General features: G+C 34.1%; 4 protein-coding genes across 5 annotated transcripts in view; 3 read left to right on the top strand and 1 right to left on the bottom strand.

The window, feature by feature from the left end:
* LOC145277603 (arachidonate 12-lipoxygenase, 12R-type-like) overlaps positions 1–3572 on the bottom strand; it is a 135909-nt gene extending 132337 nt beyond the window's left edge. The window contains exon 1 of one of the 2 annotated variants that reach the window (XM_080129122.1): positions 3333–3572. The gene's annotated coding sequence lies outside the window, so the exon portion shown is untranslated. The remainder of the gene's footprint in view (positions 1–3332) is intronic. The other variant, XM_080129123.1, reaches the window with a different exon arrangement.
* Positions 3573–75741: 72169 nt separating this feature from the next.
* LOC145278131 (uncharacterized) lies at positions 75742–104275 on the top strand. The gene is made up of 7 exons (XM_080130411.1): positions 75742–75793; positions 76926–76986; positions 85769–85869; positions 92007–92066; positions 95742–95812; positions 98023–98096; positions 104241–104275. Exons 2-7 carry the CDS (start codon positions 76968–76970, stop codon positions 104273–104275), a joined length of 360 nt encoding a protein of 119 aa, XP_079986537.1. The 5' UTR covers positions 75742–75793; positions 76926–76967.
* LOC145278307 (1-aminocyclopropane-1-carboxylate synthase-like protein 1) lies at positions 104241–121471 on the top strand. Its single transcript, XM_080130598.1, has 5 exons — positions 104241–104307; positions 109601–109666; positions 110814–110914; positions 117396–117527; positions 121337–121471. The coding sequence occupies exons 1-4, from the start codon at positions 104299–104301 to the stop codon at positions 117520–117522; spliced, it is 303 nt and encodes a 100-aa protein (XP_079986724.1). The 5' UTR covers positions 104241–104298; the 3' UTR covers positions 117523–117527; positions 121337–121471.
* LOC145278130 (1-aminocyclopropane-1-carboxylate synthase-like protein 1) lies at positions 117931–135229 on the top strand. Its single transcript, XM_080130410.1, has 6 exons — positions 117931–118001; positions 118627–118696; positions 121337–121478; positions 123923–124065; positions 127799–127952; positions 134353–135229. The coding sequence occupies exons 1-6, from the start codon at positions 117931–117933 to the stop codon at positions 134394–134396; spliced, it is 624 nt and encodes a 207-aa protein (XP_079986536.1). The 3' UTR covers positions 134397–135229.
* Positions 135230–144179: the final 8950 nt, after the last annotated feature.

The raw sequence follows: 144179 nt of genomic DNA, 5'->3' as shown, positions 1-144179 counted from the left end.
ATTCAGAGTAAGTTAAATGTCTTTTATTTCTAGAAAATATCTTTAATTAAAAACAATTATTATTGAAATTATTTTTTACTTTTTTCTTTGTTTATGTACGCTTTAGGCATGTAAAAATTTCTGTTCAATAAAGCAAGGTAAAAGTAAGACTATAAATCGAACATTAGTTTCTTCTTTTATTGTCAGGAGAAGAAACTGCGATCAACCGAAACGAGGTAAAAGATTGGTTCACACAAATAAAATAAAAAAAATTCTAAATTTTCTGGAAAAATGTCTGTATTTTCACCTTAAATTTACAGTTTTCATATAAATAATTCATCTTTACTGCAAACTACATTAAAAAAAAAAAAAACTTTACATTCACCTAACAATTTACGGTTTAGAAAACATTAATCTTTTCTTGAAAAAGAAATAAAGAAACAAACCAACAACTTTTGTTGACTAAAAAACTATTTGCAAAAAAATTACGAAATTATAAATAATACAAAATGCGACTTTTCCTTTTAAAATATATATTCAAAAAATTATGGTAGGTTTTGTTAATTTTTATTTTTGTATTTCAATTTTGTTTATCTGAAATTCGTCTACGTCTGTTACTTCACTAGGTGTGTCAGAAACTTCGTGAAAAATATTAATAATTTGACCCCCTGTCTTTCCAAGCTTAACTAATCGAAAAATGTAATTCAACTCCTAATTTCTTTTTTAATTAAAGGAGCAAGGACCAAGGTTTCATTTTAAAAAAATAAAAAATAAAAAATAACAACGTGATTTAAAAAAAAGGTTTTAAACTTTGGACGTTACAGGTAAATTTCTAAAAAACACTACTTTTTTGTTTTAAATTTGAATATATTATTTATTGATCTTTTATCTTCAACTTGTGATATATAAAACTTTGATGAATAAATTAATTATTTATTTTTAATAGACATTTCAAAATGGGGGGCGTGAATTAATTCTACCCCCTGTCTTTCCAAGCTTATAACTACTCGAAAAATGTAATTACAACCCTAATTTTTTTTTAATTAAAGGAGAAAGGACCACGGTTTCATTAAAAAACAAAAACAAAAAAACAAAACAAAAAACAAAAAACAAAAAAAACAACGTGTTTAAAAAAAATGGTTTTAAACTTCGGACTTTACAGGTAAATTTCTAAAAAAAACACTTCTTTTTTTGTTTTAAATTTGAATATATTATTTATTGGTCTTTTATCTTCAATTTGTGATATATAAAAGTTTGGTGAGTAAATTAATTATTTACTTTTTAATAGACATTTCAAAATAGGGGGCGTGAATTAAAAAAAAAAAGTTTGTCTAAAATATTATATTCGATTTATTGGAAAGAGCATAAAATTTCACATTGACCCTGAAAATATTGTAAAAATACAATCAATAGAAAAATTTTGATAGCTTTTTAAAGTTTAAAAATTGAAAAATACTGAACTCGTAAAATTCAATTAATTTCATTACTGCTTTTTTTTTTTAAATAAAAAAAAATATTTCTATTACTTCTTATGCAACTTTAATAGTTTATTTTGGAAGTATAATCCATAAAGAAAATAAACAACCCACTTTTAAAAGAGAAATTACAAGTTTTTTTTTAATATTTTATTCGCAGTTTCGTGTTAGGGGTGTCAAAAATTCCTACAAAAAATCTGATACACCTATTACTTAACTCGGCTTAATGCAGTGACTGCCGATCGTTCCCAAGCCATGATTGACGGAAAATCCCGATAATCCAAGTCAAATAGTACAAGAGTATGTAAAATCGACAGTTATTTCTACTTTGTTTTAAAAATTGTAATGCACAAATGGTTGTGAAATACTTAATAATTTATTAGTACCTTTATCGTAGGTACGAGTGTTATGGTTTATTTTAAAAATAATAATAGACTCGGAGTAAGTTAAATATAAAAAATATCTTTAATTAAAAATAATTATTATTAAAACAAAATTGACAATTATGTCTACTATCACTGTGGAATTTCCACAGGCCCCGCTAGTCTATATAACTATAAAATTGAGTTTTTTCTCGGTCTGGCATTGCTATTAAAATCGTACTTTTTCTATTTTAAAATTATTGAAACAACCTTAATAATATACTAAGGCATGGATATGCGAGCGAATACATACAGATCAACTAATTTGTATATCTTTTGAAAGAATAGCATTTATTAATTTTTCCATATTATAGCTTCTTATTAGATGATTCGTTTCGTTTAATTCATTTTATGCATACTTTTCTGTGTTGTGCATTATTACGTAGAATTTAAGATAAAATCATTCTAGCGTACGAACACACACACACGCGCGCGCACACACACACACACACACACACACACACACACACACACACACACACACACACACACACACACACACACACACACACATATATATATATATATCGTTCGGACGGTCGGGTTTTGATCCTGGCTTGAGGTAGCTGCTTGTCTAGCCGCACTGATGGGCTGTGATGCAGCGAAACAGTACTGCATGTGCATGACTATAATGCTCCCTATCTTAAGTTGAGCATATTGAGAAGTGATATACAAACTGCCATTAGCGTATTAAGCGATGCTCGTTGTGTAAACAATAGGTTTAGGCATTTGAACGATGTCAAAACATCGTTAATTCACTACTCGCATAGCAGCAACCGTATAGCGTAATGGTGAGAAGCTTTGACTGTCGTTTTGGGCGGTCGGGTTTCCATCCTAGTTTGAGGTAGTTGCCTGTCTAGCCGCACTGATGAACTGTGATACAGCGAAATAGTACTGTATGTGGACTATATATATATATATATATATATATATATATATATATATATATATATATATATATATAGGGAATTTTGACATACGGAACAGGTTCAATTTTCCTTATAGTCTGTAAAAATATCTGCTAAGGGGTCTAAATTTTTTAAAACAGTTAACCATTGTAGGAATATGTTGAATAAAGCTATTACTCCTGCGCATGCGCCAAAAGAATTATTGTTTAAAGCCGCTTAATTTTAAACTTTTCTAACCTATCTATGTGTCAATCAAATGGTAGCGACGCTGGAGCGCTAAGTAAGGACTAAGGCTGAATCGCTAAAAGTCTTGGTTTCGATTCTAACTAATGACACCCAAGTCATAATTTTTTTGTAACATTTTGAAATCATGTAACATATATATTAGACACAATAAAATAATAAATTGAGAATTAAGTCTTTAACAATAAATACGAAATCTGCATGAATGAAAATATATTAATGCATATTTTACGGCCGGGCAACGTCGGCCTGTTTCCTAGTTAACATATAAAATAAAGAAATTAAACGAAACAATAAAAACTTACCTATGAGCTTTTCGTTAATGCTTGCTCGTCTGAGGAGGATATACAGATTATATCAAACGCTACTGTAACAAAGTGGAGAGACGAATAGCATCTGATCAGAAAAACAGACAAACACTCAATTTATAGTGATAACTCGAATGTGCACCAGAGCGAGATCAGATTTTTACCGCCTTTAATGTTTCTCTTTGTTTCACTTTTTATTGCGAGAAACAATGACGATTGGATTTTAAAAAATACATTAAAATTTGTATTGCATTTTCCTATCCTGAACCTAATAGTGGGCGGTGGCATGCAAGCATTGAAAGGGAACATGTGACAGGGAAGAATATTAACTGTATAGGTGTGACCTTAAAGTAAAACGTCAAATCTTAAGAATAAAAAAAATAACATCCTGATTGATTAGGATAATTGTAGGTGCCAATAGTTATTGAACTGAAAGCAAATGACAGAAAAATAATTAATTTAAAGAATAATACGTACGAGGGATGTGATTGAAATATATAGCCATTGCAAGTTTGTCCATTAATAAAAGGTATATAAAATATTTTTAATTTCTTTTCACAAAATTAGAAAAGCCTATTTCATTTGAATGGTGTTTCGCTTTTTTGTTTTATTTTACAGAGGTGTCACCACTTATCAAGGTCTGGAAGCCACTCAAGAATAAGGGTTAATGAGTGCACGGTAGTCAATGAGACAATATCGTAGTAATCATAAGTAGTGGAAATTGTTAAATTGGATTACTTAAGGGTACGGCTCATCAATAACTTATTTACGTGGGACTTGAACTCAACTATATTGTAGTCAGCCGGAAAGCAGGCAAGCGCAACAGAGTTCTACAGACGTGCAGTTCTAAGAAAGAAGCCCTGTTCATGAGATCCACGTTTAGGTTTAGGTACAGATAAAGAGTGGAAGAAATTATTGATAGTGGTTTCTGTTAAATGATTTCTTTGTGTAAGTTTTGCAAGAGGCAACCAGTGATTGGCGCTCCGACGAGCGCTTGCCACGAAAATAACGATAGAGCCAAAACAGGCTCACAGCGTATCTTCTGTGGACAGATGGTTGCAGGAAAGAAAAAAGGGTATCCCCTACTACGGTACGAAGTCTATTTTGCACTCTGGTGCTTCAAGCAGCTCCCGCCTAGATATCAATACCCCTTCCTATTTAGTATTTCATATTTTATAGCTTAAATCTATAAAGACAATTAATAGAAATTATCTACGGCCGTGTGTTTTTGAATCCGGTTGTCTCCGCTGTTATTGTGGAACACTGGGTTATATTAATTTCCGATATCCGTCGTCGCGTGTTCTTGAATCCTCGTTCGCCACTGTTATATCATAGGCTTCGATATAAGCAAATACTACATATGAGGAAGAATAATTGATCAAACAACGGGTCGGATAACCCAATGAGGTTTAATGTACGATAGTACAAAACGATAATATAGTCAAATGAAGGATATATATATATATATATATATATATATATATATATATATATATATATATATATATATATATATATATATATATTATGATTTCGCAATAACCAAAACAACAATATATTATAGCAGGTTTATCATAAGATGTATGTCCTCAGTGTTAGAATCGTTTTTTAACCATTTGAAAAATGTTAAATATGATTTCGTTAAAAGATATTAAAATGGCTAATCATTAGACACAAATTAAAATTGTAACAAATGCAAAAATATACACAATTTCTTATTTTATTAATTCAAGCAGTGTACTCACATACTAGTCCTTCATTTTTACCGATTAATTTGGAATCGCATAGACAACTTCCTTTCGTATTTCTAATTCTAATTACCAGATAATTGTACACACACACACACACACACACACACACACACACACACACACACACACACACACACACACACACACATATTCTGATTCTAATGGACTGATTCTATAAGAATATATATATATATGTATGTATGTATATATTCTTCTAGAATCAGTCCATCCTTGACAGTCGTTTTACGCACATCTTATCTTTCTTTTAATAATATTATTTGAACTCATTCACTTTTCCTGGTACCTATTTGTGAATTATTCTAAGGATTTCTGTTTTTTGGATTACTTTGGACCATCTTCCAATTACGGGATTTCCTTGGATTTTACTTGTGGAAATGAAAATTTAACAAACTTCTTTGGATTTTGGATTTTTCGATTTTACCGTCATTAGACCCTTCACCAGACTATCCATTCACATGAAATCACCTTTTTCTTCACCCTATTCCCTCTGCTTCAATATTTGTTACCAAGTAAGATCAATGACTTACTTGTAGTTTCATTAAATACTTTTGCAAGAAAAATCCGATCCCGCATTTTGCTAAATCCTACCCTCTGATGAGAAGGAAAGTATTTCTTCGAAACTCCTTGGATTAAGGACTATCCATTTATTTACTGTTTCCTTTTAAAAATCAAATATGTTTTTAACTCTTTACCAAAGTGTTTTTAACATGTCTTATTAACTACTTGTTCTTACATGTATATATATATATATATATATATATATATATATATATATATATATATATATATATATGTATATATATATATAGTAAGTAAGTTATAAAATATATATGGCGATTAAGCTACATTGAATATTCCGCGTTTCATCCACTCTAGGACTCTTCAGGCTTATGCTTCCTGCCAAACACGTCCCAGCATTGCGTTGTCAATGATTAGAACAGCTTCTGTTATTATTGCCTTCAACTATTTCACGTATCTTGGAATTGATGGCACATAGGCCAAAAAACCTCGCAGGGTCTGAGATCTGGAGATCCAAGGTATAAGATCATCATTCATGTTTTTTTTAATATCATATATATATATATATATATATATATATATATATATATATATATGATTTTCAGAATCATATATTTTCATATATATATATATATATAGTCTTTGAAGTTTTTAACCTTTAAAACTATACAAAAATTACTTTTTATCATTCGTTACAAAACCATCTAGTCAGTAAGTTATTTAACCACCTGCAATCACTGCATCAACTCGCTCTCGAATTTACTATAGTACCAATAATTTATTTTTCAAGGTATCATCAGTTGTTTACCATGAAACAGTGTTTCGGGGATTTAAAAACAAAACATTATGGCTCCCCAGCAGTGTTGATCAAACACCACCACCCTTAATCTTAGGAAGAAGACATGTTACAAACATTTGATCCAATTTCCTATTCTTAATTGCAGTTACTAACCTTTTCATACTACCTGTGTGATTCATCAATTTGATTCAATAAATTTTATATATATGATTTTCAGAATTTCAGAATTTATATATATATATATATATATATATATATATATATATATATATATTAAGTAATGTGATTTATAATTTAAAAGTTTAAAAATTTTTAAAATTTAAAAATCAAAATTTAATTACATTAAAAATCAGTTTCATAAGAAGGAACAACAACAAAGTCAATTATCTGTACGATCGTTTCGGAAATCCGTGCTTTTTATTTGTGGTATACATGAAGTCACGTAGAATAATTATACATAGTTTTTTTGGTAAGCACGGTCTCCTCATCAGCAAATTTAGGAGGATTTCTATTGAATTGAAAAGACACCAAAAATAAACCTAGCATTAAAAGTAAGGCAGATGAATCTGAAAAATTGAAGTAAAAGGTTTGGATATAAAATTTATAAGAAAATTAATAAGAAAATTGGTATAGGTTAGAGATAGAAATGAGTAGAAAAAATATATATATTTTTGAATTTACATAATAAATTTGATTTAAAAATATATAGATATATAATTACCTTTTGGTTTTTCTTTTTTTGAAATCAGGAACTGTATTTAAAGTAGTCATTTAGATGTTTGCTATAGCTTTTTATTTTATTGAATGATGAATTTTAAAAGGGCGACGCTCGTGCAGTAAATTGTTTCCGTTAGCGTATTTTGATTTAGAGACGCTACAGTTAATATCTATAGAGAGAGAGTTTTTTTTTTTTTTTTTTTTTTTTTGCAAGTTTTTAAGGGGAGATAATTGTCATGGCTTTATTTATTATTTGATTTACGAGTCTAAGGGCGGTAATTGGTTTAACTTAATTTATTAAAAAAAAAAAAAAATCTATTTTTACTAATGAGTAATTTTTAATGATTTAAGGTGGTTTATATTTATTAAATTTAAACCAACGTTTATGATTACACGATAGAAGCTCGTGTCTTGAATTTACTAGTTTGGTTGTGCTTTTTATATCTTCATATTTTAAAATTTTTAGGGTTTCTTTTGTACATAATGTACAAAATTTATCTCCTGGTTTATATGATTTGCAAGTCTCAATTATTTGCCATTTTAAAATGGCAAATAATTGAGACTTGCAAATCATATAAACCAGGAGATAAATTTTGTACATTATGTACAAAAGAAACCCTAAAAATTTTAAAATATGAAGATATAAAAAGCACAACCAAACTAGTAAATTCAAGACACGAGCTTCTATCGTGTAATCATAAACGTTGGTTTAAATTTAATAAATATAAACCACCTTAAATCATTAAAAATTACTCATTAGTAAAAATAGATTTTTTTTTTTTTTAATAAATTAAGTTAAACCAATTACCGCCCTTAGACTCGTAAATCAAATAATAAATAAAGCCATGACAATTATCTCCCCTTAAAAACTTGCAAAAAAAAAAAAAAAAAAAAAAAAAACTCTCTCTCTATAGATATTAACTGTAGCGTCTCTAAATCAAAATACGCTAACGGAAACAATTTACTGCACGAGCGTCGCCCTTTTAAAATTCATCATTCAATAAAATAAAAAGCTATAGCAAACATCTAAATGACTACTTTAAATACAGTTCCTGATTTCAAAAAAAGAAAAACCAAAAGGTAATTATATATCTATATATTTTTAAATCAAATTTATTATGTAAATTCAAAAATATATATATTTTTTCTACTCATTTCTATCTCTAACCTATACCAATTTTCTTATTAATTTTCTTATAAATTTTATATCCAAACCTTTTACTTCAATTTTTCAGATTCATCTGCCTTACTTTTAATGCTAGGTTTATTTTTGGTGTCTTTTCAATTCAATAGAAATCCTCCTAAATTTGCTGATGAGGAGACCGTGCTTACCAAAAAAACTATGTATAATTATTCTACGTGACTTCATGTATACCACAAATAAAAAGCACGGATTTCCGAAACGATCGTACAGATAATTGACTTTGTTGTTGTTCCTTCTTATGAAACTGATTTTTAATTTAATTAAATTTTGATTTTTAAATTTTAAAAATTTTTAAACTTTTAAATTATAAATCACATTGCTTAATATTGAATTAGCTCTAGGACATTTAACTATCGAGCTTATTATATATCTAAATTACAACGAGCGTTTCCTGTATTTTAATTAAACTAGTAATTTCACTATTACATTAAAATACACTTAGCTCTTTAGACTATTATTCTAATCTCCTTTAAATTATATATATATATATATATATATATATATATATATATATATATATATATATATATATATATATAGTCTTTATTTTTGCTTGTCTCGAGAACTTTCTCTTGTCTTCAGTTGAACTCCCCCCAACTCAAACGAGCAAAACACTGTTCACTTTCTCTATACTTTATCTGACATGTTAACTCCAATGCTCTGAACAAATGAAAACGAGTATTAGAATTGCTTAGGTAAAATAAATTTCTGAATGTATCACAAACGGGGATTTATTTTTTCTACGTTTGAAGATAGAAGAACTTTATTTAAACAAAAAATATAAATAAATAAAAATAAATAAAATTAACATATTATACACGCATGTGCGTTTTAAAGGAAAGCAGGAATATTATTCTTCTATAAATAGATAGATACAAGCCGACACAATATCCGGATAAGAGAATTATCCCCCCCCATTCTCTCACCTAAAATATGGTTTGTTGTGCTGGAACACAAGGTGTCTAAAACAGACGATAAGTGTTAATTTTTTTTATTCATCTTAATCCTAACAAATGTTAACATGCTAATCCGTTTATTTTTATTTTTTCTCTTGTTTTTTAAAAATTTTTTTTATTTATATATATATATGTATTTATTAGCTTTATTTTTGCTTATCTCGCGAACTTTCTCTTGTCTTCAGTTGAACTCCCCCCCCATCTCAAACGCGCAAAACAATGTTCACTTTCTCTATCCTCCAGCTGACATGTTAACTCCAATGCTCTGAACAAATGAAAACGAGTATTAGAATTGCTTAGACAAAATAAATTTCTGAATTTCTCACAAACGGAGATTTATTTTTTCTACATTTGAAGATAGAGGAACTTTATGTAAGTAATATACTTCATATCTACAGTTAATATATGCTCGATTGTATTAAAAATGTGGCTTTCCTTCTATCTGTATCAAACCACTGAATATAGCTTATATTTTTCTTTCAACTATATTTGTAACTAAAATGCACATTGATCTTAGCTATGTCACTAGGACTATTTCTGAATAGATACGCTGACCTCAATGACTGTCTATAACTACGAATTCCGACTCGCCATGTACTAATTGTTCCTCTCATAACTGTACAAACACCACCGCTTGCTTGCTACGTATATTCAATATATACTTTACCTTCAAGACGACTGTCTTTATCTAACTTGCATGTTAAATTAGAATCTTTTTTTCTAACTAAACTTTACTTGAAACTTTAAATTCTAATGTAACTCTACTGTATTCTGTAAGTTAAATCCCCTCTTATGAAAACTAACTATTTGTTTTACTCCCCAAGCTGCCACTAAAACTCATACATTACACACGCCTTTGGAGTGGGGTCCTTAGCTTTCAGCCCTTAACCTTCGCATGTTAACCGCTTAGAAAGTTATCACTAAACATCTACACATTTCTACCTCTAAGATATTCATTAGAGTTATTCCTATCCAGTTAGGTTCTTAATAGCCATAGTCTGTACTCAGATTTAAAGCGATCTACATTACATAGCAATATGTCTCTTCCTTAGATAGTTTTGCAGTGATTAATACATAACTGAACCGATACTCTTTGTTATGCAAAATACTTCCTGACTTTTAAATGAAAGCTGAAGTTATCTTCCTTCATTAGAAGTGGAAACATACTTAATACCTACAGCTTCTATATATTCGCAACTACTGAAAATTTACCCATATACTTATATTTACTTAAGTATACATACGGAAAACGCTATAACCTATAATTTACCTTATATAGATTAGCTACCCACCACAATATATATTATACCCGTACTGTACTGCACTTACACCTTAACCCTTCTGTCATCTAAAATATTCAGTTTCCGCACCAAATTTTTAGTTAATTCTTAATATCAAGTCATACTGTAACACGTTATTCTATTCCTAAGCTAACATATCAATAAAAAAATAAAATCTAAAGGAAAAAAATCTTAAACCATATGTTAACTCCTTTCTAACAGACCTGTTGCAAATATAGTTGCTTACACTGCATGAACTTTACTCACCCCCTCTTCCAGTAATAATGAAATAGCAATGTCCCTTGATCACTTTGAGAGTGTAACTTTTCAGTAGATATATAACCTTTAGAAACTAACCCAGTAACATTAACTACCCACAAAGAGTCGCAGAAATACCTGAATTAGGACCCAGGCGCAGAGCAAACTCTCTCGGTCTTGATTGACCCATAGATCTTCCCAGGTCATCTATTTAGGAGAAGGAAAACTCTGAAACTAAACCTAAGGGGAGGAAGGCCACTCTAGTGTTGGATGACAACCTTCCTAGAGCTGGTGACTCAAACAAATTACCGGTTTGCAAACCTAAACTGTAGATACGCTCTGTCTATCGCCCGGCTTCCATACTCCTTCTCTGCCTATTAGCCAGGCACAGAGGTACTCTCACAGGGATTCGACACAAACACTCAGTGGTAGATATTGTTCCTCACTAGGGCAATGAACGCCGTAATCCTCGCTCCCAACATATCCCATCCTTCTAAACTGGGCACTTGGGAGTGCTTGAGTGCCATATATGCCAGTGCAATTAGATTGGGTTGACCAGGTCGTCTGATGGGTTGAGGGTACCGCATTGACAGTTCCTGGCTGCCAGTCTCGACTAATAGTACATGAGCCCTAACAGTTTGGTAGCGCTTGGAGCGGCTGCTCCATCAACAGTTGTATAATATTGGGATGTTTGCAGTGCCATGTCGCGCATGGAAAGGGACCTACACTCATCCGCGGTGGGCTTCCTGAGGCCATAATTCTAGTAGATGAAAGGTCAGCTGATGGTCTACTTGTGTTGCATGTCTGGACTTCTGCATAACCACTTGTTCAGCACCCCTTATCTAAACTGAAACTCTTTAAAAAATGGCAGTACAATAAAAAATTACGCTTAAACCAGGATTAGATTCAAAGAAAATAAACCTGCCTCCTCCCTTGAGGCTTGCATTTATGAACATCCGTGGGCTTAGAACTAATTTAGATGATATTGAAGTATTTCTCCTAACAACCCTCCCCCCGGATATCTTAGCACAAAGTGAGACTAACCTACACTCCTCCATTCCCTCTAACTAGCTTAACATATCTGGATATCTCCCACTCTGTGACGTAAGGACTCTGATAGACATATGCACGGACTTGGAGTCTATATTCGAAACACCCTCCCCTTGACTAGAGAAACAAACCTAGAATCAGACGATCAAGCCTTTATGGGCTTTAGAGTTAAGATGCAACATAACATTAGCTATTTTTATTTTCTCTACCGTTCTCCCTCGACCCAGGACTGAACCATAATAAAGTCTCTGGCAGCATAGTTGAAACAATTACATTGAGAGCATTGCCAGAACTGCTGCGAAGAAAGTAGGCTCTCCTTACCGTGCTAAAAAGTTACTTACGCCCGAAAGTATCTTGTACCTCTACAAGACCACCATTCGTCCATGTATGGAATATTGTTGCCATATTTGGGCTGGTGCATCTGCTACTAGTCTCTTGCTCCTAGACGAAGTTCAAAAGAGATAGGTCCTGAACTGTCATCTGAGCTTCAGCCTCTGTCCTACCGACGAAATGTTACATCCCTCTGCCTGTTCTACAAATATTTTAATGGTAAATGCTCTGACGAACTGCAAGCACTTGTGCTCCTGGACGTTAATACCCCCGACAACCCCGACAAGCAGCTAAACCCCATCCTTACACAGTGAAGATCCTTAGATGAAAGAGAGCTGTCTACTCCAGTAGTTTCTTCCCCAGAACTGCTAGACTTTGGAATTCCATTCTGGGTCCCGGGTCGCTAACTGTACTGACATGCAGAAGTTCAAGTGTAACGTGAACCAATATTTTACTGCCCAACTCCCTACGTAGTACCCCTGTAGATTATGTCTCTGATAGTAGCCTCCTACACTAAAGTGGCAATGTGCCTTGTTTGGAGTGAAAATGTAATAATAAAAAAATCATGCCCAGATCATCCAATTTATCTGTCTAATAGTGTTCTTTTCAGAAACTGTTTTAGCCTGAGGATCCAGTGTGGTTGCACACTATTCATTTGGAAAATGAAGTAATCAGACTCTTTCTCACTGAAGCAGAATTGAGGACTTGAAATGCATCCAAGACTTTCGAAACACCGTGTATATTACATACAATATTGCAACCTCATCAAGACAATTGATAGAAATTATCTACGAACTATATTGTATTTTTAAGCTACTGTGATCAACGTAGAAAACGTCTTTGTTTTCTTTTCAGTGTATGTTAATATTTTTTACATAATTGTTTTATATTTATATATTTCCTTTATTTTATGCCTTGTTATTTATGACGCACTATACAATTTAAGATGGCTGACAAACAATCGTGATTCAAACCTGTGATTTGAAATGCACTTAAGTTGTATTAATTTATCATTACAATGTTGGCATGAGATGCGCTTGCCTTGATAGAGTTCAAAACTGGCTTCCAAACCTAGTAGTAGTAACCTATTTTCCTTTCTCTGCAATCTCTTTCCCACAGAAGAGACATTGCAAGTCTGTCTCTGTTTTATCGTTATTTTCATGGCAAGTGCTCGTCTGCGCTTCAATCTATGCCCCTCCCCTTTTGTCAAACGTTCACCCCACTTTCTTCCTGCACCTAATCCTAAACGCAGATTCCATGAACAAAGCTCCTTTCTTTGAATTGTCTGCATGTGGAACTGTTCCATTGGCCTGCCTACCGGCCGATTACTATATGGTAGCCTTCAAGTTTCATATAAACACGTTCTTGTTGAGCCTCCCCCTTAATTAAATAAAATAAATAAATAAGTATAAAAAAACGTGTGAATTCACATAGAATATATTCTATTTATATAAAACATTCTTCTTTTTATTCGTAAGATGTGCAAATTGAATCCAAAACTCTCAAGTCCCTACCTGAGAGCCCATCCGTCAATCTTCCCGTCTTGTCATTCACAGACAATATGAACTGGAATAAATGTATTGAGGACATTAACAAGGCTGTTGAAAATAAGATGGGCTCTATTTACCTTGCCAGAAATTTATTCCTAACAGACAGTATCACATATCTTTGCAAGCCAACAATTCCCCTTTGCACGGGTATATTGTTGCCACATCTGGGCTAGGACATCTACCAGTAGCATCTCAATAGTAGACGGACTAAAAAAAGTCATAAACTAATGAGCCCTGCACCATCGTTCAAGCTTCAACGCATGTCTAATCGCTGCAGTGTTGCATTCCTTCCACCTGTTTTACAAGAACTCACTGTGCTTTAACCCCCTCCCCTCGACAGACATCCGATAACCCAAAGAGCAGCAAGATCTGACCCCTTAAATTTTGAAGTTCTTAAATGCAGGAAAGCCTTATATTCTAATACTTCCTTGCCCTGGCCTAGACTGCTCGACATTGGAATTTCTTCTGCTTCCTGTTTACTGACTACAGTAGTGTAAATGTTATGTGAATGACCACCTCGCTGCTCAACTCCCCACATTTTCCTGTTAGACATGATCCGAAATAGGAGCCTTTTACATTCGACGTGAAAAAGAATAAAATAAATCAAAACTATTTGCGTTCAATACAATTTTGAACACAAAGTTTCAAGCATTTTAACAGTTCTTATCCAAGAGGATTGTATTTAATAGTTTAAATCAATCAAGGCAATTAATAGAAATTATCTCCGGCTTTTTATCCGTGTTGTTCCAATTGTCTCTGCTGTTATTGTGGAACACTGGGTTATATTAATTTCAGATATCCGCCGTCATGTGTTCTTGAATCATCGTCCAACACTGTTATTTCGTGGAGTTCGATATAAGCAAATAATACATCTGAGGTAGAATAATTAATCAAACAACGAGTTGGATAACACAATGAATTTTAATGGATAACACAATGAATTTTAATGGATAACACAATGAATTTTAATGTACAATAATATAATAAAAGAAAGGATATATATATATATATATATATATATATATATATATATATATATATATAAGAACAAGTAGTTAATAAAACATGTTAAAAAACACCTTGAAAAAGAGTTAAAAACATATTCAATTTTAAAAAGGAAACACTAAATAAGTGGATAGTCCTTAATCCGCGAAGTTTCGAAGAAATACTTTCCTTCTAATCAGAGGGTAGGATTTAATAAAAATGCGGGATCGGATTTTGCTTGCAAAAGTATTTGATGAAACTACAAGTAAGTCATAGATCTTACTTGATAACAAATAAAGTGAAGCAGAGGGAATAAAGTGAATGAAAAAGTGATTTCACGTGAATGGATAGTCTGGTGAAGGGTAAAATATCCAATGACGGTAAAATCCAAAGATGCAGAATCCAAGAAAGTTAGTTAAATTTACATTCGCACAAGTAAAATCCAAGGGAATCGCGTAATTGGAAGATGGTCTAAACTAATCCAAAAGGCAGAAATCCGTGGAATAATTCACAAATTTATATATATATATATATATATATATATATATATATATATATATATATATATATATATATATATATATATATATAGTGTGTTCAAATATTTTTGGCCACATTTTGACATTGAATATCTTGAGAATTATTGGTAAAGAAAGCTTTTAATCTCAAGGTTTTCAGGGAATATTCCAAAGGTGTTCCATGTGAGAACTCTTGGTCACACGACACACACATCAAGCCGATAGTCCAATGCGTCGCAAATTCTTCTGTTATTCGAGTCTTCAACTAATCCACGTGTTTAGGAATGAGAAGCGCATAGACTAGTACTTTCACAAAGTCACACAAAATAATGACAGGGTTTCAAATTTGGAGCTCTAGGAGGTCAGGCCACGATATCATGATCATCTTGCCCAGATTGTTCAATCCCTCTGTCTAGCAATGTTGTGTTCAGAAACTGTCTAATCCCGAGTCTCCAATGTGGTTGCAACCCATCCTGTTCGAAAATGGTGTTATTAAACTCTTTATCACTGAATCAGATATGAGGACTTGAAACTAAAACTTTTGGAGCACCCTGCATATTATGTATTATCTTATAAACGTATAGAGAAATTATATACAGACTTTTGAGAAGAAGTATGATTTTTACCAATAACAAATTGATAAAAAAAACATGGTAAATAAATAAACAACGTTGAATAACGCAATAGAAAATGTTGTCCATACATAATCACTTGGATGATACATTACACCTACATTTTATCTTTAAAACTTCCTGGTAAAATTTAGAAAACATATATTTATTTTTAAGTCTTTATTTTCTTCTTTTCCAGCGTGTAAAATTATAAGTAAAGAAACAAGAATAAAAAAAACACAAGACCTACACTGTATTATTAAGCTTCCTTGATAAACAGGTTCATCGTGTCCAAATCGTCCAACTTGTCTACCTGAAATGTGCCCAAGACCTTTGAAACACTTTGTATATTACGTACAATATTGCAACCTCATCAAGACAATTAACAGAAATTATCTACGAACAAGCTTCTTTGATAAACGTAGAAAGCGTTTTTTGGTCTTTTGAGAGTATATTAATATTTTTTATATAATTCGTTGTTTTATATTTATATACTTCCTTTATTTCATGCCTTTTAATTTATGATGTATGATACAATTTAAGATGGTTTACAAACAATCGAAATTCAAACCTGTGATTTGAAACGTGCTTTAATTGTATTAACTTATCATTTCAATGTGTCTTGCTTGTAGCGTATGAAGTAAAATAAACCTTTTCACTAAGACAGTTAAACGTTGAATTATCTATAAACATTAATTATGATTAAATACACTTGTGGCATTATCTGTAAACGTTTATGTGTACTTGTTCTTTTTTTAACAAATGTTCCATCATAAAGACGTTGAAAGTTAAAAGTAAATTATGAATAGGAGTCTTCATAAATATTACGAACTCTACGTTGTAAAATTTACACGTTTTGAACAACAGTCATTGCTACAATAGATGATCTCTAAGTTTTTAAAAGATAGGCGAAAATTGCAAAACGTCAGGAAGTTTATTTTACCACTTATAAAGGCACCGAGTCCACTCGATGGCCAAGGAAAAGGAGTGTACAGTAGTCATTGGGACAACAACGCACTAATCATTGGTAGTGAGAATTTGGTATACTTTAGTTATTTAAGGGAACGGATCAACAAAAATTGTTGACATTAGACTTGAAGACGACCAAGAAAAGTTTCCAGCAGAAACAGATTAAAAATATGCAGTATCGAGTGATGGCTAACTTTGCCTTGCAGTGTAGAGTCTTGGCCAGCTTATTCTTCCAGTGTCGAGTAATGACTTACTGTGTCTGGCAGTTTAGAGTGAGATCCAGGTATGCCTGGTAGTGTAGAATGGAAGTTAACTGCATCTGGCAAGGTAGAGTGATAGCCAGTACCCAAAATTTCCGGCAGAAACAGATTAAAAATATTGGTGTCTGGAGCGAATCCAAATAAAGCGATTTTCTATTTGTAAAACCATTTCAGAGCACAAAAATAAAAGTTTTGCATTGACGAAGAGCGCATTTGAGATGTTTATACTAAAAAAATTGCATAAGCAAATTAAAAATCTTCAGGTAAGAATGAAATGCGGACTAGTACCTCTCTTTTAGATCAATCTATTAATATGTTGTTCTATGCCTGATTGACCGGTGTCCTCTCACGATTTTAACAATCATTATTGTCAGAGTTTTCAGCGTCATTAATTCACACCTGAAAATTATCTTAACCGGAACCTTCAGCTGAAACATATACTCTGTATGCAATAAGTGAACAGCGTATTTTTAGGCTATCACACTACTCTGCCAGTCAGTTATAAATCACTCTACATTGCTAGATACAGCTGGTCATCACTCTACACTGCCAAACACGAGTCACCATCACTCCGCACTGCAAGACAGCTGGCCATCATCTGACTTGCCAGATAAAACTAGCCATTACTCTACACTGCCAGGCATACCCAAGTCTCACTCTACACTGCCAGAAACAGTTGACAGTGACACTACACTGCTAGGCACACCTGACTTTAACTCCATACTGTCAAAGATTTTTGCCAATCACTCTACACGGCAAGATAGATCCGACCATAACTCTACACTGCCAGAAACAGCTGGCGATCACTTTAAATTGCCAGATACACTTGGCTCTGACTCTACACTGCCAGACACAGTTGACCATAACTCTACACTGCTAGATACAGCTGGTCATAACCCTAAACTATCAAGCAAGCCTTGTTCTCACTTTATAGTGAGAGACACAGCCATCATTACTATACACTGCAAGAATCATCTGGCCATCACTCTATTATGCCAGATACATCTAACTTTCACTTTACACTGCCAGACACATCTGACCCTCACTCCAAGACACAGCTGGCTATCACGCGACACTGCTAGAATCAGCAAGCTTTTACTCTACACTGCCAGAAACAGCTGACCACCACTCTAAACTGTCAGGTACACATGGCTCTCACTCTAAACTGCCAGATATAGAAGCCCATCACTCGACACTACAAGAATAAGCTGGTCATCAATTTTCCTTGTCAGATACAACTGACCATCACAATACATTGCCAGGCAAACCTGGCTCTCATTCCACACTGTAACACACAACTGACCATCATTCGAATCAGCTAGCCATCGCTCTAACTTTCCAAATACAGCTAACGTTCACTCTACACTGCCAGGAACATCTGGCTCTCACTCTACATTGCCAGACACAGTTAGCTATCACTCGGCACTGCAAAACTAGGTGGCCATCACTCGTCACTACCGAACACAGCTGGCCATCACTCTATACTGCCAAAGTTAGCCATCACTCTACAATGCTAGATACAACAGGCCATCATCCCCCCACCCTGTCGGGAACATCTGGCAATACACAGTTGCCAACTACTCTTTACTGCCTTTACTTACTACTTCTACACTGCCAGGCACACCTGTCTCTCACTATACACTGCCCATGACCGTTAGTTTACACTGCCAGATACAGCTAGCTCCTACTCTAGACTGCAAGAATCAGCTGGTCTACACTGCCACAAAAAGCTTGTCACTACTAAACACTGCTAGACACACGTAACTCTCACTCTACACTGAAAAAAAGAGCTGATCTTTATTCAGCACTGCTAGACACACCTGGTTCTCACTCTACACTGCAAGAAACATTTGGCCATCACTTCACACTTAACGAATCGGCTGGCCATCACTCTACATTGCAAGGCAAACCTGGATCTCACCTTAAACTGCCAGAGTTATCCATCATGCTACACTACTAGATACAATTGACCTTCACTCTATATTGCTAGGCAAACTGTGCTCATTATACACTGCCAGACACAGTTGACCATCACTCTGCAAGAATCAGCTGGTCATTACTATACACTGTCAGATACAACTGACCATTAATCTACACAGTCATTAACTACACTGTACATGCCAGACACAGCCATCATTCCCCATTGCAATAATGCGCTGGCTATCACTCTACACTGCCAGAAACAGTTGCCCATCACTCTACACTGCTAGACATATCTGGGTCTCACTCTAAACTGTAAGACACAGCCATCACGTTACACTGATAAACACAAGTGGCTATCATTCTACATAAACTACACTTCAAGACACAGTTTGCTTCCAGACAACTGCCCATCACTATAAACTGCCAGATACTGATGGCCCTCACTTTCTACCTGAGTTTCATTCTACACTGCCAGATCAAACTGCCTATCATTTTACACCTCCAGACACACCTGGTCCTCACCATACACTGCCAGACAGTTGGTTATAACTCTCCACTGCCAGAAACAGCTGACAATCAGTCTACATGTGCAGACACAGCTAGCCATCACTCTACATTGCGAGAATCAGCTACCATCACTCTACACTGCTTAGTACAGATGGCCATAACTCTAAACGGCCAGACACACCTGGCTCTACACTGCAAAAAAGAGCTGGCCATTACTCCATACAGGCAGGCACACCTGGCACTCACTCTAAACTGCCAGAAATAGCTGGACATAACTCTACATATCAAGATCAAGCTGGCCATCACTCTATAATGAAAAATGATCACCGGCACCTCACTATACACTGCTAGACACAGTTAGCCATCACTCTACATTGCTAGATACAGCTGCCCATCACTTTACACTGCCAGGCAGAGTTAGCAATACATCTATACTGCTAGACACAGCTGGTCCTCATTCTACACTGCAAGAATCAACTGGCCATCACTCTATAGTGCCAGATACATCTGCCCCTCACTCTACCCTGCCAGACACAGTTAGTGATCACTCGACATTGCAAGAATCAGCTAGCCATATCTCTAATCTGACAGAAATAACTGGCTATCGCTCTACACTGCTAGATATGCCTAGCTCTTACTGCACATTGCCAGACACAGTCAGCCATCACTCTACACCGCTATATATAGCTGTCTATCACTCTACGCTGCCATACATACCTGTTGACCAGTTGACCATCACTCTTTACTGCCAGACATCTGGCCATCACTATACACTGCTAGAAACAGTTTCATCACTCGACACTGCCAGGCACATCTGACTCACGCTTTTCCCTGCCAGGAACAGTTGGCCATCACTCCATACTGCTAGAAACTGCTGGTCATTACTTTACACTGCCAGATACAACTGGCCATAACTCTACATTGCCAGACACACCTGGCTCTCCCTTTACTGCCAGACAGTTTTTCACTACCTTAAACTGCTAGACGTAGCTAGCCATCACTTAAAAAAAACAGACACACCTAACTCTATCTTCCTTCTGGCAGACAGAGTTGGCTATCACTCTACACTGCCAGACACAGTGTTTGATCACTCTACATCGCTAGACACTGCTGGCTATTACTTTTCACTGCTACAGTTATCTCTTACCCACCCTGCCAGACACAGCTAAGCCTCACTTTATACCGTCAGATATAGCTAACCTTCATTATACACAACCAGACACAACTAGCCCTCTCTACACGCACTTACACAACTTGTAATTGTAATTGTAAACCAAACAGAGGTAGCCATCCATACACGGTTAGAGACTAGCCTCTCCTCATCAGCTAGATACAATGGCATTCTTGTTGACTTTTAAGCATAAAATATATCCCAATCGAATCATAATTATCTACTCTATGAAATCAAAACAACGTTCTTCAAAAAGTCCGAACCTTGAAACGTAATTTAATTTTCTTTGTAATTTTATGACGCCAATTTTTAAAAGTCTGACTCGAATCATAATTTAATATTTTCCATAAGTCGCTGACTCCAATTTTCAAAAAGTACGACTTGAATCGCAGTTTAATTAATTTCACGTCGATGACAATATTTCAAATCTTACTCTCGAATATTTACTTACAAAAAAAAAAAAAATAAAAAACAACAACTGTCAAAAGGTTTCGCTCTCCAATGCTTATTTGGAATTCTATGTGACATGCTAATGCTAACTAAAAATCCAATTCTCGTCTCGGTCGCATCAACTTTTATTTGTGGCGAAATAGCTTGTAATCAAATAATAAAAAATTGACAGAATGGAAATCTGCTTAGATTCCGAAGTTTTTTTGGTGATGAACAATCTGCCATTCTTTGGAACGTTGCTAATTTACTCAGATGCAAATTAATGCATATCAAATGGCATTTATTTCATATGTATTTTTATTTATTATTTTTTACTTTTCATTATAATTGATAATGTTATTATCATTATTATTACTTTCTTACATTTATTATATTATTTATTTATTATATTATTTATATTATTTCATTCATTCATTTATTTTTATTAATCCTTATTTAATATTATTTATTATAGATATATTTAAACATACTTCTACTTAGTGCAATTGTTAAACTGAAAATTATGTTACTGTTATTTTTTTCAAATGTTCTTATTAAGATATTTTCATGTATACAGTTTGTTTCTCACTTAAGGAAACAAAATTATTTTTGTTTTTTAATGGCGAAAATTATAAATAGTAAGTTTATGAATATATTCAGAGAGGCGTTCCGTGTACATGGGTTAATTGAAGATCAGACATACTACGAATAACGGCGAATCACTCATCTCCAGTCCAAAAATGAATGCGCATGCTTAGCAGGTCTGTATTATGCGTCACTTTGGATACTAACTAATTAAATCTGTATATTGCGGACTTAGGACATAGAAAGGCCGATTTTATAAAATGACACCAAACCAATGTCTACTACTTTTACAACTCGATTCACTTTACACTGCCAGACACATCTGGCCCTCACTCCAAGACACAGCTGGCTATTGATGTTTGTGGAAATGAAGCATCAAAGGATTTGTCATTTGCAGGTTGTCTATGTACACTGCACGCATGTTTGAATGTATGCATATTTTGAACGTTTATCATTTTACGGTTATTAAAAAAATAATATACAGCGTGCCTTCAATAAGTTTCCAGACTATTTTGTATGCGAACTTTTATTGATAGTGCATAAATGAAACTCTAGTTCCCTTTCGATGTAATCTTCTCCATCTGCAATGTGCTGTATCGTTTAAACAATTCTGAAAGAAGCCATGGAAGTCCTCTTGTGTGAGCATGTAAATAACCCTCAACACGGCCTCTTTCATCTCCTCAATTGTCTCATAACAACAACCTCTAAGGTTTTTCTTGAGCTTATGGAACAATCAGAAGTCACTGGGAACAAACTTGGACTATAGAAAGGGTGGGGCGTTGTCTTGATGCCCATCTTGGTCAAATATGGTCTGTGACAAGGACGGAGTTGGGGATTGGTGCATTGTCCCGATGGAAATGCCACCAGCACGATTTGAGAAGTGCTGGCTTCTTCTGACGGAATCTAACTCCCTTAGAACCTGAACATGTTGACTTTCGTTCCGGTAAGAACCGAATGCATGTAGATAATGCCCGTACTGTCAAAAAAGCATTGTTATACGTTTCTGGATGGGCTTTATCTGTCTGACGTTCTTGGATCTGGGAGAGTCGGCATGCTTCACTGGGAACTCTGTCTCTTCGTCTCAGGGTCATAGCAATAGATCCAGCTTTCATCGCAAGCCACCAGAGCATCTAGAACTGCAGGATCTGAACTGATAAGCTCGACCATCTCCCTGCTGTCATGATAACATCTTTCTTTCTAAGCTTCTCTGAGCACTCTTATGGAAATCTTCGTGAAAATCATCTGCATCTTCAGTTCATCGCGAATAATCATTTGTACATTCCCACATTGACATCAAACTGTGCATTTAGTGTCTCTATAGACACATGACGGTCCTTATCCATGAAATTCTTTATTTGGCCAATCAACTCCGGTGTTCTTATATCCTTACTCCTCCTTCACCTCTCATCATCCTTCACCATCTCCCTGCTTTCCTTGAATCTAATATGCTACTTGAAAACTGATGCAAGATCGACCAAAAGCAATCTGAAGCAGTCCATACGTTTCTGTGGCATGTTTTAAAACATAATTGTATTGCATATCGTTCTTCTAAAATGCCCTCACATCCGCATTGCATTTTTGAAATTCCCCAGCTGTGACAATCAGGTTTTAATATTGCGTGTTTCAATTCCTGCTGTAGCTGTTCATTTGATAAAAATTGGCCATTCATCTCATAAGATGTATAGCAATAACATACTGAATTTTCAATGACAATTTTAAATGCATTTACAAAAAAGTTTGGAACTTATTGAAGGCACCTCGTATATTTTGATTCGTTAAGTCAAAAAGGCAACTGAATTCATAGGTCAAAGAATTAAATACTTTTCTTGTAAACGAATTAAATTAAAACGTATATTCGGCATATCAATGTTTTGTGTATATAAAATGTATTTTGTCGAGTAAATATATTTATCTGTTTTAAATGTAGACGAGAATGTTGGGCATAAGAATAATACAATTGAAGAACGGTTTAATAGTCGGTAAAATGCATGAAACACACAGATTTATTAATAAACACTCCTGTACCATGTAGCAAAAAAGATAATGTAATGCATGTATTATGAAACTACATCTAGATGGTGTATCTTCCACTAGTCTCCTTCTCTTGGATAAGGTTAAAAATGTCTTCACTATAATAGGTCCAACTTTGTCAACTGAGCCTCAGCCTCTGTCCCATCGCCGCAATATTACATCTGTGTTTTTTTTTTTTTACAAAGGAGTAACCACTTACTAAGATCCGGAAGGTCACTCGAGATTAAGGGTTAATGAGTGTACGGTAGTCAATGGAAAATATAGTAATCGTTCATATTAGAAATTCGGTAAATCGGGTTATGCAGGGGACGGTTAATAAGTGACTTATTCACATTGGACTTGAAGACGAACCTATTATAGTCAGTTAGAAAACAAGGGGAATAGCTTTGTTCCTCTCAACGTACATATCTCCAACAAATCCGCTTAGCAACAAAATCACACCCTTCGTTATTTAGGTCCCTAAATGCCAGAAAGATTTCTACTTTAATACTCTCTTCCCTCGAACATCTAGACATTGGAATTACCTTCCTGCTACCTTCTTTCTTGACTCTACTGATATACAGAAGTTTACATGTAACATAAACTAGCATTTTGTTAATCTTTCCTAGGCATGGTCTCAAATAGTATAATAGCTTCTTATGTCCACGTGGCGATATGCCTTGTTAGCACTGAACGTGAGTAACTAACGAGAACCGGCCTGTTTTTGTCTCGTGAAATATTAGTGTTATTAATATTTCACGTCAGCCAAAGTTTTACGGTCCGACCACTACGAACGGGAATATTAGATGATGACCTAGGTCATATTGTGTAAAGTAATATTTGAACAACTAAGAAGAAAATATACAATACTGAGGAGCTGTTATTGGTGTGTACAAAAGATTCTGATTGATCAACCAGACATTTGTGTTAGAAGAGAGTGGCATTTTGAAAAAAATACAGCAGTTAGTGGAGTCTAAGTTGCTATGAACTCCGGATAAGTAGGGCATAGTCACAGATCTAAGAGTTTTTTTTTTATTTAAAGATCCTGTTTACGCTATCAAATTAACAAAATAACAGAGTTTCACGGTTATTAATTTGCCAATCCATTTCAATGCATGCGCTTTGACCTCAACAAGAAATTAAATAGGCATTTATATCCAGTAAGAATGAGGATGGTTATTATAAAGCTAGTCAATAAAATATACTGTTTCATCCTCCTGGTTCTTTTATTAAGAGCTTACATGGTATGTGTGTTTCGTCTTACAAAACAACAATATCTATCATATAGCATACTATTGGGGATGTAAATAAATCTGGGATAGGCTTTGAATAATGCATGAATCTACTTCTCCCTAAGTAAGCATGGGTGTGTGTTAGATCTGATAAATACCGTCACGTCCTATCAAATCTATCATTTCTACTAGCACTGCGAAAGTTATGAATCAAATACGGGCAAAATTGTACTTGCATACAATGAATCGTTTACGATCGCTGGATTGTGCTACGGTATAAAAAACACCAAATGTTTGATATAATAAGACGAACGGAACAAAATTGAAGTGCTGAATAGTTTAGATGAAGGCTGATTGTCTGTACAATTTTGTTCTCGTATTGGGTGTGATTTGTGCAACGAATAGGACAGATTGGAGCTAAGATGAAAATAGCGACAGAACAGAGACGTCATGTAGAATAAATAAAGAAGGAAACACCCCGATGGATGTATCATGGAAGTACATCTGCGCTGGTACATTTACCATTAGTCTCTCCATCTTGGATAAGGTTAAAAAATGTCTTCAATCTAATATATCCCACTTTGTCAACTGAGCTCCTCCCCTTGTCCCATCGCCGAAATGTTGCACCTCTGTTTTTTTACAAAGAAGTCATTACTTATCAAGACCCAGAGATCACTCGAGATTAAGGGTAAATGAGTGCACGGTAGTCAATGGAACATATCATAACAATCGATTGTAGTAGAAATAGTCTAAATTGGTTATGAAAATGGACGGCTAATCAAGAACTTGTTCACGTTGGACTTGAAGACGACCATATTGTATTCAACTGGAAAGCAGGGAAACGGAAGAAAGTTCTACAGGCGTGCTCTTCTAAGAAATAAGCTTTGTTCATGGAGTTTACGCTTAGGTTCAGACAGAAATAGAATAAGGGAAATCATTTATAGTGGTTTCAGCTAGACGAGTATTTTTTGTGAAAGTTTGGCAAGAGGGAAACATAGTTTGGAGCTTAGACGAACACTTGCTATACGTCACAAATATTTTAATGGGATATGCTCTAATGAACTCCGCTCGACGTACATATTCCCGACAAACCCGCTTACGTTGTTAAGTTCTCTAAATGCAAGAAATCTTTCTATCGTATACTCTCTTCTCTCGAACAGCTAGACATTGGAATTCCCTTTCTGACTGTACATATATACAGAAGTGTAAATGTATCATAAACCAACATCTTTTTAATATTTTCTAGGCATGGTCCCAAATAGTAGCCGTTACGTCCAAGTCGCGATATACCTTGCTAGGGTTGAACGTGAGTAATTAATGATAATCAGCCGGTTTTCGCCTCGTGTTAATGTATTAGTATTAATGGTATTAATATTTTAAGTCGACCAAAGTTTTACGGTCCGACCACTACGAACGGAAATATTAGATGATGACCTAGGTCATGTTGTGTAAAGTAATGTTTGAACAACTAAGAATATACAATACTGAGGAGCTGTTATTGGTGTGTACAAAAGATTCTGATTGATCAACCAGACATTTGTGTTAGAAGAGAGTGGCATTTTGAAAAAAATACAGCAGTTAGCGGAGTCTACGTTGCTATGAACCCCTTGATGAGTAGGGCGTAGTCTCAGATCGTAAGATTTTTATGTAAAGATCATGTGTTGCGCTGTGAAGTTAATAAAATGATAAAGATATTCAAAGAGTTTTATGATCACTAATTTGCCAACCCATTTCAACGTATGCGCATTGATCTCCACGAAAAATTAAATAAATACTAATATTCAGTAAGAATGAGGATGGTTATTGTGAAGCCAGTCAATAAAATAGTAATATTTAACACTGTTTCATCTTTCTCGTCCTTAGTTTATGTGATATGTGTGTTTCGTCTTACAAAACAACAATATCTATTATATAGCATATTGACGAAGGGAATATAAATCTAGGCTGTGCATCAATCTACTTCTACTAAGTAAACATGGGTGTAAGTTTGATCTGAAAAACACGGTCAACTTAAATAATATTGCCAAAAAAAAAAAAATACCGAAGACAATTTTATTACTACATATACTAAATGACATTGAGCTAAAATTTTAAAGTATATTTTCTTGAATGTCATATGCAAATGTCATTATTCCTTGAATGGAGGTTCCCTTTAAATATATCATATATATATATATATATATATATATATATATATATATATATATATATATATATATATATATATATAAAAATAAAAATACCAGCGGAGGTTTACGTTATGTTTTGAGAAAAATAGAAAAACCGAATGAAATTATTAAAATAATCAACGTTTCGTCCTTATTTTAGAGGACATCTTCAGGATAAAAAATGCAAGAAAAGAAAAAGTCATAGATCATACGAAAAAGAGAATAGTTTTTTAATCCTACCCATGTCGAGAAGGACACATGTGTGCGTATGGGAAGGTTAGGTTGTTCAATGTCTATATATACACTTTTAAAAATGCGTTAAGCAAATAATGTACATTTTTTTTTGTAAACTTATTCATTTTGTTGAAATATTTAAGGAAAAGCGGTTAGCCAGGATCTATTTTGATATTTTGTTCTCTGCTTATTATTTTCCCTATGCAAGGGGCTAAATGGTAGAAGCCTTTTCTTTGTGTAATAGTATTAGTATTTAATATTAGTGCGGATTCTAAAAGTCTTCTTTTAGCTTTATCTATCACGTATTTAATAATTTTCGCATGATCTAAATTAAACGAGTGATCGTGTTCTGCACAATGGCAAAAGAGTGCATTTAGGGTGTTACCATTCCTTATATCTCTTCTGTGTTCGTAAAGTCTTAATTTCAAATTTCGCTGTGTTTCACCTATGTACGCTTGTTGACAGTTGTTACATGGGATGGAATATATACCGGCGTCGGATGTGAGGGTTTTGGGAGAGTGCTCGGTAGTTTTTAATGTCTGTTTTATTGTTGAGGAAGTTGTTTGTATCAAGTGAAAACCAAGTCTACTAAGAGTGTCGCAGGTTTTTCTATTTTTGGTGTGGGTGGGAATGAAAAGATGTCTGTTTAGTAGTGAGGTATTTGTTTCATTTTTCTGTCTATTTATATCATAGTGTATTTTCGTAGCTTTTTTCTTTGCATAAGAAATGAAATAGGATGGGTACTGTAGTTTTTTTTAAAACATTCGTAATGTATTGAAATTCATCATTAAGATATTGAGGGCTGCATATTCTAAAGGCACGCAAGGAAAAAAACCAATAATCATGCCAGTCTTTATTTTATCATTGTGGTGCGAGTAGTAATGAATATAATCGTTTTTGTGTGTGGTCTTTCTATGTACTTTGAAACTCAGCTCGGTTTCTGATCTGATGAGGAGTATGTCTAGAAAAGCTAGGGATTTGTCTTGTTCGGATTCATGTGTAAATTTTATATTTTTTAATTTATTTCTAATTTTTTCTATTTGTGTGTTTTTAGGTAGGAAAATAAGAATGTCATCTATATATCTAAAATATATGGAGTTGTTAGGAAGTCTGTATTTGAAAGAGTTGGTTTCTAAGAATTCTAAGAATAAGCAAGCTAGTACACCACTAAGGGGGTTACCCATAGGGAGTCCAAATTTCTGTCTGTAGTAAGAGTTATTAAACTGAAAGTAGGTTCTATCGGTAATGAGTTTTATGATTTGTATTAGTGCATCTGAGGAAAAAGGTAGGTCGACTTTAATTTTGATTAGGTGCTTGTGAAGAAGATTGAGGCATTTTTTGATTGGAATATTGGTGTAGAGGGAAATTATGTCTAAACTATGCATGGTTTTATTGTGTATGTCCATATTTTTTATTCTATTAAGGAGTTCACCAGAGTTTTTGATATGTGAAGTGCTGATGGTGCCCATTAGTGGAGTTAAAATTTGGGCAATCCCCCGTGCTAATTTATAGGTGACGCTTCCGATGTTAGATACTATAGGTCTCATAGGGACGTTTTCTTTATGTGTTTTGGGAAGGCCGTATAATACAGGAATAGTGGGGTGGTATTCTATGTTATTTATCCATTTTTTATCATTTCCGATAAGTTTTTTTACGGATTTATTAAAAGTTTCGAAATCTTTTTGTACCGATTTTAAATCTATTGGAGTATATATATATATATATATATATATATATATATATATATATATATATATATATATATATATATATATCTCCGTCTGCCAATAGTGTGTGCATTTTCTTTAGATATATGTCTTTATCTATTATAACTATACCGCCTCCTTTATTGGCTTGTGAAATGATGATGTCTTTATTTTTTGTTTTTCTTTAAATATTTCAACAAAATGAATAAGTTTACAAAAAAAAAAAAATGTTCATATTTACTTAACGCATTTTTAAAAGTGTATATATAGACATTGAACAACCTAACCTTCCCATACGCACAAATGTGTCCTTCTCGACATGGGTAGGATTAAAAAACTATTCCCTTTTTCGTATGATCTATGACTTTTTCTTTTCTTGCATTTTTTATCCTGAAGATGTCCTCTGAAATAAGGACGAAACGTTGATTATTTTAATAATTTCATTCGGTTTTTCTATTTCTCTCAAAACATAACGTAAACCTCCGCTGCTATTTTTATTTTTTATACATTCTGTCGAAATGGAAAACCGATCCTCTCTGCGAACGTATAAGAACATCTAAATCGCAGCAAATTCTCACAACAACAGGAGAATTTTTCTGGAAAAATGTATTGAAGAAAAAGTCATACCTGCATGCATACCTAAATCTTTTAAAACATCAGACCATATTTTCCCGGATTACATTGAAAAATATCTTCTGTCATCTATAGTATATTTAAAGCACCAAAGCTCTCATCTTTTTCGGAAAGCCAGGACATTAATTACTGAATATCAACAGAATTACAAGAAAACACCCAGATCAACTAAGAACGTTAACAGATCTATCATAAGATTTAACACGCGCCACACTTTTAAATTGGATAACAAACTTGCACAATTAATAAAAAACAGCAAATGGAAAACCTTAGGGCGTCCAGACCTTATTCTAAACCTTACCTCAAAACCACTCTCGGATATTGAAACTGAAGCTCTCAGTTTCGGTCTTAAATTCGCTACCGGCAAACATTCAAACATCACCACTAACACAACCCTAAAAAATTATAGACAAGATGACTCTGATTTTACTAAGAGCTTCATACAAGGGATAATAGCGTTAACAACTACCCAACCTCAAGAATCAGCACTACCAAAGAGATACATTGATGCCTTAAAACGTTTAACAAAAAATAAAGACATCATCATTTCACAAGCCGATAAAGGAGGTGGTATAGTTATAATAGATAAAGACATATATCTAAAGAAAATGCACACACTATTGGCAGACGGATATATATATATATATATATATATATATATATATATATATATACTCCAATAGATTAAAAATCGGTACAAAAAGATTTCGAAACTTTTAATAAATCCGTAAAAAAACTTATCGGAAATGATAAAAAATGGATAAATAACATAGAATACCACCCCACTATTCCTGTATTATACGGCCTTCCCAAAACACATAAAGAAAACGTCCCTATGAGACCTATAGTATCTAACATCGGAAGCGTCACCTATAAATTAGCACGGGGGATTGCCCAAATTTTAACTCCACTAATGGGCACCATCAGCACTTCACATATCAAAAACTCTGGTGAACTCCTTAATAGAATAAAAATATGGACATACACAATAAAACCATGCATAGTTTAGACATAATTTCCCTCTACACCAATATTCCAATCAAAAAATGGCTCAATCTTCTTCACAAGTACCTAATAAAAATTAAAGCCGACCTACCTTTTTCCTCGGATACACTAATACAAATCATAAAACTCATTACCGATAGAACCTACTTTCAGTTTAATAACTCTTACTACAGACAGAAATTTGGACTCCCTATGGGTAACCCCCTTAGTGGTGTACTAGCTTGCTTATTCTTAGAATTCTTAGAAACCAACTCTTTCAAATACAGACTTCCTAACAACTCCATATATTTTAGATATATAGATGACATTCTTATTTTCCTACCTAAAACACACACAGATAGAACAAAATAGAAATAAATTAAATTCAGTGGAACCATCTATAAAATTTACACATGAATCCGAACAAGACAACTCCCTAGCTTTTCTAGACATACTCCTCATCAGATCAGAAACCGAGCTGAGTTTCAAAGTACATAGAAAGACCACACACAAAAACGATTATATTCATTACTACTCGCACCACAATGATAAAATAAAGACTGGAATGATTATTGGTTTTTTCTTACGTGCCTTTAGAATATGCAGCCCTCAATATCTTAATGATGAATTTCAATACATTACGAATGTTTTAAAAAAACTACAGTCCCCATCCTATTTCATTTCTTATGCAAAGAAAAAAGCTACGAAAATACACTATAATATAAATAGACAGAAATATGAAACAAATACCTCACTACTAAACAGACATCTTTTCATTCCCACCCACACCAAAAATACAAAAATCTACGACACTCTTAGTAGACTTGGTTTTCACTTGATACAAACAACTTCCTCAACAATAAAACAGACATTAAAAACTACCGAGCACTCTCCCAAAACCCTCACATCCGACGCCGGTATATATTCCATCCCATGTAACAACTGTCAACAAGCGTACATAGGTGAAACACAGCGAAATTTGAAATTAAGACTTTACGAACACAGAAGAGATATAAGGAATGGTAACACCCTAAATGCACTCTTTTGCCATTGTGCAGAACACGATCACTCGTTTAATTTAGATCATGCGAAAATTATTAAATACGTGATAGGTAAAGCTAAAAGAAGACTTTTAGAATCAGCACTAATATTAAATACTAATACTATTACACAAAGAAAAGGCTTCTACCATTTAGCCCCTAGCATAGGGAAAATAATAAGCAGAGAACAAAATATCAAAATAGATCCTGGCTAACCGTTTTTCCTTAAATATTTCAACAAAATGAATAAGTTTACAAAAAAAAATGTACATTATTTGCTTAACGCATTTTTAAAAGTGTATATATAGACATTGAACAACCTAACCTTCCCATACGCACACATGTGTCCTTCTCGACATGGGTAGGATTAAAAAACTATTCTCTTTTTCGTATGATCTATGACTTTTTCTTTTCTTGCATTTTTTATCCTGAAGATGTCCTCTAAAATAAGGACGAAACGTTGATTATTTTAATAATTTCATTCGGTTTTTCTATTTTTCTCAAAACATATATATATATATATATATATTTATATATATATATATATATTTATATATATATATATTATATATATATATATATATATATATATATATATATATATATATATATATATATATATATATGTAATTCTTGGTTCGTTCAATGTCCATAAAACCATATTTCTACATTACCAATTTTATTGAAATTTTCAGAAAATGTATGTGTAAAGTCAAGGAATGTTTGCATTTTATTAAAATAAATTAAGATCGTTAAAATCGCAAATAAAAATATATTAAATAAAATAAAAATATTTTTTGTAACTGCTAGACTGTCCACCATATTTCATTTCCGGTAGAAATGAGCCTTTCACGTGCACCACAGGTTGACGACTTTCGAATTACAACATTTAACTATCTAATTAATAGATGGGTAAAAAAAAATTCCCTATTTTATAAATTATATATATATATATATATATATATATATATATATATATATTGTACTTTAACCTTACAATTGAATAAAAAAAAAACATATCATAAAACTTTAATTAAACTTGGAAATACGATTTAAAAAAAATAGCGCGGATCGGTAAGTGCACTAGCACCATTTGTTTATCTTAATTTTTTATTTTTAAAAGCCTACCTAAAATAAATTTGTCTAATTCTTAATTTCTTATGTTATTGGAAAAAAAAGAAGGTAAATATGAAGAATTACTCCACCCTCGAAAATTCCTTTAAAATTACCACTTTTATAGGTTTTCGGGGCCGCTGAAAACGAAAATAAGGTTTATAATTAAGGCAAACGAGTAGTTTTCAAGATATGAAGAAATGTTAGTTTAAAAAGTGGAGGACCACTTTTCCATAATAATTTAACGTACAATGATCACTCACTTTGTGGCCACGATTTTTTTTTTTGGGGGGGGGACTTTATTTCTACCCTTGAAAAATCCTTTAAAATTTCCTGTTTAAATTGCAAAATGCAAAAGAAATCAAACAAAAAACTTTTTAGCCAAGAAACACACAGAAAATTTTTTTAAAAATAGCATCCATTTTTTTCTAGCGAATTCATTTGGCAAATGAATTCGATAGAAAAAAAATGGATGTATCAGAATTTTGTAGGAATTTTTGACACCCCTAACACGAAACTGCGAGTAAAATATAAAAAAAACCCCGTAATTTCTCTTTTAAAAGTGGGTTGTTTATTTTCTTTATGGATTATACTTCCAAAATAAACTATTAAAGTTGTTTTAAAAGTAATAGAAATATTTTTTTTTATTTAAAAAAAAAAACAGTAATGAATTTTACGAACTCAATATTTTTCAATATTTTTTCAAAATTTTTCTATAGATTCTATTTTTACGATATTTTCAGGATCAATGTGAAATTTTATGCTCTTTCCAATAAACCGAATATAATGTTTTAGACAAACGTTTTTTTTTTAAATTCACGCCCGCCCCCATTTTCAAGTGTCTATTAAAAATAAATAATTAATTTACTCACCAAAGTTTTATATATCTCAAATTGAAGAAAAAAGGTCAATAAATAATATATTCAAATTTAAAAAAAGTAGTGTTTTTTAGAAATTTACCTGTAAAGTTTGAAGTTTAAAACCATTTTTTTTTAAACCACGTTGTTTGTTTTTTTCTTTTGTTTTTTTTTTCTAATGAGACCTTGGTCCTTGCTCCTTTAATTGAAAAAAAAATTAGGGATTAAATTACATTTTTCGAGTAGTTATAAGCTTGGAAAGGCAGGGGGTCGAATAATTCACGCCTCCCATTTTGAAATGTTTATTAAAAAGTAAATAATTAATTTACTCACCGAAGTGTTATATATCACAAATTGAAGAGAAAAGGTTAATAAATAATATATTCAAATTTAAAAGAAAAAAAAGTAGTGTTTTTTAGAAATTTACCTATAAAGTCCGAAGTTTAAAACCTTTTTAAAAAAAAACCACGTTATTTGTTTTTTTTTGTCTTTTTTAATGAAACCTTGGTCATTGCTTCTTTAATTGAAAAAAAAATTAGGGCTTGAATTACATTTTTCGAGGAGTTATAAGCTTGGAAAGATGGGGTGGAATTATTCATTATTTTTCACGAAATTTCTGACACAACTATTTTTATTGAAAACTATTTTCTCCCGGATTTTTGATAAAATTTTTCATAAAGGGCCATGCGTCTCACGTTCGTATATAACAAATTTTTTTTTAAAGATTTCGGTGTGCTAAAAACGAATCTGCAAACCGTTTCCGTTGCAAAAAAAATAGTTTTTATAATACGAAGAAATTACTTTTTCGAAAAGTAGGCGATCACTTTTCCATGTAAATTTAACTTAAAATAAGCACCCACTTTCTAGCCACCTGAGAGAGGGGGGATTTTTTCCCATGTTTATTGACTAAACAGCTTTCGTTTATGCTCACGCGTAGCATAAACGAAGGCTACGGCTGTGAAATAGAAAATAATCCCAGAGTCCAAGGGTTATTACCATGTAAAAGAAATCAAACAAAAAACTTTTTAGCCAAGAAACACACAGAAAAATAGCCCTCTTTCAGGTGGTCAGAAAGTGGGTGTTCATTCTAACTTAAATTTACATTGAAAAGTGATCACTCACTTTTCGAAAAAGTAATTTCTTCATATCATGAAAACTTTCTTTTTGCGACGGAAACGGTTTGCAGATTGGTTTTTAGTATACTGAAATGTATAATAAAATATTTCGTTATATACGAACATGAGACGGGCCTTAAAGTAAAATAATACCGGATTTTTGGGGCAGATTTGCCATTTAGTTGTACAAATATCCTCAAACCAGGTAATCACTAAAAGGGACTCTTGAAAGTCGTTACCTGTATCGAGCAAAAGTTTAAAACCACTGATTATATGTCAGCCTACGTCACAGTAACATATATTGAGTGAGTTCCTAACAGTATTTTGTATAGTTTTTTAGTTTAAATTAATTTTCCCAAAATTTCCCCAAACTTAGCGTGTTCGATACAGTCTGTCGTCATTTGTATTTTTCAAATATACCGATAAACAATGCATGTTTTTGAACCAATAAACATTATACATTACATAAAAACACTACAATCTTATCCAGTTAGGTAGAACATTTACTTTTCTTGCCTTTGATAAAATTTATTTGTTATATATTTATTTTTTGACAACTTCTTTGTATCTGTGTTTAGTAATACAAACCTTTTTCATTTAATGTAACGTTTAGTTGGCTCGAAAAACAGTGTTTATCGGTGTATTTGAAAGATACAAATGGTAGCAGACACTGTTGATTATATTAAGTTTGAGAAAGTGAGTTAAAACTAAAAAAAACTATACAAAATACTGTCACAAACCCACCGATTATGTCATTCTATGTCATGGTAACATATATTCGGTGGGTTTTTGACACTGTATTGTATAGTTTTCAGTTTTCAACTTACTTTCCCAAACTTAACGTATTCAACAGAGTCTGCAACTATTTCTGTTTTTGAGCCGATTAAACATTTTACATTACATGAAAACACTAAAAAATTATCCAGGTAGGTAGAAACATAACTTACTTTATCTTCGCTTTCATTTATTTGTTTTTAGACAACTTTTTCGAATCTGTGTATAGTAAACCCCCCCCCCCATATCACTCAAATATCAATTACTAACTCACATTTTTGTATACAGAAAACAAACAAAAAAACCAAAAACATTTAGCGTTTCAACATTTTTGCTACGTTCAACTTTATCAACTGATTGTTGGTCGAGCCCAAGCCATGATTGACGGTAATCCCGAGGATCAGGATCCAATTCTGCAAGAGTACCAATTTTTTCATTTTCGGCTTTTTTTTTTAACTTTTTGGAGTGGATTGCTGTACTAAGAATATAAGAAACATGCATTTTCTCTTTTTATTAGAATTTTCCATTACACCAAATTGAGCCACAGCAACGCGTGGCAGGGTACAGCTAGTATATATATATATATATATATATATATATATATATATATATATATATATATATATATATATATATGTGGATTTTTTTAACAATCAATTTTAATACCTTTTAAATGGTATTATATTGATTATTGTACCAATATTAACCTCGGTTTAGCTCGATGAGAATTCAGAGCAATATAATTTATACAATCAGAAAAAACAACACCTTTTTTTAGTAGTACACAATTTTTGTTTTTATTATTTTTTTATGACATGAAAAAAAAATATATAATAACATGTCATAAAAAATAATAAAAACAAAAATTGTGTACTACTAAAAAAAAGGTGTTGTTTTTTCTGATTGTATATATATATATATATATATATATATATATATATATATATATATATATATTATTATATATATTGCTGGCATGCAAATGTGTAAATGTCCGTTTTCAGTATGAAAATGAATTTGTGACACTGAACCTTTGTACATATTAATTAAATTGTGAACAGTTTTTTTTTACAAGGTGATCACCACTTATCAAGGCCCGGAAGCCACTCAGGGATAAGGGTTATTGCATGTAAAATACGTTAGTGTGGGGGTTTAATAAAAATGTCTACTTAAGGGGGTAGTTCATCAGGAATTTATTTACGTTGGACTTGAAGACATCCAGGTTGTAGTCAGGTGGGAAGCAAGCAGACGGAACAGAGTTCCACAGGCGTGCTATTCTAAGAAAGAAGCTTTGTTCATGGAATCTACGTTTTGTATTTAGGCACAGATAAAGAGCAGGGAAAATTTTTGACAGTGGTTTCAGCTAGATGGGTGTTTTTCGTAAAAGATTTGCGAGGGGGGACTAAAGATTGGAGCTCAGACCAGCACCTTCCATGGAAATAACGATAAAACAAAGATAGGCTCGCAACGTCTCTTCTGTGGGAGAGAGGTTGCAGGGAAGAGAAAAGGGCATCCCCCACTAAGCCACGAAGTCTATTTTGTACTCTGTCAAGGCAGGATAGGCTGTTTTTAGCAGCTCCTGCCCAGATATGGCAGCAGTATTCCATCCTTGGGCGTAGTTGGCTTTTACATAGATAGAGAATTGCACCAGTAGTGAGATATCTTCTGGAGCGGTAGAAGTATCCCACTATCTTTCCAGCGACCTTGGCAACAGACTTGATGTACGTGTTCCATTTCAGATCAGGAGTAAAGGTCAAGCCCAGAAGCTTGTCAAAACATGGGCCTTTTCCTAGACGAGAGCCATCCATTTCAATTGATGCCAGATGGGGATCATAGCGTTGATGATGTAAAGATAGGAGCTTGGTTTTAGATGCATTAAAGGTAACCAGCCACCTCTTCCCCCACTGAACCACGTGCTTGAGATCAGAGGAGAGAGAATCAGAGAGAACTTTGTCATTTACAGCCTTTGATGTGTGTCCGTAGATGGTCGTGTCATCAGCATAGATGTCAATGAATGATTTAAGTATGTGCTTAAGGAGATCATTGATCTAGATTAGGAAAAGAGTTGGGCTTAGGATGGATCTCTGAGGGACTCCAGCATTAATACTGTGGGTCTCTGATTTCTGACCATCAACCACGACTCTTATGAGGCTATCGGAGATAAATGATTTAATGATTGAGAAAACATTACCAGTGATACCGTAGCTGGAAATCTTGTGAAGTAGGCCTTTATGCCATACCTTATCGAAGGCCTTCCATATGTCAAGAGCAGTTGTCCTAGAAAGGAAGCCTTTGTCAAGAGATTCACTAATCCTATGAGATATAACCGTTAGCACATCTGTGGTAGATCTTGCAAAACGGAAACCATATTGCATGTCACTAAGAAGGTTATTTTTGCTGAGGTGGTTGACTATTTCTCTATTTAATATGGATTCCAGCAACTTACTCATGACACACAGGAGACTTATTGGTTTGTACTGAGAGGGAGATGACTTTTCACCTGAATTCTTAAATACAGCGCATACTGATGAGGTTTTCAAGGGTGTTGGAAAGCACTTCTCCTTAAGGCAACGCTTAAACTGTTTCGTAAGTATGGGAGCAAATTCAGGTTGAAGCTTTTTTAACACTATAATTGGGATGCCGTCAGGACCAGTTGCTTTACTGGAATCAAGGTTCTTGATTAGCTTGGCGACCTCATGCACAGATATTTGTATGTTACCTAACGTGTTCTGTGTTATAGAAGGAAATATGGGGAGTTGATTCCATTATAAGACAAGATTCAAGCAAGCAAGATCACCTGAACAGTCCACAGAGTTTTATAATTATAAAGATTCATAAAGTTGGATTATTTGTCAGAATGACAGCGACATTAAATGCTTAAAATGTCCCCCAAGAATTCCTTGTTTATCCTTTTGTAAAGTATTTGCTTTATTGAGTTTTTGTTTGACAACAATATCAGCACTGTTTGCTAAACAACGTTAAAAATGACACTCTAAAGGGCAGTATAAAGGCTTCAAATTTAATATCAAATAATAGTATCTCACTCCCCTATAACTTTCGTTCTAAGTTTCTTAACTTTATCCATCTTCGGGGGGATGCAGCCCCTAGTCAATTCAACCCCACCGCTATCGACCGCTATCAACGCCACACACACACAGGGGAACCCTCTATGCGAACGCGTCGCTGTAACAGGCCACCCTAGACGTCTCCTCCTTCCCTACTACTCAGGTATCTCTCCAGGGGTTTTTTACAAGCTTGTCACGGAGGATAAGGATTAATTAACGTAAGCTGGTAGTGCAGTAATCATTAATAGTGTAAGTTGTGTAGAATTTGATTATTTAAGGAGACACTTAAACAAGAACTTGTTTATATAAGACTTGAAGACTGCCATACAGTAGGTGGCCGGGATGTAGGTCGGAGGAATAGTGTTTCATAGGCGGCCATTTCTAAAAAAGAAACTTTGTTCGTTGAATCTGCGTTTAAATTTAGGCACAGAGTGGGGGAAAATTGTTGATAGTGGTTGTAGCTAGTCGAGTGTTTTTTTGTGAAAGTTTGGCAAGGAGGAAACAGATTGGAGCTCAGACGTGTCTTAAAAAAGGAAGAATTCCTAGTCTGATTCATAAATATTTGTTTGTTTGTTCCTTTACGACGGTGCTGGATGGCGTGGAGGTCTGGGATAGGTTTGAACTGTAACAGACACAGTTTCAGCGTAACGGTCACGTTACAGTATTTGCGGTTGATTTTATAAAATGGTTTTATATAATGGCTATAATGGCTTGAATTAAAGTTTAATATTCAAAAGTTAACCATTTTGGTTCAATTGTGCTCTAAACAGAAACATTCATTTCAAACACACCCCTATCTTATTCAAGAACTTACTATTGATTTTTATGCCGCGGTCTTCAGCTTTCGCAGTGATAAAACTTCTAAAATGCATTTGTACTGGTAGGTTCTACCAGTATGTAAATTCTGGTTAAACATTGGACTTTCACTTCTCGATTTGCGATACTTATCGGAGCCATTACGGTACGAAACCTATCTAAGAATCCAAGAACACTCCAGACACATAAGGTACATTTTTGAGGAATTAAAAAAAATCGGACCGGCCGTTTCCGAGTTTATAGAGAACGAAAACACACGCACACATACAGAGTTGTGTAATTTTAAACCTCACACCTCTCCCAAGTCAGCGTTGTTAAATACAAGTGGCAAAATAACCGAAGAATACATACAGCTCCTAGAATTCCCAAATGGTTACTCATTTGGTATTAGCCAGGCTCAACGTTGCTTAAGTTCAGTGACCTGACGAGAACCTGTGTGTCAATGTAATTATGCCGTATATATATATATATATATATATATATATATATATATATATATATATATATATATATATATATATATATTAGCAGGGGGGTTTGTCCGGTCGTAATATACGCGTATATATGATATTTTAATTTGCCCAAATTTCGTATCTATTATTGAGTTGTTATTTCAAAATTAAAAAAAGTATTCAGTGTCATCAGCTACAATCGAAAGCAAAAGGAGAACTGTGGCATTCTAAGCTGGTGACGTTACCACTTTACCAACATGGTACGCATACGAACTGATTTAATTATTAAAAATTTTAAATTAAATAAGATGAATGTACAAAATGTATAACAATATTTTCAATTTTGACCTCTTTTCGACCCTTAAAAACTATTTCAACCGGTTAAAGACCCATAAAAGAACAATCTATGAAAAAATCCAATCATTTGAGGTCCCTAGTGCCACTCTGCGACTTTTAGTTTCGGAGGAGAGAGAGTTTGAAAATATGGAGGCATACAGACATATAGCCTTTTATATATTGGCCTAGCCTGGGTGCCCGGCGTTTCCTGGGTGTTTGTAGGTGTGTGTTTGGAAAAAAAGTGGTAGTAGGCAGACAGACAGGCACTCAGGCACTGCTGTTCCCATATGAAGTATTAATTCACAAAAAATGTGGTAGGGAAATGTACATAGACACACACAGAGACATTTTTACTTTCATAGATATATAGATATACTAGCAGTTCAGCCTGGTTTGCTCGGGCCCTGTGTACTGTTCATAACTAGCCCTGCGTGTGAATACACTTTATGTAAGATTTCAAATTGTTAAAAACTTTGATCCCAATTTTGACCCCATAACATTTATTATTTTGGTTTCAAATCAAAATGCAAAGTTTTATCCATGTCCAAATTACTTACATTTAAAATTTCAAGTGTTTAGACCCAAATTGGCGGAAGAATTTGGTAGAATCTGCAAAGGTAAACTCTTTTAACTTTGACCTTTTGGCAGCCAAATTTTTTCCCCAGAACTGATTAAAATGCTTGCCGCATATCTAAATACCCGTTCTGTAAAATTTAAAATTTTTGACCCAAAATAAGCTGAGTAATTTGCTAGGCACCGCAAAGGTTATATCTTTTGAACTTTGACCCCTTGGCACCTCAGATTTGCGACCCAAACTGATTAAAAAGCTTGCCTAATCTCTGAATACCCTTTATGTAAAATTTCAAATGTTTAGACCAGAAATTGTCAGAGTAATTTGGCCGAGACCGTAGAGGTAAAATTAAAAAAAAAAAAACTTTTACCCCAATTTTGACCCCTTAACATTTTTTGGAGTCTCAAATCAAATAAAAAAGTTTGATCCATATCCATATCCATGTAACCTACATCTAAAATTTCAAGTGTTTAGAGCCAATATTGGTGGAGGAGTTTTGTAGAGTTTTAAAAAGTCAAATCGTTGACATTTTACCCCTTGACAACCAAATTTCCGAAAACCGATTAAAAAGATTTTACCAAGATCTCAATAATCCTTATGTTAAATCTTGAATCCCCAGACCGAAAATTAACAGAGTTATTTGGTAAGAAAATGTACACCGACACACGCACAATGACAGGCATTTTCACTTTTATAGCTATATAGATAAATAGATAATATTTATCCATATTTTACGACCGGGCAACGCCGTGTAAATCTTGTAGTCTATTTTCACGTATCATTGAATAACATTTTACAAGTGACACAATGATTCTATTCATATTGTATTAGTGATTTTACAATAATATCATTTTACCTTTGTTGCAGTATATATGTACGTATATTGACGCCTCATGTATCGAGTTAATTTCGCGTCAGCATTTAGCCACAAACTTGACGTCACGAAATGAAATGCATTTATAAGTATTAATATCGTAGGAAAAAGAAGTAGAAAAACGATTCGAAAAGTACGCTCGGCAAGCACGCCGTGTCCCATCCTTCCACTCCTTCGGAAGCTAGCCGGCCAACCTGCTGGTCTTAGAGAAGAATTATGACAAAACAACCACGGATTGTGACTAAAAACTTGAAGGCCTTACATTTAAAAAAAAGCTAAAGAATGTCGAATTTATGTTGTAAGTATGTGTCGTAGACTTCCGTATGAAACCGAACGAAGTAAATGATGTTTTTCCTTAACCTAAAAAAGTTCGTGTCAAAGTTTTCATTTCTTTTCAAGTTTCTACATACAACGTTTAGGTCCATTTTAAAAGTATTAATAACGCAATATTCTGAGCTGGACTTTGACGCCGAAGATCAATAAATAACGTTTCACTTTATTTCATAACGCAATCCTGTAGTAAAAATACAATACAGCTTTTACGAGTATAAGTATGGTAATTACTAGTTTACAAACCGATTACTCAATTGTCAATAACTTTCGATTAAATTAATTATAAGGCTTTGGATTATTTTAGCCATGTATTAGAGCCAGGCACGTCATAAAATGGAGTATTGTTGCCACATCTGGGTAGGATCTGCCCAGCGCATACTATCCTGCCTTCATTGCTTCAGAACCTAGTAGATGATGCCCTTTTCTCTTTCCTGTCACATTTTTTCATTAGAAAGGACCTTTCGAGCCTGTCTCTGCTCTATCATTATCTCCAGGACAAATACTCGACTGAACTCCTATTTATGGCCCCTCGTTGCCAAACATTCACAAAAATTACTCGACTAGCTACAGCCATTATAGACGATTTCTCTCACGCTATATCTATGCCTAAATTTAAACGCAGATTAAATGAAGAAAGTTTCTTTCTCAGAACTGAATGCATGTGAAACACTGTGCCATTAGCCTGCTTCCCTGTTGAATACAACACTGTAGCCTTCAAATCTAATGTAAACAAGTTTTTGTTAAGCTGTAACCTAGAAATAATCAAATTATACCCAATTTACACCATTAACGATTACTACTACTACTACTACTACTACTACTACTACTACTACTACCTTACATTCATTAACACTTATCCTCGATTGACCTTCGGGCCTTGAGTAGCAGTGACTCTTAAGTAAAATAAAAGTTCAATGAATTTCATTTAAGTTCATTCGCAAAATTTGTACGGTAGTCTGAGCACAGAAAATTGTGAGTGTATCCCAAGCAGCAATAAAATGTGTTATATTTTATCGAGATGCTTACAGTTAAACCGATTCTGTTGACTTTTGCCTTTGTGTAGATGTAAAAAAAGATTGATATGACAGAACGAAATATTCAATCGTAATCAAAAAGCAAATAGCAGTGAATACAGCGTTTTTCAAGCAGATTTTACTGTTTTCAAGTGCTTTTGCAAAAGACCTAATTCACAAGCCCGAGAAATATTGAAGTACTCGCTTTTCTTAGGAAGATAAACACGTGTTTTTCATTCTTTCAAATAGAACGTGTAATTTAAAAATAGAATGAAAAAGAAAAAAACATAAAATTACCATCTGCTTATCTGGTAGTAGAACAAATACTCATATCAGGTGAAAAATACTTTTATTGTATTTCCCGTAAGCGGAGCAAAAACCGGAAGTCAGAGAGATCAAACAATCTTGATTCTACCCCTCCCCCCGCCCCCAAATACTCTTCCAATCGATATGATTGCGAAACTATTACCGTGCAGTATCGCGGGGTTTTCATAGTTGAATGAATATAGACGCGGCTTTTAGCATTAGTTTCATTTATTTGATTAATTAATCACCATTTTTGAAAACCCAAGCCCCCTACAGAAAAAATCATGAGCAAGAACTGTGTATATGAAATCCCATGTAAATGTGGAAAACTATACAAAGCTGAAACGTGTCGTCCACTGAAAGTACGGTTAGAAGGGCATCAAAAAGCCGTAGTACGTTGAGAGACTAAAAAATCAGGTATAGTTGACCATATCTGGAAGGAAAAGGGAAACCATCTACCATTATGGGACGAAGTAAAAATTATAGACAGAGAGGAACGGTGGAGAGTAAGATATATATATATATATATATATATATATATATATGAAGCTGAATGTGTGTGTGTGTGTGTGTGTTTGTGTCTGGTCACGAATAGGCTCCTATATGGTTGACTATTTTAAAAAACTGATTACATATAATGATAGAAGATGTATCGAGACACAGGGATAGGTATGTTTGATCTGGCAGAACGTTGGTTCATTAAAATTGTGGGGTCTGCGTTCGCGCCTGTATTAAAATTGTGGGGTCTGCGTTCGCGCCTATATGGAAGTATGGAAATAAAAAATAAAAAAATAAAAAAAAAACGTTTACAAGTGTTTTTGATATAGATGTACATAATAATACTTTGATAAGTATGTTTTAACTTAAATAGGGATGGTATAATAACATTGTTGGGTCTGCGTTCGGGCCTGGCCTCCATAGAATGGAAATATGCACAGACTTTAATAAAGACTTTTCATATCTATCTGCGTAAGTATACTTTGATAATTATGTTTCAGTCTGAAGAAATATGGTATAATGAAATTATGGGGTGTTCGTTCGCACCTGACCTCCATAGAATGGAAATATGTCACAAAGTTTAACAAGATTTTTTAATATAGATCCACAGAATATTGTGATAACTGTTTCATTGTAAACAGGTATGGTATAATAAATTATGGCGTTCATCATATTTTGCTTTGGTTTTGATACCCCCAAATTCGAAGCTATCTCTTTACAACCCTTCCTTTCCATGACCTATAATACTTTCATAAATCAGAGTCCATTTTCTGTAGGCTGATTTTGAACCCAGTCAACGACGGGTACTTTTGCTAGTATATATATATATATATATATATATATATATATATATATATATACACACGTTAATATATAGTAATAATAAGTAATAAATAGTGATATTTACAACTAAAAATGAAAATAGGTTTAAGGCTCTTAAAATTCCGACTAAAATTGTTCGCAAGGACCCGTGGAGCAGTGGTTAGAGTACTTGGAAAAATCAATTGTAGAAAGTGATATTCTCCTGAAGGTTGAAGGGCCAATCCTCAGTGTGGGCGACCGAAAAATACAATTGCGAATTACTTAGGACCTCTATCCAGTTATAGCAGATAGAACACGAGCACGCTACCGCCGTAAAGTAAATAAAGGGTTCCGTTCGAAATTCCCTCCAAATTCCCGAGTTCGACAGAAACATTTGACAAGATACACCTGAAGAAGATCAGAGGTTACATCGGCCGAAACGTTGGGAAAATAACACTCAGGATGAGAACAGTATTCCGATAAATCCAAATTCTTTTTTTATTATTATGAATAAGGATTTTGTTTTTATTATAAACAATCTAAATATAATAAGTTAGAAATTGAAACAATGTAAAGATTTTTAAATGTTAAGTGTTGGACAACATAGACAGAATTATTGTATAATTTTGAAAGAAATATTGTTTATATACCTGAAAAGAAATGAAACTGGGGGAAATTAGGCTCAAACAATTTAATATATGCAGTGAGTTGATTATGGTGAATTAGGAAAAAAAACCCCCAATTCATTTTGGTTTTTGACCTATTTTCCTATCTCAAAAATATAGAAAAAATTTAATCCACACCCTAAAAAATAATGTAAATAACAGCGCTAATAGTCTCATTTTTTTTAGTAAATAGGATTTTCTGATTACCAAAAATGCAATGTAAAAAAAAAAAAAACCCTGAAAAAATTAAAAAATAAACAAACTAATAATAATTAAAAAATGATCTCGCTTTTGGACTGTATTTGAAACTAACATATACCTTTTGGTCTTTTGGCTACGATTCAAGGGTAGTATCTGTCCTGTTTAAAGATGGTGTAATGATATTGAGGCGTTTACGTTCGTTCCTGGTGTCCATACAATGGAAACATTTCACATACTCCCAGAAAGATATTTGGGATAAACCATAATGACGGATATATTCTGACACTTGATTAACCAGATTACTTAGGTAAATACTTTACTGGTAATAATAGTCATGAGGTAATAATAGTCATGAGGTAATAATAGTCATGAGGTAATAATAGTCATGAGGTAATAATAGTCATGAGGTAATAATAGTCATGAGGTGTAGAAGAGTTCATTCGTGGATCTCCACAATATTTAATAAAGCATTTGCGATCTTTTTTTTTTTTTTTTTTTTTTTTTTACAAAGGCATCACCACATTATCAAGGCCCAGAGGCCACTCAAGGATAAGGGTTAAAGAGTGTACAGTAGAAGTTGGTCAATATAGTAATCATTAGTAATGAAAATTTGGTAAATTTAATAACTTATATGGAACGGCTCATCAAGAACTTATTTACCTTAGACTTGAAGGCAACCATATTGTAGTCAGCCGGAAAGCAGGAAAACGGAAGACAATTCCACAGGCGTGCAGTTCTAAGAAAGAAGCTTTGTTCATGGAATCTATGTTTAGGTTTAGGCACAGATAAAGAGTGGGGGAAATTATTGATAGTGTTTACAGCTAGACGAGTGTTTCTTGTGAAAGTTTGGCGAGGGGGGACCATAGATTGAAGCTCAGTTGAACACTTTCCATCTACATTAGATTTTCGATTAGAACATTTGTTTCAATGTAACATTTAGAATGTGGGTGTTGTATCAATGTAAGCCGTTTTCATTGTACATATTATTATTTATTTTCTATTCAACATAATAAATTACCCCAGGACTAGCTTAATATCGTAAATATGTAGCCTGAAATTAAGATTTTAATAATGGGAGTTAATTTTTATAGATGGGGTACGAATGTCTAATACGAATATGATACTACGCTGAATAATATATGTATTAATATCATAGTACCTTAAACGTACGTACGTACCTACATTAAATAAATGCCTTCACAGTTTAAAAAAAAAGAGTAAAATAATATCGCGACGTTTCCGCTCATGCTGCACGTCCGCAGAATGCCCAGCAGCAGTATATTACATATGAAAAATTCCGCTGTGAAATTTCCACAGATCCTGCTAGTGGTGAATGAATGGAATAGGCTAAGTTGGATAATCAGTTACATTAAGTAAAGACCAACTTCTTATTTCCTTTTAATTTGTGGTCATTGTCCCAAAATTTAAATTAATATGCATATTTTTAGACTTATAAATAAATATTATAACCTCAGAACGTCAAGATGTCTCTTTGTTTCTTTTCTTGTTTTTTGCACTTTTATTTGATTGTTGTTTTCAACTGAAAATAAGCTTCAATTTGTTGTAATAATTAATGATATGGTAATTGAGTGTAAGAAAATATTCCCGAAAGTTTAATGTTAAAAATGTTAACGTTAAAAGGTAAATGATTTTCTTGTCATAATAAAAAGACACAATTTAACAGAGACATAGATTGCCACCCGAAACTGGCGAGATATTCAAATGACCACAATAGTACAACTGAACAAAATATCGTCATTAATACCATCTTATTTGCCATAAAAATATTTTCAGAAAACAGAGTAAGAAACTAAACTGAATATGTCTGATACGTAGTCGATACTAGTACTGTCGGTAGGGCATTACAATATGTCAATTGTTCTCTCTGCAGAGAGTAAGCTTTCCTTAACGGGGCCACGTGTTTATTGTGGGTTACAACCTGTCATGGCGAAAGACAGGATCCTGTTGGTTAAGCAGATCGTGTATAATGTATGATAAAAACATGACCTGCAATACATTACTTTGGCCTTTAGACGGATGGTTAGACAGGCCTGATCTAATCAATTGGTTGGTCATATCCACCACTAAAGCAGACATGTATAACAAGAAAATATGCTCACTCTTTCCAAATTAAGCAACAAACTGATTTAGTAAGCGGTAGCTTTAGAATCAATGAACTGGCTAGACAATGGATTCATCATGCTTGAGAAATTGAAATCTTTCCTTAAAATTTTGTTCCGAGAACACACGGATTAATTAAAATCAGCATAAAATTCAGTCTTGCAAGCAGTTTTTAAGCTGCGTAGTAAGTGATATTAGTTTCTGTCTCAATTTCCGAAAGGTTAATTTAACTGATGGTTTGGGCAGCGTGTGATGCATACTACATATTATAGAACTCAACCCAGATAAAGGGCGAAGCCACTTGATGTAAAGATCTAAAATGATAATTATCGCACAGACCAAAAGGGCCTACTGACCTTAGTCGGATAAAGACCAAACTTATAGAGAGAAGATAAGCAGTCAGTTGGGAGAGAGAGAGAGAGAGAGAGAGAGAGAGAGAGAGAGAGAGAGAGAGAGAGAGAGAGAGTTCCATATGCTTGCAATATTTGGAAAGAAGCTACTAGAATAGGAAGCTACATTCCAATGACGTATACAAAAAATCGAATTGATCGATACTATTAGACCAACGAGTTAAACGAGTTGAAAAAAAAGAACCAGAGAATAAATCAAAAAATTCCGAAGAACACGTGTTACAATATAATTCATAAAAAAGACTGGAAAAATACCAACAACATCACGTCAGTGACAGAGAGGTTGCAGAGAAGAAAAACAATGAGGCCAGTCAACTGACAGATACGTTTCTTATCAAGAACATGTGAAATATTTGGTGTGTAATTTTATCCGGTTTGTAAACATAAGTTTTAAGAATGAAGATGAAAAAAGAGAAAAGTGTATAATATTTATTGTATAAGTTCAAATTCGGTCATAATGTTTCTTAAGCAAGGACCAATAGCGATAGGTATTGCAAGAAATGTTATGAAGTTATTGGACAGTACGAAGTTCATTTAAGAAAGTCGGCAATGCTAATGAACGCCTTGAAAACTGTGAAAATAGAGGCAAGTCAGTCTTGAAAACAGACATTTGGGATAAATTTTTAACAAAATCAACGTCAAAATGTTTGTGAAATGATACTTGAAGATCTGATTACGATTTCCAATATCTTAGCTAAGATGGGAAAATCTTCAAACCCGCAAAGCATGTAGACAGTATCTCATCCTCGCTATACTAATATGTACATGGTCTATCGCACTGACCCCTGTTCCCGTAAAACTTTTTAACGCATGCTTTTTATAAGCTAGGTTTCCTGATCACTAGAAAATCATCTCCGTATTACTAGTTCTCATGAACACTAGTACAAAAAACTATTTCTACAATAAAAAAATGTATTGAACCTCAGTTTTGAATCTAACTAAATTCAATTATGCTCATTATTCGTAAGATGAGACGACAAAATTGCCGAAACAGTATATCAAAGAAGCTTTACAAATCCAGTTTAGTTATTTTTTCTCATCGGGTTGACTTTCTATAGACAACATTTTTATCATTCTTAGTTTTATTCATTTGGTTATACGATATTTGTTTTTCTTATTTTTACTATGTTTACAAGGAAACTTAAACGATACAATACGCCTTCTTTTATTACCATTATTTACCAGGATTTTAAATCTTATTTATGTCCTCTTTTAACTTTTTTCTTGTTTGGCTGCAGCATGTTACGCTTTGAAGATACAATACAAATTTGAAAACAAAACCGCTTAAAAAATACGCAAAATTTACAAAACTGTGCCAAAACTTGTAACGTTGTAGGAAATGAACTTGTGGTAATTTCGACGTGAAGAGGTGCTTATCTCTCCCCGAAAAGTCAGCGAAGCATTACATAAAAATGAAAACATTCAAAATAAACAGAACAAAATAGAATATTGTCTGCCAAGAGGCGCTGGGTTGGAGGATTTAATTAAAGATTGTTTCTTGAAATGTGATTTTTATTGATTATGTAGCACAGTATTACTTTGCATATTTATTAGTACGTATTAGTTTTCTCATTTGAGACAGTGCTATATTCAAAATATAATGTACACTTATTTAGTAGAAATATTAACAAACTCATATTTGATGAGTGTTATCGATTTTTCTGTTTAAGAATCTATTTTTGAAAAGAAAATATCAGCTTTATCAAAACATATTGTTTGATTAAATATATTTTTCATTCCGTAAAATTTCAATGAGTCGTGCTAGTTAATGAACTTGAGACAGGTAAAAGTGCGTAACATTGTTTTAGTATTGTTATTCTTAGAAATCTGCAAGGTCTTGTTTAAGTTTTAAATTATTATTAGATACAAATAATTTTCACTTTAATATTTTGTACATATATCACCCATTTTAAGAAGAAAAACAAAAAATCATTCGGATTTTTTGACTGATAACTCTTATGGAAATGAAAATGCTTATTTGTCTTAATTTTTATTTAAAACATATTTGTGATTTATTCATATACTTCCATCTTATTCATGTTTATCATTCAGCCATATAATGTATCGTTATATCATTATAGAAAACGCTAAAATAAATAAAAACATATACGCAGAGCTCTGTCTCTCATACATACAAAGGTGACTCAAAACAAACGGGCCCCAACTCTAATTAGGCCCCGTTTCTTAGTGTTTTGTCCGAATGAAATGAAACTCTGGTCATAACTAGTTTATTATATTCAAAACATCACATCAAAACACTAGAGTCTTTGGCCTTTTTTCTCCGTTGACTGTAAAATGCCCAGAAAAACAATTGAATGTCCTCTGTTTTCTTTTAGGTCATCCTGTATATATATATATATATATATATATATATATATATATATATATATATATATATATATATATATATATATATAACTACTTCATTTACTCACATAAAATTAATATACGAAAGTATAGATTTATGAGTAAACTTTTAGTATTTACTTCAAAAGTGCTCAATACGTAGGTAGAGCTAGTTAATAATTTATAAAATATATATGACGATTAAGCTACACTGAATATTCGGCGTTTCATCCACTCTAGGATTCGTCAGGCTTATATGTACAATATCAGTAAAATAATGTTTTTTCATACACCATGATTTCCGTTGTGATTATTATTTATTCAGAGTCATTCAAATTGCATAATTGTCCATATTTCATGCTAAAAGTGGCTTTTTATATCTATAAAATAGCAGAAGATTGACTTTTTAGCTATTAAATTTAATGATTGTGTGTTATAATTAAACCGATCAGTAGAGATTGGGTTAGCTGGTATGATTTTCGAGAGCTTGTCATTTACATGCATTTTCAATGTGATCCGGCACCGGGCCAAATAGACGCATTTTACCAATAAAGGTAAAGAATGAACTTACTAGATAAAAAAAAGCTAAACGACAGTAATGATGACGCAGTAAATTATATCACGTGTTTGGTGTGTTAATCAGAGTGTTCGGACATTTTTTCCGTCTTGGAGGAAAGGCGACAGCACATACCAACAATGTAAGGATAAAAATAGATTTCACAAGACTGCCATTTGTCGATAAATTTTTCAGTTAGATAAGAAAGAACCAATATATTATAAAGACGAAAACAATCCTAGACTATCTTTTCTCATAAGGAATAATTTTCCTTGTCTCTCCCTTATTTATTTCAAAAGGACTGTCTCTCTGAATAAAACATTTAAATCGTCAGCACTCCCTTTGTGTTTGAGTGCATGATGTGTAATCGTTTTGAGAAACAGAAGACCAATACAATGTCGACCAACGATGCAGCAAGATACACGGTATAAGACGTAAGAACAAGAAAGGCAAGAATGAAGGCCTGTTACACGTATGTACAAGGTATTTATTAATGCTCCTACTTTTCCATTTTGCTGGAGGAACTGAAAATCGTCAAAGATGCCAGCTTTCAATTTTTCCGTGGTCAATCCTGGAAAAGATTGGTGCAAATAAGTGAAGTCACCATACTATCCAGATCCTTCGTGAACTGCTTAATTAAGCCGAACGATGTGCAGTCATTAGAAAAGTAATCAGTCGCTGTCAAACAGAGGTTCTTTGATGACGTTCATTTTTTCTACACAGACTTTAGTCTCATATCATAATTCACAGGGACAAAATTGCTGCATCATTTTATTGTATTGAAAAAAATTTGTGGTTGAGGTGAACTCGTTTGTTAGGAGATAAAATGCATAATAACATAACCTGAAGTTGTCTGCTTTTCATAATATCAAGAATTGATTATATAATGTTATAAATTGAATTTAAAAAGTTCTTAATGCTACAATATTTAAAGTTATAAATTAATTATATTTTTTTACTAAAATATCTTGCCCTTTTCTTTTCCAGTTTTAAAAACCAGCCCTTTACTTTTCCATGTTTAAGCTTAACCATATTACTCTTCATGCTCGAAGATTTTTATTGCAATCCATAATTTTTCCAACTAGTCCTTTACTTTTCCATGTTTAAGCTTAACCATATTGCTGTTCCTGCTCGAATTTTTTTTATTGTAATCCATGATTTTCCAGGTTTTCAATACATATACTTGTACTATGTTTAATTTCTGTCTTTTTTTTTTCTTTCATAAACACATATGTAATAACAATGTACAGCACTGGTCTGCTTTCAATAAAATCCCCTCAATTATCTCCCTTTGTTAGGAAATAACATGCATAACAACATAACCTGCAGTTGTTGTATACTTTCGTTGTCTGCTTTTCATAATACTTGATTAGAATGCACTTTCTGTTGATATGTCATATTACAACAATGCACCTTTGCTAAAAAAGATGACGTAAAAAGCCCAGATTTGTTTATTATTGCGAACCTTTCGCTATCTAGCTAAAATAAAACATGCCATCTATATATAAAAGAGAGAATGTGTGCGTGTGAGAACACTTTTCAACCTATATACTAAACTGATTTTTGATCTGCAGACTTGAAATTTTGTATATAAGATAGTCAGATATATAGAAAATTTTTTAGTTGGTTTTATCCGGGGAAAGGAGCGGCTAAGAGATCAGTGTTGGCAAATTGGTACGAGGAGGCCGTTGGATATTTATCTATTTATTAATTGGTTCAAAACTGCGAATGCGCGGTCGAGAAACATGGCAGCTTCTTTATGTTAAGAATAAATGTTTCATAGGATAGATCTTTACTTTAATGCCTTAAATTATGATAAAACTCCAACTCTCCGACTCTTAGCTTCCTGACCTCTTGCCCTCAGTTTCGTTACGTCATCATTCAAAAAGCACACGTATCTCCAACGTGTGACCTTCCAACGTCTGCCAGCTCAAGGTTGTTTTGTTTATATTTAACCTAGCTAATTTATATAAGCATATTCAGCTAAAACCTATTGCTACACTTTATTCTATAAACAATAAATAACTCCCAATATAAGCTATTTAAAAATATCATTGAATAGATAGATAAATAGATAGACAGACAGATTAACTGATAATAACTAATTAACTTTTTAAAATGTTAATTATCTAATATGTTCACGTAAAACTCTTTTTATATGCCAGGCTTCCTGATCATTAGAAACTACCTCTGTAGTATCAGTTTTCGTGAACACTGGTAAAAAAAACTAATTCTGCAAAACGGTCATTCAATAACCCATCTTTAAAAGCTGGGAAAATAATTAATAAATCTAGCGATAGTCCAACATTTTAAAAGATGCTACATTTCTCTTTGATGAACAGTATAGATTTCGGCAATCCTGTTTTACTATGGATATCCTAACGACCTTCAGTATACGGATATACCGCACACTGGATAAGTTAAATAAACCTGGGGCAGTAATGCTAGATATCTACAAAGCTTTTTAGAATGTCTATAAACTGCTTAATAAAATAGGTGTTATGAGGCTAAATGGTAATAAGAACGAAGGAACCCAGGACTTTTACGGAAAACATGTATTCACATATAATACAGGCAAAAGCAGGCTGAGCAATGCCATTCCTCAACGGTAGGCGTTTGCACACGACCTCCTTGGCCCGTGCAAATCTCTGACTACGGGTAGAGGAAGTGACGTCATGAAATAGTCCATTAATCCCATGGAAAGGCGTCTCCCACAATAGGTTAATCAGAAGGCTTCAAAAAGCTGTCGTTGAATACCAAATATATAATATTTATTAGCCGTGGCTCCACATGCCTTCCACAATCTTTCAAAACACGAAATAAAATTTAACTTTTGAACTCGTTTTAAGTTGCGCAATTGAAAATCAAAATAAATATTGAACGCCCAGTTTCGAATCCAACTAGGTTCAATTATAAACATTATTCGTAAGATGATAGAACAAAAATATGCCAAAAATATACTATTGAAACAGTATATCAACGAAACTTCATAAATCTAGTTTACATATTTTTTCTATCCCGGTTGACTTTCTGAAGCCAACATATTTATCATAGTGTAAGTTTTATTCATTTGGTTATATGATATTTGTTTTTCTTTTTTCACCTTTTTTCAACAAGGAAGCTAAAACGATACAATACGCCTTCTTCTTAACATCTATTTCTACAATTATTTACCAGATTTTTCAATCTTATTCATTTACTTTTTTAAAAACTTTTTTCTTGTTTGGTTGCCGCATATTAAGCTTTAAAAAGCCAAATATAAATTTGAAAGCAACACTGCTTAATAAAATAGGCTAAATTCCCTAAACTTTGCTCTAAATAAGCGAATCTGGCTATATTAAACAAGAATATGAGAGTGACCTTCCTGTAATATAGCCCCATTTTCGAATATAATAATAATAATTTATAAAAATGCAAGAGAGCTATACGCCCAGTCTGTTAAATCCAAAGTAGCTGATCAGCGGCTTGGTTCCCACCAGTTTTGGCAAATAACAAATAGGATCCTGAACAGAAGTGTGCATTCTATCCCAACCATTATCAATGGACCAGAGGTCATCTCGTCAGCATCAGACAAGGTCAGACTATTTGCAAAGAACTTTGCAGCTAATTCTACCCTATACGACGAAGGCCATCAACTCCCCATATTTCCTCCTATAACACATAATACGCTAGGTAACATACACATATTTGTGCATGGGGTCGCCAAGCTAATAAAGAACCTTGATTCCAGTGATGCAACTGGCCCTGACGGCATCCCAATTATAGTGTTAAAAAAGCTTCAACCAGAACTTGCTCCCATACTTACGAAACTGTTTAAGCGTTGCCTTAAGGAGAAGTGCTTTCCGACTCCCTGGAAAACCTTATCAGTATGCCCTGTATTTAAGAATTCAGGTGATAAGTCATCTCCCTTTCAGTACAGACCAATAAGTCCCCTGTGTGTTATGAGTAAGTTGCTGGAATCCATATTAAATAGAGAAATAGTCAATCACCTCAGTAGAAATAACCTTCTTAGTGACACACAATATGGTTTCCGCTCTGCAAGATCTACCGCAGATGTGCTAACGGTTATATCTCACAGGATTAGTGGATCTCTTGGCGAAGGCTTTCTTTCTAGGGCAATTGCTCTTGACATATCAAAGGCCTTCACAAGGTATGGCATAAGGGCCTACTTCACAAGATTTCCAGCTACGGTATAACTGGAGGTGTTTTCTCAATCATTGAGTCATTTCTCTCCGATAGGCTCATAAGAGTAGTGGTCGATGGACAAAAATCAGAGGCCAGCAGTATTTATGCTGGAGTTCCTCAAGGGTCAATCCTGGGCCCAACTCTCATTTTGATCTACATCAATGATCTCCCTAAACACATACTTAAATCATTCGTTGACATCTATGCTGATGACACGACCATCTACGGCATCGCATCAAGGGCTGTAAATGACAAAGTTCTCTCTGATTCTCTCTCCTCTGATCTCGAGCGCGTGGTTCAGTTGGGGAAGACGTGGCTGGTTACCTTTAATGCATCTAAAACCAAACTCCTATCTTTACATCATCAACGCTCTGATCCCCATCTGCCATTAAGTGAAATGGATGACTCTCGTCTAGGAAAAGCCCCATGTTTTGACAAGCTTCTGGGTTTTTCCTTTACTCCTGATCTGAAATGGAACACGTACATCAAGTCTGTTGCCAAGGTCGCTGGAAAGATAGTGGGATCCTTCTACCGCTCCAAAAGATATCTCACTACTGATGCAATTCTCTATCTATATAAAAGCCAAGTACGTCCAAGGATGGAATTCTGCTGCCATATCTGGGCAGGAGCTGCTAAAAACAGCCTATCCTGCCTTGACAGAGTACAAAATAGACTTCGTGGCTTAGTGGGGGATGCCTTTTTCTCTACCCTGCAACCTCTCTCCCACAGAAGAGACGATGCGTTCTTGTTTTATCCTTATTTCCATGGCAGGTGCTCGTCTGAACTCCAATCTCTGGTCCCCCTCGCCAATCATTCACGAAAAATACCCGTCTAGCTGAATCCACTGTGAAAAATTTCCCCCACTCTTTATCTGTGCCTAAATCAAAACGTAAATTCCATGAACAAAGCTTCTTTCTTAGAACTGCACTCCTGTGGAACTTGTTCCGTCTTCCTGCTCCCCACCTGACTACAACTTGGATGTCTTCAAGTCCAATGTTAACAAATTCCTAATGAACCGCCCCTTAAGTAAACACTTCATTAAATCTCCACACTAACGTACTGTACTTGCAATAACCCTTATCCCTGAGTGGCTTCCGGGCTTTGATAAGTGGTGACCACCGTGTAATAAAATAATTTTCTTGTAATGGTGTGAGAAAAGAATTTGTAGTAATTTCGACGTGCCGAACAACATTTGCAAAACATTGCATAAAAATGAAAATATTCGAAATAAACAAAGCAAAATAAAACATTGTCTGCCAAGAGGTACTAGATTGGAGGGGTTAATTAATTTCCTGAAAAGAAAATATCAGCTTTATCAAAACATATTTGCTGATTAAATATATTGTTCATTCCGTGAAATTTCAATGAGCCGTGCTAGTTAATGAACTTGAGTTTTTATTTCTAATACATTTTTTTTAATTGAGAGTAGATAATACAGTGGACGTGTTATCGGCAGCTCCAGTAACTCTCGCTTCTCCTTTTTTGTCCCTCAGTCCTCATTCAAATGAGTTATTTTTCTGACTAAGAGTGAGGAAAAAGCTGCTTTAAAGGTCGGTAGTACTTGGTAAACAGTAGTCTGAGATGTCGGAAATGTTTCGGTCTCTATGTCTATCCTTGTGGCCGTGTCACTAGTAAGGGTGCTGGAGGTAAACGTTTTGTCTGGGATGACGTTATCCGCCTGATAGGGACCAGAACCTTGGATTAACCACTAAGGAGGCTGTCCTATCAGCAGGCGCAAAGTACTGGAACTGCTGTATTGCCATTTGGTGAATGGACTTTGGACCATGCAGTAGTCTCTGGTGGGACCTCTCGATGCCATACTAGTGGGTAATTGTTACGGCTTTACCTTTTCATGTGCCACAAGAAAAATCCTGCCCTTTTCCCTCTTACTTTCTCTCTCTGTACTGCTCTGACCAAGTATGCCGACACAAATCCCAAAACCTCAACATGAAACATCTTCAACAAAAAAACTCGACTAAACCTCGAACCCCATCTTCCAACGTTAATTTATCTCATTTGAGACAGTTTTATATTCAAAATTAAATGTACGCTAATTTAGTTTAGTAGAAATATTAATAAACTCATATTTGATGAGTGTTATTGTTTTTTTCTGTCTAAGGATCTATTTCTTGAAAAGAAAATATCAGCTTTATCAAAACATATTTGTTGATTAAATATATTTTTCATTCCGTGAAATTTCAATGAGCCGTGCTAGTTAATGAACTTGAGTTTTTATTCGTCATACATTCGGATAAAAACTGAAAAACAGGGTTGGAACTCAAAAAGGCATGTTTTCTGACTAAAAAACGAATAAAATTCTTTTTGATTCTTAGAAATCTATAATGTTTCATGGGATAGATCTGTAGTTTCAGTTTTAAATTATTATTGGATACAAAGAGTTTTCACTTTAATATTTTGTGCACACTTTGCGCTTTTTCAGAAGAAAAACAAAAATCATTATGGTTATTGGACTGATGCGAATGAAAATGCTTATTTGTTTTATCATTTATTAAAACTTATTTGTGATTTATTCATATACTTCCATCTTATTCATGTTCATCATCCAGTTATATAATATGTCGCATCATTATAGAAAACGCTAAAATAAATAAAACTATATATGCAGAGGACTGTATATATATGATAATAATTGCAACGTCTTGTCAGACGAGTGCCACTTCCTCACTTAGTCCATGAGCGCAAAACGACGTTCTTTTATAGTCCTACCGGTGAATTCCCCTGCTCATTGGGATCAATTATTACATGCTTCCAGCATTTCAAGCCTCCACGCGTCACAACTTTTCCATCGTCACACGACCATTTTTATAGACTGAGGGAGTATCTATACACAGAGGGTGTTACAGAGTCTTAGCTTTGTACAACAGCTAAGTCTCTCTCTCGGTTCAAAATTTTGGCATCCAGCAACAAGCAAAAGCAAGATAGCCAGCAACAAATTAATCTGCAGACCAGCTTAATGCGGGTACTGGTCTCCCACTTTATGGTTTTTTAAATCAGAGATTTGCTTCTCCTAGAAAGGCTGCCTTCACCACGGCTTGCAGGATCCCTCTCCACCCCCAACACACACATACATACACACAAAAACACATGGTGCTAGTTGGCCGTTTACTTCAAAAAAGGGTTCATTCGCCCTTTGGAAGGTCTTGTTTTTAATTCTTCAGGGAGACTAGCCACCCTCCTCACCAAACAAGTCTGGTGGGGGAACCAGTTTAGTTGCCTGTGATCCGACCATGAGGCAGGTAGTACTGAGTTACATGGTACTAGTAGCATATAACATGACCTGACACATCACACACACACATATATATGTATATATATATATATATATGTGTGTGTGTGTGTGTGTGTGTGTGTGTGTGTGTGTAAAATATTAGTAAATAATGCTTTTTCATATACCATGATTTTCGTTGAGATTATGATTCATCAAGAGTCATGCAAATTGAATGAATGTCCATATTTCACGCTAACAATAACTTTTTATATCCATAAACAGCAGAAGATTGACTTTTTAAGTAAATGCTTTTTAGCTATTACATTTAATGATTGCTTGTTATAATTACGCCGATAAGTAAGAGTTGGGTTAGCTAGTATAAATTTCGAGAGCATGTCATTCAGAAGCATTTTCAATACGATCCAGCAGCGATGAAAATAGACGCAATTGACCCGTAAAGGTCAAGAATTAACTTAACTAGATAAAACAAGCTAAACGACAGTAATGATGACGTAAGAAATTATTTCACGGGTTTAGTGTGTGAATCAGAGTGTTCGGGCATTTTTACCCTCAAAGTGGCAAGAGGACAACCCATGTCAACAATGTAAGGATTAAAATGGATTTTACAAGACTGCTATTTGTCGACAAATTCTTCAGTTAGATAAGAAAAAAATATGTATATTATAAGGAAGAAAATAATCTTAGACTATCTTTTCTCATAAGGAATAATTCTCCTTCTCACTGGCGCAAATGATCATGTGCAGAGAACACGCGGTTGTTTAACGCACATACAAGCAATACACGCGTGTGTTAAGCTCTATGTTCTACTATGTGCACCATGGGTCCAAATCTGCTCCTACGTTTCCATGTGTTCCCGTCATTGAACGTTCTTTTCGTATTTTCTGAAAATGTTGCATTTCTTAGGCGATTTTTCTGAGATTGTCCTAATGATACTTACATAGATTCCATAACGTAAGCAGGAGAGCGTCAGCTAGAATTTGCATCTTGATATCTTTTATTCAGTTTGGTTTCCTAGGGTCTCACAGTTTAGGCTTGTGTACCATCTAAAGCAAGATAGAGCCTGGGTCTCTTAGAAAATAGATTGCATTCATTGGATACTCATTAGAGTTTTGATTTGGTCGGACTATAAATGCTCATTTTATAAGCCTGTTTTAAGTAGGAGCTAGCAAGTATCATTGTAAAAGAATATAAGCGCATTACGTGGTTTGAAGCAGGATTGCGAGTTTTTATTACGGAAAATTCGTCCCTTACATCAACCAACTGAAACTGCGATGGATGTAGGAATCGGTCAACAACTTTAAACATCCAAAACAAGCGGAAAATTACGGCCTGCGCAGTGAACTCACACATACACACAGTTTTAACTGGCTTTCCGCTGACAATATTTTGGAATATGTGTATATATATATAAACAGGACAATCTCAGAAAGACTATATTAGTATGATCAATTTATATAATTGTATCAGTATCCACCTGAAAAGACTAATCTTCAACCAATGTATGAACATAAAATACTGTTACCGTAATATCTTTTTTTATTTTAAAAGGTAGCCATCACTTATCAATTTTTCAACAACTGAGCAGTTCTAACCAAGAAATTTTTGTTCATATAATTTGCATTTAGATTTGGGTAGTGATAAAAAGTAGGGTGGTGATTGTTCATGATGGCTGACAGGTTTTCAACGTATACTCTGTTGGAAAAGGGTCGCAAGAAGGAGGAAAATATTCGCCTACTTGCTTTCGAAGCCGGTTCAGAACATTGTCAAGGAATGATAGGGTATTCGATTATCTTCGACTAGTTCCTCCCGATACACTGAATATTTATTTTTGCATGAGTCTGGAAAAATCATAATTATAATAAAGATCATGGTACATAAATATACTATTTTATATATTTAGATGTAGGTGTGCATTATTTCAAAACAGCTGGTTGAATTGTGTTCAATAGACCTAAAGCCACACTTCGGAGAATTTATAACCGGGTACTAGATTTGCAGAATTCGTCTACTGTAATTATTACATAATTTCAGTAAGAAATCGTTTATATGGTTGGATGATGAAAATGAATAAGGCAGAATTATATGTAAGAATCATTAAAAGTATAATAACAAATAAGGCAAACGAGAAAAAGTCGAGCAACAATATTAGATGGACACAATTAGCGGACAATCATGGTTTGTGCAATTAGTGCACGCAAAACCATGTTTACTATCGGAAGGTAGTTGAATTTTACTGAAGAAATTCCACGTTATTCTACCCTATTTCATGAAATGATTTTACTAAATAGAATATGTTTATATAATTCTGATACTTAATAACATTCCAACGAAAAGTTAAGGTAAAATGCGTTCATACAAAAATAGTTTAAAATCTAGATAGGGCACAATCTCACTTATTAGTCGTAAGATGAGACGACGAGAATTCTCGGAAAATATAAAATTAAAGAAGTACACGTTGTTTACTTTTGTCAAGCTTAACCCTACATTAGTCCCATGGTTTTTTTATCATCCTAATTTGTCTTATGTGCTCATAATTCCTAGTTGGCAACCTATTTCTTTTCTTCCCTCCCAGTACTTTCCTGACCCGGCGAGGGTATAGCACACGTGGTACGTCGCAATTGTATCTCAGTTTTCTTTGGATGTAAACGTCGCTTGGTCTTTCTGGGGTGTCCAGTCACCTCAGCTGACTAACGTAGGTATGATTTTATGATTTACATATTTTGTATTTTCCCAGAGGCAATGAAAATTTGTAGATATAAGCGCATATTGTGTATCACTAGGCTGCTCTGTCATATTTAATATAGAATTAATATCGTGTTACTTTATTTTAGCATAAGTTTGATGGGATTATTATTTTATTAACAATTTATTATTCTTTTAGTCATATAACTATGAGCTTAGATAATGTAATATCGTACATTTTTCTTTATTTTTATGATTTATGTTTTTGTGTTATTCTATAGTGATATCAACAAAATACAAGTGAGTTAAACTATTCAACGGAAACTGAAGAAACATCCTAAACGAGTTTTATCAGATTCTAAATATCATTCATTTGTTTTTTTTTAATTTAGAACTTTAATACTTTGTTAAATTGTAATAGTCACTATAAATAGATAATTCGTTTTATTCACTTGCTTTTTTATGATTTGCTCATTTATTTGCAGCATATTTTTAGTACAATTATCTTTAGCATCCAAAATCCCAGTTTCGAATCTGGTTAGGTGCAATCTTACTTATTAGTCATAAGATGAGACGACGAAAAGTCCGAAAAATAACATTTAAAGATTACATGCTGTCTACCATAATAGAGGAAGCTTTAAAAATCTAGTTTACATATTTTTCTCATACAGTCGGCTTTACAAAAGCAATACTTTTCTAGGAGTGTACATTTTATTCGTTTGTTATTTTGAATAAAGATTTATTTATTAATCGAGGAATCTTAATACATGGTTAACTTGGCATAGCCACCATTATTTAACTGCCCATTTGCTTTTATTCTTTTTTTACATTGTTCTCGTTTATTTGCATCATATTTTTAGTACAATCATTTAATACTGCTCTCCACAAAAGTTAATGCCTTTTTTATTGATTGCATATGAACATGATTGAAACTCAAATAAGGCTCCGTTTAGTTCTCACTTAGACAAAAATGATAACTATTGTTTTCATATACTAAAATACTAGAACCTTGCAATATTTCAGGTGATAGATCTGTTCGTTGTATATATAAGTATTATTAATACACACATTTTCACTTTAAGCTTTTTATACTCACTTCAGACAGTGAAGAAAAATCATTTTTTCCGTAATAGTAAATTACATCCATTTTTCTCATCAGTTTAGGTTAATTTTGAAAAGAAATCATATCTTGTGACAAAATCGATTTTGTTGTATTATCAGCTGTTTTTGCCAACATCTATAGCCCTAAATATGTTTTTAAGAGATAAAATGTTTTCCAACATCGAACTCGAATGCTTCACGACTAGAAGATCTCTCTGCAGATTCCAACAGCAGTCATCATCATGACTGCATCCTAGTGACACTACCTGGTCTCTATCCCTATCGGATCCTGATGAAATTTCTTCCCTGCTCGTCACTCATTGAATCCATGTTGTCAGGAAACCGGTTCATATGTGAAAATAGGCGGCGCATCGTGACGCTCATGGGTTTCTGATAGCAGTCAGCAATGTGTTGACAAGGTCTGTGTAGTTTCTGGTTTTATTGTTGCCAAGAAAGTTCGTCACTACCAGAAAAATGCCTTCCACGCTTTTGGTTCCACTTCGTTTATTGCGTTGTTCAACTCCGATCACTAATAAGCTGGAGGAATAAGGACCTCCAAAGTTTTCTATATCAATCATGGAAAAGCCTAGTTCAAATAATTGAAGCCACCATCCTCGTTCAGATCCTTCGCGAACTGCTTGATTAAGCCGAACTTGATGTGCCGTCCTGGAAAGAGTAATCTGACTATGTCCACAAAAGGGTCGTTGATAACGTTCATTGCTTTGCAAGGCACCAATTCTTACCTTTAACTTTATGCTTTGCCACAACAATTTTTGGAAGATGTCAACGTTTTATGGTTTCAAACTGATCCATTTTTAGACATGATTACTCAGAACTATCGGACCATTTCCAATCAAAACAATTTTTCGATATAGAATTTAACCCTACCAACTCCTTCCAAAAAGCTCCTCACATGCGTACATGTGAACAAAAACGTAGAAAAAGACATATGACCATAGTTCAAAAATCTTGGCCTGATTGAGCTAAACCAATGTGGTTTTTGGATTCAACGCATCAGATTCATCCTTTATGAGTTGAAAAAACGCAGACAACGAGTTTTTTTGTCAATCAGTGGAGATTGTACTATGTGGGCAGTACAAGTTGAATAAATGTTTGATTTGGTTACGGACAGAAAAAAATATAACCTCAATGTTTGGTGTCTTCTTGGCCAGAAAGCCGGTACTCTCAGACAGACTGATCTGTTAGAACCAGAATAGCATAATGTATAAATGAATAAAGTTGTGAGGTTGTTAAACTTATCAAGAACTTCAACGCCAACAACTTTATTGTACAGAAAACAAAACTTAATTTCTATTCTTACTAAGCTGTATAACGGTTGCTTTTTTTTTACAAAGGAGTCACTACTTATCAAAATCGGGAGGTCACTCGTAGATATAAAAAAAAACGAGTGTAATGTGGTCAATCAAACTTAGTGATCGTTTTGGATGAGAATCGGGTTGAATATGACTATTTAAAGAGAGATAGAAAAACAATTTTATATTTGACTTAAAAAGGGGCCAGTGTTGTAATAATCTTGGAAGCAGAGTTTTCAGGCAGTACTAGTAAAGAAGCTTCGCCATGGAATCTGCGTTTAGATTTAGACCCTGATGAAGGGTAGAAATGTTTTTTTTTTGTCAGAAATGCAATTATCAGACGATTCTGCTATTAATATGTTGTTAAATTCAAAATGCAAAGCAAAATTATGTTTTTAATTTATTTAGATGAGAATTTAAAATTTGCATAATTTAAATGAAGCGTAAACGATAAATGTATAAAAATCTACATATAATAATTTTTATAATATATATATATATATATATATATATAAAGTGAGAATGTGTGTGTAAGGACAGTTCTCAACCTATATACTCAACAAAGCTTTGATATACAGGCTCGAAATTTGATATATACCGTATTCACACACGTGGAAACGTTTTAATTCGTTTTCGTCAGCAATAACGGCTTCTTAGGAATGAAAACTGAAAAATTGGTACGTGATGCTTTTCGATATTTATCTGTTTGCAAACTGTTTCACGGATGCGAATTCGTGAATGGCACACATTACATTGATTCCTTATATTGAGAATAAGTAGAGTTGAAAACCCTTTTTATAAATCGTGACAATCTAGCCTTATGGTTATCGTATTTTATTCACTCTCTTTACTTTGTAATTTACGATAAGTCAACTCTTCAGAAGAAAACCTAATACTCACATGCATACGCCTCAATTTTATTTCTTTTTTGACTTCATTTTAAAAAAATGCGTCACGTTTAATACCTACGGTATTTCCGTTCACCGCTATATATAATAAAAGAGGCGCAGTTCTCCACCTCTGGACCAAATTACCGTATCTTTGCAAGAACATATGCCACATACAAATTTATTATGTCGAAACTATTATCAGCCATCTTATCTAACTGTTAACCGCTTCATAGACACATTTATTCGTTACATTAAAAACCTACATTGAATCCTAAAGGAGGCATCATGACGATCGCCATCATCTACATGGGAAAGAAATTCTTTTTTCCATCAGTTTCTACAGCACTCTTCCTGCCACCAATCTACACAGGGAAGATATATATAATTACTATGGTCTCCAGTCATCCTTCTTGACTGGATTATAAACTCCTATACAAAGCATTAACTCTTCATTTCCCCTACACAAAGTAATAATTCTCTCTTACACATTTACATCTCTTCTCATTGGTTGGTATCTCTGAACCCGCTTATTCGAGAATATATAGTTTATTGTATACATGAACACATTAGCTGTTAAAAAAACATGAACGCTAAACAGCCGGTTTCTTTTCTTATTCATTTACCCTTTTCCCACTATATTATTTAAAACCTTCTACTGTTGCCAATTAAACTTATTGTGTTACGCAAATTAAAACAAAGACGTAATCATGGTATCCGATACATATGCATCGTAAGATAGATTTATAGGAAGGTAGGCTGAGAGGCACATAGACTAATACTAGATAAAGAGAGAAAGAGAAGAGAGAGAGAGAGAGACAAGAGAGATAGAGAGATAGAGCGAGCGAGAGAGAAATACTTTTGGGAAAAAATGCATATTTCTTTACTTTAGACGGATAATATACTTTGCTTTTAAACAATACGCATAGAACATAATAGACGTTTTCCTTTCTTCAAAACAATATGTACAAACGATTTTTGTATTTTTTTATTTTTAATCTTATACTCGTTATTATAAATCTTATACACAGAACTTCTTATAATTTTATAGGGTAAATAGTTGCTTACAAGAAATACCGCATTGCAATGTTCCGCTAATGAGTAGTTTTCCGTTTAATTATTAATATAATTGTTTTTTGAGTATTATTATTATTATTATTATTATTATTATTATTATTATTATTATTATTATTATTATTATTATTAATAATTTTATGAATATTTTTACAACAAAAACCGGGTGGGGATATACGAGCATTAGCACAAACTATTTTATAGAAAATATAGTTGCGAACTTATTTGTGTTTTAAAAAAAAGAAAGCATTTAAATTTTCTGCAAATAAGTAGTTTTCCGAATAAAATAAAACGTTATCGTTTACCTACTTTATTTGTAACATATTTGCTTTTAAATAAAAAAAAATGTCGCATTATCATTAAGGTAGTTTTTCGAATGCTATGTCTTGTAAAAAATACCGTTGGGTTAAATGAAGGTGATTAAGCATGAAGTTATTTTATAGAAACTACAGTTGCGAAATTATTAAAAAAACATTTTAAGTACCCTACCATATTTATGACCTATTTGCGTTATAAAAAGACTAATATAGAAGTTTTCGGTCAATGTAGTTACCGAATTTCCCATTTGTTTACTGTATTTTTTCTAGACTACACACGCCCTATTAATAAATGAAGCTCATAAAGCCCAACATGGATATCTCGCTTGATGTAAACATAAGGTTTTTCGACATTTTGCTATATACAATTTGTCTGTATTATAAAGGCTTCAAAAACTTTATACAGGGAAAATTTAATAAAGTTATTATTGAACATGCAATCATGTGATTCTAAAATTCGAAGGTGGAAACACAGATTACTTAAAAATTACCCTTCTCTAACATTTTCCGAATAGCTTTCAAAATAATAACATTATTATTTCAACACGATACAAAAAATACGTAAGTACTCAAAATTTACATTTTTCCCAACCGACACTGCAAACACAAACATTCAAGGTTTGTCGTAGTATTTGTGCGTAGGGATCATAACGATAATCAAGATTAAATTTGGAGAAGATATTTTGATAACACCGCCACACACAAATAATGTGTCTATTCCAAAACCGTTCTTAACAGCGGTAGATTGGGGGTGTCAATTTCGAAACCCATTCTTATCCTGAGGATGTTTGGAGTGTCTATTCCAACAATCATTCTTAAGATTAGAAGGGTTCTGGTTGGGGTTGGGGGTTGGGAAATATCAACAACAGCCGTGCTTAAAGTTTTTACGGGGAGTGGAGTTTCTTCCACCGGGCAACGCCGGTTTACAGGTTAAGCTAGAAATCTGCATTAATTAAAATACATATTTATGCTTATTTTACAGATTACAACTTTCAATATGTACAACAAGCCGAAAATTACAGCCTTTGCAGTGAACTCACATACACAGCTCTAACTGACCTTCATCTGACCATATTTTAGAATATGTGTATATATAAACAGGACATTAGAAAAACATAATTTATATAGTTGTATCAGTATTAACCTGAAAATACTAATCTGCTGCCAATGTATGGGCATAAAAATACTGTTACCGTGATATTTTTTATTTTACTAGGGAGTCACCACTTATTAATGTTCAAAAATACTAGTCGATAAGGGTTATTGTGGCCACAAAGACAATAGCGTAGTAATCGTTATTGGTGGAGATTGGGTAGACTTTGATAATTGAAAGGGACGGCTCATCAAGGACATTGAACTTGAATACCACGATAGAAGTTTTTGTTCATGTACCTTGCGTTTAGATTTAAGCAGAGTAAAAGGGTAGGGGGATTGTTTATAGTGGCTGTAGTTAGACATGTCAATGTTATGATTGTAGAGGGAAACATAAATTGAAGCCCGGGTGAGTACTTGTCATTAAAACGATAAACAAAAATAGGTTTGCAACGTATTTTCGGTTGGAAAAGGGGTTGCAAAAGGAGAAAAATACATCACCTACTTGGTTTCGAAACCGGTTTATAAAAATCTACCAAGCAGGACAAGATACTCCGACTATCTCTGAGCAGCTCTTTCCGACAACTGGGCAGTTATATTTGCATGAGTATTGAAAAATCATTGTTATAATAAAGATCATGATACATGAATATACTATTTTATATATTTAGATGTAGGTGTGAATTATTCTAAAACAGCTGGTTGAATTGTGTTCAACAGACCTAAAGCCACACCTCAGAAAAATTATTACTGTGTAACAGATTGGTAATAATCCTTAACTGTAATTATGACATAATGTAATTATGAAATCGTTTATATGGTTAGATGATGAAAATGAATAAGATAGAATTATATGTATGAATCACGAAAAAGTATAAGAAAAAATAAGGCAAACGAGAGAAAGTCAGATGGGCACAAATGACGGGCAATCACGGTCTGTGCAATTAGCGCGCACAATCACATGTTTGCTATCAGAAGCTAGTTGAATGTTACTGAAAGGATTTCACGTATTTTTGACTCCATTTCATTTGAAATGAGTTAACTAAATAGAATATGGTTATATAATTACGATATTTAAAAACATTTTAACCAAAAGGTAAAATGCGTTCATGCGCAGATAGATGAATTTGTTCAAAGTATCGAAAATATAATATAATCTCTAAACTAGTACATTCTATTAACTAGTAGGATTTGTTACGCCGGTTGAGCGTCAGATGCAAGACTCTTAATCCCGGTTTCAAAGTTAGATATAGTTTCAAAACAAAAGATATAATTAAAAAATTAAAATATAAATAAATAAAATTGGACGACAAACGTCGTGTTTTATAGACAGACAATATAACCCACTTGAGTTAACTCTTTTACATGGTCGAGACGTTTTTAAATGACTTAAATTAAAAAATATTAAATATCGTCTCTTGACAGCCTCGTCCTTACATATAAAGTATTTTCCTCTGTACGTCCTCCTTCCCATCCCTCAGTGAAGTCATACCCCTCTATATCTTTGTGTTACCCTTCCCCTTCTTAGTACTCTCTGTAATGATTCCCTAAGACTACCTTTTTACCCCCTCTTCTTTAACTGAAATTGGATTTTTTTAATTAAATCTAAATCCATAAAAACATTCATCTTGTTTCAGGCCAGTAATGGCACAGTGTATTATATCTCATCTTAAATTAAAAATGATTTTGTACTTTTTTAATTTTTAAATTTTCTTGTCTGATGAGCGTCAGATTCAAGACTCCTAATCCCTACTCATCTCCTAATCAATTATAATCGAAACCGTTTTGCACATCATAGCAAGATATGACTCTATTTACATAAATAACTATAAATTTTATATATATATATATATGTGCATATGTGTGTATATATATATATATATATATATATATATAGAGAGAGAGAGAGAGAGAGAGAGGGAAAGAGAGAGAGAAAGAAATTTGATTTTTGTAATTAAATTTAAATCCATAAGAACATTAATCTAGGTTGACGCCAGTCATGGCATGATCGAAACGGTCTGCATATCGTAGCAAGATATGACTTTATTTACATAAAGAATAATAAAAACCATATATATATATATATATATATATATATATATATATATATATATATATATATATATAAAGAGAGAGAGAGAGAGAGTGAATGAAAATATATCAACATAGTTATGTTTACCTAAATAGTGATGATATAAAGCTTTGCTTTTATAATGTTTCTAATAGTTTTGTTTTATTTATTATTAAATAAATATAAATTTTGTGTTTGCTCGTTTTATTTTTTATGAATTTCCTTCAGGAAAATAATAAATATTCCTATACTTTTTAAACGCAATAATATTCAATAAACTTGTCTTGATGTGAAAGGTTAAAATATAATTTATATAATGCCATTTTGCAGTAAAATTAATGTTTTTCCAAGGTAAGAAAATTAGAACTAAAAATTAAAAATTAAGCTAATTGAAATTATTGTATTTCATAATTATTGACAATTTTTGGCAAAATAATTTACAATTTATGCATCGTTTATGTGGGTTTTTTCCATATTAACAATTAGCAAAGCTAAAGTTTTCATTCCTGTGATTTTATTTAATTCGGCTTTCATACTAGTATATTTATTTTACTTTACTATGTAATAGTTATATTCTATTATAGAAATCTTCTAGCTGGACGCCCGGCGTTGCCCGATCATACAATACGCTTAAACATGATAATTTAATTTATGCATATTGCGTATGTATTATTATAGAATCAATCTTCTACTGAACATTATATATTACGAGGAATATTTTGTCTTGTGGACTAATTTGCAAAAAGAAAAAAAAAAAGAAAAATAATAATATCGTTCATCAAATTCCGTATGCGTTTGTTTATAATATCATGCCAGGTAGTATTTGGGGTTGACAATGAATGCCTTGGAAAATCCACTTATGATTAATGTTTAGAATTAAAATTTAAAAATGAAGAAATGATTTGCGATGATTTTAATTGGTTGTTTAGTGTTACGGCATATAAACCTTTTCCAGGTTAATTAATGCCAAATACAGTAATTTTGATAAATAGATTTTACTCTTAATGTTGTTTATATCTTCAAATATTTATCCATTATGTTTGGTTTGCTGGTTTTATTTTACGACATATTAACCATTTTACAGTAATTTTGGAAAAATAAGTTTTTTGTAGGTTTGTTTTAAGAAAGCTAATAAGAATATTGTAATTTTATTTAAATTTATTTATCTTGAACTTCATTTAGTTTTATCTTTGAACTCTACACGTCATAATTCTTGATTCTACGCAGGAATTAAGTCAGTATTTGACACCTGTGACACAATGTGTATCATATTAATCAATTTATTTAAATTGCGTATATTATTTTTTCTTATTAGATGTTTCTTAAGATTTCTAGTTATATACTAATGCCACAAATGTGAAATTAATTTTCTTCCTAATCCAATATGTATTTTAACGCGCATATACAACCACCGAGTCTCACCTCCCCTCATACGGAATGAATTTAGTTACAATTTTAGTTCCTGGTCTGAAAACTTTTATATTTAAAATTAGCTGTGAATAAAGCGTACAAGGAGGAAACCCATTATTTTTTTTTTATTATTATTTCATCCTGCATTCGATTTGTTCTTTGAATCGAAATTCATGCACGCATGTGGGCAGTAGAAACCTGATCTTGCTTTTGAGCCTGTCCATCCTCACTACTATAAAAAGAACGTCTACATTCTTTTCGTCACAGTTCTTTCTCTGCCCTGTAGCACATCATTTGATATCATTTGTTTATCAGCATCAGTCGAATAAGTGAAAAGGTAAGTTTTATTGTTTCGTTTATTTGCGTTTTTTTTTTTATATTTTAACTAGCAGACTGCCCGACGTTGCCTAATTATTTAATACGCATAAATATTATATTTTAATCAATCTAGTTTTCTTATTTATTTATAAACAGAAATACCGTAGGTATTAAACGTAACGTTAAATTTCTAAAAAAAAACAAAACAAATATAAGTAAAAAAAAAACAAACCCCAAAACGGAAAAAGCTGAAACATGTGCCTGCTAATATTATGTTTTATTTCTAAACAATTCACTTCTTGTAAGTAAAAATAAAAGTCTTCGACCTGATATCGAAACTTAAACCTGAAACACTATCCATAGTACGATGACCATTAGGCCAGTGTATGCTGAGCAAAACAAAAAAATAACCCAAAAAACAATCAATTTTTTTAACTTTGACCCCTATTCTGACCCCTTAACATTTATTGTTTAGGGTTACAATCGTGTTATTAAGTTAGATCCATGTCCAAGGAACCTATATCTAACATTTCAAGTGTTTAGACCTCAAATTGTGGGAGGAGTTTGGTAGAGTTCTCAAAGGTCAAATCGTTGAACTTTGACCCCTTAACGGAAAAATCCGTCGTCTGTCAATTTTTAGTCAACAGACTCGAAATTTGATATACTGATTACTGAGATTTGGGAAAATCGATATGATCGGTTTTTGGCCAGAAATTTGGCGATTAAGGGATCAAAGTTCAACGATTTGACCTTTGAGAACTCTACCAAACTCCTCCGACAATTTTGGATCCACGCACTTGACATTTTAGATATAAGTTCCTTGGGCATGGATCTTACTTAATAACTTGATTTGAGCCCAAAACAATCAATGTTAAGGGGTCATAATAGGGATCAAAGTTAAAAAAAAAATTGACCTCTGCGGTCTCTTCCAAATTACTCAGACAATTTCTGGTTTAAATATTTGAAATTTTACATCAAGGTTATTCAGAGATAGGGCAAGCTTTTTAATCAGTTTGGGTCGAAAACTTTTAGTTACCAATATATAAATGTATGTGTGTATGTCTGTTTGCATGTCTGCCATAAACTTTCAATAGAGGCGACGGATTTTACCAAGATCAGTATCGTTTTAAAGTTCGACCTTTCATACGACAAATATCGAAAAATTGGCTAAAAACATTAATATCTTCAACTAGGCACTTTTCTACAGGGGAGGGGGGTCTCTTTTTTCGCAGATATTTTTGAAAGTTATCCTTTCCTTTAGATTGTCTAACCTTAATTTAAAAAAATGTCGCTTCCGGTTTGGCGGTGGTCGTAACAGCATAAACGTTAGATTTTACCCCGTTCTTTTCCTCCTTTGCGGAACGTGTTCGAGCCTGCCTTCCTACTTCCACTTTTTTTTGCTGAATATACACATCCAAACACCCGGGCAACGCCGAGCTGAAATGCTTGTAAATCTATAAAAGTGAACGTGTCTGTGTCTGTGTACATTTCCCTACACAATAACTCTGTCAATTTTTAGTCTACAGACTCGAAGTTTGATATACTGAGATTTGTGAAAATCGATGTGATCGGTTTTTGGCCAGAAATCTGGCTGTTAAAGGGTCAAAGTTCAACGATTTAACCTTTGAGAACTCTACTAAACTCATCCGACAATTTTGGGTCTAAACACTTGACATTTTAGATATAGGTTCCTTGGAAATGGATCTAACTTAATAACTTGATTTGAGCCCAAAACAACAAATGTTAAGGGGTCATAATAGGGGTCAAAGTTAAAAAAAAATTGACCATTTTTGTTTGCTCAACATACACCTCCAAACATCCGGGCAACGCCGGGCACCCATGCTAGTATATATATATATATATATATATATATATATATATATATATATATATAAACTTTGTTCTTGGATTCTCCCGTTGATTCCGACGTATAAGGTTCCGCCACAACAAGTTACACAGATATTCACACAAATGATTTGTTTATGATAGTGAAATCTTTGTGTAGAACGAACCACACTTATTGGTAAGACTGCTAATCTTTGTCCGTGCAGATAACTGCCACAGGAAAGAGTATACTGTAGATCGCAGGTTTTACATCAGAGTTTCCTTTTCCTACATGCATGTCTTAACGAATACTAGAGGTGCATCTCTCCCAGTGAATTAATTCGCACCCAGATACTAAAGCAAGAAATTTCTACGACGCGTCGCGGTAAATACAGCGCCTAACCTTCCCAAATGGTCAAGCATAATGTACTGGCAAGGCTCAACTTTGCTTATTTCTGTGAGAACCGGTATGTCAAAGTGATTGTTCCGTGTATATATATATATATATATATATATATATATATATATATATATATATATATATATAAGAAGTAGTTTACTTGAAGCATTGTTAGAGAATAAAAGGTATTTTAGAAGGCTAAAACAATGCAAGAACGTGAGTGTAATTCGTTGTGTGAAACTACTTGGAGCAATAATTCCCAATAACTACAGTAAATATAATTCTAATTTTAAGTAAACATCAACAATAAAAACAAAGACGTATTTTGGTTTTATTTAAAATTTTCAAAATTATTATTGACTTCGTATTTATTCCTTATAAACTTTGTAGTTATTATTTAAATTATCGTGAATATTATTCAAATCAAATTTAAAAAAAATGATCTTATTTTAGGGTCAAAACTCATTAAATAGCTACAATTTATATAGTACTTAATATGTTGCAGATGTTTAATTGAACAAAGTGTTTTTTTTGTGTATGAAACTAATATTTGAATCAGTGAAGAAATCAAACAAGATTTTTAAAAAGATTATTAACAAGTTTGAATTTGTAAGAAAACACTTCGTACAAATCAGCTACAATAGATAGGATTTTACATTTATGATATACACATCCATTATTGTGTCAAGTTTTAAGGAATACAAACCAGTAATTAGTTCTTATTAATATTGTATTTGGGCACGTTTTTATGATGCCAATAGTATTGAAATCCATCTGGACCATCTAGATTAAACTTTTTCTCATCGGAGAAAATTACATTTTCCCACTTCTTTTCATCCCAAGTCTGGTATTTGGCGACATATTTAAGTCGGTTAGTTTTGTGCTGTTCAAGAAGACGTGGTTTCTGCAGTCGCTTTAAATGATTGAAACCCTTCATTTTCATATGCCGTCTGATGGTTTTAGGACTACATTCTGCTGCTGTTTGGCTTTTCAATCGACTTGAGCTCACACTGGAGTTTTTTTAAAACTTCTTCTGATACGGCGATCCAGTGATGGAGTTATATTTTTAGTCGACCTGGGCTCTTTTTGTGCCCATATTGATCTGGATTTCTTAAAAAATTCGTGATGACCGTTTTGCTACGATTCACTTCGTTTGCAATGGATCTATGTGAGAGTCCACCCCTATTAAGCTCAAATATCCTTCCTCTCTCAAATTCTGATAATGGTTTCCCTTTTGCCATTTATAATTTAGTAAGATGTTTTTATCCACTAACAAGTTGCTATTAGTAACATAGAAAGCTTTTCGTATTCATTTTTTCAAAACTAGCCGATTTTATTAAAGTGGTCTTATCATTTTGACCAGGTGACAATGTGTGTTTTTTAAATGAACTGCAACATATATGATTTTACATTTATGACATGCACATCCATTATTGTGTCAAGTTTTAAGGAATACAAATCAATAATTAGTTCTTATTAATATTGTTTTTACAATCAAATTGCGCCTTACCGTCTGGTTAGAATGAATGGTAACATTGTTTAATATTTCCATATATATTTGTAGTAGCATGCTGTTTTGCTTAACTAATATATCTTGCCCAATACAGGCAGTTAGTTCAGCATTATACAAAGCTACCACACCTATAGGACCCTCGTAAAATTCATAAAGATGTTATTGCAGTAACGCCCATTGTCAGCGCCTGGATTTCAGCATGTCATCCCTTGAGCCGATTTCTGGTAGATATAAGCGTCCCGATCACAGGCAAATCTGCATCGATTGTCGAGATTTCAAGCTGACTTCGAAATTATCAACAATGCTACTATTTATTTCAACTAGACTATGAGTCTGGATGAGTCTGTTCACGAAAATACCCATTTATGAGACTCTAACTATGGTACGGGATAATCCTACGTCAGATATTTAACTGAAAGAAACACACTTGCACCTTAATTAACCTTCTCGAGTTATTTAATGTCGAATGCAATAATTGTTAGAATAAAAGTTGTTTTTAACTTCGAAATTATCAACAATGCTCCTATTTATTTAAACTAGACTGAGACTCTGGATGAATTAAGTCTGTTCACGAAAATACCCAATTATGAGACTCTAACTATGGTACGGGATAAGCTTACTTCAGATATTCACTGAAAGAAAAACACTTGCATCACGTTGTTCATATCTGAAAGTATTAAATAATGGAGTGTGTTTTGCTTATTTTCTTTTACAGCATATCAGGAAATCTAAAACAACATTGTTATTTTATTATGTTATATTTTATTGCAGTTTTCGTAATATATTTTATATGTTTTGCATTGAATTTCATTTTGTGTTACTTCTGAACTCTTCAAATCATGAAATAACTTTCTTGATTCCACGCAGGAATGAAGTCAATAGTTTACACCTGTGGCACTCCTAACTAATCAGGATGTGGATTATATTAATCAATTTCTTTTAACTTCATATGTTTTTCTCACCTTTCAATAGATAATTTTTAAGATTCACAATTTTACATCAATGCCACAGCTATGAAGTTCATTTTCTTTCTAGTCCCATATCCATTTTAACACGCGTATACAACCATTGAATCTACCCCCACCCTCGATTATACGACATAAAGAAATGCAATCTCAGTGCCAATTTTAGTTCCTACTTTTGAATTATCAGTAATTGAAATTAGCTGGGGATAAAACGTACAAGGAAGAAATCCGTTATTTTGTTTCATCCTGCGTTGATTCGTTTTTCAAATCGAAAGACATGCACGTATTTGGGCGGTAGAAACCTGATATCGCTTTTGGACTTGCCAATCGTTACTAATATAAAATGAAAGTCTGCATTCTTTTCGTCAAAATTCTTTTGTCTATTTGATATTATTAGAATATCTTTATCAGCCGAATAAGTGAAGAAATCATCGGTAAGTTTTATTCTTTCGATTATGTTTTGTTTTATTTTATAGTTTAAGTTAGAATTACTTGGAACAATAATCGACCGTAACACCAATCAATACAGTTCAACATCACTAAAGCCAAGAATGTGCCTCCGATATGTGGAAAGCACAATCATACCTTGGTTTCATCACACACACACACACACACACACACACACACACACACACACACACACACACACACACACACACACACACACACACACACATATATATATTCAAATATTACGAGACCATGTGAACTCTATCCGTAAATCTATACAGTTTAATATGAAAAAACATAATGAGAAATTATCGTTCCTAATTGTGCTGATAACACTAACACTGACATTGATATTAAAAGCCGATTTTTTTAAAACTTTAAAACTTATTAAAACGAACTTTTTAATAGACTCAGTGATGGATACACGAGCGACTTTGTGAAGATAACTAATTTGCATATTCGTTTAGAAAGGTGCGTTAATTAATTATTTTTTATGATTTTTATTAAATGATTAGTTTCAGTTTATTATTACGCTGAATTCTATTTATGCATCGTTTCTAAATTCTGGATAATTATATAGAATTTAAGTACCAATAAAAAGAGTACATTTGGTGCGCTTGAATTTATTTTTCTACATAGTAACCACGATTTCCAATGCACTTTTGCCAGGGAAAATGTATGTAATTTTACTTACGAAGTATGGTCAGTGTAAACATTCGATGCCCACGACCCCCAGGGCCAGTATAGATGGCGGTTATATTTATCAATTTTTAAACGGTGGACCGTTTTTGCCATTTAATAAATGCTTCATATGATTCGATGTATAAATTAAATGCCACGTCATATTTATGTTTCTAGTCGAATATCAACTTCTATGCAAACGGTGAATCTTCTATCTAATATAAGAGAGCACAACGACAATCGCAATTAAAAGTTTTGATTGGTGCTATAAGATCATCGTTTATTATAATAGGTGTTGACAAATCTGACATGGAGGAAATTCGCTTTTTAATCTCCATTTGTCATTCACTCTTAAATTATGAAATTAAACGACGTACCTTTCACTATAGATTGAGCCTTGGAATTCTTAGTTTTTCATCTCTTTCTACTTTGTAGGACTGGATTAGATATCATTTGCATAATCGCCTGAGACGAACAATGTTGTGCCAACCTATGGGTAAGTTTTGCCTTTTTCTTTTATTTTAGGACTGGATTAAATTGGAACTTCTTGGAAAACATCCCTTGAAAATACGACTCTGATTAAAAAAAATACTTATGTTTATTTAAGATCTTAAGCATTTTTATCTTATTTTCATAAATAGTTACCATTTAAAATACAATAAAAACGATTCAGATGTTAAGTGATGCAAACGTGTTATTGTATACAAAGTAGTGATAGGACGATTTCAATATTTTTTTTCCATATTCCTATACAGTCATCGATATCGTTCGGAATTTCCGATTCCAATACAATTACCAATTCTGATTTCGATTCTTTTCAAATTTTTAAAACATTTCGTGTTGTTTTTTTGTTTTTTTTAATTTTCTGATTAATATGAAACTCTGTGTAACGTGTGCCCATATTGTCATAAAAGTATACTTGTAGCGAGCTATATCACATATTTTGATTATTTTAGCAACTCTTTCTTTTGTGTTGTCTTAAAGATTGGTATAAAATAATGATCCGATAAACTCATTGTGAGGTTTCATTTATATTTCTCAGCCGTGCCATTTTTTACTATTTATTTACTCGTTGCATTGTTACATGTGCCATTGTTACTCGTGTTGTTAATACCGTGTCACTTTTCTTGCTATTAATGAGTATTTTAATTCATTATAATAATCAATATATTTCAGTTTTAATTGTAATTTAATGATTGATCTATATTTTTCACCTGTGACATTTTTTACTATTTTTTTACTCGTTGCATTGTTACATGTGCCATTGTTACTTGTGTTATTAATACCGTGCCATTTTCTTGCCTTTAATTAGTATTTTAATTCATAATAATGTATAGATTTTAGTTTTATTTGTAATTTGAAATCAATAAATATTTATCATTCTATTATTTTATCATGACAATGAAAAATTAAGTTTCGACTAAGAACAAAATGAAAAATTTGGAACTCGGAAATAATGCTCATGTTTTTACAATTCCAATACCCCCAAAGTTTCGATATTTTAAATTCCTGGTTCTAATACCAATTAACTATCCACACATTATAATATTTAAAGAGTTAGTTAATGTTTTTTTTTTTTATTTAAACGTTTAAAATTTTCTTTTTTTTGACGTAAACATCAATTTTAGTTGATGCTACACATCCATAATTGTGTCAAGATTTAGTCAACACAAAAAAGTGGTTCGTCATTAATAAGATTCTCAAGTGATGGAGATGTATACGCCAAGCTTTAACCCTATCGCTATATCTAACTTTAGGCTTGTGATCTACGCCAAGAATTCGCTTTCAGCTCCAGTTGATGCTGATTCTTTCAATTCAAATGTGATGACAATATTTTTTTTATATTTTATTTACTTCCTCTTCAGGGCATTAGATACAAAATCAAGTGTGGGTTCGATGAAAGTATTTCACTGGACCAAATAGGGTCAGAACTTGAACCGCCCAGGTTCTAAGCTCGTATCATAAACCGCTAACCAGTATATCAGCCATAATTATATTTTGAATAATATTATTATATCTTACTTTTTGCTTTCGTTTTTCTTTTACGATTCTTAAAACCATTCCTCCATGAAATACATTTTGCTCTAAAATTATGACATTTAGAGACCTCAAGGAGTAAGATTTTATTGCTAAACCGGTTTGTCGGATATATGTTCGCCGAAAAGGCTCAAGCGCAACGAGTTCATCAGAGCATACTCCATTAAAATATTTGTAAAACAGGCACAGAGATACAACATTGCGGCGATGCGACAGGGGTTGGAACTTAGTTGATAAAGTGGGACCAATTAGAGTGACAACTCTTTTTTGATCTTATTTAAGAGGGAAAGGCTAATGGTAGATGTACCACCCCAGATGTGGCAACAATACTCTTTGCATGGGCCAATGGTTATCTTGTAAGTACTCTCAAGTGTGAGTAGTTTTCTAGCTCGATAGAGGGAACCCACCTTATTTGAAGCAGCTTTCGCAATGTCCTCAATGTATTTGTTCCAGTTCATAATGCCTGCAAATGATAGGTTGAGAAGGTTGAAAGAAGAATTCTCAGATAGGATGTTATTTGTCATAGATATAGGCGGTTGAAGAGGCTTCTTGTAATTGTTAAAGGAGAGCAACTTAGTTTTACTAGCATTAAATATTAAGTAACCCGTACATTTGCGGCCCCATTCTACTACAGTCTCGAGGTCTGATTCTCTCTCCTCTGATCTCGAGCACGTGGTTCAGTGGGGGAAGATGTGGCTGGTTACCTTTAATGCATCCAAAACCAAACTCCTATCCTTACATCATCAACTCTCTGATCCCCATCTGGCATCAATTGTGATGGATGGCTCTCGTCTGGGTGAGGCCCTGTGTTTTGACAAGCTTCTGGGCTTGACCTTTACTCCTGATCTGAAATGGAACACGTACATCAAGTCTGTTGCCAAGGTCGCTGGAAAGATGGTGGGATCCTTCTACCGCTCCAAAAGATATCTCACTACTGATGCAATTCTCTATCTATATAAAAGCCAAGTACACCCAAGGATGGAATACTGTTGCCATATCTGGGCAGGAGCTGCTAAAAACAGCGTATCCTGCCTTGAGAGAGTACAAAATAGACTTCGTGGCTTAGTGGGGGATGCCCTTTTCTCTACCCTGCAACCCCTCTCCCACAGAAGAGACGTTGCGAGCCTATCCTTGTTTTATCATTATTTCCATGGCAGGTGCCCGTCTGAACTCCAATCTCTGGTCTCACCTCGCCAATCTTTCACGAAAAACACCCGTCTAGCTGAATCCACTGTGAAAAATTTCCCCCACTCTATATCTGTGCCTAAATCAAAACGCGGATTCCATGAACAAAGCTTCTTTCTTAGAACTGCACGCCTGTGGAACTCTGTTCTGTCTGCCTGCTTCGCACCGGACTACAACTTGGATGTCTTCAAGTCCAATGTTAACAAATTCCTAATGAACCGCCTCCTTAAGTAAACACTTCATCAAATCTCCACACTAATGTAATGTACTTGCAATAACTCTTATCCCTGAGTGGCTTCCGGGCCTTGATAAGTGGTGATCACTGTGTAAAAAAAATTTTCTTTTCGAACGATCCTGTCATTGTCTAGATTTATGTATATTGCATGTTATAGAGCGTTGTATCATCAGTAAATATACCCATCTCGAACACAATATTATTAGGTAGGTCGTTTATGAATATCAGGAATAATCATGGTCTAAGGATTGATCCCTAAAACACTCCCGCATTAATTTTATTTTGCCGGAATGTATATCCATCTGAATAGTCCTATTCTCCAAGGAAGATCTAATTATATTTAGTTTACGTCCAGTTATACAGTAGGATTAAATTTTCATTAGTAGCCGTTCGTGTCAGACTCTGTATGGAATTTCAAACTGAATGGTTTATTTAATCTACGGGTTACCATGTTATCGTTACGTCAGTCATGGCCGGATAGAATCTTAAGTAATTCGCAATTGTATTCCCGTAGTTTAGCTATTACACCACAGGTACATTCTACATTGCCACTAAATTCAGTGGGCGTAAATGTTCGTCTATGTATTATTTCTTTGCAGGTTAAATCCTGAATGTCCAGCCGTATTTCTTTTGTCGGATGATATGCGAGGTGACTTTGCTGTTTGATAATAAACATTAAAAAATACAACGTGCAAAATTACCAATAAAACTAATTCGCTCTTCACTCGGCGCTACATGATCTTTGTCCGTTTATGAACGCTACAGATAAAATCTTACAGATTAAGATCCAGTTAATGTAAGAAACCATCAGCAAAATCATGTTCAAACAAGAATTATTGTTGAGACATCTGAGCTAGTGCATCTATCACTGGTATCTCACTCTTAGACAGAATCCAAAAGAGAGCCTCAAATTATATACCAAGCTCCAACCTCAGTCCCATCACCACAGTAATTTATGCGTGTGCCTGTTTAACATGCAATTTAATGTAATGTGCTATAATCTAGTTTCTTCACATGGACTGCTAAAATTTGGAATTCCCTTCCTCTTTCATGTTTTCTCTTACTGAATTAACCCACAGAAGTGAAAATGCAATCTGAAAAGATATCTTGCTGCGCAGTTTCTAACAGTCCCCTATTAGACACGGTACAAAATAATGCCCAGTACGTCTCATAGCTTTGTTTGAGGTGAAAATAAGGTTTAAAAGCATCATTCTCGCATCTCATCGAACGCCGACAAAACGAAATCTATTGAACATTCACTTTGTAAAATAGTACAAAATAGATTTAAGTTTATTTGTGCTTCAAATGATTTGATTGCAGAACGGATTGTATATTTTATTAAAGTCTTATTAGGCTGCATTTCTTATTTATTCTGTTCTACATGAGAATATATTAAATATCCACCATTGATTGTTTGTTTATTTTTAAAATTGAAAAAGTGACCAACTCGATAACATTTCAAATAATTCAATTATAAATAAATGAGAAAATTTTATTCTTTTTGTTATTTTTCATATGCCTTTGAAAGGCATAGATTTGTTGGATCCTGGATATGACCTTAAACTATATCCGGTGGTTAAGCCCCAGCTTGTGGGCTTTAGGGAGTGTGGAGCCACACCTTAATTGCTATTCCTCCCAGGTCCACTCTGACCCGGAATTGTAGTATTTGTTAGAGTTCCAATTATTGGTTTAACAGAAACTGACTTGAAAAAAATATATATTCTATTAAAAAAATTCTTTAAAATCACTGGATTCGGCATTAAAGAACTTGAAAAGGGTTGATATGCCGAAAAACAAAAACAGCCAACACGCCATAAGTTTGTTAAGAGTAGCTGAGTAGTATTGACTACTCACGGAGTAATACAATCTAGTAAGTCGCCTTAATGTACGGAGGTTCTTAGTCTTCTCAAACTTCTCTACTTATTTCTTAACATCAACGTTCTGACCCTCATCTGACCCTTAACTAAATGAATCGTTCCTGTTTCGAAGATGTTCCATGATTAGACAAGCTTCTTGATTTGATATATACTCCTGATCTGAAATGGAGCACATACATCAAATCCGTTGTCAAGGTAGCTGGAAAAATGATGGAATCATTCTCCCACTCCAGTAGATATCTCACTGTCGATGCAATCCTCCACCTGTATAAGAGCCAAGTACGTCCTAGTATGGGGCACTGTTTCCACATATGGGGATAAGCTGCCCAGAGCATCATTTCCTGCCTTGATTTCGTAAACTAGTATTCAATGTCCTTTTTTCTTCTTTGCAACTCGTTTTCCACAGAAGAGGCGTTTCGAGACTCTTTCTGCTCTATCGCTATTTTCATAGTAAGTGCTCGACTAAGCTCCAATCTATGGTTCCCTTTTGTCAGTCTTTCACAAAAACCATTCGTCTACCCAAAACTACTATCAATAATTTCTCCATTCTCTATCGGTGCCGACACCTAAACGTGCATTCCATGAACAAAGCTTCTTTTTTAGAACTGCCCCTCTGTGGAACTCTCTTCCGTTTTCTTGCTTTCTTGCTGACGTCTTGAATTCTAATGTAAACAGGTTCTTATCGAACAGTCTTCAGAAATAATCTAATTATACCATATTTCCTCCACAAACGATGACTACACTTGATAATTTCTTAGACCTTTGTAATAAAAAATATGCTTAAGCCTAGGTTTGTAACATACCTTTCGATGTCTTCCCAAGTCCAGTCCGTATTTATGACTTACACAAGCTAATCATAATCTTGTGAAAAAGCACCCGGATGTATTCATATTTTTGCGGGCTCTGAGGGGTGTGGAGCCACCCTTTAATTGCCATTGCTCCCAGGTCCACTCTGACCCGGAATGGTAGTACCTGTTAGGGTCCCAACTATGGTTTAAATAGAAACTGACTTGCAAAAAACAAATATATTCTATTAAAATATTTTCTTCAAAATCATCGGATTCGGCATTAAATAACCTGAAAAGGGTTGATATGCCGTAAAACAAAAACAACCAAGCAACCCAGTATTATACTAGTATACTATTTTTCAATGTATATGAAGCGTGTTTGTTTTTTAAATTTTACAAATAGTTGTTTTTGATTGAAAATAAAAACAATGGGTAATAAAAATAATTTTTAGATGAGAATTGGTTATTTGTATTATTTGGATTCTTCGGACTACTGTTCTCATCTTGACTGTGATTTTCACAACGTTTCGGTCGATCTAACCGCCGACCTTCTTCAGGTGTATCTTGTCGAATTCGGAAATGTTTTTGTTGAATCCAGGAATGTGCACGGAATTTCAAACGAACCCCTTCATTTACTTCCCGGTACAACATACTCTTGTTTCGTTATGAGTTATAGTTTTTAATTAATTCGCAATTGTATTATTCGGTCACCCACACTGAGAATTGAACCTTCAATCTTCAGTAGAATATCACTTTTACTATTGATTTTTCCAAGTACTCTGCACCACGGAATTCGTTCAAATTTCCGAATTCGACAGAAATATTCCAGACAAGATACACGTGAAATGGTCGGAAGTTACATCGGCCGAAATGTTGTAAGAATAACACTCAAGTAGTTCGAAGAATTCAGATAATACGATAGAAATTAATATTTAACTAAACTGAATGAATCTCTCAATCGATCGTTTACTTTATTATAACGCCCGACGATAATAAAGGCTAAGGTGAGTTTTAACATGTCTAATATTTTCATTTAAGTAGATTTCATTGTTTCTATTATTACAAAATAACAAAAATGTTAGAATTCAAATTCACCCATTCATTGAATTTACAGTTCACACTCCAAATCCAATTATAATTTTATATTATACAGATTTGTGATTGGGTAAAGTAACAGAACATAGTTCGAATTTTTTAAAATTCAATTTTCATCCCAAACAAAGCACAGTGCCACTTTGAAGTAGGGGGATACTATCAGGGACATAATTTGTGAGAGCATTATGAAGAGAGATGAGTAGAAAGATGTTTGTTCACATTACACTTGAACTTCTGCATATCAGTACAGTTGGGAAAGCAGAATCCCGGAAGAGAGTTTCAAGGACTTGCAGTTCTGGTTGGTTGATTGGTTGGTTGTTGTTGTTTTACGGCATATCAACCCTTTTCAGGTTATTTAATGCCGAATCCAAAGATTTTGAAGAAATTTTTTTAAATAGAATATATTTGTTGTTTTTAAGTAGATTTCTATTTAACCCATAGTTGGGACCCTAACAGGGACTACCACTCCGGGTCAGAGTGAACCTGAGAGCAATGACAATTAATGGGTGGCTCCACACTCCCCAAAGCCCGCAAGTTGGGGCCTCACCACTGGATATAATTTAAGCTCATATCCAGGAACTTGCAGTTCTGGGGAAGAAACTATTGAAGTAAAATGCTTTCTTGCACCTAGGGATCTCTACTGTAAAGGGGTGGGACTTAGTTGCTTGCAAGAGAAAAATAAGGAATCTGCATTTTTATGAAATATTTTCATTTGATCGTGTCTTATTTCAAGAGAATTTTTCAGTTGTTATGGTTGTGATGCAAACGTCTCCGTTCAGTCTCGGAAACAATGGACACTTACTATGAGAATGGTTGAATGTGTAAATGTGAAGCAAGGGTTGCACAACCCCAGCCACACCTTTCATGAACGTGCACTGTTTGGCAAGGAGAAATAGAAGAAGACTGGAAACAAAGCAGAGATAAATAGAGTCCTAAATAGTCAACCATTTTAGTAATAACCAGACAACGTAGATAGACTTTGCTGAGATGCAAAAGGGTTTCGAATTATGACTAAATTACGAATTTAGTATTTTAATTGTGTTCTTAACCTTGGAAAAATTAGAAAAGAAATCACTAAATGGTGATATTTCCCAAACTTTATAGATAAAAAGGAAGATTCGCCATGATGAGAAGGCAAGTAAACTCTCTGAAGAACTTTTCCTTGAATTTATAATTTACTTTAGGAAACTAATTAGAATGCTAACATGTGTAAATTTTATGGTAAACTAATTACTGAATCAAGTTTTTATATTATACCGTTAGTTTATAGATATTGGACCAAAACTTTTAAAGCATTCTTGTGGCAGTTTTCCCATGTCTATTAATTAACATTTATGATTAATTAGAATTCAACAATAATTTTAATTTTTGCCAGATTTGCTTCTTCAATATTGATAAAGCTTCCGAATGCAAAGAAGTGACAAAAAATGTAATAAATATTGGGCGTTTATTTTTAGAAGCAGCAACTCTATTTTCTTGAATTCTCTCAGTGGATGAGCAATCCTTCACGACTGAGACAATTTTTATTTTCGTTCCTTTTCTCCACGTTAAACAACGACCCTGGTGTCTAAAGCTGTTCCGTGGGGAGGCATTGATAATAGGAACTCTATTTTCTTGAATTGCAGATTTGGCAACTATCAGTTATTTTGAGTTTTAGAAATGCCATATACCGGATGAAACAATAATAGTGTCACTTTAAAACAGGGATCCAAGACAAATGACTATCAGTAAAACTAAAATCTATAGATCACCCCCCACCTTACAAGAGTATTTTTACGTTCATGAAAATAGGTACATATTGTATGTTTCTTTAAGATACACCCTGATTCTTAATACAACGTTTTAAAGGAATCAGAATCGGTATTTGCATCAGAGTCGGGAATTAAGAATATAATCGGCAATTGCATAGGAATCGGTGAAAAAGTTTGGAATCGTCCCATCAGTAGTTATTATAATCTGACCAACCTACTATTAGAAAGTGTCACTGCTATTTCACTCTGCACGGAGACCCAATATTCAGCAACTTTTTTAACAGATGATATTGTGTTTCTCTACTTTCAGTATCGAAGAGGGCAAAGGAAGACATTCATTTTCCAGATGATTTAGCGCTTTATGAACAACTAGTACGGCTAAATCCTTATGATTGCCAAACTAATAAAGACGTAAGTACGTTGAGCATTCTTAATCGCTGTTTTGTAGTGATTAATATTTTTTAAAAGGTAAAGTTTAGTATCACATGAGTATGAGGTGGTCAACAATTGGTTGATTCAGTCACGTGATTAAAAACATATAATACATGCAACATTTTACCTTTTTCTCCCTTTTCAGTTTTATTGTGAAAGTGTTATTGTGAAAGTTTTATTGCGAAGGTTGTCTGGAATTAAATGAGAATCAACAAATGTTCCGCCCCTCATAATTTTATTGTTGTCGAAATCGACAAAATCGTCCATTTTGCAATCAAATCGATTGATTGCCTACGCTAGTTGGGGACTCCCAGCATGTGGTGTGCTGGGAGGAGACTCCACATACCTCCCGCCAGTGACGTAGTACACAATACATTGTAGTCTACCATGCACCGTAGAGAATGTCCTATTCATTTATAAAATTATTCTTAGCGTGAATTAAATTTTCGAATATCAAACTCAAGTATCGTGGTTCAATCATGCTCTCTATAAAAACATTCATTTCAAACGCGCCCGTTTTATCAAATACTCTACTGTCCGTTTTATAAAATTAATTATACCTAATGATTGAATTAAATTTAAATGTAGAAAAGTAAGGTATCATGGCTCAATAGTGCTTTGAAAGAAAACATTCATTTTGAACGCGTCCCAGTCTTATCAAATGAACCACTGTTGATTTTATACGCAAGGCTGTATTCCTTTCCCAAATGCATTATTGGTTGTTGACCCTTATCAGCATTCAAAAAAACACTAAGAACATTCCCAGACATATAATGTACATTCGTGCGAAATCTTTTAAAAATCACATACACACACAGACTAATATATGGACAGTATATACCTATCACGAAAAGATGGTGGCCTCAGTCGCACTGAAATAAACTATCGAGCACCCATAGTAAGCATGGAGCAGTATATCAAAAGCATAACAGATATGACAATAAATCTCAGTCACAAAACTTGCTGAAAACTTTGGGTGCGTCATACTGAAAAATAATGCCGGTGTATATGATGAATCAACAACACAGATGGCATGAAAATAAAATGTAAGAAATACACCGAAATCGAGATAGCACGAGAAAATAAAGATGGCAACAACATAAAAGAACAGGAAAGTTCCTGGAGAAGCTAAACCAGCAGTATATAGACAGAGATGTTTCACACCAATAGCTCAAGAGCGAGAAACTTTAATTTGATGAAGACTCATTGTAGCCAGTCAAGATTAGTGCTTACTCACAAATGGATTAAAAACAATAGTTGGCCTACAAGCAAACGGACAATGCAGGTTTTGCCACTCTGCGGTTGAGAGCCCAAGCCATCTAATATCTGGATGTCCAATCTTATTGGCAGGTGGCTTTTATACTGTCCGTAACAATAATGTATGTTAATACTTCCATTGGAAGATCTGTAAAGAGATGCTACTTGACAGATTACCGATAACATCAAACGGAAAATTATCGTGTTCTATGTACAAGTGAGCATATAATAAAAAACAAAGCCATCAAGCCAGAAAGAAATGTGGAATAAGCTCGAAAGATCTGCGCTCATTATCGATTTTGGTCTTAGTAGAGCTGAGCGAGGAAAAATAGCAAAATATCAGTGCCTAAAAAATAATCTAAAAATGACATAGTCTCTGAAGGAAATAAACATTATACTGGTTGTGATAGGGCAATTAGCTTAATATAAAAAGAATCTTCAGAAATACTTAGAAGCAATCCTGGAAGGCCAAGCTGTAACGAAATACAAATAGTAGCCATAAAGGGAACAGCGTCTATTCTTAAAAGAGCTATCGGATATAAATTTAAATCGTAACGCAATCGTGTTAGCTAAAGGAGGAGTTAGCTCCCTTGATCTCTTAAAACTTACTGAAATAAAATTAAAAAAACAAAGTTTATTCTAAATAGTAGTAGAGATATATGCATATATATATACACACATATACACACACACACACACACATATATATATATATATATATATATATATATATATATATATATATATATATATAAAATTGGAGGAAATAGCTATAAAATATTATCCATAGATATTTTTTCCCCACTGACAACAGTAAAATTATTCTGATCATATATTATAAAAATAATAAAAACACAAAATCTAGTAGTACAAAAATCTCTCCTTTTACCTCAAACCACTAGAACGAACCAACGCCATCTATTAGTTCAAATGCCTCTTGAGAGAGTGGAGCTCTACAACAATAGATATTGGTTACGTCAGTTATACAAGGACTACCCTGTCACATTTCCTTACCATGCATTATACAGAATCAAAGGCAATATTATAACATTTACAAAAAGAAAACACAAGTGCCTCTTCTCCGAGGTAAGAAACATCCTTGTTACCAACACAAAAAATATACCACTAAACCAACGTAAACAAGTTAAAAATATTTGAAACTCTATACAGTAAAACGCAAAACCCCTGACCTTAATCAAATCACATTCCAATCCAGCGAAAACACACCAGAATGCCTTTCTTAGGACAGCCGCCGTCCCTACCTGACCTAACATTGATCACAGAACTGGGCACCCCTCTCTCCACATTTGGCACACACAGCTTGCACGCATTCATCGCTACCACCATATAATCAAACCTCCCAGCCCTCTTCGCACAAATACTCACACAACCCTCATGAATGTTCATCTTTGAAAGACGAAAAAAAAACAAAAACACTCCAAATTACACGCGGAACCTATATCAATTCTTTTGATCCATACAGTAAAAAGATTATCAGAAAAGTTGAAAAAATATTTAAAAAAATCAAACCGAACGAAACAACTTTTGTTTAAATACACACGCACACACACGGATATATATATATATATATATATATATATATATATATATATATATATATATATATATATAGAGAGAGAGAGAGAGAGAGAGAGAGAGAATTTCAATTTAAACTGAAAATTAGCATTTAAAGTAATTTATTATTCAACAACGAATAAAAGTTGAAACATAAAAATTTTCCTGATTCCATGGAGTTTCAAAGGATAGCACTTATCCTAAGAGAAATGTGCTAAGGTTTGCCTTATAAATATATGTATTAATATTTATAATCGCTTCACGTTTATATGATATTTCAATCTTTTAAAAATCACATACACACACAGACTAATGTATGGACAGTATATACCTAGGGGAAAAATAGCAAACTATCAGTACCTAAAAAATAATCTAAAAATGACATAGTTTAGAGTTTATAATCGAACAGGGGCGTTTTACCTTGGCTAGAAAACATTTCAAATGCCATGTCGCGTCCGCCCCCAAACTTGACAGTTTTCTTAGTACACTTTGCAAATAATCTTTCACCAATACGTCTCTTTACATTGTTTTTTCATCATTTCCAAATAAATTAAACCTGCTTTCATCACTGAAAATACTTTTGCCCAATTTTCATATGTCCAAATTACATACCTGTTTGCAAACTCTAATCTCTTCTTATTCTTCAAACTAACAAGTGGTTTCTTCCCTTGGGTCCGATTAAACAGCCCTATTTCTTGCAGTCGTCTAGAAACCGTCTGTCTTGACACATTAACACATGAGGTACTATTTATAACCCTTTGAATTTCTGTGTAAGACTTAAAACAGTCCTGTAATGACATACGCTGCATTATTCGATCTTCTCCTGCCGAAGTTTTTGCGGGGTCTGCTGGTTTTAAAAACACTAACTATTTTGCCAGTATCATTGTAGGGTTTAACAACCCTGCCTCTTAGAACGTTTCACTTTCTCTAAAATCTCTTTAATGGTGTGCTTTTCCTTTTGTAGCTTCACAATAGCTTACCTCACAGAGCAATCAAATTTTCGGCGTTTCATCATGGTGTCAGCTTATGCAACATTTACAAATGACTAAGTAAGACTTAATCTTTAGAGGAAATCCAAAACTTTAACATTGTTTTTTCCCAATTTTTTCCCTTACTTTTGGACGTTTCTATTTATAAAATAGATGCACATTTGTTATAATTCTTTTCCTATCCTTTGCAAATAATTCAAATTTTAGTATGTTATGATGATAACGACTACCAAAATTTCAGCTTTTCACAGTTGTTATTCTTAACAAATATTAGGTTTTAAAATGTTATCCCTTAGTTTTGGACGCTACTGCATATATATATATATATATATATATATATATATATATATATATATATATGACAAGAAGAGTATGAAATGAAGTCCGCTTCGTGAATTTTTTTTTTAATTGTGTGACCATCCTTTACTTTAAATCCCGCTTGAAATTGGAGCATTATACACTTGAAATCACCGGAACAGCACGTAAATTCTCTTCTCTTCGCCATAACACCAATATGAAGAAAGAGAAAAAAATCACGAACCGGATTTCGACCCTGATGAGGCTATGTATTAGCAAAATATCGGACTTACAAAAACAAATAAGTAAATAAAAATGATTTTATCATTATATTCGACACTTCAAAGTTTTCAAATTCTCATTTAAATTTTACTTTAAAAATAAGTGTCTTCAAAAAGTGTGTGACCATCTTTACCTTTTATATATATATATATATGTTTTTACATTTATAGATATCCTATTTATTTATAAAACTATCTTTATACAACGACTCGAATCGAAGTTTAAAATGCAAAAGTCAAGTATCATAGTTCAGTTGTGCTCAACACATAAATACTTATTTTGAACACGCCTCTGTTTTACTAAAGAACATACTGTTGATTTCATAAAATTATTATCATATCATGTCTTGAATTAAAGTCAAATATCATGGTTCAGTTGCGCTCGCAAAAAGTATCATTTATCTAGAACTCGCCACTGTTTTGTAATAGAATTTAGAGTTAATTTTCATATGCTGGGTTTTTCTACTTGTGCCGAAATAAAAATTACTGCTCGTGCAGATATTGATCCAGACGTAACTCGGTGTTTACTCCGCTTCCCCCGGAATATGACGTCAACAGCTCGGTTTCTGCTGCTGTCTGACGTCACATAAAGTTGATCGAATTACAATTTCAATTTGACGCGCGTGCCCGAACGCTGAAAATTCAAGTAGTAGACGACAATTTGAAGGAGGCGAAAATAGGTATCTCATCGAACATAGATTAATCCTGGCAGCTATTTTTTCACAACCGAGGAATTAGTAAAGACGTTCTTCACATGGGGAGGTTGAGGGTGTTTATTCTGAAAAACGTTCTTATTATGGAGAAGTTGAGTGTGTCTATTCCCAAAGTCGTTCTTAAAATGAGGAGGTTTGGGTTTTTTTTTAATTCTGAAAGCCGTAAAAAAAGTGAAATATATCCTAAAACATAGCCTGGTAAAACCTGCACAAAACACTCTGTTTTACGGTTATTTTGAAGATGGAACGGAAATTTATGTTAAGTCAGACAGAAACAGAACCCGAACTGTTGACGTTATGTTTCGGGGAAAGCCAAGCGAACGCTGAATTAGGTTTGAATCAATAGCTTCATGAGGACCTAAAACTTTTCAAATGCGCTTGTGATATTAGGCTGTATAGAAGTCAAAATCGAACTTCTTTTTTTAATCGGTTGTTTTTCAATTATCGATTTTCGATACGTATCGGTGGCATTCTGATATAATACCCATGTAATAATACTCCCAGACACTTCAAGTAAATGTGTGTGAAATATTTGTTCAAAAATAGGCCAAGCCGTTTGGGAATCCATAGGGAAGTTTCTCTTTCACAACCAAAAACACACCAAACTCCTTTTATACAAAATAGATACACACCAAACTCCTTTTATACAAGATAGATAGATAGATAATCATACAAAGAGATTTTCAATTCGACAGGCATACGAACATTTTAGCCTTCCCTCATTCACTACGTGACTGGATGAAGCATAGGTCCGAAAATCGATAGGAATCATACCAGAGTACATGTTTATATATAGATTGTTGCATGAATGTCTTCGCCGTTGTCGTTACCAAATCTTCCCATCAAGGGTCATGAAAATCGATTGTGTACATTTTTAGAACAAGAATAGTACCTTTTTGAACAGTTATATGAATCGTGTATTGCTGTTTTTATTGAGTAATAAACGCATAAGGAACTTTCGTTACCATTTGCTAAGTCACTAGTAATATTTTTTTTATTTATAGGGTATCGTTGATATTGGGTTGGCCGAAAATAAGATTTGCGAGGATCTGATGCAACAAAAGGTAAGAAAAGTTTTTAGTTTGAGGTCGAAGGTTTATTAGTGTTTTCGAGTTGGTTATAGCCATTTGGCAAACAATTCTTTGGCATGATAGTCAGGAATATACGTGGGAACGGGAGGCTTGTTTATTCTTACGATCTGGGAAACTCGTCAGAAAGTTGACAGTTTGTGAATAAGAAGGAGATAGAGAGAAACTATCTGTGCTTTATGACATAAAAACTATCATGAAAACATAAAATACTACTTTGAGACCATAAAAACATAGATTGTCAGAAGCGAACAAATGCAATTAATTTGCGATTAGAATCCTGAAAAGAAATATACTTTCTATAAAGAACATCTAGTTTCTCTCTATCTCATTCCCACTCACAATCTGTCAACTTCCTGACGAGCTTCCCAAATCTCAGAAAGAGTGGGTGAGTGTCTGGCGTCTGGTAGGATGTCCCATCACTAATAAAAACAAAATGAAAATAAAATTGCAATACAATTGAAAAGGAAATACGTTGTAGTAGAGGTTATTAGGTGCAAGTAAGACATAATCATGGTAAAGCTGTTTCTAAAATTTATTGAAAACAAATTCTACGTATAAAAAAACAAACATTACCGGATGGAATAGATCGATATAAATTTCTTGATTCTAAAAATGTTTGCTGGCATTGGACTGTATTAGAATTTAGACACAAATGTAAGAAAAATATAAATATGGTCAAATTGATATTTTATTATGCGCTAACCTAATAAGAATATCCTTGATTGCCGATTGAAAAGGTTGCAGTTGGATTTTAGAATAGATAAAGTTTTATAAAGTTGTGGTTGAAGGCTATACCAATGTGGATCGTAGGAAACACCGTAGACATCAGTTAGCATATAAAAAATAATGACAATATTAGAAGAAACTGCTAGTAATCTTCAATTATATTACGTTTATATATCAACAGCATATGTCGTACAAGATGGTCGATGTTGATGTACTTAATTATCAAGAGTAGAATCTCTTCTTCAGGGAAGAACAGGAAAAGAAACGTATACAACCGTTCTGTCTCCTTTGCAAAAGAGATACTATATTCGAAAACTAGAGCATCACAACCTACCATCTTGTATGCCACATTATATTGATAAATACACGTAATATAATTGCAAATTATCAAAAATTCCTTCTAATATTGCTATTATTCTTTTTATATGCTAACTCGAGTCGATGGTGTTTCCCAAAGCCCGATTGATATAGCCTTCAAACACAATTTTTTGACGCTACGCATAATGCTTCAAGCAATCTACAAAACCATTCTCAGATAAAGTTTCAGCATAAAAAAATAAACTTATACATCAGAATTATATGATGTAGCATTTTAATAATTGACCATTCGATATTGTATACTTTTTCTGTATTCACGGTTCCCAAATATATGAATAATTAAACTATTGTATCTTAAATGTATAAAAAAAGCATTTATGCCGTGAATGTCTGTGTTTAACGCGACGCCGACTTTTGTGGAAACATGTATAAATATGAATGAGAAAATTTAGAAACCAGATAATTTTATTTTATTTTTTAATTAAACGACTGAAATTATTTTTTGTATGTTATTATTTCTGAGGATTTGTTTGTAAAAAACAACATATTCATAAATTATTTTTTTTTCTCTTATTTTTGTTGTTGGCGGTATTAACCCGAAGCGGTCGACCATTTGAGGAAAATTAAATTGTTATATATGATTTTAATGATTTATTCAAAAACAAAATAAAATTATTCGGCATTTTAGTTTTTTTTTTAAATTAATCATAACTTATGCATTGTTGCAATTATAAACAAAGAAAGTAAAAAAATTAAATAAAAATCTCGGTTGGCAATTTTCTCCATTTTTTTTAACAAATAAAAACAAAAAGCATTTATTAACATAAACTTTCCCGTCTCGACGCCACCATAAAAGTCTCTCGTTTCTGCTCAACTGCACGCCGGCCGTAGACAGCCATTTCTCATTCGTCCATCTCTTTGACCGCACTCTTTCTTCCTTCACTTTACATGTCCGTCTCCTCCGACGTCGAAGGTTTTCTTCTCGAAAACGTGATGCCCTTTTTTTTCTTTTTCTTCAGACACATGTTCGAGCACACTTGCTAATTTGCATACGTGTTCAAATGCTGCTCCTGCTGTAAAGACAATCGCTTAACATCCATCCTTCGCGCTAGGTTACACTAATACTGTTTTCAACTTTCCTTATTCGTGCTATCTTGTTTTTTATGCTATTTTATTTAAATTATTTTGTTCAAAACGTTATTTAATCATGGAATAATACAGGATAGAAACTATAAAATTATCACCTTAAAGAAAAGAAACACTACAGCTTTATTTTAAAAGTGTTATTGAAAAATCTATACACGTAACTTGATTATGTAGGAGAGCTGGCATCTAATAAATGTAGCCACTTTCAGCCTAAATCACCGCCTTTGCAAAAGAGATACTATATTCGAAAATTAGAGCATCACAACCTACCATCTTGTATGCCACATTATGTTGATAAATACACGTAATATAATTGCAAATTATCAAAAGTCCATTCTAGTATTGATATTATTCTTTTTATATGCTAACTCGGGTCCACGGTGTTTCCCAAAGACCGCTTGATATAGCCTTCAAACACAATTCTTTTGACGCTACTCATAATGCTTCAAGCAAGCTACAAAACCATTCTCAGATAAAGTTTCAGCATACAAAAAATAAACTTATACATCAGAATTATATGATGCAGCATTTTAATAATTGCCCATTCGATATGGTATAATTTTTCTGTATTCACGGTTCCCAAATATATATTTGTATAACTTATTGTTTTAAATAAAGAAAACTTTTTAAAAATATATTTTCGTCTTTTTGTAAATCCATTATTGTCCAATATAACTTCTAATTTAAATGTAAAGTCTGGTTATAAGCAACGCTAATATTTGTTATTATTTTAATTTATATGAACTTAAACACAAATACATTCTCTCGGAGAATTAGATGAACAACAAAACCAGTTAACGTTATTTAATTGTTGGATAAAAGTGTAATTTTCGAAGAAGCACTTAACCTAAATATTAATTAATAATAATTTCCCTTCAGAAATCTGACGAGGAGCTAAATATGTACTTTTTAAATATTACTCACCAGACATCAGCGTTGATGGACATCGCGAGATTCGAAACCGGGTCGCTAAATCTCGAAGTCTATAGTTCTAGCATTCAGTCAATCGCGATATGTGCTGGAACGTATCGCTTTTTACTAATGTTGTATATTTGCTTATTTTGTTTACGATACGCTTGGTACATTCCACCAGTAGGTTTACTCACCGTAATTAGTCGTAAAGAAACAAACACATATATTTATAAAAGAATGTATAAATTTATTTTTCAAATATTAATTTTAATAATAAAAGCTACATAAAAATGCTACTTTTGCACTCAATAAATATTTCATTTTTTTACTCACTTTTAACCTACATTTGTTTTAGTCTTTGTATATATATATATATATATATATATATATATATATATATATGTGTGTGTGTGTGTGTGTATTATATATATATATATGTGTGTGTATTATATATATATATATATATATATATATATATATATATATAAGTGGAGACTACTCATGCATTACTTGTCTTATTAATATTACATTTCCTCTTTTTGCAAGTTGACTGAACTGTTGCCTAAAAATGTTACATTGGATCAGTTGCACTACTTTAAAAGTTACGGCGTCGACAGGTAAGAAGTTTACCACTTCACATTTTAATTCGCATAAATCACAATAGAAAAAAGTGCATTGAATATGGCGTTCGCTTTTCTTCAGTTCATAAAAAGAACTTTTAAAAGAAATGACGAATCACTTTTTACAATTATTACTAATCACTAACAGGCCGACCGAATGTTGTTTGGTAATACATGAAAAATAAAGCTGTCATATCTTGACCAATAGGCTATTATACATAGGCTTAAGTTTAAGGGGATCTTTCGCCCCCAAAAATAAAAGAATGCGATGAATCTTCATCACCAAAACCAGAGGCCCGGGGAGATCCAGGTCTCATCGCTCGTTTTGGCTGTTTGTAGAAAATACGGATGTTGTGTTCCGTAATTGTCCCTCACATATGATAGTCTATAGCATTGTAAACAGGCAGCCTTGGTAACAATTTTTTTAGACTTCTGAATTCTGAGAAATTCTCATACAGACATTTTGGTTTAACCCGAGGTATGACAGGGATCCTTATCTTGGTTACATTTTCTAGGACGCGTTTTCACAATAGTAAGCTGCAATTCCTTAAAATCATCTGAATTGAATCTCAATCACTTTCAGAAATTTTATGCGGTATAATTGGATCATTTCTGAGAACACACATACGAAGTGGCTTTAATAAGTTTTCAGATTTTTGTACAGACATCTTAAATTAACGTAGACGCTTGAGAATTCAGTATGTTGTTGCTATACATCTTATGAACTAACTGACCAATTTCTAAGATTTCAGGTTCAAGTGAACAGCTACAGCAAGAATATGAATACATTCTACTAAAGCCTATGTATCACAGCTGGTGAATTTAAAAAATGAAATGTGAAGATGAGGACACTTTAGAAGAACGATATGCAATAAAATTCTATTCATAACTTGGAAAAATGCAACAGAAACGTATGAAATGCTCTGGGCTATAGAAATAATGTTCACAGTTTGATGTCAGTGTTGGAGCTGTATACATAATTGTTCTAGAGGAAGTTAAGTTTTTATCCCTGAGTGGCTTCCGGGCCTTGATAAGTGGTGACCACCGTGTAAAAAGAAAAAGTTGCCGAAGATTTGCAGGAAGCAGAATCACTCAGAAACTTATGATGATTCCTTTTTTAACAGCACGGGCATGATCTACGCACTGGGTTCCCATTGGACAAACAGTCAACAGGAATACTATGTTGAGGTTTTTTAGGATGTTCAGGAAGAGATTCCGTGGAAAGAGGCCAGCACTTTTCAAATTAGATAAATGGCATTTTAACCAGGACAATGCACCAGTCCATAACTCCATCCTTGTCACAGACTATTTTACAAAGATTGGCATGTAGATAATTCCTTACACACCCTATAATCCAGAGCTTGCTACATGTGACTTTTGGTTATGACCTAAGTTCAAGGAAAACCATAAAGGCTGTCGTTATGAGAAAACTGAGGAGATGAAAGAGACTTTGACGAGAGTCATTGATACGCTGACAAAAGAAGATTTCCTTGGGGCTTTTATAAGGTGTTGAAACGGTACAACAAGCGTATATCTTCGAAGGCAACAGGAGTTCCATGTGTGTACTATCAATAAAAGTGACCATGCGTAAAAAGTCTGGAGACCTATTTTAGGCACCTCATAAAGTCCATCATAGCTTAATGTTGTTCTTCATAATTCGTCGGACATGTACGGATTGTAGGCTAGCCATTGTAAGAATGAAATATTATAACCTAGTTAACTGATCATAAAGGAAATAAAAATATCTTTAACTTCTTTACTAACTCAATATTTAATAAAGAAGAATTTAATGGAAAACATGATCATCTATGTATCATATACAGAAATAAGATGTTAAAAAGGCCCCCTGAATACCGAAAACTTCGATTGAAGTAAAAGAAAACAAAAGTATTTAAGAAGCAATACTTGCAAACTTTAACATATCATAATGATACAGGTCATTCTCGTCGAATATTCCGATCTTTTATTATGTAGTGTGCCCAGTTCTTTTGTTTCCAAAGATACATAGAAAGACCTATAAGTTGCATTAGATAACAAATTCAAAGGAATTATTAAATTTGTCTCAAGTAAAGACATTCCCTCTTAGGCCACATTCTTAAGCATTATAAAGAATAGAGACATTTTATATTAAATCTCATCTCATAAATCTTAATTTATATCAAAATTGTTTATTGTCAATTGTTAAATTTCATCTAATGTTTTTTCAGCTTTCGGAAGGCATTAAGTAATTTTTTGAACAAGTTTTTCAACCCACTACATGAAATTAGAGAAGACGACGTAAGTAAATTTTGTTTTTCTGAAATAAATTTTCCTAATTTTTTTATCAATTTTTTATGAACTGTGAATCCATTGATGCATTTTACTCACACATACTTACTCCAGGAAACTTCTCCACATGCTTAAGAACAAAACTCCAGCGATTATTTTCTTGTGTCATCATATCTGTGATTAACAGGAAGTTCTTGCTAAAATCATATTATATTAATATACGGCTGAGAAAACTTTCATATGTTTACGATTTTGCGATAACTAGATCGATGCACCCTGCATTGTTAAAGATGATATTTCCGACTCTGCAATGTTTTTTTCATCGAAATACTCCCTTGTTGAAGGTCGTCACTTGTACTATAATCAACTGTAAAGGAGTTTTTTTTATATAGAGACCTACTTTTTTAGATCGGCAGTTTTCTCTCTTCCACTTTGTAAGAGAAGACATCGTTGGGTCAGCCATGCTGTGTGCCGCAACAGGATAGTTCATCCACGAAGCAACAGCTCTAGAACCATTCCAAGATTGACGAGGGCGCCAGGGAAACCAGTCGATGTCGAACCTACTTCCGGTCCATAGACCTTCAGTATTCGTTGTTCACCCCGAGATTAGCTGACCGTAATTATCTTGGTAACTGCGGACCGTCATATGTGGTCTGTGCTCATCTGGAACACTTTACTATTTCGGAGGCGTCGGCTCAACTTATCTTGGGTAAATGCCGCCAAAAATCAAAATCAAATCAACTTTTCTCTCTATACCCCTGTATATAAACTAGCTAATCTTGTGTAGGACGTGATCATTAACTTCGCACCACGCCCACCCAGTAAAAAAGTTCATAGGTCTAAGATCTAAAGCGACAGGTCAAACCTACAAAGAATATGCTAAACTGAAGAGATACGACTTATCTTTAAGCCATTTAGACAATATATACCGCTCTGGATTCGGTTAAGGATCGGCTCGAATTGTTAGAGGAGGGGGTTCGTTTGCAGTGGGGTTTAGCACAATGCCAGAGTTATCTCAATTACTCTAAGTACTTCCGAACTTAGTTATTCATCCTAAACGCACTAACGCTATATTACAAGCTCATTGGAAAAGGCTGAAGGATGGATCTTACTGCCCGTGCTACAAAAGTGACAGAAAACATCAGCACACCTCGGAGACATAGAGTGCATGTAATAGACGTACCGGCTCGCATTGATATTCGATGGTTTTACATGAAGCATTGTTCATCCACAACGAAACACATGACCTAGGGAGATAGTAACATTTTGTCCAGTAGCCTTATCTGCAGCGAAAAAGATGGCATGGCTTTCACATATTATGAATATGCTGTTGTAATTGCTATCGACTGGAATTAGGCCATCTATTTTAAATATCAGCTGAAGATGACGCTCAAATGCAATTGGAGATTACATTGCATGACGTTCGGTAAAATATGGATGCGCGGAACTAGTTTGTACATTCGCCAAGGAGCTGAGTACTAGTTTGTGTTCTTTGCATATGCGTTGAAGACAAAGCCTTGACGTCTGCGAAATATACCCCTCAAATTTAAAAGACACTTAGCTAGTATACGAGTCCTAGCCCAGTTTTCTTTTCGCACAAGAGATCCTCCAAGAATGCCAACTCGCAACATGTGCCTCCGGTCACCATTACATCTTTTAGTATATATTGTATGTCATCATCCATTCTCATATTCCGCATCCAAGTGTTTATATGTTGACATTTAACATAGTCTCACTCCCATCTAGCGGTTTACTTGTTTGTCTTTCCGTACATCCGTAAAAATATAAATAAAAATAGCAGAGAGTTGAGAGGGCAAACCTAAACTATATACTTTCTTCTTTTATATCTAAACTGCTCTTTGAGAGGAGCCGGTTTACACCATTCTGGGTCAATGCCTGCAAAAGTCAAAATCAAATCAACTTTCCTCTCTATGCCTATGTATATTAACAGACTTATCTTGTTTAATCATAAACTGTTAATCTTTTGATCCATTTAACTCGTACGCGTCTACTGAAGAGAATACGCCACCTGCTTAAGAAAAAAATCAGCAATTATTTTCTGGTACCATCCCATCCGGGGGAGGGTTGTAACTATAATACTCTTTAAAATTGCGATTAGCTCAGGAAGGGCAAGCTATAGATTAACTGCGATATTTTAGCGAGTGTTTACGAAATTGATGACCATTAACCATCATTCTCATCCCAAACGATACATGCTTCAAGATTAATTTTATGACTATTGTTTTGTTCGTAAAAACACACCTGGTAAATTTGTGGCTTAAACGAAATAACAAACAGCATAATAACCACTCCAGAGAGATGCAACCTGATGTAAATAAAATATCTATTTTTATGACAAATTTAGCTGCAGCAGTTCATAAGAAATAGTATTATTACGGCGCAGCATATGGGTATTTGTTATATTTAGATTTTAGGGGGAGAGATTAGGGAGATATTAATGCAAAATAGTAAAAACAAGAAAAAAGTATAATCAATTTTATAAGTCGGATTTTGTCTGCAATTAACACAGTAAGGTCATGACCTCCGATTAAAATGTAAAAACACATGCACAGTAAGCACTCATCTAGCTAAAACCATTCTTTTAAACATTGCCTAAAACTAAACGAAGATTCCATGAATAAGCTTTCCTTCCTAGAATTGCTGCCTGTGCAACTCTATACTGCAAGGATGCTTTCTAACTGACTACAACATGTCTATATTAAGCCGCTTACTTGAATAATGAAATGTTATCCAATTCCCACCACTACTCATCAGTCTAGTGTTGTCTCACAGAACTAATAACACTCATTAACCCTTAGCATCAAGTCTTGTAAAAAAAAGTGCAATGAAATGAATGCCATTGAGAAGTTTAGGAAACAACAACAAAATTATCAGCGTTGCGCTTTGCAGATGGAAAGTCTGCTGTTTAGTTTTCGATTGAAATCTTTGCTCTATCTTACCTGCTTATTCGGCATCGTACCGACATATACATTTATGAATAATATTAATAATATGGCAGTGTTGTAGAATATTCTTATGTACGGATTTAGTATAAAGTCAGAGCAGAAAAGGCGATTCTAGGGTTCGAAGCAAGATAGCGGCGTATGGCCACATACGTTTTATTAACAAATGTTACGCAACATTTGAACATTGCAAACGATTTGTACCAGTTGACCTTTCAGCAAAGACGGTCATAAGCGCATTTGATTTAATATAAACACATATATAACCATTTTAATTTGAAAAAGAAATTTACAGTGCATGTACTGTCGACTATGATTTTTAAAAATCTTGTCGCATCCTACAATAGATATATGATATATGCCAATGTTAAAATATTTTGATATTTATTTCAAACAAGATTGCAAGAATCATTTTGATTGGTTGAAAATGTGTTTAATTTTTCGTTCTTAACTGAACATTGCGTCAAATCTCTGCACATGAACGAACATTTGTAAGATGATTTTAGCCTTGTAAAGTATAATTTATTCAACTAAGACTAAAGTGTGTCTCTAAAGTGGTCACGTTTATACACATCAGAAGCGACAATCAATGCTGCATTGTGTAACGTGCATTAACAAGACTAAAACGTTTGTTAGCATCTATCCTGTGGTCCGTTTCGAAGGTTATCATTTTTGTTTAATTATAAAATCTATTAATAATAATAATAATAATAATAATAATAATAATAATAATAATAATATATCGATATATAGATACATAGATATTATTTTATGTATCTAAATAAAGTTTTATGCAACTATTTTCAGTATTTACTTTCACAGTGCTCAATACGTAGGTAGAGCTAGGTAGTGAGTTCTACAAAATATATATAGAAACTAAACTACACAGAATTTTCCGCATTTCATCATCATGAGGATTCGTCAGGCTCTTTTGACGAATCTTCCCGAGGTTTAAATGCGGAAAATTCTGTTTAGCTTAATTACCATATATTTACAAAATTATATATATATATATATACATATTTTTATATAGATATATATATATTTATTTATATATATATGTGTGTGTGTGTGCGTGTGTGTGTATAGTGATAAATAGCAATCTGTAATGATAATTAGTAAGATTGTACATATAGAAAAGAAAATAGGTTTAAAGCTTCTAATATTAATATTGTAATTGTTCGTAAGGATCTTTTAATAGAGTACTTGGTAAAATAATGTTGTAAAAGTTAATATTCTGGAGGACGAAGGTTCAATCCTCAGTATGGTCGACACTCAAAACACAATTTTGAATTATTTAAGACTTCTATCCAGTCATGGCTGACGGAACGAGAGTATGCTACTTCCGTTAATCAAATAAAAATTGTTCCGTTCGAAATACCATTACAATCCTTGAGTTTAACCGAAAAATTCTCGAGGTTGGCAGATAGATTCCTGAGTTCGACAAGATACCCCGAAAAAAATGATATCGACCGAAACCCTGTGTAAAAAATCAGGATGAGAACAATAGTTTAAATAATACAAAATTGAATGTTGTTAAAATCACGGGTGAGTTTCATTTGGTTGAAAGAACATTTGATATTTGCTTTCTATATGTATTTAGACACGAAATCAAACTAAACACAAGAAAACAGAGGATATATTATATAACATAACAGCATATTAAATATCTCAATTTATGCTATTATTAACAAAGAATTAACTGCTCTGATGTTTTTTTATCTTCTACACGCCCATCCTCAGTTCGATCAGAGCAGAAGAAAAAAAATCAGCTGAGCTTCGCGGTACGATTTCCCTTTTCTTCAGTCGTTGATTCAAAACTCGGCATCAGAGACCGCCATAGACCTACCTCAGACAATAGCATGTTTATCAAGGCTCTACAGGACATATATGCAATTTTTATGCCTATACGCTTACTACAATTTTCATGCCTATATATTTACTACAATTAAATGCCTATACACTTACTACAATTAAATGCGTATATACTTAATACAATTAAATTCCTATACACTTAATACAATTAAATGCCTATACACTTAATACAATTAAATGCCTATACACTTACTACAATTAAATGCCTATATACATAATACAATCAAATACCTATACACTTAATACAATTAAATGCCTATATACTTAATACAATTAAATGCCTATACACTTACTACAATTAAATGCCTATACACTTACTACAATTAAATGTCTATATACTTAATACAATTAAATGCCTATACACTTAAGACAATTAAATGCCTATACAATTAATACAATTAAATGCCTATACACTTACTACAATGAAATGCCTATACACTTAATACAATTAAATTCCTATATACTTAATACAATTAAATGCCTATATACTTAATACAATTTTCATGCCTATATACTTAATACAATTAAATGCCTATACACTTACTACAATTAAATGCCTATACACTTACTACAATTAAATGCCTATACACTTACTACAATTAAATGCCTATACACTTAATACAATTAAATGCCTATACACTTACTACAATTAAATGCCTATATACTTACTACAATTAAATGCCTATACACTTACTACAATTAAACGCCTATATAGTTACTACAATTGAATGCGAACAGATCTGCCCTTTTCTATGAAATTCGCTGTCTACTGTTATATTCGACAAATTTCTCGCTTTTGAGGGTCACTTGCTGTGTACAGTTACATTAAAACACAACTGGTTTTCCAGATAAAGCTTTCCCACGAGAGTTGCATTCAATTCTTTTTACAACAACCGGCTCTTTAGTCTTACTAGCAGACTTCCAACCTTCATTTGACCAACTCCGATCGACAAGACCTGTTTAACGTCAACATTGTACAATCAATTTTGGAGTATTACCTTAATCGGATATTCGTACATCTAGCGACGAGATTCGATTAAAAACAGTGATTTAAAAATATTTTATTAATGTTTGTCATTTTATTGGATAATTTTTATCTAGTATCTCTAAAATAATTGTATGAACGATGATGACGATGATGATGATGATGATGATGATCATCATCATCATCATCATCATCGGCCATTGCGAATATCTACTTGTATATGCAATGATTATTAAACAGTACATCAATTATATTTATTGTAAAGTCAGATTTTATGGCAAAACATTTCTTTTAAATCTTCAGCAATTTTTAAAAATCTTTTTTGTTATTTCAGTTGGTGGTTGTCACAGGGGTAACATGTGTCCTTGATCTGATTGCTTTTGGCTTGGTTGATGAAGGAGGTAAGTGTTTTATTTCTGTTATGTCCACTAAATTCATGGGAACGTTAATCAGTTGCCAGAGAACAACATAAGCGTAGAAGCCACATGCGAATATATATTGTGACGAGATGTCAACCAATATATACAATTTAGACCGAACAATCTCTAGAAATGTTTGTAGTAAATCGTTTTGTTCCTACAAAATCAATGTTTCATTCATTTCTCTCGCAGAAATTTTAAAATGCTCTTGATAACAAAATATATATTTCGGTTCTATTATTTTTTATAAAATTCATTGTCAATCAAGGAAGTAATTTCAGATGAATGCGATCTAACATTATTAGCAGAATAAAGTATAAATTAGTCTTCATAAATTTGCATTATTGTAGTGACAGCTTTTATGAATATCAATAATATATTATTTTACTTTATAAACTGTTAAAATACAATTGTATAACTAATAAGTTTGCATAACTGTTGTTATCGTAAAGTTATCTAATACCATTTAGAAATACTGAGTGTATGTACAGAGCGGCCCACTTAAAAGTAGCCCAAAATGTAGTAGAGAGAACATTCTCTTATCGTTTAAATGACGATTAGCATTGTTTAAATTACCTGTAGTGTGATAAAAGATGCTGGAAGTGCTCCCCGTTGACATCTATGCATTTCTGGTACGTTTAACAATGTTTGCAGATACTGTAGATCTTCTCTGGTGATTCTCCTGATAGCGTTCGTAAGGTTCTCCTTTAGTTAGCCTAGGCTGTGAGGATTATTTGCATAAACGTTTTGTTTTGAAGTCCCCCAAAGATAAAAATCACATGATGACAAGTCCAGGGAAAGTGGTGGCGAGTATAGAAGTGTAAGCCATGTTTACTTTCAGTACAGTTTCCGATGGTTCGTTGTTCTACATAGGTCCTGAAAGATGACTGGTTTGCAGTAGACAGAATAGTTTCCGATGGTTCATTGTTCTACATAGGTCCTGAAAGGTGACTGGTTTGCAGTAGACAGAATAGTTTCCGATGGTTCATTGTTCTACATAGGTCCTGAAAGGTGACTGGTTTGCAGTAGACAGAATAGTTTCCGATGGTTCATTGTTCTACATAGGTCCTGAAAGGCGACTGGTTTGCAGTAGACAGAATAGTTTCCGATGGTTCATTGTTCTACATAGGTCCTGAAAGGCGACTGGTTTGCAGTAGACAGAATAGTTTCCGATGGTTCATTGTTCTACATAGGTCCTGAAAGATGACTGGTTTGCAGTAGACAGAATAGTTTCCGATGGTTCATTGTTCTACATAGGTCCTGAAAGGCGACTGGTTTGCAGTAGACAGAATAGTTTCCGATGGTTCGTTGTTCTACACAGGTCCTGAAAGGTGACTGGTTTGCAGTAGACAGAATAGTTTCCTATGGTTCGTTGTTCTACACAAGTCCTGGGAGTTGACTGGTTTGCAGTAGACATTTCTCGAGTTGGAATCCACAGAGTAAAATATTCTTACCGTGTTGAGACGGAAAACACGCGAAAGTTCTACAGAAAGGTTTGATATTTATGGAGCAATTCTGGTTTCTGATTGGTTGGTAGCAAAACGATTCGTCAGTTCCAAGCAGGATCGTTTAAGAATAGAATCACCCGACTATACGGGATTGTAGCCCATTATATTACAAAAATATTGTAACATTTTCTTAGTTCTCTATTCCGTAAACATGTCCTGAACTCGTGTCAGTATCTCTGAGATGTGTGGTATGTAGCGCCATCTTCTTGGAAAAAGAATCGCATTTTTCTTGTAGTGTCAGTTGGCCGTTAAACTGTTTAAACATATGGAGATAAAAGTCACTGTCTGATTAAACTGATTAAAAAAATTGTTTCAGAAATAATTTCTCACCCAGTATAAACCCCTGGCAGGCAAGAAACCACAAACAAATACAAGTTACCTTATACTAGTCTTCTGATTTATACGGTTAACAAGTGTTGGAAAACAAATGTATGCCTCGTTTTGGTAGCCAAAGTGTACAGGTATAAAATATCTTTCCAACGTTAACAAATTCCTAATGAACCGCCCTCTTAAGTAAACACTTCATTAAATCTCCACACTAACGTACTGTACTTGCAATAACCCTTATCCCCGAGTGGTTTCCGGGCCTTGATAAGTGGTTACCACCGTGTAAAAAAGATCTCAAAATTTTATAACTTTCTTCATTCCAAACCAAAAAGCTAACTAATCCTTATATTCACGCGATCTTCAGACTGGAAACGATTTTGTTTAAACCATCAACACGCTTTGATAGGAAATCATGCCGATGTCAAATCACCATATTTAAAACATATTTACGTACATTTATAGTCCATGCATTCATACATTTTTCTTTATCGTTTTTACAACCAATTAATTTTATATTCTAATTACCCAAATGTGTTTATTTATTTGAAATCCATATCTTTTAATTTAGAATGAAGTTAGGACTAGGAGAGTACGAAATCTCGTGATGTTAGTGATTAGAGCTAATAATTTTTTAACGAAATGTTTGCTGTTCGATTATACTTGTTATCTTGGATATTATTTTCAAGTTTTATCGGCGTTACTCACACACACACGCACACACGCACACACACACACACACGCACACACACATATATATATATATATATATATATATATATATATATATATCCTATGTCATGGAAAAGGTGAACTTCAACTTGTCTCTCAAGAACATACTAACGACAAGCAAAACAAACTACCTGGTAAACCTCACCCTAAGAATGGAAGAACTAATCAGAAGGATGCGATGGAAAACATATTTCCTTCTAAAGGGAAAAGATGAAGGAACAACCACAAGGATTACCACGGATTCGCCAATAAGGATACAGCTCCAATTGTTGACCTACTCCACAACTTCGAAACAGATCTCATGGAACTTACCAACAAAATATCCTTTGACCACAGAAAAAACCCCATTCCAACACCACCTAGACAAACTAGTCAAAAACATTCTCCAAATTACTGTATGTCAAAGCTGACAGGACACATAACTTATAGAAAATCCAAAAACAAAAATACCTAAAACTGCTTAAAGAAAACATCATCACCAACTATAAAAAATCGGATATAGATCTAATCAAATACATCAAACTAGATAGCAAAAACATAACTGACACACTCAGCATTAGCAACAGAGTCGGAAAACTAGCGAACAAAGAAGCCTACATTATGCTTAAGAACCACAACCCCAACTTCGATGTAAAACCCCAAACTAGACTCATAAACCCTACTAAGCCCGGAATAGGAAAAGTTAGCAAAAGAATATTAGAAAGAATTAACTTACAAATTAAAACCAAATACGAACTAAAACAATGAATTAATACTAAGGACACCATAGAATGGTTCAACAACATTCAAAATAAAAAGAAGGCCGCCTTCATCAAGTTCGATATTGAAAGCTACTATCCTTCCATATCAAAAGAACTGTTTGACGAAGCCTTGGAATTTGCCTCTCTACTCTCCGACCTACAACCATCTGAAATGGACATTATAAAAAAGTCTAGAAAACAGTCCTAATTAGCCAAGTCACCTAATGGACTAAGAAGAACCTCTCAATGGGGGCGTCACTCAGCAGAAGCAACTGACCTTGTCGGCCTCTTCATCTTATACAATATATAAATAACAAAAAAATAGGACTATATAGAGATGATGGCCTTATAATAGTTGAAAACTCAAATGGCCCCAAATGTGAAAAAATAAAAAAAACTTATTAAAGAAATGAACAGAATAGGCCTAAAACTAAATATCAAATTCAACATAAAAACCGTCAACTTTCTCGATATAACTCTCAACCTCTTAAATAATACATACGAACCCTACACCAAAGACGATACTTACCCACTCTATATACACCCACTATCAAACCACCCAAAACATATCATTAAACACATCCCCACATCTATCGAAAAAAAGACTTAGCACCAATTCCTCCAAACTCGACATTTTTAACAAACACAAACCCTTCTACGAAAATTCACTTAAGAAAAGTAGTCACCCAAACACCACTTTTAATTACATTAAACCTAATCCACCCAATACCCCAAACAAGAGAAATAGAACTAGGAAAATAATTTGATTCAACTGTTCCCCTTCAATACAATGATCAAAACAAAACTTGGCACTAAATTCTTCCAACTAATAAACAACCACTTCCCGCCCAACCACGTACTACACAAAATATTCAACAAAAACACAATTAAACTCAGCTACAGTTGCACAGACAACCTAGAACAAATAATCAAGAAAAACAACAGAAAAATACTTAACAAAGATGAAAATAAAACAACACCAACAAGAACAAGTGCAACTGCGCCAACAAATCGAAATGCCCACTTAATCAACAATGCCTACAAACAGAAGTAGTATATAAAGCTACAATCGCACCTACAGAAAACCCAAACGACAAAAAATACTATACTGGCCTGGCCAGCACCTCGTTTAAGGATAGATTTAAAGTGTATAAATGCTTCTTCACAAACCCCAACGATCCTAACAAAACCTCATTAACTACCCACTATTTACATCTAATCCAAATTAACCTTACACCAATCATTAAATGGGAAATCCTTAGAAAATCTAGCACATGTAAATCCCTAAACTCCCCATGTCTCCTCTGTCTAAACGAGAAACTCCTTATCTCCAATTTTAAAAACAAAGACACATTACTAAACAAAAAATAGGAAACCGCTATAAACTGTTGTCTTTAAAATCCCACCTCCTTAGCAATTATACACCTTTCTAAAACATCCCTTAGACAACACCACCTTAAATCCCCTAAATTATACATCTAATACAACCACCTACCACATACACCAAATTACCATAACATATACTCAACTAAACCCCCTTAACCAATTCTCCCTACACCCTACATCAACTTACCCTCTCCCCCCAAGAATCCCCTATACCTTTAACACATCGATTATATATTATATAGTTATAAGTATGGATATATTAGATAGACTTCTACCTATATTCATTACACTCGATGCATTAAAATTATTACACTTCTACTACAATTTTCTTTAAAAAATAAAAAAAAATTCGAAGTTGTAAAATTCTAGAATGAGAATTTTTATTGCTTGTAAAATTTGCTTTAGTAAATTTTATTTGTCAAAAAAAAAATAACGTAAAATACAAGTTAAGAACTAGTTATATCAAGTAACGGATAAATTTTCTGTTGGCCAGTATAATTCAGGGGAGAAAATTTTAATGTTTCATGTGAGATAACTTTTGTTTTTGGTGTATATCAAAATCTTTTTTCTTTATTTTTATCTCAGGATGGACCAGGTTATCAGATAACACTTGAAAATCTAGAAAGGGCTTACAATGAAGCTGTGCTTGACGTGCGTACCTTATTATCTTTTACTATGATCTTATCACTACGATTCATTTCATATAGGTTTATTTGTCATTGCCCGCCTTACTGTGATTGTATACTCATTACTGGATGAGGCAAATTAAAATAATAACTAAACATATCATTATCTGTTCTGACGCCTCTTCTCACAAATAGATGATTTACTTTCGTTCATCTATTTAAAAAGAGATAATTAATATTGTCCAGCCAATGTACGTTGGGCGTATCTTCCTCTAGAAGACTAAGAAATATGTTCTGACTTTTATCGCGAGAATATGGCTTTACTCTGCAAATTGCATTGTCAGAATCCAAAAAGTTCCGCTAATGCTAGAGACGCCAATATACTCTAAGGCCTTGTTTTAGGCAGCCAAATAAGCAACAGAAACACCTTTAAAGTTTTTGTTCCTTCATTTTCTTTATTGTGTTGGTGGCTGGAATAAACGGCATACTTTAAAAGAACATCAAAATATGTCATTAACTGTCAGAGCATTTACTTTTGCAGTACTGTCTAAAATATTACTATACGGCATAATTAACGTTGACACACCTGCTTCCATTGAATCACCGAAGTTAAGCAACAATGATTCTGGCCAGTACTAAAATGGGTGGCTATTTGGAAATTCCAGGTGCTGTGTGTGCTCTCTGCTTATCTCGGCATTGTTTCCAGTCGTCTAACTCTTCTCCTTGCCACTGAGCACAAGCAGTACCGATTTAGTAAAGGTGTGATTTAGGCTTGAGCAACACTTGCCTGACAAGTACACAAGCAGGGCGTCTCCATTTTCTCTTGAGCTTAAGCAGGTACATCAATATAAACTGCATTTTCCATTTCCAATGAGATAAGAATCGAGGATGACTCAATCGCTTCGATGTCTTATTTTTCAAAAGAAAAAAAAAGCTCTCGATCTGATCTGCATATCTATATGATAGCGTATCCTGCAACCTAATCGTAATATAAAACTCTAAGTATTATAATGTAATGTTCAACTGTTTGCTACATTATGATATGAGCATATTTGTTTGAGTGAAAAGTTTTTGTTTTATTTACTATTATAAAATATAAAAACAAAAAAAATCATTTTCATTTAAGTTTTATTATTCCAAATAATTTGTTTTCTTTCACCTTTGATCGTTAGGGTCTGAAAATAAAAGCGATCCTCGTTGCCAACCCAAATAATCCTACAGGGGATACATTATGCAAGGAAGAAATACGTACTATACTCGATTTCGCAAAAAGGTAAGTAACCCAATTTATGCTGTGTCTCTTTCGATTTTCAAACTTCTTTTAAGATTTTTCTTTATCAACTACGTAATGGATGTGTAATTTTTCTTAAATAACTTGAAGTCGATAGGAAACACAAAAATGGTTATTAATGTTGGCTCATGGATGGGAAAGTACCTTATATTAATAAAAACTATTAATTACCCCAAATTAAGACATCACAGGGAATTCTGGAAATATCAGTATTTATTAATGTATCTCCAGCATGCTAAACTTAGATCACACTACACACTCTCTAATCGGTTAGATATGGATAGAAAACATTCCATTTTCACATAGTTAAACAATTACATAGATTATGCAGGAAATGTTGAAATCGCACACACACATAAACCCCTTGAATTAATAAAATCAAAATTAGTTTTAAGGAATAATCGATATTACAATATCACTTAGCTATAGAATCAGCAAAAGTGGCTTTAATGAATACATTTATTAGCAATAATTGTAAATATCAGTTATTTATGAAACAGTAGTTATATTAACACTAAGATTATTTCTATTATGTCTTCTGTGATACTCAATCTTAGTGCTACTCCCCGGAAAGAGAGAGAGAGACACATCCGCACACACGTACGATTTATGTGCAGGTTACGCGTTTTTCAATACATCTTACCAATAAAAAGATATTATTGCGATTTAGATTTAGCCTGCTTGCTATATATTCGACTATGTATTGCGTCTGGGTCTTAGGGGCAAAAATGTTTATTCGTGCAGTGTGTGATTGTGTCTTTTTATGTACGTCACTGATAGGCATTTACGATCTTCCAATGTGTAAGTGTGCTGGTCAGAGAAAATGAAAATAAATGACACAGTTAAAATGTCCTTTCTCGCCATCCTGAGAGATAAGGCTTTGAAACGAAATACATTTACACTTGTAAAAAAATGTGTTTTAATCTGTATGATTTAGTTGGCATAAACTACTTAATGTTATAGTTCCCTGGTGTTCTACTAATATCAGAACGAAAGTTAATCCGTATATATCTGTGTGCCATGAGTAAGCTGCTGGAATCCATATTAAAAAGAGAAGTAGTCAACCACCTCAGCAGGAATAACCTTCTTAGTGACATGCAATATGGTTTCCGTTCTGCCAGATCAACAGCAGATGTGCTAACTGTTATATCTCATAGGATTAGCGAATCTCTCGACAAAGGCTTCCTCTTTAGGGCAATTGCTCTTGACATATCAAAGGCCTTCGGTAAGGTATGGCATAAGGGTTTACTTCAAAAGATTTAAAGCTAGGGTATAACTGGAAGTGTTTTGGCGATCATTAAATCATTTCTCTCCGATAGGCTCATAAAAGTAGACGTTGGTGGGCAGAAATCAGAGGCCCTCAATATTAATGCTGGAGTCTCTTAGGGGTCACTCCTAGGCCCAACTCTCTTTCTGATCCACATCAATGATCTCCCAAAACACATACTAAAATCATTCGTTGACATCTATGCTGATAACACGACCATCTATGGCAACACATCAAAGTTCTCTCTGATTGTCTCTCCTCTGATTTTGAGCGCGTGGTACAGTGAGGAAGGAGGTGGCTGGTTACTTTTAATGCATCTAAGACCAAGCTCCTATCTTTACATCATCAACGCTCTGATCCCAATCTGGCATCAATTGAAATGGTTGGATCTCCTCTAGGGGAAGCTCCATGTTTTGACAAGCTTCTGGGCTTGAACTTTACTCCTGACCTGAAATGGAACACGTACATCAAGTCAGTTGCCAAGGTCGCTGGACAAAATAGTAGGATCCTTATACCGCTCCAGAAGATATCTAACCCCTGATGTAATTCTCTATCTGTATAAAAGCGAAGTAGTCCAAGGATGGAGTACTGCTGCAACATCTGGGCAGGAGCTGCTAAAATAGCCTATCCTGCCTTGACAGAGTAGAAAATAGGCTTCGTGGCCAAGTGGGTGATGCTCTTTTCTCTTCCCTGCAACCTCTCTCCCACAGGAGAGACGTTTCGAGCCTGTCTTTGTTTTATCGTTACTACCATGGTAGGTGCTCGTCTGAGCTCAAATCTCAGGTCCCCCACGCCAATCTTTTACGATAAACACCCGTCTAGCTTAATCCACTGTCAAAAATTTTCCCCGGTCCTTATCTCTGCCAAAATCAAAACGTAGATTTCATGAACAGAGCTTTTTTCTTAGAAGTGCACGCCTGTGGAACTCCGTTCCGGTTGCCTGTTTCCCACCTGACTACAACAAGAATGTCTTCAAGTCCAATGTAAACAAATTCCGGATGAACCGCCCTCTAAAGTAAGACGCTTTATCAAATCTCCAATACTAACGTACTGTACACACAATAACACTTATCCCCGAATGGCTTCTGGGCCTTGATAAATGATGACTACCTTGTAATATATATATATATATATATATATATATATATATATCGGGGATAAAGGTTGTGTGTATGTGATTTCTTTCTCCGTAAGGTCCAACACGGCTGTGCCTTTCCTTTGCAAATTTCACACAAAGCTAATTTATATTTCTGACAGTGTTCTTAAATATATTTTGTACAGAAATTAATCGGATAAGAATCGAACATAAAAAACGATAATCTTAAAATAGTCTTTCTTATTCTATAAAAAATAATTTTTACAGGGGAATATTTTGTGTTACACCTGTGTAACCACGGCCAATGTAACGTAAAATATCACACTATAATGTGTTTATTTATAAGAAAGAAAAGACTATTTTTAAGATTCTCAAGCCCAAATACCAGCTGACGTGATATTGTAAACAAACACAGACGGAACTTTATTTAGGATATTATCATTATTATTTTCGTAATATTTTGTTGCGAATTAGTCCATCGGGCAAGTTATCCCATGTAGTATAAAGGATTTAATAGATAATTGATTCAAAATAATAATACATAAACAATATGCGTAAATTAAAATATCATTTTTAAGCGTATTGTACGACCGGCCACGGCGGGTCTCTCGCTAGTATATATATATCGGTAGTTATTATTTCAAAACCAGAAGATGAAATTTAATTCACACTTATACTTTTTTATTCATATATTTATGAAGAACATATATAGTCATTTTGTTTGTGTGTATGTGAGTTCTTTCTTCATAAGTGTCAAAACGGCAGAACCTATTTTTTGCAAATTTCACACAAAGGTAATTTAGATTTCTAGCAATGTTCTTAGGTATGATTTGTAAAGAAATTCATCCGATAAGTATCGAACAACGAAAACATCCGATCGTAAAATAGTCTTTCTTATTTTATAAATAAAAATAATTTATACATGGAACTATTAGACGTTACTTGACCGATGTAACGTATAATATTCCCCTGTACACACTTTTCTATTTTATTTATAAGAAAAGAGAGAGTATTTTTAAGAGCGCCAAGCACAGCTGACGTGATATTATAAACAAACAAATTCAATTTGATTTATTATTTTTGTATTGTTTTTATTTTTTTATTTATTTATATTTGCGAATTAGACCACCAGGCAAATTATTCCTCGTAATATATAATATTCAATAGAGTATTGATTCTGTAATAATACATACACAATCTACGTAAATTAAAATCTAATCCTTAAGCATATTGTACAAACGGGCAAACGCCGGATCACGCTATATATGAGTAGTTATTATTCCAAAACCAGAAGATGAAATTTAATTCACACTCCTACTGCTTTATTCATATATTTATGAAGTACGTCTTGCACATACTTCATTGAATAGCCGAAACCCACCCAACAACTCATCAGAAACAAATATATGTTCCTCGGAAAAGAGTTGTAAAGTTTTTTCTTAGAATAAAAAAAGGATTTAATGAAAAAAATATGTAAAAAAGAAAGGAACATATTTAATGTTCGCAAAGACATGGGAATAAAGAAGACAATTACTTATTGTAGTGTTAATGGGAACCCTCTCCACAAAATGGTATAACTATATTTCAAAGATTTCGCATTTGAGTTCAAATGAAAACTAAGACGTCAAGTATAAACTTGAGAGATAATATTCTCAAAATATTTAAAATAAAAAAAAACGACCTAAAACTGGATTAGATTTATTTGCAATCGAAAGTTTATAACATAACTTTGGAAACCAAAATTACATACAAATTAAATTAACTGCAATAAAATATGTTCTCGTTTTCTTAAGTAAATGTCCTCACTTTTAATTAAAGTAATGCTATCTATAATTCTCATTTTATTAATATTGTTTAAATATTTTCTGTTATTTTCTAGCATAAGACAAAGAATAATTAAATTAAATTAAATTAAAAAAAAAATTAACACGCGGTAATTAGTTATCCAACAGATTTCCATACTCCTATTTTTCATAGACTATATGGGAATTTCCCTCTTGTACTATTTCAAATTCTGTTTTATTAAATTATTTAAATTATAGGTGTCTCACGCTAGTTTATATATATATATATATATATATATATATATATATATATATATATATACACACACACACACACACACACACACACACACACACACATATATATATATATATATATATATATATACATATATATCGGAGTTATTATTTCAAAACCAGAAAATAAGATTTAATTCACACTCATAATGTTTCATTCATGTTTATAAAGTATGTCTTGCACATACTTCGTTGAATAGCGGAAACCCACCCAAAACCAGAAACACCAACACCACAACATCATAAACAAATGTATGTTCTTCAGAAAAGAGTTGTTAAGTTTGTTCCTTAGAATGAAAAAGTGTTTGGTGAAAAAGAATATATAAACACGTAAGGAACATGCTTAATGTCTGCAAAGACATGGGAATAAAGAAACAATTACTTATGGTAGTGTTAATAGATACCCTCTCCACAAAATGTTATAACTATATTTCCAAGATTTCGCATTTGAGTTTAGATGAAAATAAAGATGTCAAGTATAAACCACAGAGATAATATTTTCACCGCTAATTAGTTATCAAAAAATGTCTATAATTCCATTTTTCCTAGACTATGTGTGTGTTTCCCCCTTGTACTATTTAAAATTCTATTTCAACAAATTATTTAAAATATACAACGCACTACTATTCTTATCCTGAGTGTTATTTGTGTAACGCTTCAATCGGTATAACTGTGACACGGAGGGGGAGGAGGAAATTAGCTGGCCACAACGTAAAAAAATAAAAGGAGCAAACTTCCTTTTATGGAACGTGTTGAAAATAATTGACAGGGATACAAGATGAAGAATTATAAAATCTAAGGAAGCAGCACATATGCTAAAAAAATAAATTACTAAGCAGACCGAGCATAGATATCAGCAGTCATGGGGGCCTCTTATCAAATAAAAAGAATTTGTATAACTTTCCTTTAAATTTCAGCGGTAAAAGGGAGATGATCCTCTGTCACAGTTTATTAGAGTTAACTCCCTTTACTAACCAAAATATTTCACATATACGAAACCATGGCGAAAAAATATAAACAATTCCAAAAGTAATAAACCATCTATGGAGCTAGTACCCCCCCCAAGATGGTGACTAACCTGTCTTGCGAAGATCAAAGGCTACGCCAACCGAAACGTTGCACGATTAACACTCAAGCTAAGAACAACAGTCCGATCAAAACAAGTCATACAAACCATTATTACTTTTGGAATTGTTTATATTTTTTCGCCATGATTTCGTATATGTGAAATATTTTGGTTAGTAAAGGGAGGTAACTCTAATAACCTGTAACTCAGGATCATCTCCCTTTTACCGCTGAAATTTTAAGGAAAGTTCAGAACTGTAATGCAACTCACTAGTTCTAATGTACGAATTATTTTTACATGTCATTTATCTAAACACTCTTTCTAAACTTAAAATTACTTCCTTATTTAATGGGAAATTAATCCACGTTTGAATTTTATTTTAAAATGGCTAGAATTTTACCAATATTAACGACCTTCCTAACGAGAAACGTTGTATCTATTTACCAACACAAGCGTTATATTTTTATTCGTAATATATACATTTATTTTTTTTATTAATATTTGTTATTTATTTTAAATGCATACTGTTTTATTTTTCAATTTATTTCTGAAAGCTTTATGTTTCTAACCATATCTTTAACATTTTAAAAGATTAAACCTGAGAATCAACAATCCTAAATATTTGTTTAGTATCTAAACACTTACAAAATACGTCTAAAATCTTAAAAAGACCTAAAACACTTAAAGCTCTTAGAAATCATAATAACACTCTTGAAGACATTAAAAACATATGAAACCTCGGTGAACAATTATAAGCAAATAACTACTGGAATTTTGATATAAAAAATACCCAGTTCAAATTTCTCTCCTTTATATCGGACTAAACAACAGGCCCCACTGAAATGATATAATTCCCCATACCTTTTTATTTTTTTTTTTTCACAATATCTGATCACGAATATGATTTCTAGCGCTGGACCACATTCATAATTAGTTAATATTTTTATTTTCAGACACGCCATCCATGCAGTTTTTGATGAAATTTACGGCCTATCGGTTCACCAAGACTGCTATGATTTCCACAGTGTTTGTTCCATAGAGAATCCGGTTCCGGAAATGACCCATTTCATGTGGGGATAAGCGAGGTAATCTATGGTTGTCGTTTATGCACTTGTTATTATAGAACACCGTGCCGTTCATTTACAGTGGGGAGTAGCAAACATTACATCCAAGACTTTTCAGTATTATAACTGTGCACGGTGATGGGGAAGTTAATATTGGAGCGGTGTAGTCGTGAACAGCACCTGTTTTCATTTACTTAAGTAGTTCAAGTGATAGAAAAAACATATATTCATGATTTCTTAGTATTTTAACTGTGATGGTGAAGTGAATATTAGAGCTGAACACGTGTTTATGTAACGTAGTCCGTGTGAGCGCGTGGAAAATATAAGCAGCAGAGATTGGCTGCAGCAGCAGTAGCAAAACAGCGCATATGCAAATAAGGAAGTGTGCTAGAGGAGAGGGAGAAAAGAAAGAGAAAAATACAACATGCGGCCGGGAAGAAAAAAATGGATGAGTAAATGTGAAAGCGAGAAGTGGCTGACAAATATCGACGTGCGGTCAGAAGAAAGAGAAAAGTGTCCAGATAAAATCGATATGTGGCAGCAAGGGATTTTTTTTTAGTGGTGGCGAAAGAAACGGGATTAAAAAAAACTTCTGTTGAAAAATAAAAAAAAATATATTTATTTGTTTTATTTGTTTGTCAATTTGCGACGTAGCGGCTACGTTTATACGATAGCTGGCACCCTTCATCCGAGTGAATAATGAATAATGTATAGCCGATTAAAATAAAACAATCAGGAAAACCATTGCAAATAAAAACAGAATTATTTTGCGGTATCCGATGTTCGATCTCCGAGTCGTGTTACTTAGTCCGTTATGATTTCCACTTGATTTTCAAATTACTATTTTCGTTTACATTTCCTTTTTCTATCATAGTCTTCATTAGATAGTTTTGTCCGATACGCTGTCCATTTTACATTCACTTTCCCGTTCATTTACCCCGTTTTATTCTCTATATTTTATTCGGACCACTATTAATTAGTTTAACCCACGTTCACACACTGGTTCCCGTTAGATCACCGAAGTTAAACAACGTTGAGCTTGGCCAATACTAAAATGGGTGACAATTTAGGAATTTCAGGTGCTGTATGTGTTCTCCGCTTATCTCGGCTTTATCTGCAGTCTTCTTGAGTCTCTCCTTGCTCCTGGAATCAAGCAGTACCAATTCATGAGAGGTGTGGTTGAGGATTGTGTAAGGCTTTCCTTCACAATTACATACATATCTTCCCATACAGTGTTGTCTATTGTCTCTTGAGACAGAATGGAAGCATCGCGATTATTTTGTCCTCTACTTGGCCCATTAGTTTTCTGTTACTTATCCGTTACACTGTCTGTTTTTTTTTATTTCTTTGGTTACCCATTACAGTGTTCATTATTCTGCCTAATCAATATTCGCGTCTTTATTACTTTTTTCCGTGAATCTGTCCAACTCATATTTGTTTTATTTATGTTGTCCGTTAAATTTCTTATTGGATATCACTTTCTTCGTTGACTCGTCTTATTTTATTTTTCTTGTTGTCCATTACGCTTTAAGATTTATATTAGTCCACTCGATATTTTTTCTGTTACTCTGCCCATTTTATATTTTCCTTATTCTTCCGTGGCTTGAATCGCTTATTTATTGTATTAATTAATTTGTCCATTTAATATTTGGTTTATTTGTCCGTTATTTTGCCTACTTTATATCTTTTACTGTTAAAGAGTATTTTTTTAATTATTTTTTTATTACATTTTCACCCCAAACAAGGCAAATTGCCACTTTGGTGTAGAGGGCTACTATCAGGGGCAACAACTACCGGGGTATTATGTAGGGATTTGGACAGAAAGGTGTCGGTTCACGTTACACTTGAACTTCTGCGCGTCAGTACTGTTGGGGAAGCAGGGACTCGGAATGGAATTCCAAAGTCTGGCGGTTCTGGAGAAGAAACAAAGATCTTTTACATCTAGGGATCTCTACTGTGTGGGGATAGGATTTAGCAGACTGTCGGGTTTGTCGAGGGTGCTCACGTCGTGGGGGCACAAGTGCTTGCAGTTCATCAGAGCATTCACCACTAAAATACTTGTAGAACAGGCAGAGGGATGCAACATTTCGTCGATGGGACAGAGGCTGAAGCTTAGATGCCAGTTCAGGGCCTATCAGGTTTGCGATTCTCTTTTGAACCCTATCAAGGAGCGAGAGACTAGTTGCAGATGCACCAGACCAAATGCGTTATAGTTGCTTAATTATGTTAGAGATTTTGATCTTTTCGGATTCCGTTGTTTTGTCCTAAAAACCCATATCCGATGTAATAATCCATTTCCTGTTAAAGTTACTCTAGACGTTTTGCTTTATTTTCCGCGTTACCTCGTGCGTAACGCTTCAAATTTGATATTAAGCTACTCATTATTTTGCCGGATAACCTGTCTAGTTTATATTTTGTTCATCATTATTTAATGTTTCTTTGCAAATTTTATTCCTCCCATTCTTTTTCATCGCCTTTCTCGTCGGTCACTTACATCCGTTACTTTGTCTGCTACTGTGTTCATGTGTTATTTCCCCTTTTAATCTACCGCTTTATTCGTCAATTTTTTATCCGTTACTTTTTCCGTTACGTTGTTTGTTACTTCCTCCATTTTATTCCATGCTTTATTCATCGAGTTTTAGTATCCGTTACTTTGTCTGTTACACTTACCATTTAATTGCCCCTTTATTTTACATCGCTTTATGCGTTGATTGTTTTTATTCGTTACCTTTTCCGTTTCTTTGTCTATTTTATTTTTCCGTTAGTTTTCCATCAATTTACCTGTCGATTGTTTATATACGTTACTTTTCTTCTTGGCCTTCGGGACAAGATCAAAGTGTAGTATCTGTTCTTCAGATGCTGCACTTCTATTTCTTGTTCTCTTTCGGTGGAGGAGAAATCCTTCACGACTGAGACAATTTTTATTTTTGTACCTTTTCTCCACGTTAAAAAACGACCCTGGTGTCTAACTCTGTCCCGTGGGGAGGCATTGTTGCGTAGTGCGGGGGGGGGGAGTATTGTCTGTGGCATGTATGTCTTTCATTACGTATCTTTTATACGAGCGGCGTGTGCATGAAACGTATATTTACGTGTGATATACATGTGGGTACGCGCGTCTCCATGTCTATATCTATGTATAGGTGTGTGCGCAGTCATGATTGTGCGACTATGTATGGACCTGTATTAGACGTCTATCGTCTAATTTAATACGTGTGTTCATGTGTGTATAACATGCAATTAATTCGACATACTTCAGTTCCTGATTTCTTTCTGTGTCGACTCTTCGGACCTGTAAACGACGAATAAATGAACAAAGGCTCGGTTTTAATTTTGAATGCTTGGTTTTATTCTTTTTGAGTCTTAGCAGTTCTGTATTTATCTTTTGTTGGCTGACTTGTCTTTACGCCTCTTTCTTCTGCATCTCAGCGAAATCTCAACCGTTCCATTCAAACTAAGAAAACCAACTGACTTGCATGCGAGAGAAAATATAGCTTCCTCTATTTCTCTCCTGCCCTCTCTCTTACTTTTTCTTTCTTCCTTTCTTTCTTTCTTTCTTTCTTTCTTTCTTTCTACGTTCTCTCTCATATGTACCCGATTCACATATTCTAAGTACTATCGTCGACTCTAGAAATTGAGTCTGATATACATTAGCAACTTAACCCTTGAATTCTTTTTGCTCTAACTAACCTTGACAGCAAAATGACAATTTTCAATAAACCGGCGTAACCCGGGATAGATGGCATAACAATATTTGATTTATCTAGTGCTTTCTCTATTTCTTTGCTCATCTGAAGACTATTGTAGTGTTATTTGTATTTATTTTATCTCAGGATTTGGGTTTATCTGGCTTCCGTTGTGGTGTCCTGCATTCGAAAAACAGCCAGCTTTTGAAATTTGTCCAGAGGGCTTCATTCTTTTCCGCCATCCCCTTATTCATTCAAGACTGGCTGACATCTTTGCTAAAGGATACAGGTAAATAATTTTAATAAGAACGTTCACAATATTCCACTAGTAATTTTAATTAAACAGTGGTTTTAAACAACAATAAGCTAATTATGTAACCATGATACATAATAATATTATTTATTTAATTGATGACATTTCTGTATATTTTTATAAACATGACAAACAGCACTTCTGTATAAACGAGGTTAGTGAATTTGTAAATTTAAAGTCTTTCTTAATAACAAACTTTTGGTGTTAATTGTAATTCTTTTATATTTTTGCTGTATTTATAATGAAAATGTTTACCTTTTATAATCTGAAAAAATGGTGAAAATAAATTGCTTATTCTAATTTCAGTTTTGTTTATTCGTAATGTAAGAAAACAAAGGCCTCTTTACAAAAGTTCTACTTGTTTAGTTGGAGAGGGATGAGACTGAAAACATCGAGTTTACTGTTTCGATTCTGCCTTCAATTTTACATTTTTGAATATAAGAAAATGTTGCGATGTTACTGAATTCTTAGATTTCCAACGTCAAGTTAGAAGCCAGAACTAATGACAACATTAAGGAGGAACCGACTGACGGAGATAATTACAGATGCGATGTCTGTTCAGAAATTCTCCCAAGTTTTAAAATAATTTACATTTTTTTTATTTTTGAATTTTATATTATGCGAATTCTTCAACCAGTAACTCAAATTCTAACATATAAAGATTAGAAGATAAAGTATATTTTCTTTTGAAATCTTGTGCAGTTGCTGGTTGAACTGGTCTAATAATTTCGAACCGATAACCTATAATGAATCAAATTCATTTTGGATTATTTGCAAATATTTACAGTGGTGAATGCTCCGACGAACTACAAGCACTTGTAACCTTTCGAGTAAATACCTCCGACAAACCTGAAAAGCAGTAAAACCTAACCTCTACACAACAGAGATCCATAGAAGAAAGAACGCCTTCTATTCTAATAGTTTATTCCTCAGGACTACTAGACTGTGGAACTCCCTGCCGGGTTCCTGCTTTTCCAACTGTACTGACATGCAGAAGTTAAAGTGTAATCTGAACGGACATCCCGCTGCTGAACTCCCTACATACGAGGGGCGTTCAATAAGTAATGCCCCTGACCCACTTCCCGTTGTCTGATCTAGCTGAAATTTTGCATGTGCAATGATATATATCTCTATGTGTTATGTGGTAAATTACAACTCTGAACTAATTGTGGTTTCTGTTTTACAGGTGTTTGAACTGAGTCAGGTGTGAAATGGAGCCTGTTCAATGTCGAGCAGTGATCCGGTTTTGGTATTTGAAAAGATGGAGACTTTTGATGAAATGAAAGAAACTTATGGTGATAATGCCCCATCATATGACCTTGTAAAACGCTGGCATCGTGAATTCAAATATGGTCGGTAATCTGTGGAAACAGCTCCCAGACCTGGTCGCCCTCCTTCTGCCACTGATGAGGTATCTGTCCGTCAAGTTGAGACTGCCGTTTTGGAAGATCGGCGCATTACAATTCACCAAATAGCCCAAGATATCAAAATTAGTACAGGGTCTGTGGAAACTATCACTCACGACCATTTGCATATGCATAAGGTGTCTGCCAGATGGACTCCCAGGTTACTCACACTATTTCAGAAGTGAGAACGCGTTGAGTGCTCGAGGATAAATTTGGAGATGTGCCAAGAAGATGAGTCAAAGTTTTTCAAAAGACTGATTACACAGGATGAAACCTGGGCCCATCACTATGATCCAGAGACCAAAGCCCAGTCAATGCAGTGGAGGCACTTGGACTCACCACCTCCAAAGAAGACAAGAGCGCAGCCCTCCGCTGGCAAGGGCATGCTCATAGTCTTCTGGGACATGGACGGAGTAATGATGACAGATTTCCTGGCAAAGGGTACCAAAATTGCAGGAGCCTATTATGCTTCACTTTTGAGGAAATTAAGGGAAGCTATCAAAATCAAGAGACGGGGCAAGATCAGCAAAGGTACCTTCCTCCTGCAGGACAACGCCCCGGTCCACAACTCGCTGTCGCCAGATCAAAAGCACGGGCTTGTGGTTATGAAATCGTACCCCAGCCTCCCTACTCTCCTGACCTTTCACCCTTTGACTTTTACCTCTTCCCAGCCATGAAGTTGTATTGAAAGGAAAGCGTTTCTCAGATGATGCAGCCTTGATTTCTGAAGTCACGTCGTGGTTGGAGGACCAATCTGGGGTGTTCTACAAAAACGATCTCCAGAGCTGCATCAAGCGATGGGAGAAATACATAACTCTGGGTGGTTCCTATGTAGAGAAAGACTAATAACTGTACCAAGTTTCGTTGCTCTACTCCTATGGAAAGTGGGTCAAGGGCATTACTTATTGCACGCCCCTCGTAGTATCCCTGCAACTTTGGGGTGAAAATAGAGTTTTTTAAAATATGAGATTCGAAATTGCGTTAATTTGCATTATTTTCTATTTTCTAATTCAGATTGGTTTGAGAAGGAATATTTCCCAAAGGTACATAAACAGATGGGAATACAATACGGAATCGCAACTGAACGACTTGAAAAACTAGGAGTTCGCATTCATAAGTCAGGTGGGGGCGACTTCATTTGGGCCAATTTCAGCAAGGTAAGCGCCGTAACCTGTCGTGCATAGATACTAAAAATCAAGTAAAATTATGTAAAATCCTAATCGATTTCAGGATTTTATTTTGAATTAAAAAACAAAACAATATAATCAAAACAACATGCAGGATAAACAACACTTATTCTTGAGAGTACATAAAATATATTATTTAGAAATGGTGAAAGCTATGAAACAAATATATAAATAACAAAATAAAATAAACAGAATATTGACGTGAACTGAACAATATTCTCGCATGAATTAGTTTTCGTTATGAAGTAGATGTGAATATGTACATGTTTTTTGATGATGTGTGTATATTATTGAGAGATCGATGTTTCAACAGTTAGGGAGATCAAATTATATTTCTGAATTTTTGAGACGAGGATTGATTATTCGCATTATTTGAACTACTCTTCTAACCTTGAGTGTCATTTTCACAACGTTTCATTCGATGTAATCTACGACGTTCTTCATGGTGTATCTTGTTGTATATTGTCGAACTCGGGAATGTCTTTGTCCAATTCGGAAATTTGTACTACGTGGAATAAATAAAGGGTCTCGTTTTCGAAATCTAGTCCAGATTCCCGAGTTCGACAGAAACATTCCTGAGTTCGGCAGGATACACCCGAAGAAAGTTGAAGGTTACATCAACCGAAACGTTGTGAAAATAACACTCAAAATAAGAACAGTAGTTCGAAGAATCCAAATAAAACGAGGTACGGAAATGTTTGTATTTTTTGAATCGTCAAACAAAGTAAGAAGAAAAACGCCTGTGTTTGTTTATATTATTGGAAATTTAAACCGTCATGATTTTTAAGGAAGACAGTGCAATATTTTAATTCGTGCGAATATTTCATTTCCGACTGCTTAGATTTCATAATAAACGAGCGATCGCGCATGGTAGTTTTCATTAACGTGTAGATTGCACATGTTCACACTAGAGAGCGATCAAATCGCACATGCTAGTTCTCAATCGCGCAAAACCGTTCACGTTTTGTTCTTGCTTGTGTGAGCTGTGATCCTTTCGTGGTTGTTGACCATTCCGTTTATTTAGCTAGACAAAAAAACACTACTCGTCCATGAAAGACAGTGGCGATTTGTTGAGTTTTCAAAGGTTTTATTTAGAGAGAGAATTTTCTCATGGGGGATGGGAGATACCACGTAGCTAATAAATGATTTATTTTATGTCACTAGCGAATTTTAAGAATGTACGACGACGAACAGACTGTCGAGGTAATATTCGCTTAGGGTAGTTCTACATCGTCGGATGGGTCTCGTCTGCATCGCTTCTCGAGTGGGGCTGATTAGGAAATATGTTTTTCCTCACGTTTAAACACGTGACATAATTTCTCGTATCGTGCGATGTTTTCTCTAGGGAGTCTGACCTTTGCCCTATGCTTCAATTGCATTATGCCACATGCCACTGGATATATTATCGTTTGCTGCCAGGTTATCCTGACATGTACTAATGTGGTTCTAGCCAAAATTCATACTAGCTAAATTAATCACTACTTACTGACGTAGAGTTGTAATGTAAAATAAAATCTTTTTCAAAATTTGCTCAACTCCCGAGTTTGGTATCTGTTGAGCACGATTGAGACGATGAAGTTGAAGTGAAAAGAAATATGCTTTAAATGCGAGCGGAATACACTTCCGTGATGGCGATGATTGACAGCAAGGTAGAACTTATCTGGCCTTTACCATAGCGTTCAATTTTATGGACAAGGATTGGCACCAGCGATGAATTAATTATTTAGTTTGAAGTAATTCAGAGCAAAGATGAAAAGATAGTAAGTCGTATTTTGGCAACTAAAAAAATTTCTCTCTGCAACTCCACTCACCTGGACGGGAAAACTCGGGTGTACAGCTGTGCTTTATACTAAGGGCAGTGGTTGGATCGGGGGAAAGCGATCTCCATCGTCCACCAATCAAGGCTCACCACGCCGAATCTCGCAAGAAAACGATTGGTCAACTGTCTATGCTAGAGGGGTTGCATATCAATCGTACTTCGAAGACACGTGTTATTCTTACAACCTTACACTTGACCAGAGTCACATAGGGTCACTCTTTTGGCTTGACGTGTTTCGTTAAATATCAAGAGTTATGGAAAATTGATAATTTTTCATCGCTCGAAACTTAAATGAAAACAATTATTGTTTTATCTTTTGTTTGGTTTTTATGACCAATTCGGACATACATAAACATCTTCATATTTACTGGTGAATATACAGCTAACGTAATGAAGGTCCGTATAAATTATAGTAATACTTTCTATTAAGTTTCACAATTAGCTGACAGTTCCAGTCTCACCCCACTTGGCCTAGAGGTTGAATCTCCCAGAAGCCATAGTGTCACATTTCTATTGCTGTTGTTTCCCTCATATGCAAATTAAAACCACATATATACGAAGGATATATCTTAAAACGTCTTATGCTACAATCTATTACTCTTTTTTCTTAATCCTATCACTTGATGTTCGTTTTTTATTATGTTTCAGATCACGATTCTGTGTGGGAATTTAATTGTTTTGATTTAGGCGTGACTTTTAGGATTGCTTTCTATAAATGATGCCGCTTATTTGTAATTCCAAACAGCATAGAACAGTGAACTCGTAAATGGATTTGGAGAAATAATAGCAAAATGAAAAAAGAGGCGGAAAGGTGACTGAATAGTTTGTCTGTAGATGACAAAATATGACCGGACGTGGTTTTGCTGTCATACCGAGGGATTAGATTATAACTTGATGCAGTTATATACAAGGAAGAAAATTGGCTGATATGATACACGAGAAATAATTTTCTAGATACAAGAGAAACATGTACACATTGTATACCATAGTTGGAAACGCTATACCAATTTAGAAACCTTTGATGAAATTACGTCTCATGCTCGAATCTCATAACTCATCTTCTAATCATTCCTTTCTTTAAGTATTTTTTTACATATGGCATCACCACATAATCAAGGCCAAGAGGCCACGTGAGGATAAGGTTTAATTAGTGTACACTAGAAATTGGACAATATAGTAATTATTTGTAATGGAAATTCGGTAAATTTGTTAACTTATATGGAACGACTCATCAAGAACTTGTTTACGTTGGACTTAAAGACAACCATATTGTAGTCAGCCGGAAAGCAGGAAAATAGAAGACAATTCCACGGGCGTGCAGTTCTAAGAAAGAGGCTTTGTTCGTGGAATCTACGTTTAGATTTAGGCACAGATAAAGAGTAGGTGGAATTATTGATAGTGTTTTCAGGTTGACGTGTGTTTCTTGTGAAGGTTTGGCGAGGGGGTACCATAGATTGAAGCTCAGTCGAACACTTTCCATGAAGATAACGATACATCAGAGACAAACTCGCAACATTTCTTCTGTGAGATAGAGCTTGCAGGGAAGAGAAAAGGACATCTCCTACAAGGTTACGAAGTCTATTTTGAACAAGTCCTTCCTAGCAGCTCCTGCCCAGATGTGGCAACAGTATTCCATCCTTGGACGTACCTGGCTCTTATATAGATAGGGAATTGCATCAGCAGGGAGATATCTACTGGATCGATAGAAGGATCCCACCATTTTTCTAGCGGCCTTGACAACAGATTTGATGTACGTGTTCCATTTAAGATCAGGAGTAAAGGTCAAGCCCAGAAGCTTGTCAAACCTTGAGGCCTCCTGAAGACGAGAGCCATTCATTTCAAAGAATAAGTTTAAATAGATTTATTCTTTTTCTTTATTTTCAGTTTATGAAAGATAACACAGAAGATGCCGAAAAGGATTTGTTCGAATACTTTTTTGATCATAAAGTCTTCTTCGCTCGTGGAACTACGTTTTACTCCAAAGAACCCGGATGGTTCCGAATCATTTTCACACGCGAGATGAATATCTTAACTGTCGGTATGTATTAAAAACACAGTCTTTTTCTAGTATGAATATTATTTTCTAGAATATTAAAAATTAGAAAAAAAGATTTGAAAAAAAATGGAAAGTGAATAGCTGAAAGTGATTGTTAACACGGTTATAATCAGTGCTTGTAGTTTTTCAGAAGAATCGACAGTCTGTAAAACGGTTTTAATCTTCTAGCTCGATAGAGGGAACCCGCCTTCTTTGCAGCATTCTTTGCAATGTCCTTTATGTATTTGTCTCAGTTCATACTGTCCGCAAATATTAGGCCGAGGAGTTTGAAGGTAGAATTTTCAGGCAGGGTGTTATTTGTTATGGAGAAACGTCTTGTCATTGTTAAAGGAGAGCAGCTTAGTTTTACTAGCATTAAATGTCACCATCCATTTGTGCCCCCATTCCACTATAATCTATGGATCATTTTCTAACGATTCTGCCATTGTCTTAGATTTATGTACACCTTTTCTTCCTTCATGCATATTATAGAGCGTTGTATCATCAGTAAATATACTCATTTCTGACACAATATAATCAAGGAGGTCGTTTATGAATATCAGGAATAATAATGGCCTAATTATCGACCCCGAAGCACTTCCGCATTGATGTTATGCTGCTTGGACGTGCATCCGTCAATAACAACCTTTATGCTTCTAGTGTCTAAGAAGGATCTAATCATATTTAGTATACTTCCAGTTATACCGTACGATTTAATTTTCATAAGCAGCCCTTCGTGCTAGACTTTGTTAAAGGCCTTTGATATACCAAGCGCTACAGCCTTGGCTTCGCCTGCTTTATCCAGTACATGGTAAATGTGTTCAAAGATGAATGTGAAAATATCTGCAGTAGAACGACATTGCCTGAATCATTACTGTTTATCAGAGAGAAGATTTGCTTTTGCGAGGTGGAAAATTAATTTCTCAAAGATTTTAGCGAAGAGGGTAAGGAGACTAATGGGGCGATAATTGTACACTGATACCACAGAGGCCCTCTTCTAGCTATTAGGGAAGCAAGATGCAGCTAGACATGTATTGTAGGGCTTGGAAAGTATGGGGTCTAGCTCGGCTGAACATTTTTTAATTCGTATAGCAGGGATGATATCAGATCCACACGCCTTTGAGCTATCTAAGCTTTTTATGATATCGCGGACATGAGAAGGGGTGATTTTTACATAATCTAATGTGGCTTCAGTCCGCATTGGGAAATTTTCGAGGGAGGTTTTGTTAGTTGGAGTTGGAGTTGGAGTTAGAGGTGGAGTTGGAGTTGGAGTTGGAGTTAGAGGTGGAGGAGAATTGCCGAGCAAGCAGTTCCGCCTTCTCCATTGCCGTGCATGCGACGTTCTGATTGTTGCTTAGTGGAGAAATTACTGATTGGCCTTTATTCACCACACTATTATAGATTTTCCAGAAATCATGAGTTCCTATTTTTTGCGATTCTATGTGTTCCTTGATTATTCCCACATGCTTTCTTTTGGCTGTTGCTATTTCACTCTTACAATTTACTCTACGAATTTTTGCTTATTTGTATTTGACTTATGATGTACAAGCCGGCGGAATACATGCTGTCTTTTTGCAATGGCAGTAACTACCGTAAACTTAGTGTAATTCTCAGTGACTACCGTAAACTCATTAAGTGGTCTTCAAACCTTGAATGTGGTGACTCCAAATTAATATATATATATATATATATATATATATATATATATATATATATATATATATATATATATATTAACAGAGGTGTATAACTGATGATGTCACTACTGCTGCTGCTGATGACAATAACGATGAGTCTTTTTATGTAGATAGATAGAAAGCATTTCACCTGGAAGCAATGGTTGAACAACTTTCTAAGGAACAGTTCTAGTTATGACACAATGACGAGAATGTTGTCAGAATTAGTTGCTTTATTGGCATCAAGTCTCTATATGAGTTTGGCAACATCCGGTACGTAAATATGAGTGTTGTTTAGAGTATTTTCAGTAATAGAAGAAACTTTCCTAGGTGTGTGTACTTATTTCAAAGAGTGCAATATAATGTCCTTTATTTTTATTATTTTTTAAAAATTTTTTCAAAAATTCCGATTTCAGCAAATGATGATGCGATAATTTCAGTTTCATTTTAATAATGGTTCGTAGGCATTATCACACTTGTTATTCTATCATTCTTAAAAATCTATGCGAACGAATTTACTTTAAATTTAATAGTTTGCGCATGACCCGTGCACATTTTCTATAAAGCTTTTACAACCGTTTGCCGGCAAAGCAATCGTTTTTTTTCTGTTTGAATATTTTAAGAGTATAAAAGTGTATGTATCAACGATAAGCCGATCAAGTAAATCGGAAGTCACACGGAAGCTATCTTTTACGCTGTGCAGCAATGGGATCTCGAAGATGAAAAATCCTAATCAGACACCATGATGATTGAGACACACGCTATGAAAAAGGAGTCTTGTGTCTTCCTTACTTTCATTGGATCTTAGTTTAACTGTTCAAGTCATGTTGTCATGAAAAGATTATGCGATTTTCCATGAGTATCGAGTGAGTTTTCTAGTTTTGTATGATTTAGATTATTAGCACTAATATATTCATATTTTGCTTGTTATTGTCACATTATTTCGACTGATATAACCTCCGACCTACTTCAGTTGCATCTTTTGAAACTTTGAATTTGTATGTTAAACTATTGATTGATTTTCAAATAGAATCCTCCTTTAATCAACGAGGATAGGCTGCTTTCATCTGGTCGACGAAGGTTTAATTCTCATGTAAATTCGACAACTAAGAATAAAATTAATACTTAATTAAGAAAAATCTACCCTCGGAGATAAAATAAATTGTTCACTTCGAAATTCTACAGTTTATCGAGTTTTTACATTAAAATGATACGCATACAGAAATGTTGGTCCATATATTTTGTAAATAACAACTAATATGGGAAAAAATCATTCAAAAGTTCAAAATAATACGAGTTGCACATCGTCATCTCAAATCTGATTTTTTTTTACATATTTCTTTTTCTACACATTTAGATTTATACATTAACTTGCAAAATACGTGTAATTAAACTAACAGGCCATCTGACATCGCTAGTCGTAAAATACGCTTAAATATGATATTTGATTAATGCGGATTTCGTATTTATTATTATATTATATTGGACCCAATATATAGTAAGGATTTAATAAGTTAAAAAAAATGACACATGCGCCATCAGCGAGAATCGAAACAAAAACATTTAGCTTACGATTTACTTATTTCCTTTGGCGTTAATGCCTGAGCTATAAAGACATGTTTGCTGCAAGACTAAAAATTAAATACTGAACTAACAGCAATTGCGTTGCGCGTGTATATCCGTAATGCTGCTGTTCGACCGTCACCTGGCAAATTCCATTTTTTTATTTTCTATATTTTGTACCGATTTTTCCCGGCTAATACCCAAATATAAAGTTTTGCATGGGTTCAAGTATCTGATATATTAAGTTTCATATCTGTAGACAAAAATCTGACAGAGGAGTTTGGTAGGCACAATTTTTTAGATAAATATATATATGCATACCTAAATATATATAAAAAGATATTTGTGTTTATTATAACCTATTTACGCAAATATTATGTAAGTATAAATCATATAGAATATCTGCATGAATATAATTACTCATAATAGTTAACTAAAGATGATCATCCCAAAAGTTAACCGAAAATACTAATAGAGAAATTATTTAAAATGATTGTTTAAAAGAATATGCAAATTAATTAGATCTTTTTACAAATGAATGCAATTACGCGATCCATGTTTAACAAAGTTGTATTTTCTTCTATAAATAGAAAAAAGTTGTATTTTCTTCTATAAATAGAAAAAAGGGGTTTAATATGAATGAAAAAGGATCCGTCACTTGACACTCAGCCCAACAGGTGAGGGGCCGGAGACCGGCCCAGCACCTGTCGGACTGAGGTACACCGCCTGGGTAATACCTAGGAGGTCCACCCTCCCAGGCCTTGCCACCGGGCTTTCCGGTGGGGCAAGTTTATTGCTTGTTGCCTGAGGCGCCCCGACCGGGGAATGCCGACGGGGTTACTCAGGCAATTTTTAAAATTGCAGGAGTGCCCCTCCTTTAGGGGAGCCTGCTGGGTTACCACTTTCCGGCCTTGTGCCACATTTTGCTGAGTGGACAGCAAATAAATATAACCCCTGCAGAGGGTAAAAGTCCCTCAATGTGGTTCCTGGATATGACCTTAAACTATATCCAGTGGTGAGGTCCCAGCTTGTGGGCTTTGGGAAGTGCGGAGCCACCCTTTAATTACCATTGCTCCCAGGTCTACACTGACCCGGAATGGTAGTACCTGTTAGGGTCCCAACTATGGGTTGAATAGAAACCGACGTGAAAGCAACAAATATACTCTATTAAAATTTTTTTTCTTCAAAATCTTTGGATTCGGCATTAAATAACCCGAAAAGGGTTGATATGCCGTAAAACAAAAACAACCAACCACCCCTCTATCTCACTACTTCACCCCCACTCTCATCATCACATCTCCGTTCTTTCTACTTCCATTCTACTCAAATCACCAACCTTCCATAAAACTTTAGTTAAATATTTAATGAAATATGTTTTGCGTTATTAATGCTCAAAGTGTATTATACTCTGATATTTACATATATATAAGCTTTAAATGTATGCATTTTTTTCTATGTTTGTATATTCGCTACATGTATCTTTTCATCTACCTTCTATCTCTTTCTTATTTATTCCTCAATCTTCGTCTAGTTATATGTTCTTATTGTAATCTCATCCCTATGCTGTACATAGATGTTTTCATCTTCTTATACCTCTTAGATTAAGCCTATATTACTGTATATATAGCTCTTTTCCCTGTTTTCTTTTCATTTTTATAATTTATTAACGTTGTTATTATTAATCCTGTTGTTATTTGTATTAAGGATCAAAGGATAGAGGGAGAGCTTAGTTCAAGTCTATTATTAAGCGAAGGCTTGTGTTTGGGGATTCGGAGTGCTTCAGCAATTCTGAGATTTCCTAGGTTTCTGACTGAGGTAAGGATACTAACGCTCCATAACTGCTACGTTGTGTGTTGTTGCATGAAGTAATATGCTTGTGGAACAAGGAGATTCTAGTGTTTAGATGTTCTTTGATGTGTTGATGTAGTGTCCTGGTGGTACTCCCTATCTAGGAGTCGTTACATTTGGTGCATTGTAAGTCATAGACAACGTAGGTACGAGAACATAAGCCTGTATCTGAAATGCGGTGGTGTGCTAGGGAGCAAGTGTCAGGTGTGTGTTTCCGAGCTGGGTACTGTGACCAGGTGGTGCCGGCGTGAATAAGTTCGATGTCTACTTTCTCGTCGTTTAAGGCTCTACAGAAAACTGAGAAGATTCAATTGTTGAAAAAGGGAGGTTTAAGAAAACAGGTATTTGAGATGGTATAGCGTTCGCGTTTTCTTCTTTCTGAGTGAAGATAAGGTAGACTTAGGGGAACCGTTTATGTAGAGGGTGTGTATGAAGTTTATTATGAAGTGTATTAGTGTGCAAGAATTTGTCTGAAGTGTTAGTGCACTTGTTGTGTATATGTGAGATCTCCGGATGTGCGTATCCCAGTTTATCTTTGAGGGGTAAGGTAGATGTAAAGTGGACGAACAGATGCCTACAGACTGGTTTCCTATAGAACTGTATATATAGAGCTGTTTTCAGTTATGTTGTGGTTGTCCAGGATAGTGAGATAGCCAGATACGCAGGTGGGGGTCTGTATTGTTTAATGTGCAGAAGATTTGGTAGTTTTATCACAGGAGCATGTAAGTATGAGGATTCTATCTATGTATCTCGTGAATAAACAGTAGGAATGGCAGGTTGTGATTACCTGTCCCTGGAGTCTATTCAACTATTTATTATCAAAATAAAACAGTGAGCTACACATGGGCTTGAATAAGCGATTGTTCGATATGTAGTCGAATGCTTTACCACCAAGATATATCTCCAGATTATAATAAAGATTTAAGAAGAAATGATTTGCTGAGATTTTATTATCTTCCTTGGTTGTGTAACGTAAAATATTCCGCTGTAAAAATTCTGTGTTATCTATAAGAAAGGCAGACTATTTTTAGGATCGGATATTTTTATTTTTGATAATTATCGGATAAATTTCATTAAAAAATATCTAAGAACACTGCCAGACAAATAAATTACCTTTGTGTGACATGTGCAAAATGATGGGCCCACCTGTTTTGGAACCTATGAGAAAGGAACTCACACACACAAAGTGATTTTATATGATAGTAGATATTATTGTTACACAGGTCTGAAATCATGTAAAAAGTAAACAAATATTAATATTGTTGCGTTCAGCTGAACTGATCATAATGTTGATAAATTTACTTTTATTTTCTCAGGTAATGTTGGAATACAAGACAAAAGATGGAGTAATCACATTTAACAGAAAAAAATGAAGCTTATCGACACATATTTCACAGAAGATACACAGAAGATATTAAAGCTTATGCATATCACAATAGAAAACAAAGCTTATTTCATTAAAAGACGACATATTAAAACACTCCTATTCAACACTAGTGGGCAGAATATTAGCCGGCAAATATTTTATAATAAAAGGCAAAATGTAATCAACGTATGTGTAAATTTACAATATGATGTACATATTGCACATATGTCACACTAAAAAAAAAATGCATATATTTAACAGAAGGCAAAAGAATTATCACATGTGAAAAGAAACAAAATTATCAACAATACACAGAAGAAGCAATAAAACGTGATCATAATATTTACAATAGAAAGGGGAAAATAAACTTCACCCATATCACGGAAGGAAGATATAAAACGTAAAATAAAACATACACCGTGCAAATTTCGCCGTTAAACACGGCAGTTTAAAACACGCATATTTCACTGTAGAAGATAAAAAACTGAGCAACATGTATTTCAAAGTAAAATCATAGGTTATAAATTGCACAGATTTCATGGTAGAAGGAATAAAAAAGACACACTATGCATATCTACTAGAAGACAGAAGATATCCCTGCGACATTTCACAAATAACAAAAGATAAAACGTATATATGTTGAAATAAAAGTAAAAACGATAAACCATACATATTTTACAATAAAAATCAGAGTAAGAAATCTCATTAGAAAAGAGCAAATATACCCAACAATACAATACAAAAGTTGAACTACTAATATCTTAATCATTATAAAAATCTGTGGACCGTCCGTCCGCCCTTGCTTGTTTGAATCTTGTATTCTAATAAAGTCGTCTTATTGCCTCTTTGTTTGTTTGTTTGTTCTCAATTTAATTAATCTGTAAAAAAATACAAAAAAAGTTTCCCAAAGTAATTTTCATAGTGAAAACAGACTTATATACATTTTTATTCCAGCATGACATTTATAAATATTATTTATTCAAAAGAAATTTACATTTAATGAATACCACCATTTGCATAATACCCTAAAGAAAATCTATTTTTTAATTACTACGATTTTATTAATTGTTTGTTGTAATATAATCGCTTTAATTGTTCTATCTAGAAATATTATTTAACGTTAATTTATTTATTTTTAAATTATATCTAATTTATTTTATATCCAATTATTAATACCTGACAACAGTTTCGTTTTAAACCGGAAGTAAGCTTATATGTTAGCGATGGGAATTATTTCCTGTTTAAGCTATGAAAGTTACTTCTCTTTTGATTCGTGAAACTGTTGACAAATTGATAAAAATCTGATGGCCTCCAACGTACCAATGTTTCAATTTTGTCGCTAAGCGGCCATTGTTTCCGATGAAAACTGATTAATTAGGGTTCCAAATGTCTGAATACCCTATATACCAAATTTCAAGTCTGTAGATCAAACATTCGTTGAGTATATAGGTTGAGAGTTGTCCTCACATACACACACATTCTCATTTGTATAGATATACTAGCAGGCGACCCGACGGTGCCCGTCGTAAAATACGCATAAATATGATATTTTAATGAATGCAGATGTCTTATTTATTATAGACAGAAATACCATAGATATTAAACATGACATTAAATTCCTTTTTAAAAATGAATTGAGGGAAAAACCGAAACACTGAGATATGTGCATGCGAATTGCGTATTTTTCTAAACATTTCATTTCTTGTAAGTAAAACAAGTTAAACTTTCGATGCCACCTTTGTACATTTTTTAAATTTTGACCACTTAGCATCTTTTTTTCGGAAAGAAACCGATTTAAAAGATTCCACATGTCTAAATAGGTTATATGCCAAATTTGAAATCTGTAGATCATTAATACGTGGAGTATATCGGTTGAGAATTGTCCTCACACACGGACACATTCTTACTTTTATGAATATGTAGCTAGATAACATAATTGAAAGTATGATCTCTTTCAAATTTTATATACTTTTACATTTTCTTTACATACAGAAATATATATATATATATATATATATATATATATATATATATATATATATATAGTTAATAGAATTCTTGTGCGTGCCTCGCATGCAAGGGCTCAGGTTTCGAATCCTGAGTTCGGATGTGTCTAACTGATGAGCCCAAATGAGGGCGAAACTCTAGTCTTGGACTTCCAGTTCGTTGATTGTCATGGCTCTTGTGGGCTGCAACATTATTTTGCTGTGGAATTTATTATATATAATTTCTCCCATTCTGAAAATCATATATATATATAAATCTGGTCGCCTCCAACGTACCAATAAATAATCTGTAAAAAAATACAGTTCCCCAAAGTAATTTTCATACTGAAAACAAACTCATATACACTTTTGTTCCAGCATGACATTTATAAATACTATTTATTTAAAAGAAATTTGCATTTAATGAATTTTGTTGTAATATAATCGCATTAATTGTTCTATTTAAAAATATTATTTCAAGTTAATTTATTTTTAAATTATATTTAATTTAATTTATTTTCAATTATAAATACCTGACAACAGTTTCGTTTAAAACCGGAAGTAAGCTTATTTAATTCGCGATAGGAATTATTTCCCGTTTAAGCTATGAAAGATACTTCGCATTTGATTTTCATGAAGCAAGATGAATGTGTTTTATGCTTTCTTAAATCCAACATCTCGTTACTTTTCATAAGTTAAAATATTCATTTTATCTTATACAGTATGTGACTAATCTCTCCGCCCGGCAATATATTTTCGCCGAGGAAGGTTGGGTATAGCCAACTAGTTTGATATTAGAAATTAGAAGATAAACCAGACAAGTCTGTAAAACCAGAACGAACACAAACTTATATACAATTTTATTCCAACATGATTTATATATATATACTATTTATTGAAAAGAAATTTACATTTAACGGATACACTTTATTTAAGCTATGCGGGTTACTTCCCTTTGAATTTTCATAAACTAATATGGATGTGTGTTTTTTTTTTTTGCTTTCCTAAATTCAACGTGAGGTTACTTGTCATAAAAAGTTAGAATATTCAGTGTATCTTAAATAGTATGTAATTAATCCTTTCGCCTGACAATGTGTTTAGACCGCACGAGGTTGGGTAAATACAGCTAGTTCCATATAAGAAAGTAGAACATAAATGTTGCACAGGTCGTTTAAATATTTGAATGTGATGGTCTACCATAATTATGACTTTTCAACTATCGGCGACTGTCAGCTTTTTTCGTAATTCCAGTAATAATAATTGTGTCCGTATATATATATATATATATATATATATATATATATATATATATATATATATATATATATATACAGTGATGATCATATTTATTGGCACGGTAAAATAAAAGTTAAATTTTGTCTAATAAATTCTAAAAAAGGGATTAAATTAAAGAAAATAACAAAGTATATTATGTATTTTTAACTGGCCTTTCCGATGCAGCAATCGGATTTTAGAAAAAATAAGTAACAAAGGAACAACAAACATAATTGCAAAAAACCCTTGTTCAAAATTATTGGCACGGCTTTGTTTTTCTTTTAGTATCAGTATAATATCAATCAATTTCCGGTTTACGTGCTTTCTGAACTTTTTTATAGCCATATTATGCTTGTTTAACGCTAATTCAGTGAATAATTTTTTTCAGATAATTTTTAGATAGCGATTTATTTAAACTATTATAAGTGACTAAATTATAATTTTCAATCGCCATGGTTAAAACTAAGGAACACAGCGAAGACGTCAGGAAGCTTGTTGTAGCATGCCATACCAATGGGGAGGACTATGATAAGATTTCAAAGAAGCTAAACCTTCCCAAATCCACTGTTAGAGCCATAATAAACAAGTTCAAATCGCAAGGCCACGTTATGAGTTTAGAGGGTAGAGGGAGAAAAAGGATTCTTTCCCCAAGAGATGAACGGAAAATTGTTCGACAAGTAAAACAAAACCCAAGGATCTCTGTTGGGGAGATTGTTGATGAACAGAGCACCTCTGGAGTGAATGTATCTCGACATACAGTTGGTAGAGTTTTGAAGAGAGCTGGTTTAAAAGCATGTCGTCCGAGAAAGACTCCCTTATTGAAGCCTATGCACCTGAAAGCAAGGCTAGCCTTTGCAAAACGTCATATTGATAAAGATGTTGCATTCTGGAAACGTGTTCTATGGACTGACGAAACGAAAATAGAGTTATTTGGCCATAATAAAGTGTCTTATATTTACAGAAAATCTGGCGAAGCTTTCCTGCCTAAGAACACCATACCCACAGTGAAGCACGGTGGAGGCAGTTTGATGTTTTGAGGATCCTTTGCTGCCTCTGGACCAGGGCGACTTGTTAAGGTCACAGGTAGCATAAAAAAGGAAGATTATGTTAAAATATTGGATGAAAACCTGAAAGACTCTGCTAAAGAGCTCTCACTTGGTCGTCGTTGGTGGTTCATGCAATATAATGACCCAAAGCATTCGGCTAAACTGACTAAGAAATGGCTTGAGGACAATCATATTAATGTTTTGGAGTGGCCATCACAAAGCCCAGACCTTAATCCAATTGAAAATTTATGGAGAACATTAAAATTGAGGGTAATGCAAAGGAAGCCTAAGAATCTTATTCAATTGGAGGATTATTGTCAGGAAGAGTGGGCTAAAATTACTACTGAAGAGTGCAACAACTTGGTTGTAAACTATGAAAAGCGACTGAGGAAGGTAATCAAGGCCAAAGGCTATACAATTGATTATTAAATAAATCGTGCCAATAATTTTGAACAAGGGTTTTTTGCAATTATGTTTGTTGTTCCTTTGTTATTTATTTTTTCTAAAATCCGATTGCTGCATCGGAAAGGCCAGTTAAAAATACATAATATACTTTGTTATTTTCTTTAATTTAATCCCTTTTTTTAGAATTTATTAGACAAAATTTAACTTTTATTTTACCGTGCCAATAAATATGATCATCACTGTATATATATCTGTGTGATATATATATATATATATATATATATATATATATATATATATATATATATATATATATATATATATCTGTGATTGAACATAATTTTCTTATTATAATGTTATTCTAGCGTGTTCTATATTACAATATTATTTTATATTCAAATTTCTATGTATGCACATTTGTGCTTGGTAAATTATATGTTTATTTAACCAAGTATTTTGTCATCGGGAATTTGCGTAAATATCGCAATTACAATGTTTTTTATTCGTTAATGTATTCATTTTTACTCTTTGTATAAGTTCTTTTATCGGTTGGATTGCTGATGTAATTCTGTCTGAACTGTGCATATCTGCTGATACAACGACGCTCTATTATTTATAGAATAAAGATATAATTAAGAAAATGTTAAAAACTTAAATCGATAGCCATATCGCAATTATAATTATGATCTCAATCACAATTATATCAAGAGTTTTGTTTTTGAAGAAAACATGAATTCAACTTCCATTCCAATCAGATGAAAACACGTTTACTCGCCCTGGAGTAGGCGTTGATAAAATTTTCAACTATATTAAATACAAATAATCATTAATCCATGCCTGACCTGTCGACCAAGTTTTAATCGTAGATGTACAACAGCATTCGTTTGATCGTTGTTGAATTGTATGCGTTTGAATTGAAGCCACGTTGGTGATCTTCTTAGTCGTTTCACAATGCATATCAAAACAATTCCTAAAGTGAGGCTGAACTGCACAGATCAGCTAGAGACCAGATTAGTTGTATGCGGATGCATCTGCAGCAGAGTAGTGTACATTTGAATCATACCATTGGATGGCGATAGAACGAACATCAGTGGTACATCCATGACATAGCTTGATGGACGCAACGAGTAAAACCGAAAGGAATCAACAGGAAGAGCAGAGAGTCGTTGGTTTATTCAAACCTCAATTATGCGATTAGACCAATTTCATACTATTATGAAAATCTTGTTCCAACGTACTGAGACAAAAGCTGCTTTCAGGACTGCCAACAACGATAGCAAAAGAGTAATAAAAAACGCGAGAGAGTTGTATGCTCAGTCCGTCAAGTCGAAAGCGGCTTGGTTCCCACCAGTTTTTGCAAATAGCAAACATGATCCTAAACAGAAGCGCGTGCTATATCCCAAATATCATCAATGGACCTGAGGTAATCTCATCAGTATCAGACAAAGCTAAACTCTTTGCCAAGTACTGTGCAGCTAATCCTCCACTATGTGACTAAGCTCCCCCCGTATTTCCTCCTGTATCAGAAAACACGCTATGCGACATACAAATATCTGTGCGTGATGTTGTCTTAAGTTAAGGAAACAGAAGTCTTAACACGTGTGTGTGTGTGTGTGTGTGTGTGTGTTACGCGAGGTCGAGCGATAAAGAGAGAGATTAAAGATGGCGCCTGTGGTTTTATAAGTTGTGGTTTCGTGAAATTCCGCCACACACATGCAAATGGAGAAGAAAGGCTGTATAAAAGCAGCCTGAGTTGAGAAGTAGCTTTTGTGACCTTTGACGATTGCTTGATTTCTAGCCACGTGTTTAGGGAACCATTGTCACGATTTGTCACGAGTTGATCAACAATAGCACAAGCTGTTTCGGCTATGGCCACCGGCCTGAACTATATGATAAAGCCATTCAATGACGAAGGCGATGTGATGGCTTGGCTAAAGAAAGTGGACCTAGTTGCGAAGCTCCAAAAGATAGGTGATGTTGCCACAGTGATACCATTATTTCCGGAGGGGGATGCACTAGCCATATACGTGAATGAACGGGCACAAGATAATGCTGACGCAATTAAAATCAGATTAATCCAGGTATTTGCCAAGGGGCCGTTTGAGGCGTTCCTCGGATTAAAAGAGATGAGGTGGACGGGTGTACGCTAATGAGATTAAAAGATTGGTGGAGCTATCAGGAATAAGGAGGCAGGCAGAAAGTCACGTGGCCAAGATTGCGTTTGTCACCAGGTTCCCGGAGGACATTTCCAAGAGCAGCAAGTCCCGGGTGTCGAGACCTTGGAGTTGAGCGAGTTGCTCCCAACTGCGAAAATATTAGTGAACATCCAACCCTTTGAGTCTGTAGGAACGGCAGCAACAGCAAAGAAGGATGTGAGCAGAAGTCGGCCGAAACCGCTAGGAGCAAGTTTCGAATGTGGGGGCCCGCACCTGCGGAGAGACTGAAGGAGGTTTCATGAAAACATGATGCCAGAGGTGTAACCGGAGTGGTCATATGGCAATGAATGCACGAGTCCGGGAAACTGGCAAGCCAGCGGCTGCCCCATCTTGGGAATAATGGCCCACTCGTAGTAGATGCCAAGCGAGAGATTGTTATGGAAGGACAAGAAGTCAACACTGATCGACACCGGCTGTAGTACTACTATGGTGCACACAAGCCTGGTCGGAGGATGGAAAGGGAAGGGCGAAGTAGTGACATTCGAAGGTTTGCGAGTGAAGTGTCAGGGAGGAGGACCATCACGATTGAAATTGAGAACCAACTGGGACCTGGCGTCCAAGGGATTGTCGAAATGGATGTAATATGCCGACTTGGCAGCGTCATAGTCAGCAGCAATGGCGTGAGGATCTGACCGGCAGGATGCGCAGTGACAGAGCAGGTCAATGAAGGGCTCAAAGAGGCTGGAGAAAAGAGATGGATATCGATCAGTGATCTGGATTGTCAAGCGGAATTTGATAGGAATCAGTGGACGGTAGAATGGGCGTGGAAGAGTAAACCGCCAACGCTAACAAAAAGGGTGACGTGCTACGATAATTCGCTCAAAGGAGGAGCAAGAAAAGATTTTGAACGAGAAGTGGACAGATGGATCGAGGATGACGTACGAGGGGCGTGCAATAAGCAATGCCCCTGACCCACTTCCCATAGCAGTAGAGCAACGAAACTTGGCACAATTCTACATAGGAACCACCCAGAGTTATGCATTTCTCCCCTCGTTTGATGCAGCTCTGGAGACCGTTTTTGTAGAACACCCCAGATTGGTTCTCCAACAACGACGTGACTTCAGAAATCAAGGCTGCATCATCTGGGAAACGCTTCCTTTCAAAAACAACTTCATGGATGGGAAAGAGGTAAAAATCAGAGGGTGCAAGGTCAGGAGAGTAGGGAGGATGAGAAAGGATTTCATAACCACACGCCCGTGCTTCTGATCTGGCGACATGCGAGTTGTGGACCGGAGCGTTGTCCTGCAGAAGGAGGGTACCTTTGCTGATCTTGCCCCGCCTCTTGAATTTGATAGCTTCCCTTAATTTCCTCAAAAGTGAAGCATAATAGGCTCCTGTAATTATGGTACCTTTTGCCAGGAAATCTGTCATCACTACTCCGTCCTGGTCCCAGAAGACTGTGAGCATGACCTTTCCAGCGGAGGGCTGCGCTCTTGTCTTCTTTGGAGGTGGTGATTCCAAGTGCCTCCACTGCATTGACTGGGCTTTGGTCTCTGGATCATAGTGATGAATAGGTTTCATCCTGTGTAATCAGTCTTTTGAAAAACTTTGACTCATCTTCTTGGCAAATCTCCAAATTCATCCTCGAGCACTCGACGCGTTCTCGCTTCTGGAATGGTGTGAGCAACCTGGAAATCCATCTGGCATACACCTTATGCAAATGCAAATGGTCATGAATGATAGTTTCCACAGACCCTGTACTAATCTTGACATCTTGGGCTATTTGGCGAATAGTAATGCGCCGATCTTCCAAACTGGCAGCCTCAACTTGACGGACAGATGCCTCATCAATGGCAGAAGGGGAGGGGGCGACCAGGTCTGGGAGCTGTTTCCACAAACTTCCGGCCATGTTTGAATTCACGATGCCAGCGTTTTACAAGGTCATATAATGGGGTATTATAACCATAAGTTTCTTTCATTTCATCAAAAGTCTCCTGTGATGTGCGTCCTTTCAAATACAAAAACCGGATCACTGCTCGAGATTCAACAAGCTCCATTTCACACCTGAATCAGTTCAAAAAGCTGTAAAACAGAAAACAAATTTTGTTCAGAGCTGTAATTTGCCACATATCCCGTACAGATATAAATCATTGAACATGCAAAATTTCAGCTAGATCAGACAACTACAAGTGGGTCAGGGGCATTACTTATTGCACGCCCCTCGTAGAATCGGGCATCTTACCATTGATGGCTGTTCTGCAACCAACAAAACGGAAGGTGAGACCAGTTCTAAATTTCCGAGAGTTTAACCAACACGTTCAGTGCCATAAAAAATAAAAAAGAATCTTCATAAATACTTAGAAGCAATCCCTGGAAAACCAAGCTGTAATGAAATACAGATAGCAAGGGGACAGTATCTATTCTTAAAAGAGCCCTCGGATATAAATTTAAATCATAACGGAATCAAGTGTTAGCTCCAGGAAGGAGCCCCTTGATCTCTTAAAACTTACTGAAGTAAAATACAAAAAAAAGGGATGACGTTCTAGAAGTATGTAGTGTATCCTGCCTTGACAGAGTTCAAAACCGATTTCGTAGCCTAGTAGGAGATGCCCTTTTCTCTTCCCTGCAACCTCTTTCTCACAGGAGAGACGTTGCGAGCCTGTCGTCTAGCTGAAAACACTAGCAATAATTTCCCCCACTCTTTATCCATGCCTAAACTTAAACGTATATTCCATGAACAACACTTCTTTCTTAGAACTGCACACCTGTGGGACTGTCCTCCGTTTGCCTGCTGTCCAGCTGAGTACAATATGGTCGTCATCAAGTCCAACGTAAACAAGTTCTTGATGGGCTGTTCCCCTTAAGTAATCTAATTTACCAAATTTAAACTACTAACGATTCCTGTGATAT

Source organism: Euprymna scolopes, chromosome 6, assembly GCF_053919585.1.
Source record: "Euprymna scolopes isolate OS-2025 chromosome 6, ASM5391958v1, whole genome shotgun sequence".
In the NCBI taxonomy this organism is placed as follows: Eukaryota; Metazoa; Mollusca; class Cephalopoda; order Sepiida; family Sepiolidae; genus Euprymna; species Euprymna scolopes.
The sequence above is the reverse complement of the archived record's forward strand: the minus strand, read 5'-3'. Positions and strand labels throughout refer to the sequence as shown.

What these genes read in the sequence shown, in the direction of transcription:
- LOC145278131 (XM_080130411.1), top strand. An exon ending in ATTGCCAAACTAATAAAGAC is followed by an intron (nt 85,870 to 92,006) that starts GTAAGTACGTTG and finishes TTTTATTTATAG; the next exon opens with GGTATCGTTGATATTGGGTT. An exon ending in AGGATCTGATGCAACAAAAG is followed by an intron (nt 92,067 to 95,741) that starts GTAAGAAAAGTT and finishes TCTTTTTGCAAG; the next exon opens with TTGACTGAACTGTTGCCTAA.
- LOC145278307 (XM_080130598.1), top strand. An exon ending in ACAATGAAGCTGTGCTTGAC is followed by an intron (nt 109,667 to 110,813) that starts GTGCGTACCTTA and finishes TTTGATCGTTAG; the next exon opens with GGTCTGAAAATAAAAGCGAT. An exon ending in ATACTCGATTTCGCAAAAAG is followed by an intron (nt 110,915 to 117,395) that starts GTAAGTAACCCA and finishes TTTTATTTTCAG; the next exon opens with ACACGCCATCCATGCAGTTT.
- LOC145278130 (XM_080130410.1), top strand. Translation starts at nt 117,931, where the DNA reads ATGCGGCCGGGAAGAAAAAAATGGATGAGTAAATGTGAAAGCGAGAAG. An exon ending in GAGGTGTGGTTGAGGATTGT is followed by an intron (nt 118,697 to 121,336) that starts GTAAGGCTTTCC and finishes ATTTTATCTCAG; the next exon opens with GATTTGGGTTTATCTGGCTT. An exon ending in ATCTTTGCTAAAGGATACAG is followed by an intron (nt 121,479 to 123,922) that starts GTAAATAATTTT and finishes TTTCTAATTCAG; the next exon opens with ATTGGTTTGAGAAGGAATAT.